Source organism: Syngnathus acus, chromosome 10 (genome assembly GCF_901709675.1).
Source record: "Syngnathus acus chromosome 10, fSynAcu1.2, whole genome shotgun sequence".
Lineage (NCBI taxonomy): Eukaryota > Metazoa > Chordata > Actinopteri > Syngnathiformes > Syngnathidae > Syngnathus > Syngnathus acus.
Window position 1 is genome coordinate 7,368,182 of NC_051095.1, and position 106,820 is coordinate 7,475,001.

A 106,820-nucleotide genomic window follows, 5' to 3' on the forward strand; every position below is an offset into this window, starting at 1 on the left:
AGAGCTAGGGTTAGGGTTTGAGCTATGGTTAGGGTTAGAGCTAGGGTTAGGGTTAGAGCTAGGGTTAGAGCTAGGGTTAGGGTTAAGGTTAGTGTTAGAGCTAGGGTTAGGGTTAGAGCTAGGGTTAGGGCTAGGGTTAGAGCTAGGGTTAGGGTTAGAGCTAGGGTTAGAGCTAGGGTTAGGGCTAGGACTAGGGTTAGGGTTAGTGCGAGGGTTAGGGTTTGAGCTAGGGTTAGGGTTAACGTTAAGGTTAGAGCTAGGGTTAGGGTTAGAGCTAGGGTTATGGGTTAGTGCTAGGGTTAGGGCTAGGGTTAGAGCTAGGGTTAGGGCTAGGGTTAGGGTTAGTGCTAGGGTTAGAGCTAGGGTTAGGGTTAGAGCTAGGGTTAGGGCTAGGACTAGGGTTAGGGTTACTGCGAGGGTTAGGGTTTGAGCTAGGGTTAGGGTTAACGTTAAGGTTAGAGCTAGGGTTAGGGTTCGAGCTAGGGTTAGGGTTATGGGTTAGTGCTAGGGTTAGGGCTAGGGTTAGAGCTAGGGTTAGGGCTAGGGTTAGAGCTAGGGTTAGGGTTAGAGCTAGGATAGGGTTAGAGCTAGGGTTAGGGTTAGAGCTAGGGTTAGGGTTAGAGCTAGGGTTAGGGCTAGGACTAGGGTTAGGGTTACTGCGAGGGTTAGGGTTTGAGCTAGGGTTAGGGTTAACGTTAAGGTTAGAGCTAGGGTTAGGTTTAGGGTTAGGGTTAGGGTTAGAGCTAGGGTTATGGGTTAGTGCTAGGGATAGGGCTAGGGTTAGAGCTAGGGTTAGGGCTAGGGTTAGGGTTAGTGCTAGGGTTAGGGTTAGAGCTAGGGTTAGGGTTAGAGCTAGGATAGGGTTAGAGCTAGGGTTAGGGTTAGAGCTCGGGTTAGGGTTAGAGCTAGGGTTAGAGCTAGGGTTAGGGCTAGGACTAGGGTTAGGGTTACTGCGAGGGTTAGGGTTTGAGCTAGGGTTAGGGTTAACGTTAAGGTTAGAGCTAGGGTTAGGGTTAGAGCTAGGGTTAGGGTTATGGGTTAGTGCTAGGGTTAGGGCTAGGGTTAGAGCTAGGGTTAGGGCTAGGGTTAGGGTTAGTGCTAGGGTTAGGGTTAGAGCTAGGGTTAGGGTTAGAGCTAGGATAGGGTTAGAGCTAGGGTTAGGGTTAGAGCTCGGGTTAGGGTTAGAGCTAGGGTTAGGTTTAGAGCTAGGGTTAGAGCTAGGATTAGTGTTAGGGTTAGAGCTAGGGTTAGGGTTAGAGCTAGGGTTAGGGCTAGGGTTATGGTTAGAGCTCAGGTTAGAGTTAGAGCTAGGAACCATAAAACCATATATAATCCATGCAATGTGAGGGAGGTTTCCACAGTGTAGTGGTTAGTGCTCTTTATTCTCACTCCAGCGACCCGGGTTCAAATCACAGTGAGACCTAAAATATTTTATCATAGAAAATTTGCAACACAGTTGCTCGTGTGCTGCTTTATTAATAGCTGCTCGTGAGCTGCTCCATAAAACCATATATATTCCATGCAAAGTAAGCAAGGGCTCCATAGTGTAGTGGTTAGTGCTCTGGACTCTCACCCCAGCTACCTGGGTTCAAATCCCAGTGAAACTTAAAATATTTTATCATGGAAACATTTGCAACACAGTTGCTCGTGTGCTGCCTCATATAACCATTGTAACTATTTGCTTGTGAGCTGCTCCATAAAACCATATATATTCCATGCAATGTGAGCAAGGGTTCAATAGTGTAGTGGTTAGTGCTCTGGACTCTCATCCCAGTGACCTGTGTTCAAATCCCAGTGAGACCTAAAATATTTTATCATAGAAAAATTTGCAACACAGTTGCTCGTGTGCTGCCCCATATAACCATTATAACTATTTGCTTGTGAGCTGCTCCATAAAACCATATATATTCCATGCAATGTGAGCGAGGGTTCCATAGAGAGTCTGTGTGATTCCCTCGTTAAGTGCACCTGCGTGAAAAGTTTTAGCTCCTGCAGAACGTGAAAATGACCAAAAACCTTTCACGCAGGTGGACCTAACGAGGGAATCTTGGAAAACATGTTGGAATGCAGCCCCAAGGACTAGAGCTTGACACCTGTGACCTTTGACCATGATATTTCCCTAATAAAGTGGCCTGTTATTAGGTACACTTGAAAATGGTGGTGTACCTAATGGAGTGTCCATGTGATTCCCTCGTTAAGTGCACCTGCGTGAAAAGTTTTAGCTCCTGTAGAACGTGAAAATGACCAAAAACTTTTCACGCAGGTGCACTTAACGAGGGACTCTTGAAAAACATGTTGGAATGCGGCCCCGAGGACTAAAGCTTGACACCTGTGACCTTTGACCATGATTTAGCAGATTTTTGTTGGTGGTGTGCCTCGAGATTTTTTCCAATGAAAAGGTGTGCCGTGAATGAAAAAAGGTTGGGAAACACTGTTCTAGGGTACTAAAACCTATGATTTATTCTACAGTAAGCGATTGGTGCTGTGACTGTGGTTATACAACTGAAGAATGATAAAATAATCCTTTTGATCATTTTCATATGGTTGTATTGGTCAAACGAATCCTTGGGAGTTAGAAAAGTGTATTTAAAAACATAAATCTAGCTAAGCGAGACACATTTTTGTATTTGGTCAAAGCCCGGCGAAGAATGATAATCGGGCAGTGTTTGATTTAGGATGGAAAAGAAAGGAATTCTTCACAGGATTAAGATTTATGGTTTTCTTCTTCTCTGCTTCTGAACATTTTGTTATCTGGCAGATATGAAAAGCAGCTGTGAACACACACTCACGCAACTGTCATTATGTAGACCTGAGACAGAAAATTTATCGTTATGGGCGATTCTCGAAGTTTTGGCCAATGCCAGTGGATCCTTACATCTCAAATGAACACTTTCCAGGAAATCAAAATGCTCAACATTCATTCAAATAGTTTGTTACTATAGTAGCAGAGGCGGTAAAAGTGCACTTTGCTTTATTCCAAGAGAGCTTGTTGTAATTTCAATATCATTTTCATAATCCACCGTGCTTTGTATATTGACATAACACCAGTCCTCTGTAAGCTTATTTTTGTCAGTAACATCTGTTCCGATGCTTATTGGTTACTGTTGAACAAACGCCTAGTGGTAGATTAGTCATGTGACATCATCGCAGACATTTTCTCACTTTGGAACCAAATCTCACAAGTGCAAAGACAAATTGTTGTTCAATGACGCTTGTAATGGGAATTTTGGATTATATAACAAGGTTTAGTCATACTATCACTGCTCCGTAGTGGGTTTTTAATCCAAAGACAGCACAATGCAAAGGCTAAAACAGATGGTTAGTTTTCAGACCCACCCACAATAAGTGAAAGTTTGACATATACACATGCACGGAAAGTTACAACAGTGCTGGTCCAAGCACAACAGAGACGAAACATGACCACAAACAAAATGGATTCTAAATGCATTCGAGTAAAAACCAAGTACCAAAATCTCACCGTGCATTAGCATTTATTATTCCATATAAAGGGGACCGAACGGTTGAATATTTTGTTGTGTATCGTTGCACCCCTAAAGCTCATATAGCCATGGTTTACTGTTTATGCCATGTAACAAACAATTGCATCTTCGAAGAATGGAGGATCATTTATGTTTGCCAGGGAAAAAGTTGAATAACATAGTATCTTTTTACAAGGAGAAACGTCAAAGCTCAAATTGAGCCACAAAGTTCAAAGTTGACATAACCGGCAATAAAAACATTGACATTGACAAGTTGTAAAGCTGCTCGCCTGCGACTCAACACACAATTTATGACCTCACACATGAGGATGTTTCTACAATCTTTTTTCAAACGCTTTTTAATAACCCCCCTTTCCATTAAATTTTGACAAAATTACTCAAAAGTAATTTTGGGGCTTTTCCCACGTTATGTGTTAATGATCGACCTGTGCATAACGTCACAGTTTCTTACTGTCAAAAAAATATTAAAAGTACCTATTAGAAATAAAAGTTTGTGAATACCACTTTGACCTTCTAAGCTACTGTTTTTATTGATTTATGGAAATTGAGTGCAAATAAAGCAAAACACACAGTTCCAGACAAGTATGACTTTGTGTAACAATAAAAAGGATGTAAGGAATGTTAGTCTTGAGACAAGTTGTATTCATATGGGAACAAAAAAAGCAAAGGACACATGCGAAAGTGATTAAACAGCAAAATGTGACAAAATGCAGCCCAGAACATTTTTTTCCTTGAATCTCGTGAAAAGTGTTTGCGTGGGGTTGAGCAAAGGACGTTGTGTACTTGTCTTGTTAGTGTGAGTGCACAATAAGATAATCTTCAGCGAGGCTTTGCCATAAGCAGCTGCTTTATGTTTGTTGCTTGTCTTGCAGTAAGAAACCATTACATTTGGCTGTAATCTACAATAAAATGAGGAATGTATTCCAACTGCTCCAATGGAAATGGTACAGTCCAAGCTCTCTCATGCTCACCTCTCCATGAAGTTGCCGGCTAACAAACCAACTCATTAAATCCATTGTCGTGGCCTAGCCGTGACTCATAATATTTGTTTCATCAATTATAGACACATTAACTCTCGTAACTTGTTGCAAACATTGATTTCAATTCAGAAATTTGATTTCCTCATGACTTAGATGTGACTTCCTTCCACCTCTGATGTGAACCACTGCACGAGGACGGATGATGATGATCATTCCGCACATGAAGTGACATTCAGGTGTTTTCTACATGTTCTCACTCCGACGCCTGCTGACATCATTAAAGTGGGAAAAATCTTGCTGGTGGAATGAAAGCGCGTGTTCATGTTGTGTGATTATTGCTCAGTGACACCACACGGTGACCTAGTCTAAGCCCATTCCTCTTTCTGCCTGAAGGTGGCAAAAGTACTCAGGCTCGATACTAAGGTAGACCGGGAGCTCATTTGTTACAAATGCTAATTTTGTGCAACTGCAGCTCACGGGCCTGTTCGATATATAATTTACATCAGCAATTTTCTCTCCTCTGATTGATTGGTCAGAGCAGCCAACTTTAGCTAGCCAAACACATCTGTAGCAAAATGTACCCTTCCCTATATTTTATAATTAGCTGAGTAGAATGCATTTTATTTCAATCATTTTATTGTGATATATCAATTGTAAAAACAATCACTTAGCGTTTTTGTACAGTATTGATTGCTTCTATGGTTGCAATGTGGAAATTGAGAAGTGGATTAAGCAACAGTATTAGTAGAAGAACAGTACATCCGTGTGTGTGTGTGTGTGTGTGTGTGTGTCTCTCGTTGGGCCTCTCACCTCGCATGAGCAGCTCGAGCGCTGAGAGCAGCAACAAGAAAGGTCAGGAGGAGTCCAGCGCTGCCCCGCTTATATCTCGCCCGCTCGTTCTCGTGTTCAGTCGGCGTGTTTCCGCATTTTGCTGCCAAATGAACTCAAGTGAATAGATATCGTTTTGAGCGGTTGCCCCACAATGAGCCACCTAAAAAGTTAAAACAATTCAAACAAACGTACCAACACTAATCTCTCTGATACAATCGTAACACATCACCACATAAATCTGACCTCCCCTAAATGAATATAAACGATGTTTTGTGTTTTCGCTTGAACTTTTCGTTCTTTTGTGTCCCGGCCATCATCCCGAATGTTTGCGCGCTGGACATAATACCAGCGGACGTGTCGTAATGGTGGCGTGGCCCGAGTCCAAACCTTTGCTCCGTGTGTCCTTGCAGTGTTTGTTGTGGGTGAACAAGGGCCAGTGAGTTGGCTCGGGCCACTCTTTATCGGCTGACAAGCCTTCAATGTGCACACACACACACACACAGACACACACAAAGCTTTCAACAGGAACTCTATGTATGGCTGTGCGAGCTTTTATTTCATATCCAGTGTAAGTTTTATTCATGTTTTTATCGTACTGCCAATTTTGATCAATTAAAGCTTATTCGCTATCAACTAGTGTAGCTATCAAATAAATGCTCAAGGAACTCCAAGGAAGGTTGCTAGTGAGGGAAAGTGGTTATTGGTGGTGACATAAAATGGTCTGAGTTGACATTTAGCAGTTTACTAGTCGAACGCAGATGTCAACTAGTGCACAGTTTTGCCTGAATTGTAACAATCCTGTCGATTAAGCTTTTTTTAAAATATTCTTGATAAGAAAGCTACGAGTCTATAAGCATTGAGTTTTGCACATAGTTTTGTTCAACTAATTTGCCAAAGTTGTCCAACTCAGTGGAAAAAAAAACTGTTTTTATTGTAATATGAAGCTTGTCAGTGTCGATGTTTCTCACATTTCTGGCAGAATTTACTTTTGAGGTCTAATCACAGATTGTTTGACATTTGACTCGAAGCCGCAACCTCTTGCCTGTGTATCCACTAGGCCAAGATTTTTTTTTTTATCTTCCTTCATGGTGGTCGTTGCATATTTTGAATGCCTTGTCTTCAAGCAACTTGCGTTCACGGACAGTCTTTTTGAAAAGCGCAAGGCCGCTCGCTCGCTCGCTCGCTCGCTCTGCACCTGCAGACTTGATGAATCCCGCGTGAGTTTTGGCATCCAGTCAGAAATGTCACTGCGCCAACTGAACTCCAGCTGCTGTTTTTTTCTTCCTATGGTTCTCCTTTGGTGCGGAAATGGGCGTCACAGCTTCCAGTGAGTCTTGACTTTTAGGACTCAACTTGACTTTGGTTTGGCATTCTGAAAAATCAAAATGCCTTAGACTATAAGCAAATCCCTCATGTGGATAATTTTTCACTTCCCTGCAATAGGTAAAAATCAGAAATAAAATCCGGACCATATAAAAGTTTTTTTCCCTTACCACATGCTTGTAACACAATTAAACATATTAAAATGATTTTTTTTTCAAGTCTTTAGCTCGTGTTCTCTCTCTCACTATCAGAAAATGTGAGCTTATCATATAACATCAATTTCCTGAAATGAAAAAACGAGCAAGAATATTTGACAGCTTGTGACTTTCTTGACCCAAGTCATAACTTGATTCCACTTGAAGTTGAGTGTCGACTCCACTTGACTCGCTGGATGTTGGCCAGGCTAAGTTGCTTGTCGAGACTTCCTAATGACTTGCACATCTGCGACTTCCTTCCACCTCTGTCTCCCGGGACGCTTCTGCGAAAGAGCGGGCCGACACGAAGGTTGGCTTGCGCACGCCGGGGTCTCCCACGTGTGTGGACGGCAAAGGCCCGCTTGATCCAAACCTCAGCAAATTCCTGACGATGGAAAGAATGCATGCCGCGTTTTCTTGGTTCTGTTTTTGATTGGCCCTCTGTGCGGCTCAGCTCTTCTTTCACTGCTCTGGAAACATGTTTGCATGTCAAGTGAATTTTGGTCGGTCCAACTGAATTGAAAGTGTATAAGTACTTGGATAGAGAGCAGACCCAGTTTGTCTCAGCTTCTTTGCCAAGACTATGCAAACATGCAGGATGGCCAAAAATGTCCAGAAACAATGCTTGCTAATATTGGTTTTCATTTATGTCGCAGATCCAATTGCCCAATTCTGATTTATTGCGGCAGATACATTCCAGAGCCACTGTATTGATTGACCATATCATATTTGACCATTCCCAAATGCTCTCAACAAATTCAAAATTATTTGAATGCATTTTTAAGTTTGTACTTGTTCCTGCTCATTCGCAAAACATATATTGTCAAATGAAAGGCTGCTAGCTCAATGCTAACAAATGATGTGAAACACCATAGACAGGCTACTGGGAATTAGCATCAATATCTAACATTACATAAAAAGCAGCAAGTCTACTACACGCGCGGTACACAACTCTAAATTCCGACTTGCCTGTACACAGCAAGAACACTTTAAACAAGTTTAAAAATTGGCAATGTAGACAAAACTAACAAGTTAAAAGATAAACCATGGATCTGATGAAGTTCAATGTTATTGAAATGACATAATTACTAAGAAGCATCCAAATGAGGTCAACATTATGCCAAAGATTATTTTCTCACCAAGATGAATCAATGCATTTTTTTCAAACAGTTTCTTTTCTTTTGGAGTTTGTTTGGCAGAAGGACGCAACTTGTGTTATTCAAATGACATCATGAGCACACAGCCTTCGTTCCCAAGGCCGCAAAATGAGGAAGTCAGCTCTTTTGATTAACACTGTCACTGCGAAGCCAGCTGTACACACACACACACACACACACACACACACACACTAAAAGCTCAGATAGAGTGGCCAATATCAAGTGTTTGTGGTTGCTCGGCAACCATGTTGTCCATGTGGGTGGGTTTCGCTTTTGAAAGCTCCGCAGCAAAAATGTCTCGGATAACATTCTGGAGCATTCCATGCTGCACTCAAGTGACCCTCAACCTGTGTGTGTGTCCGTGTGTGTGCGTGTGTGTGTGCATAGTTACAAGGAGTGGAGTCCCCTTTCTCTTGGGGACACTGTGGCGTAATCCAAACCTAGTCAGTTAAACAAAGTTGTGTGTCACAGCCCCCACCTCCCAGAAAAAAAACCCCCAATAGTTTTATCGGCCAATTTTAAAGTAAACTTCAACTGGGAGTGACAAAAAATTGAAGCAAGCACTCTTTGCTCATGAGATAGTGTTTAATTTGTTATATCATTTTTTGAGAAAATGTCAGGCCATGTTTGCAATGTGCCGTCGTGAGTGAGAGGCGCAACGAGGATATTCACTGTGAGCTTGCAAATATTTGCTCAGCGCTTTACAACAGATTTGTGTCCTCAATGCTTTTGTGTCTCTTCCATGGAGACGAGGACACGAGAACCACGCCACCGTCGGACGGATTTCTCACGCTAATCTTGGGACCAAACATGGCAAAGCATGAACTTTGAGTAAAAATTCAGAAAAAAAGATTAAAATGTAGTCGTGGGCGGATCAGCGTTATAATACTCATTTACATTTAATTTCATTTGGATTTTTGCGGATTCATTTTCTTTTTGAGAGCCGATTTATTGGTTATTTCTAGTTTTAATTGTTTTCAAAAATGCTGTATTTCAGTTTAGTTTTTGCTGGTTTAGATATTTGTTTTGTTTTTGGGGAGTATTTTTAAAGTAAGGATAAGTACAATTCTCAAACTTCTTTGACCCTCTTTGACCTTGGACAGATGCACAACAGTAGCAAGAATAAATACTTTTAAAATTAACCCTGAAAGCTTATTTCAGATATTAATTTTGCTATGATTATAATTGTAGTTAATTTTTCTCTGTAAAAAGTAGTTATAGTTGGTTTTAGTTTTTTAAGCATTTTTGTTTTTATTTTGTTAATGAAAAGTTTTACAGTTTGTTTTATTTTTAACTAAAATAAACTTGGGACGAATCAATCCAAATTGACATGTAATGGATACCAATGATAATATTGATAATGAAGGGTACAAGAAATGTGAATCTACGTGCAACATATTTATCCCTTCAAAAGGGTGTTATCCAAGTGTCGGTCGTAGTTTTCCAGGTTTTTGTGTTTATGGCAACTTAAAGCAGTTGCGCACTTTAATTTTGAGCTCACCTCGTTTTTCATCCCACACCACACTTTTGTTCAATCTTGCGCTCTGGAAGCACTTGAAAGCAGACAAATATTTCAGCCTTCATTCCTCACGCTCTGATCTTTACGTTCAGGTTTTGCGTGGGTCATCTTTCACGCAAATGGGATGGAAATCAACCGAAATATCGCAGACACAACATTGGCGTTTTGGTTCTATTCCAAATTCAGTGGCCTCGTCTGAGATGTGATGACGACACACGCTCCACTAATTTCCTTGCAGTTAGTTTGCATTCCTCGCTTCTGTTTTTGCACAGCCTTTTTTTTCTTCTTCTTTTTCCATTTTGCTCCTCCAACCCGACTGGAATGACATCATACCCACAAGGCCCTGCAGGAGGACCGGGGACAGGAGGGGGCGGACAGACGGTTCTTCACGTTCCTTCATCAGCTGAGTCTGAGCAATAATTCAAGCTCGCTGCGGTCATTAGTGCGGCCGCTACAAATACGGAAAATATTCCTTTTGTGGACATGAGTGTGATGAAAAGTGAGGAAGCGGGATGGAAAAGACATAAAACATGAGGGCACGTGCTGCAGACAGGGGAAAAAGAAGCGCTATTTTTATTGGTCAAGAATTTGGCTACTTTTATTCCAGTCTTTCCCAACCAGTGTATGGGAAGTGGTCCAATTTAATTAATTCTAAAAAAAATGAAATTATTACTGATTTACAAATAATATTGCTATGACGAGAAGAACAATTCAATGTTCTTCCAATGGATGGTAGAAGGTCCAATCAAAACAGAGTCAACTAAACTAGCTCTGATTTCACATTGCATTTGCAAAAGAAATGGAGATGACATGAACTGATCAGACTTTTTTGTTTGGTGGTTTTTCCTCATGTATGTATGACATGTTCTTCTAAATGAAGGTTGAGATCAAGTCGTTCCACATGGGCACCCGCAGGCATGCAAGGTGGGCCCGCCCGCCCGTCCGCATGAAGACTCGCCGTCATGCTGCGAGAGACCCCCAGCCCCCATAAAGCAAAGTGGGATTTCCGAACAGGATCGCAGCCTTTTCGCTTTAATCTGATAATTGGCTTCACGGTCAAACAAGTTGTGTGAAACTTCAAACAACACAGGAGATTTCTGCCTGGACTCTCTCAAAAGAGCATCAAACAGCTGCAGCTTGGGTTGTGACCAGACTAAAGAGATCAGAACACATTACAATCCAAATCTAAAGACTTTACGCTGGATTCCAAATAGATTTTACAATTTTGCTACTTGTCTATAAACTGCTGAATGTCCTGAGTAAGGTTAAGTCCGCCCTGTTACGAGATTTTAATGTTATTCTTCTGGCAAATGGCGCTGGAGTCTATGTGGGTCTTGTTTTGTTGGACCTGATTACGACGTTTGATACGATGTTCTATTGGCTCGCTTGCAGCATCAAGTTGTCGCTCTCTAGAGTCGTACGGTGTACCGCAGGGTTCAATTTTGGGACACCTGCTGTTTTTATCGTATTTGCTGCCCCCATCTTAAGGAAGCAAAATATTTCCTATCACCGCTATGAAGATATGTCCCGGTTTTTACTCGAGGCCGTTCTTGTCCTCTCTGAAGTAATTCAAAGCCTGGATGGCACGAAACGTCTCGAACTTCAACGAAAAGAAAACAGATGGTGTTTGGTCCCAGTGCCTCTTGTAAGTCTCACTTGGGCCCCCTGGAATTTTGTCTCCAGCCAGCAGTCTCGATTTGGGGTTTTAAATTTGACATTGGACCAACAATTTGACGCTGTTGCTAAATCCTTTTTTTTTTTTTTAATCTTAGGGAGCTGGCTAAAGTAAAGCCTCTCTTTCACAACAGAAACAAAAAAAATATTTGATCTTAAACCCCATTGTTCATGTGCCATTCAGACGACTTAATAGAAGCAACGTGTTCAAGTACATTGGCCCATATTTGATACATTTGTCAAATCATTGAGACAAGATGGTCATTATTTCACTGACTGTGAATTTGGAGCCATTTTCATATGTCGGTGAGCTGTCGGTGCCATTCTTCTGAGGTCATCTCACAACCGCGGAATCCTGCAGACTCGGCAAACTGGGCTACCAGTAATAAGGAAGGAATCATCGTGAAGAAAGTCAAACAAGATGACGTTTAGTTTCCGTGGCGCTTTTTCCTGAGCGTTGCTCGAACTGAGGCGCTTTTAGGAACTTGACAGCTGTTGCTCTCGTCAGGTGAACGTTTCCGTATTTTTCTCTCCGATGAGTCATGCTGGAAATTGTGAGCGGGGTTTCGCAGACAAATCCTGTCTGACAGTCAGCCGGAGACCTCAAGGTTGGGTTGAACATTTTTTTTGCCGTTTCATTCACCTGTTTGGTCAGCGGACAACAGCCATGCTTTCTAATTATGCACACAAAGTCAATTGTACATAGCACCCATTGACATCAGGGTCAAAATAGTTTGGGAATTTTCACTACACTTTCATTTTGTTTTATTTTTTAAATTTTCGGCTCAATTTGTCACCCACCCAATAGCGCTGATGAAAAGAATTGTGGACCCCCCCCCCCCCTTCATCATTTAAGTTGTCCATCCTATTAGTAGGATGCCAAAGTTGTCTTACTTGGGAGAAGAAAGAGCCACGTAACTTAAGCTGGATAGCTTAAATGCTCAAGCAGCTTTATGATAACGGCAGGCCCGCACCAAATCATGATGGATGAACTTAACAAATGTCAGCAGGATGGATCCCATTAGGCCGGCAGATGTTTTATTTCCCCTCCGCCTTAAATCTGCTTCTACCAAGGTGAAGATGACGCCTCGGAAGTCAAGGACGGTGGTTCGTGCTGCATTTTCGAACACTGTGTGTGTGTGTGTGTGTGTGTGTGTGTGTGTGTGTGTGTGTGTGTGTGTGTGTGTGTGTGTGTGTGTGTGTGTGTGTGTGTGTGTGTGTGTGTGTGTGTGTGAGAACGAAAGAGGGAATGTGAGATTCAGTATGTGAGTCATTGTGTGTCGATGTGTGCAACAAGGTGGGTATTGTGCCCGTCCTGACTCATGTTCTTGTCTTTGGAGATGTGTGGACATTCCTACACGCTGCGTCGCCGTGACCGGGCGCTCTCGTTTAGCTCGCCGGTACCACGCCGACCCCTGGGAGCATCCCAATTGCGTGTCCAGAATTCCTTCGGTTCACACACGTTCACACCTTTTAAGGAGAGCGGTAGACCAAGGTCGAGAAAGATCTTTGCTTAGTTGGATGTCACCAACCTGGGAAATTTCTGCATAAACAAAAAACTAAATTGAGTTTTTAATGTCATGGGGTCGATTGTCAAGGGGTCAAAAATAAATTGTCATTTATTGGCCAATAGTGAACATCCATCCACATCGTCATTCTTGATACCAGGGGTATTTGAAATCAAGCCGTTTTAAATTAGTTGTAGGTAGATAATACGATTGGAAAAGAGTATTCATTGTTTTGTTACTATAATATTTTGCATTGATATTTTTCTTGCTCATTTATTTTGGCTTTGTCAACTCTGCTTTTCCAAAACTATTTCAATCTGAGTTTGACTCCTTTCTCTAGTTGAAGGGTGATAATTAAGGCTTGATTCAATTACATTTAAGTTCAAGTTTAATTCAAAATTATATTATTATAATATTTTATTATTATTTATTATTATTATTATTATTCACAAATCATCAAGGGTTATTTGAAAATTATCTGAAAAAATTGACTGCCTCTTCTGTTTTTGATTTTCTTGCAATTGTCTGGTTTTGTGATGAAACATCATCAAGAGCTTTTTCATATTAAAAGTGAGATTTTTTTATTATTATTATTATTTGAACTTCACGGCGCTAGGACCCCGGGTGGGTTTGACCTAAGCTCACCAACTCCACGCTGGAGTTGGCGCTCCGCACGCGCGTGCGAGCGCACCCTGAAGCGTCATTTGCATTTTGTAACACTCGTCGAAGCGCAGCACGTCGGACCACTCAACTTCGTACCTGCTGCTTTCCTACGGGGGATCTCAAACAAGCCATTCACGTGCGCTCATCATATGCATGCAATGAAAAGAACAAACATGGATGCAAACATGGACGGCACACATTCATAAACCAGGTAATATATATATTACGCGATAGACTTTTTGGGGGGGTTGGTGTTGGTCGGACGGGGGCGTGGAGGGTACTTACCTGCCCTTTTAAGGACAAACGTCACATAACATTGATAAAACACAATATATATTTGTTTACTTATATTTGTTCATTTATTTACTTATTTATTTGTTATTTATTATTGATCTATTTGTTGTTTATTAATATAAAGCTATATGTTGTCTGTTGATCCCCCGGGGATCAATAAAGTATCTATCTATCTATCTATCTATCTATCTATCTATCTATCTATCTATCTATCTATCTATCTATCTATCTATCTATCTATCTATCTATCTGTTTATATCAAAATATTTCTCGATATATGGAATGAGCACAGTTTGTTTCTTCCACGTGCACAAGTGGAGTGCAATATTGTATATTAGCAGCAGATGTTAAAAAAGAATGGCTCATTTTTATTCCGACTGACTGGGGTTGCATTTGGCAGGATTTGCACGCCGTGAAAAGTGAAGGGAAGAAAAACGCAAGCAGCTCTTCAAACAAATCTCGACTTGTTTTTTTCTCCAACAAAAGAAGTTATTCACTGTCTGATGTTGGCTCAGACTTGATTTGGGTTGGATTATTCACAGCTCAACTTTCGCCCTTTTAGGATTTCACTTTTTTTCTCCGTACAAGTGGAGTCTGGCAAGTCGTAGGTGTGCGTGCTGCGTGTTCAGAGGCCACGCCGCTTGCACTTAGTGGGAAGTAATGTTCTTTTTTCCTTTTTTGCCACCTTGTTTCAACATGTCTGGTTTGACTTAGCCACACCTCCCAAGTGCCTCAGGACGCCTCACCTCCACGAGTAATGTCCTCCCATTAATCCATCAAACAAATCCACTTGATGGACGTGTCCCCGATTTTTAGCCAAGCACTTCCGGGGGACGCACTCATGTAGAGGAGGCATGAGACATTCTTTTGTGTTCTGTTTAAAGAAACAGCTTGTTATGAGGTTACTTGACTTCCTCTTACTTTCTTCGGAATGCAAACACGCGTCCATAAAAGCGTTTATGTGCATATTTGCCTTGAAATCTTATTTGAAGCAGATTATCTATATAGCACACAAACACATGGGTCATTGTTAATGCCACTTCTGGAGCCTTTACACTTGATTTGACTTTACAGTTTGGGCACAAAGATATGGTTTTTCAAACCCTTAACAAGACCCGAGAAGGACAAACAGTGTGTTTCTGTGTCGACAGTGTCGTTCCTGTAGCACCATGATTGAGCGTGGCAGCTCCCAATTACCGGCTCTTCTCCTCCTCCCGTTCCTCCTCCTCTCGTCTTCCCTGGAGCTTCCCCACCGTCCACTCATGCATCCCCTGGTCCCCACCTTGGTCCCCCATCGTCCAACTCCTCTGGTGCGGTCCCGCTTCAGCGCCCGCCCTCACCTGGCCTTGACCACCCACTGCAACTCCAGCTGCTTCCATCGTGCAGGGGCACCAGGCCACCAGTCTGCCGACAACCTAGCCTTTGAGACCCTCTACTCGGATGGCTCTCGCACGCTGACCACCGTGGACGTGGAGGACGCCAGTCTGGTGGACCGGATGCCCAGCCACAGGATGGGACGCCGGCGTGTGAGACGCCAGATCTACGGTGCAGACGGCCGCTTCAACATCCAGGGTGACAACTTCCTGCTGGACTACCCGTTCTCGGCGGCTGTACGCATCTCCACGGGCTGCACCGGCGTCCTGGTGTCGCGTTGGCATGTCCTGACCGCCGCCCATTGCCTCCATGACGGCAAGGATTATGTCAAGGGGGCGCGCAAGCTCCGAGTGGGCTTCCTCATCCCACCGTCCGTCAACACGACCGTAGCGGAACCCTCGTCCGGGAAGAAGCCCATGGTGCGCTGGGTGCGGGTGAGGCGCACCCGGGTCCCTAAGGGGTGGATCCAGGGTCCTCAGGAGCTAAGCATGGACTTTGACTACGCCCTTCTGGAGCTGCGCTGGCCCCACCGGCGGTCATTTATGCGGCTCGCCGTGGCACCTTCCCCGGATGGCCTGGCGGGTCGCCGCATCCACTTCTCGGGTTTTGACAGCGACCGACCTGGAGAGCTGGTTTATCGTTTTTGCCCGGTGGAAGAAGAGTCGAGCGACCTGATCTACCAACACTGCGACGCTCGGCCGGGGGCCAGCGGGTCGGGCGTGTACGGCCGCGTGTGGGACAACTCTTTGGAACGCTGGGAGAGGAAAGTCATTGGGATCTTTTCGGGGCACCAGTGGCTGGAGGTGGACGGAGAGAACCGTGACTACAACGTGGCCGTGCGCATCACTCCGCTCAAGTTTGCACAGATTTGCTACTGGCTGCACGGAAATCGTCTGGACTGTTCGCACGACTGAGACGAAAGAGGGACTCGGTCGTGAAATAACAGCCACCCGTGAGGAGGGTACCCAGTTGTAACAACCAGTTTTTGTAATGCAAGCAATCTCACACGAGATGACAATAAGACAAGCATGGGTGTACTAGCTGCAACAAGTTATTGTTGGCATGATCGTTGGAGACATTTGACAACCAGACCCAATTTCCGGTAACACTTACAGAACCAGTATTTTTAACATTTACTAGATGGCCTTGATTGTTTTTTGGAGACTACACACCAGGAATCAGACATCTGAGAATCTGGCATTTGCTGATTTTGATCAGCTGCTCATATTCATCCTGTTTTTTGATACGCAATTATCCTGCTCAACCATCACCATGGCATGCATCTCTTGTGCAGTGTTAATATCTATCTTTTCTAGATGAAAAACACTTTTATATTCATTTACATAGTTTACACAGCAAAGGTTTAATTCAACACCTTGAATGAACTTTCTTTCATCTGAACAAGAAACACGTTATGAGCTTGAGAGATAGATTGTTGTAATTTTATTTTTGGATAAATGCTTGATATATTTTAATAAAGAGATTTTATGACAGGACTGGAATCGTCAGTTGAGCAGGAATTAGAAGTGGTGCGGTGGCGCCCTCTTGTGGTTATGAGCTTTCTTACACATTGAGGTGATGTGACGATTAACAAAGAAAAACTAATTTCAAGAGCATAGCCTGATGTCCTCCTTCCCAAAGTGCCACTAATCAAACAATACTTGCATGAGTTGTCAATTGTTGGACCCGTGGTGCAATTACTCAGATTCATAAGCCATTTTGCATATTTGAATCCAATTCTGCTGAACATTTTGATGATCCAATTTGATGTATAAGAAAATCAAGCCAGTCAGTAGTTTAGTGCTTTTTTTTTATTAGATAGGAGACGATACAAAACATCCACCATTCAATATTCAGTCTCAAATCTGGTCACCGGTGTTTCATTTACACATTGCTCTCCATCAAGACCTTCACAACGCCAACATTTTATTTCTTTCCCAATGAGATAATGGTTTGAAGAAAAAAAAAAAAAAAAAAAAAAAGGTACGAGGAATGTGTGAACTACATCAAATGCCGTTGTCAGAACGGGGAAGAAAAAAAATACTCGAGTTTTGGAATTTTGCATGTTCAAAACAGAAAATATATTATAACTTGTTCCCCAAGAAAATGTTTTGATACGTCTTGTGCAATGGAGAGTGTGAATTAGTTTACACTAAACCAGATCTCACTACAGTTACAAAGCTTACCTACAAGTTTGGCAAAAAAAAAAATGTAGTTGAAATAAAAAGCAGAATTTGTTGATGCATACCCCCTTCAAAATAGAACAAAGCCCTCCTTAGCTTTATACAGCACATCATCCTTCATTCAATTGGACTAACATTTTCACCATTGTGTGTTTTGTTCATTCATATTCTTAAACGGGAACGACAGTCCGGATTTTGGAATTATCTCCTGTTATATATGAACTGTCGCTGGCACCCCCTCCCATATCCACCCCATAGAGAGTCCCACAAACTGCTGGTTCTGATTCTTCTGCTTTTATTTTTATTTTTTTTACCTTCTCCAAACCATACTGGAACGAACAGCTAAACCCGACAGATGCGTCTGAAAGGCCTCCCCAGAAGCCAGAAAAGAGGGAAAGGGGGTTGGGGTGGTGGTGGAGGGGGAGAGGGGTGTCAAGGGCCGATATTTAAATGGGGCAGCCTTCCAGGCTGACTACTGATCCACCTCCAAGCTTTTCTGCCAGGGTATGCCGGTCTTTCAGGTCTTCCAAACCGTTCACCTGCCACTCATGCTTGATACCTGAAAGAAAATTAAAATTCTGACTCCCACCATTCTGCGAGTGACAGATGACACACCCTGACGAGCCCGTCAGGACTGATATGCTCTACCGGTCGACCGTGTTGTCGAGTGACGCTGCTAGCTTGCCTGATTTAGCTCCATCCACCGTGTTGCCATATTTCTTCGTTTTGGTCCAATTTTGCGTCGTGTTAAGAACCAGTCAGGCAGAGAGCATCTCGCGCGGTCGCAAAACGTGCAAAGACCATGTACTACGTAGTACAGTTTTTCACCATTTGTTTTCATGGTATTCTTGGGGCGTATCTAAAATTTTGTTGAGTAGCCCCTCCGCCCTGTTGACTTGCGCATCTTTGTTTGCATCAATTGTAAAGTGCAGTTCGCTAGCGAGCAGAGCTTTCAAAATGCACATTTCTTAGAGTGTCTTGTTGTTTATGAGTGTGCTAACAAATGCGGTACCTGGCAAAGTGTACAACATACTCGCAAACTGCGTTTCATTAAACTAACCTTGAATATTTTAGTTCATGACTGTTGTAAAATTTGACACTTGGACCCGTTTTATTTTTATTTGTGAAAATAGTGTTTAGTCTGACTTTTTTTCTTATTGCACTTATCAAGCCTACCCCTTCCCCCAAACACAAGCTCACACGGGTCAGGCGAGTAAGATGATACGGTGTCAGTTGCAACACGTGAGGATGCACACGCTCCAGTCAAAGTGGAGTCCTACAAGTGAAGGAGAAGCTGCGGCTTCTGTGCTCGCCGAGCAACCAAAACCACCCAAGTACACCGGGCCTCGCATGTATGTCAGAGACATCCGATAGGATAAACGGCAAGAAAACACTCGAGCGCCTGCTTCAATTCCATCTGCCTCGCTGCTTCCCCAAACTTTGCCTTGAGATAAGTCTCATGGCACACCAAACAAACACATCTCAGAAGCACATACAGTGAGCCCAGACCCATTTGCGGTTATCTCGTCACAAAAGTTTAGTCTGGAACCTGTTCTCAGCTATTAACCCGAAAGAGGTGTTCGCTGCAGCACTCTAAAATGACACAAGATGGCGCTAAAACCCAGCCTTAAGGGATGCTGGGGAATTAAGGCGTTTCATGATGTCTCAATGTACTTGCTCAGTGTGAAAGAACACTTTTCTAAAATTAGACAGGTTCATTAGATCTTCTACCATCTAGTAGTGGAAGTGACAATGCCTGATCAGAGAACTTCCCTTATGTACTGCTCCACAAACTCGAGAATATTTTAAATCCTGACCTTCAAACTTTCTCTTGATGGCATCTTTTGAGCTGGCGTAGATCATCTTGCTTTTCAGGGGGGCGCCATCAGGAGCCCTGCAAAAACAACATAGTCACTAAAACCTCAAAATTCAAAGTTGTACCGGCGTACAAAATGTGGAGTGGAAGCACTACACATGCACCCGTGCCCCATATTTTGCAAAAGACCTCACCAGAATATGAAGACGAGGTCCTCCTTCTTGGTCTCTTTGGTCTCGTAGGTGGCGTCGTAGAGGGCGTAGCGGCAGTCGTCGGACGGCAGCATATTGACAAAGTACTGGTAGGGGTCCTGCACGGTGGTGCCCAGGTCGCCCAGCAGGATCTCCTTGCCGTCATCCAGCACGATGTTCTTCAGATCCTTGCTCATGCAGAAGAGGATGGCCTTCTTCCTCCTCCGTTTCTCCTCCTCGTTGGCCTGAGCCTTGCGCACCTTCATGTCGTTGAAAACGGCGATCACTTCGTCCGTCACTTTCACACCGGAGGCCTGTGGGGAAGGAGGAAACGTCACACGCTAGTATGTGCGCTTAATACCGTAATTTTCGGACTATAAGTCGCGGTTTTTTTTCATAGTTTGGGTGGGGGGGCGACTTATACTCAGGAGCGACTTATATACATATATATGGTTTTTTTTCACTTTTTTGGGCATTTTATGGCTGGTGCGACTTATAGTCCGAAAATTACGGTACATGATTTGGTTTTGTAAGAAATGCATTTGCACTACTTTTTGTCTTCTTATTTACTGGACATGAGGTGTTTTATGAAATGAATGAATTTGAAGCTTCCACGCTACTTTTGCAGAGCAAATGTATCGTCACGGGAAAAAAATGGCTAACTGAAGCGTTGGTGCCTTGAAAGCAAACAATCGCCACAGTGTTCCATGGCCCACAAGAGAGTCGGAGTGGGAGGAAAAAGGGACAAGCAAGAGCCCGAGGGCTGCATGTGACTCTCTGCTGAGGTGTGGCCATGGGACAGGACGGCAGGGAAGAAACGACTCAAGCGGGACGTCACCACTTTTTTCCATATCTAGAAATACTGAACCAAGAAAGGATCCCATTTTGTCATGCGTTGGGGAAATAACGTTAAAACTAGCTCACTGTACGAGCCTAACAATACAACTGCTAAAATCATTAAAAAATGGTCAACGTTATGCCGGTGTATGGCAGATATGTCAGGCAAAAAAATAAAATAATCATAAAAAGTATTTGCTTTGTTATAGTTCACCATTGTTTATTTGGAATTTTATGAAAAGTACAACTAGTGGTATTGTTATTCCATCAGTGAGTAACTCAAGAGTGAATACTCGAGGTGGTCCCAATCTGAAAAATGCGGCATTGAACATCCTTAGTCATCAGTAAAGGTTGAATCAAGGCAACTGGACACTTATTGCGTTTGTTTAAAAAAAGAAAAAAAAAAAAGAAAAACTTGTTACGGGCCAATGAAAGTCCAAATTGCAGCTAAGTTCCATTTCGTTTCCTCCAATGACATATGCAGACCAACAGGCAATACCTTCAAAGGTTGGGAAGGAGGCTATGCTAACCGCGCTAAGCTAAGGTGGGCCGCGCCGAGTTTAAGCAGCCCACAATGGCGCTTCTGTCTGGCCAACTGACGAGTCACATATGCTGTCTCCGCTCACACCGCTGCATCTGCTGACTTTGCTTAAGCCAATTCATCAGAAGGAAAAACGCAGTCTCATGAGGAGGACGCCACAAAGTGCGTGCATGTACCAATGGGGCGGGAGGGAAACAGGCAGGAGAGCTAAAGAACAAAGAAAAAGGAAATAAGGCAGGAAAGAGGATCACGCTCGGAAAAGAAAAAGCGAGACAAACATGTTTGACGAAGGTGGAAAAGGAAGTGGGGATGAGCAGTCTCAAACATAGTAATTATTAACCAGGAAGGAACCCGAACATTCATAAAAGCACCATAAGAATTGGCTTGACCTATTTTCTGTCTTGTGATTCAAGAACACTAGTTCAAAACCCCAGCGCTTGATGGCACCGGCAAACCAAAAGACCCAGTCATTTTCAATTCACATTGGTTTCCTTGCATAAGAACTACAATTTTAGCAGGTGGCACTAAAGTATCGCTATGCCCGCAGAACAAAAACAAAGGAAGAACATGACGACACAGAAGCGTCAGTTGCTTTCTTTGTTTACATTTTATGTGGACAGCAAATTCCAAGGTGTTTTTACACAATCCTGTTGATTGCAATTTATTATGTGGAAAAAAAACAAACATAAATTTAGGGTGGCTGGAACAGATTACTTTATTCCCCATTCATACGAATAGGGAAAGCTGATTTGAGATACAAGCGTCGACAGAATGAATTTTACTCGCATCTCAAGCCACCACTAGATTGCATGATCAGAACAAAGGCACAAAGGAGAAAATATTGAAATGAACTTTTAAACGTTGCTAAGCCTAACGCCCACACACGCAGTGTAGTATTGGTCGTGTGCGCCCAAGTGAGCAACAGTTTTACGTTTTCATTGCGGCCACACTAAAAGGTATCGCAAAGAGACTGCAGTAAATTCACATCGCTAATCTAATCAGACTCCTGGAGACGCCTACCGATGAGGGCAAGGTCCAAGTGACAACTTCACGTTTACAATTCCGACACCGGACAAATAACAAAATGGCATTTGGCTGCAAATGCTCTCACGTTCCTCCACCGGCAACTTTTACTGAGCAACATCAACCAAATAAAATGAAATGAAAACTAAAATTATAATCAGCAGTTTCATTCATTCACTGGAGGTATTGGCTGCAACATTATGAAACACTGTCAACAATATTATACCACTTACCAACATTTTTAAAATATTTTTTATAAGGAGGTACGCGTTGTGTGAAATACAAGTAATTGTGCCTGGTACTAATGCACCGATAAGTTCACGTTTAAGAAATTAAGTGGTTTTTTTGTTTTGAGAAAAAAAAAAAAAAAAAGGTTAAAGAAATTATTTTGATGCTATTAGGCATCAGAAACTCCTGATTCATCAACTCCAGTTTTCTAAAGAGCTAGGTGACAGAATATGACCATTTATTAAAATGAACACGTACCACAATATTAGGTTTTATAAAAAATAACAATAATACGAGTGATAACAAAGAGCGTTATTAATAACTACATGGACATTAAGGATATCCAACAATTTCGTCAACGGGTTGTCATACTTGTCGTCGCCTCAAATGGCGTGACGTGAACGCAGGGCGGCGCAGACTGCGCAGCAAAAAAAAAAAAAAAAAAAAAAAGGGAAGATGCGCAATGAGGATCCGGACGCGGCGACCGTTAGCTTCCGCTACTACAACCGGCTTATATAACTGTTCATAATTCGCTTCAATGTCTACCACGACCGAGAGACTACGCGGCGAGACAAATATCGACAATCGTGCTTATTATGGGAATAAATAGTCAGAATTGGTTAACATTAAACACTAAAGATGAAGCACGAAGATGCTCTTTGCACCAAATTCAGGGTGGGGCCGTGAATGCAGCACATGTGACGAGTAGTCGCGAGCACCCTATACATAGACACACACACAAAAACGACGCTTGATTTACAAGCATTTTGTCGTATCGTACAAAACAACACTCTGGATCTTTTATCACGTAATATATATAGGTGATATCGTGGACTGGACATCACTTCGCTAATCACAGTGAAGGGCTGTGGCTAGCGTGTAGGATTTAAGTTAGCGTCAAACAAGAGACAAAGAAAAAAAAAAAAAAAAAATCACAGCTCGCGCAGCCGTAATGGATGTCATGGTGTTAGCTTAGCAGGCTAACAATACCGTTAGCTTTGTTAGCCGCAGGCGTCTTGCTCGCTGTGCACCTGCCAGCCCGACACGAAACATCGCCGAGCCCTGTGGCCAAACAACACAGCGAGGCTGCACAGCCATGACAACCAGTGATGGCTCGTCTTCTTACGAACAAACGCGAGGCAATGCGGTCAAAGGGGCTTTGGGTTAAAGAGAAAAAAGAAATAGCCTTTTATGTGGGGCGAATCACGGAAATGGCGCCAGTCGTGTCAGGCCGTGGACATTTTAAAAAGGCCCCCCCAAATCCTAACATCTGAATCCCACGTTTACCGCAAAGCAATTTTGGAAGATTAAAACGATGAAAAACACATATTTGGCAGACGAGCATACGACCAAGCTAGCTTGCGTGACACTCTGTGAGGCTTGATGCTAAACTGCAGCTTTTATCTTTTGGGGGGTAAAAATGGGGGTCGCCTTGAATTAAACCTCAGTAAAATGGTTTCTTTTAATCTTAAACCCAGCAAATAGAACACTCCGAACGTTGCGTAAAGCGTCGATAAACGTACCATTGTTGTAGCTCTGAGTTGGTCAGCGTCCGGCCAGAAATTGAATGGAGCTCTGATGGTGATGACGATGATGATGATGAAGACTTGCTCGCTCGCTCTAGTCACGGCGTGAACGCGCTGACGTGCGCGAGCCTGAAAGCGTGAGCGGCGTGCACGAGCGCGTAACCCCTTCAACAACGTCCCTACAGCTGATTTTTCCATTTAGTATTGGAAACGGGAAATTGTTAACATTATAGCTAAAAATCAATTTATGGCTTGGGGCATGTGGACTTAGTTAATTAATGTGGCTTGGGAAATTAATTACGAAAACAAACATCATAGTAGTTGTCAAATTTTGTATGCCCTATTTGTAGATTAATTATATCGTAGGGATGAAAGTCGTACATCTGCCGCTTTATCCTGGTCTCAGTAAGGTTTCTAGTTAAACGATGGTGTAGAAAACGTATGCTTGACAGTCATGGTGGCTGTTAAACGTTCTTTATTAAACAGAAAAATACAAACTATTGAGTCACATAGGCTATTGATTTGGCGTGAGTGAATTCAATATATATAAAAAAGGGCGTCCATTTGTTCTGTCAGTGATGGCGGCTGTCTCACAAAATCTCATTTGCTTTTTCTTCAATACACTCTCCAAAATACTGAAAAGAGATTGTTGCATTCTAACGGGATTCTTTATTTACATGTCAGGCGCTGTATTTGAATCTAGCTCAACGCCAGAGAGCTGTTTAAACGAGAAGGGGAGGCGTTTATCTGGCCATTATCCTGCCCTTTCTCACTCTCGTCTCTCGCTCTGACTCTCTCTCTCTCTCTCTCTCTGGCCGCTCGCGTCTCCTTCCCCTCTGCGGATTTTCGTTGAACTCACTTCCTTATTTGGAAGTGAACGTTGCTCTGCTCTGTGAACGCGCTTAGCTCCGGGCGCGCGGAGGGGGCGCGGTCTCGCGACGCTTATCGCCATATAAGGACACAAGGAACGCCAAAAAATCGCCATGGTAGACGTTTGTGAAGCACGCACACACACACACACACACACACGCACACATACTCCCTCTCTCTCTTTCACACACACATATGAAGAGAAGAGAGGCCAGTGAGGAGACGACAGTGTTTTTAAATGTAAAAGCGGAAGGTCGCGCCGGTGATGACTCAACAATTCATTACCGCGTTTTAAGTGACACAACTGAACCGCTACCGTTGATAAATAGCTGCCGTCAAGATGATCAGAGACCCACATTAAAGCTCATTGATACTTGTATTACTGAAATTTTGCTGAGGAAAAGCACACTAGAACGCATTGTATCTTTGTAGGTGTTTGGTAAGAATGTGAAAACCACGCCCTAAACACTCTATAATCTTAACATCAGTAAAATATTGTCATTTTAAGGCCTTTTAACAGCTACAATTCAGGGTAAAATGGGATTCATTGTCGAGTCAAACATTTTGTTGACATATTCTGACAGCAATTAATGCACTCAAATGCAGCAAATAAATTGTGTAATTGTGGTTTTACAAAATGGCGATATGAAATATTTATTTGAAATACTCCCTTCCTGGTTACACGGTTTCCCCAGCTGTTGCGTAGCTTTTCTTTGGGTAAAAAAAACGTACGCACTAGCTCCATTACATTGTAAATCCTTCATTGACGCAAATGTGAATAGTTGCTGTCGATATGTGCCGTGATTGGCCGGTGACCAGTTCAGGGTGTTAGCCCTCATTTTGTCCAAATTCAGATGGGATAGGCTACTGACAAAAGGATGGACAAAAATCAAGACTTATTTCTTGTTTGCCAGCTGCACTACAAAGCAAGTCGATCACCAAGCTACAATTCCTTCTTGAGCATCATAAATTAAAAAATATATGTATATTCAATTTTTCAATATATCAATTAGTTAAGATCACAATGCGTATCAAATAATGTCTTATTTTAATGGCCCCTAAATGACAATTTATGTGAAAAATTAGACTTCTTGTTTGTCTACGAGGCGCACTGGTTAGCACGTCCGCCTCACAGTAAGGAGGGTGTGGGTTCGATTCCACCTCCGGCCCTCCCTGTGTGGAGTTTGCATGTTCTCTTCACTTGTGAGGGTTTCCTCCCACATCCCAAAACATGCTTGGTATGCCAATTGAGCATGCCAAATTGCCCCTAGGTGTAAGTGCTAGTACGCATGGTTGTTCATCTCTGTGTGCCCTGCGATTGGCTGGCAACCGGTTCAGGGTGGGTAATTCTTCATCCTGTGTTTTGACAGCAGAATGTCATAAATTGTTAAAAAATTGCATGTCACCTTTAAAGTCATTGAGTGAAATGAAGCAACAGTTTAGTTGAAAGATCCAATAGTTTATTACCTATATCACCAAAGTGCAAATTGACACTTTGTCCAGCTGCAGGAGAATCACACTCTTCTGTCATCATCCTTCTTTGCTTACATGTTAATTATTTTACTGCAATTTTGAATATGTTGCATAAAAAAGACAAAGTCATGTCTCGTTAACACAGCAGTACTATACGTACAGTATATTCATCATAGCAAGATGGACTAACTCGAAGAGCCTGCAAAAGCAAAGCAAAGTCTTTGGCTATGTGGTCACTACATCATCAAGTTAGATGATCTTTGTCAATCAATAGAACCTTTGGAGTTGTAAATATCACAGAAAGCACTTTCTATAAATAACCGATCTAAAAAATATCAACTTTTCTGTATCAAAATCTATTTTGAACAACATGAAAGGGAATGCTCAGTAGAGAATTTGGAATGCGTGATTTTTCTTTTGTTAGAGTAAACCCCCACATGCTTGCTTGTTTGTCATTTCAAAATAATGTATAGTACATCAAGTTATTCTTTTTTTAAACTTTAAGCATTAATTTGGCGCCATCTTGGTGACAAGGACATCTGTTGAAGGGAATAGATGAGCTACACTCGGACAAAAGTTGTGCTTTTACCAACATCTTAAGGCCAAGGAACTATGTTGACGTGAGGTAAAATGCTTCATTTAGTCAAATAGTGCTTTGCCTCCATCTTTCAGGCAAGGAATCATAAATGGAGGATTAGACAAACATAGTGCTTTGACACCATCTTGGAATTACTGTATACTAAAGTTTCACCAAGACAAAAATTCTTTGCTGCCATCTTTCTACCAAGAATGAGTTATGTCGATGTGATATGAGGAATTCTATTTCGACAAAATAGTGCTGCGATGCCATATTGGTGCAGAGGAATGATGTTCAAATGAACCGAGGAGCTCAGTTTGGACAAATATGGAGTTTTGCTACAATCTTGATGCTAAGGAACTATGTTGAAGTGAGTGGAAGAGAGTTCATTTAGCCAGAAGTGGCCATTCTGTGGCATCTTGATGTCAAAGAACGACAAAAGTGAATTGAGTAGGTCAATTTATCAATCCAATAATAGCCTTTTGCTGCCATCCATAAGAAATTCTTTACATTTGACGCTCATTTTTAGGCTCACGCTCTACTGTGGTCTGATTTGGTGACACAAAGTGCATTACTGTAACCGTCTCCTCCTTGCTACTTCAGCAAAAGGGAACAACTGAACTTGATCAGGAATGTTACGTCTCCATCGAGACTGGAATGCTTTCAAGGCACACTGTAAAAGAAAATAAATTGAGCTTCTAAAATATGCATATAAAAAGCTGCAAAAGCCATCCTCATAAAGGTAGACAACCAAATTGTGCAAAAAGAAGCCTGTAACCGCTGGAAAGAATTTCTCCTGGTGAATCTTTTGGAAATGCGGCAGGATCGACAGAAGGTGCGATGCTTTCAAAGCAGGCAGCTTGTGTCCCAACGCGGATATGAAACATGCTGGCTTTTGGGAATGTATCCTTCTCTTGTGCTTTTTTTTTTTGGTGTTGTATGTTCTCACAGAGAAAGGGTTGGGGGAGAAGAGATGGAGGGGGGGGCGCAATGATAAGGCTGAATGCGGCTCTGTGTCGGCTGTAGATTTGCGTGGCGTCGAGATGACCAAAAGCCTCGCCGGTCCTCTAACTGGATTTCTTCATGGTGGAAAGCCTCTGTCCTCTCGACTTGTTCAGCACCACCGTGGCCTGGCGGGAGACAAGACAGCAGTTGAGTTGATTTTGTACTGTGTATGTGAGCTTGTTTATAATTAGCACTCGAGTAGCTAGTTCTGTTTAATGGTTTCATATCTTGCTCCTGGTGGTATACGCTTTGAATATCAAAATGATATCAAAATGATATCAAACAAGTGTCGATTGATTCGATAAACTGCTCGCTGTTGTACTCGGATTGGCCTTTGCACTTTCTCACAACGTCGCACGTGTGAACTTGAATGTGCCGTTGATGGCACTTGCTTGCCGTGCCCTGTGGGCATTTTAAAGTTTGCATGTGGTGAACGTGACAAATATCCAAAACAGGAAGCTGAACTTAGCTGCCAGCAAATCACGTCAGTCGCAGAGCTGAACTTTGATTAACCTCCTAAATCGGCCGAGGCCTGGTCGCCTTCTTGTTCAATGCGGTTTGTCATCTGATTTAATTCTGCAAATTGTTTCTTTCAACTCAAAACAGCCTTCACGGTGGAGAGGAAGGAATCATTCCATATTTTTTGCTTTGGGTAGAATGGTCCATTCATACAATACAGATTCAAAAATAGTACTTTCTACAAACTTATTTCACTGTTTATTTGTGATAACGCACCATTCGATTTTCCCATGTCAGAAGGCCTGTAATGACCGAATATAGGCTGGGAAAACACAGCGGCTTACGATGAAGAGCATCAAAGACTCCCGTGACTGAGCAATTGGAGGTGACCTAACAGCAACCTTTTGCTACAAAGCACAATTCAGCACTGACATTAAACGGAATGCGCCGATCCACCTTTGTTCACCTATCTCGGAAAACACAAATCATGTGTGCAAAGTGTGTTAACATACACCATAAGAGGATATTTTAAGGATGAAACTAATAAAAGTTTTTTTCATTTCTTTGATGAAGCATTTTGTGTAGCGTTTGTGCTTGCAAATTTATCTGGTCAACAGTATCTGAAAAGTAGCTAAATCTCAACTCTACATTTCGAAGCAAAATGAGAAGGATTCATGTGATACGATCAAAACCTCCCAAATGGGCAGTCTAGTTACCAAGTGATCACACATCAAGTGTGACTTCAATCCCAACCTCCGCGTTTTATCACAAGACAAACGTCATCTGACCTGTTCCAGCACGGTGCCCGCCGCCTGGTCGATGGCTCCGCCCACATCCCGGTAGCGGCCCGAGTAGCGGATGAAGGCCCAAGTCAGCATGGACATCATGACCAAGCCCAGGACGCAGTCGCACACCAGGGCGAAGGTGGACAGGCCCACGAAGAGCAGCACACCCGACAGCACGTACAGGAGGCACACGAGCACGAACAGCACGGCTGGAGTTCGGAATGCACTGAACAGATTCTTTGACTGTCCAAAAAAAAAAAAAAACGTTTACAGTTATACAGACCTTAAAACATGTCTACCCTCCAACAAACGGATTCTCATTTTTGTCTCTTTTTTTTATTTCCCTGCCCTCCTCACTTTTCCGCCTTTGTAAAATAAAAGCGCCAGTTCACACACACCGGTGGTCCCGTCAGACATTTTTGGACATGGACTGATGCCATTCATTCCTGCAGAGCTGAGCTAACGTGCGCAACTAATGACGCTGACCTCGTTGTGCTTGCTGAACGACTCCCACATCTCCACCAGCTCCTTCTCCAGCTGCTCTTGGTAGCGGTCGCAAAACTCCTGGCCGCCCATCTTCTTGGTGGAGGAGAAGGAGAAGAGAGCCTCCTTGAAGTAAAATTGGTGCTTCTCCTCCAGTGACTCAGGAGACACATAGGGCAGGTCTCCGCCACACATCTGAGAGACAAAGAGGAGCATATTTTATCTCATAGTCTTTAAACTGCTGTACCCCTAGGTTTTATATTAGCTTTATAATATCATTTAATTTCTCTATGACTCATTCTTAGGGGCTGCAGAGAGGCATCACGCTAAAAATATTTAGAAAATAGAGATTAAAAAAAAAACAAGGCAAAAATGGAGAATATTACCTAAAAAACCCCAAAACAGGACATTTTGACAAGTCAGCATGCACACAAAAAAGATTTGCCTAAAAACACAAAAATGGTAACTGAATGAGAAATACATGACTTAAATTAAGGAAAATCATCGAGTTTAGTTTAGTGCTTTTCCACTCGGAGCACTAAGAAGAAAAAAGGAAAAACAATTTGGCTTGGTAAGAAAGTTAAAACATGTCAACAGCTAGCATCAAGTCTGTCAGTACAACAGCGTCTTGTCTTGCACTGAACCCACCTTCTCCATGTTCCTGTAATACTGATCTTTACTCGACGCCACGGCTGCCAGGTTGTTGGCCTCCGCTGTCGCCTGGCGAGACGAACAAACGTGTTAAGACGAGCTAAAGTTCACAACAGACACTTTTTTTTTGTCAATCTTTCCGGTGCTTACCATGAGCATACTCTTTGGCTGGGGCAAGTCCTCTCCCTGGTAAATCTTGATGTAAGCCTGACAAGAAAGTGCTCACAGTTAAGTTCGGCAGTGAACCAAACACGAGAGAAACGCCAAAAGGGACCCACGGAGGCACAAACACGAGAGACAAGTTACCTTGAAGTACTCCAGCAGGCCTCTGCAGGTGACTTTGTTTCCATTGATCTCCTTCTCGGCCAGGTTGTCGGGATGCAGGAGATCGGGGATCAAAATCTTCAGCTGCTCTTTGAACTCTGGTGCCACCGCTGACAAAACCAACACAAGGACTCGGAACCTGAGTACTGTCAACCGCTGCCGTTCATTTCGTACTACGGCATGCTGGTTTTTGCAGTAAACTTCAACTGGGAATGGGAAGTTAACAACTTGAAGCAAGCACGCTCGGCCTCTTATTTAGAGAACTGTGCGAGCGAGTCTTCATTTTGTTTACTTACAGAGATGCTACGTAATATGGCTCCTATTGATCCAGAACACACTCAAACATACTACAAAATGTTTTTAAATGTGTTGAATTGATATTTCACACGATTTAATGTACCAAAAAAAAAAAAAAAAAGGGACTTCTCACCATTAAGTTGTCCTTCAAAAGTCGGGCTGGTGGCAACTCTCAAACCAGGGTGTGGCAGCAGGAAGCAGGAAATGTTGGTGAAGCAGGAGTGGATGTGCTCCCTCACCGTTTGCAGCTCCTCGTGCTGGGCCTCCTTGACCTTCAAGAAGAACAAAGCGAGGAAGTTCATCTCCCAGAGGAACCAAAGCTTACTCGCATTTGCTTCTGCCTTGTGTTACCTGTAATCGTTTCTCCAGGAATTCGTTGCCTCCTTTAAAGCCGTACGTGTACTCGTAGGGGAAGCTCCAGTCGCGGATGAGGAACATCAAGGACTGTACAGCACAGGGTAAAAGGAAGGTTACAAGAGATGCATCAGGACAAAACAAAAAAAGTGTCGTGAAATGTTGTCATACCTGGAAAGGCTTCAGGAAGATTTCATCCAAGGCCAGCCGGCCGTACTCGGTGAAAAGCTGCCAGACAGACAGTTACACAAGACTTGGATCATTCCATGGGAAAAAAATTCAATGGTCAGAAGCACAATTAACCCTGATTAATAAAATATCACAAACTAAACAGCAATGACGACTTCAACTTTTTTAAACATCTACAGAAAAAAAAAAAGGACTTACACATTACATGTTGGTGTATGGTAAATAGTGATGCTAATACAATATATCGATCACAATTACACATTTACAGTAAATTTATGCAAAAATATATATGTATATTTGCATTCATGTGACTTCACCAAGTTAGTTACCTGTAGCTGCTGCAGGTCATCTTCTTGGATGTTCTGGGACAAATTGTAAATCTACAAACAAGAAACCACGTCAGTGAGAAACAATGTCAGTGTGACACCAACTGGGAATTAAAAGAATCTGCTATGTGCGATATATGCCAACAATTTGCGCTGAAAGTTCATCAGGTGGGCTTTGGGAAATGATCCACAACAAATATTCCATTTCAGTGTCGTCAATAAAAGTACTTAGTGGCAGAATGAACACTTCAATGCTCTTCCACTAGATGGCACAAGATGTATTCACTTGAGACATTTTTGGTTCGGGCTTTGCCCAGTCTCGCCATTCTACTCCTCGTTCGAGAAAGTTGTGAAAAATACAAAAACGCCAGTCAGTTAGCATTCAAGATTTTAGAGAAAGTGAACTTGTGTAACGGTCATTTTACAATGCATATTCATCTTGAAATTTCGACTTTTTCTGAATATTGTATGCGCCTTGTCTTAGAATTAATTAATTAGGACAATCACCTGAATGGAGCTGGTCATGGTGCTGAGGGCAAAGATGGTGGCACAGTCTTTCACTGTGGACTGGTTATCAAAAGCTCCCTGAGTGTCCATAAGCACTACTGCCACCTGCAGGAGCACACACGCAAAACACAAGAAGATAGGTGATCACTTTGGTTTCATTATTATTGCAGCATAAGTACCCTTGTTAAAAAATAAATTTAAAAAAATACCCATGGTGGCGGGAATTATGAACATTGGCAAAAAACAGTCAGTGTTAGCACAAACCCTTCCGTTTTCTGCGATACAAAGAAAACGCCCTCCCTCCCTAATGAACATCAGAGCTTTATTTGGCATCAGTCACGGGCACTTTCAACAGCGTCGGACTTTGCATGAATTTGAATGCCATTTTAATCCAAACAGGCACAGTGCCAATTACAAGAGTGTGTATCCTTGTGCAATCACATCCTTACCTCTTGCAATACATTTTTGTTGTGCTCAACTGAGTTGTATGGGCTACAGGAGAATGTTCTATACAATGGCCTCATTTTTTATACTTCAATAATTGGCCATTTGAATAAGGGTGTGTGAACTTTTTGCTGACAAAATGGTGGCTATCTTGTTTCTATGTCATCTCCTTGTGTTGCGTCGGTGTGTGCTTAAAATTCTGGCGCTTCACATGTCCGGCGCACGGTGACCACCTCGCTTCCATCACTTTTCTGGATGGGGAAGACCTCGCTCCAGATCTGGATGCCGGTCGTCTCCGGTTCCGAGCCACCTCGCCAGGAGAATCCCGTCAGGGGCTCGTCGTCGTTACCCAGCCAGTTTTCGTCACCCTGCGGTTTACACGACGAGGAGAAAGAGGTGAGGCCTGGGGAAAGTGTCTGAGTATAAAAAGGCAGTAAACCCAGAGGCGCCACTAAAACAAAACAAATCAGCTGGTTGGTGAACTCCACCCTGGCTGTTGTCCTGAATCACATCTTGTCGACAAACTTGTCAGTTTGCATGTTGCGGCAGGGAGGGGCAACGTCGTGTGACCTTGTACTTTTTCGGTTCAACCTTAGTCTGTATTCACATTACAGGCCCAAGTGGCTTGATAGTTTTTGAAAAAGTGAGGTCTGCCATTGCTCACCTTTCTGTACATGTATCGCAACATGAAGTCGAGCAGAAAGCTCTTGCCCTTCCTGAAGGCGCCGGCCACCGAAAGCACCACCACATTTTTGTCTCGCACGGTCGGGGTCAAGAGGACGCGCTCGAGCGCTTCCTCGTCCAGCGTAAAGGAGTGATCCTCCTTGCACACCGTCACTATCTGAACTGGGCCCGGTTTGCTCCCCATTGCTGCTGCCTGTGGGAACAACCACACCGTCAACATTTGCACAACATCACAAGCCAAAGACAACAATGAAATGGAATATTCAAATTTTTTTTGACGTTTTGCCAAATTTAATTTGTTCAGCAAATACTATATGTTTTGCCTGTATTTCATATTATCATTGTTATTAAGGAAGCAAATAAGAAGTTATTTTAGTCGTATATTTTTAAACTATTCATTCGAGGACAGTAGTTATCTTTCTTTCTGTCAAAGCTAAATAAATAGGGATTTTTGCATGAAATTTCAGAATTAACTTAAAATGCCATTTGTGTTACGCCACAGAGCCACAATTATGAATTTTTACATTGGTTAAATTAGTTAGTTCATAACTCGGATTGCAATGTCCTATGGTAAATAAATAATTTGATGGAGTGCTATAGTGATCAATGTTTTAAGAAACAATTATTTTATCGATTATCCGATTGATTATTAGAATATCTATTGATTCTGCCTTAATAAATGACATAATAAAGGAGAAAGAAATTTTTTTCGCTAGTCCTCATTGAGACATGATCGCTATTGAAGAGGTTTTGTTTGGACTTTTTTGTAACAGAATTATTTGATGAATCATTTCATTAGTGTTTGATTTCAGTGTATGGCTAATGGATTCCATGTGACAAAGTGTGAAGAATGTCACAAGTTCATTATAGTTGGTCATGCTGAGTGAGTTTCATGTTGCTACTCAGGCTTACTTTGCCGAGCAAACTAGTTCCTTGCTTGCTGTTTGTAACCCCAAAAGAGCCTGTCCATGACGCCATCAAAGAAACATTAGGAAGAGTTCAGGACAAGATATTAGCTACGCAGTGTATGTACACTTGGCGACGCCCCAACCTACACATGGTCACAATGCGCAGCTCTGTATTAATTAGAAAATGTGCATGCTTCGATGGCTGTCACACTTTGTGGCTTTAGGCTAAGCGTCTCACTGTCGATTGGACGGCCTTCAAGGAGCTCCTTTGTTATTGGCGCTTCTGTGGAGGAACAAGACAGCTCCCACCATGAGGAGCACAACAGGCCCTTTCTCACTTGGAAAAGATGAGAAAACATTTGGGCCACATACTTGTACATACTAGTACTGTATCTTACTCGTATGTTGTTGTTTTTTTTGGACAACTAATGCCTTAGTTGCATAACTACCAATGGGCAATTTGGTACTACGAGAGGGTCAGCTAGTGTCTACTAGTTGGGCCAAATAGTGTTACTAGTACTGCACTGTACTTGAAACATGTACTTGAAGGTACACTTGCCGTGTTATTATTTACCAGCGAGGCACATTTGCTCTTCCAGTCCACGGAATTGTCTTATTTGTGAGGACATAGAGCGTCTTAGTACAGAAGATGGAAGTGGGAGATGAAATATATGGGGGGGGGGAATTCAAACACCTTGCTATCCCCACTTTTGACCCCTTCAAAACAAAAACAAATGAGCACACCGAAAGGGTGTGGTTCTCAGAGGTAACGTTCAATCCGCGTTTCTGTCTTGAACACGATTTATTCAATATCAGGTTTTCATAGTTTGTAGTAAATGACGTCCAGTGCACACGCACGCACACTAAACAGTATTAAGTATATTTTTTTAGCTTTCGCCCAATAAAGCACATGTTACGCGTTTTCACTCTATTTATACACATCACATATCAAAGCGAGACAGATGTCTGAATTTAATTAACATTAGAATTTGACAAGTTTGATCAAACTGTCATTTATCTCGCGCTGTTGATAATGCACGCAGACAACAATAACAGTAAAGGAAAGGCTAACATTAGCTATCTGCAGCGGTTAAGTCGCAACACAAATTTCGCACAACTGACAGCCTCGTAGCAATATAAGTTTAAAGGAAAACTTTACCTCAACTGTGACTTTGTTTCCCTCCCTGGCTGTGAATTGTTGTATGAAAGCTCTTAAAAGCCTTCGACGGGTTTTAAGACGAACTCGTTCGATTGGATCTGCTCACACCAACGTAACTTTTTTTTTCTCTCCAACACTGGCATGAAAACAACCATGTCAACTTATTCCAGGCGCAAATCCTGCACACTTCCGGGTTTAAAGCCACGTGGGACGTTTTGGGAAATGTAGTTATAATGTACTCGTGAGCGATTGGCACAGTTATTGTTTAAACTACAACTCCCAGCATGCACCATAATAGTCTTTTACTTGGGAAATGTGTTTTCCACGTATAATGTGTGTGTGTGTGTATAGTATTTTCGGGAATCACGGTCATGGGATACGGTTTTACACAAGATGATGATGACAACACACAACACACAACACAAGTGTGCTTCAAGGCTGCCTCCATCATTCCGGTGCAGAAGAAACCTCAAATCACCTCATGGAATGACTACAGACCTGCGGCACTGACTCCCATCATGATGAAGTGCTTCGAAAGGCTGCTCAAAGATCACATCGTCTCCAGACTCCCCCCAACATTCGATCCGTTCCAGTTTGCCTACCGGCAGAACCGCTCTACTGAGGATGCCATCTCCTCCGTTCTTCACCTGAGCCTGGCTCACCTGGAGGAGAGGAACACCCACGTGCGGTTGCTGTTCCTGGACTTCAGCTCAGCGTTTAACACCATCATTCCACAACATCTGGTGGAAAAACTGGAACACCTGGGCTTCAGCACCCCCCTTCGGAACTGGCTGCTAGACTTCCTCACCAACAGACCTCAGTCAGTCCGGGTCGGACAGAACACCTCAGATGTCATCACCCTCAGCACAGGCTCCCCTCAGGGCTGCGTCCTGAGCCCCCTGCTGTTCACCCTGATGACACACGACTGCGCCCCCAGGTTCACCACCAATCACATCGTGAAGTTTGCAGACGACACAACGGTGGTGGGCCTCATCAGGGACAACAACGACCTGGACTACAGAGAGGAGGTGGAGCAGTTGGTGGGCTGGTGCAGAGAAAATAGCCTGATCCTGAATGTGGAGAAGACGAAGGAGATCATCGTCGACTTCAGGAAGAACCAGCCTCACCACGCTCCACTGATCATCAACAGCTCAGCTGTGAAGGTGGTCAGCAGCACTAAATTCCTGGGAGTCCACATCACAGACGACCTCACCTGGACTGTGAACACCACAACACTGGTCAAGAGGGCACAGAAGCGCTTGTACTTCCTGCGGAGGATGAGGAGAGCCCACCTGCCCCCACCCATCATGAGGACGTTCTACCGAAGCACCATAGAGAGCATTCTGACAAGCTGTCTCTCGGTGTGGTGTGGAGGTTGCAGCGCCTCCGATTGGAAGAACCTGAGGAGAATGGTGAGGACAGCAGAGAGGATCATCGGGGCTCCTCTTCCCTCCATTCAGGACTGGTCATCCCAGCGCTGCGTGTCCCGAGCCCGTAATATTATCAGTGACCCATCACACCCCCACCATGGACTGTTCTCCCTGCTGCCCTCTGGGAAGAGGTTTCGCAGCATCCGCTGCAGGTCCACCAGGTTCTGCAATAGTTTTTTCCCTGCTGTCGAACATTCAAACGTAGCATTCCTCTGCACACTTGTAAATACTGCTTTTGTCTCCTGCACTGTTTACATACTTTATCACTGCTGCACTTTGTACTTTATAATTATCTTATTTCATATTTTTATATAGAATGTCACTTTTTAACCAGCCGAAATACCACTACGTTGTTTGTACGCACCTAGTGTTGACAAAATGACAATAAAGTTCTGTCTCTAAGTCTAATGATGATGCAGTGAGAGGATTCACCGTAACGGAAGAACTGTCAAAATAACTCCAAAAAATAAGTGATTTTTATTTCTTGAATCATGACAAATTACTGTGATATAAAACTGATCAGTTTTCCTGTGCGGCTCTTGTAAATGAATGTAAGGAACATGCAGAACTGTAAAACAAAACAAAAAAACGTGAACATAATTATGTTACTCCACGTTAGCACTAAAATATGAACAAGAAAAGTAAATCAGTCAACAAAAACGCTGATTGATTACAGGGAAAATAAACTACAAAAAGGGCCTATAGTAACAAAGTGCATAGAAAGTGACATGTCCTACTGAACCAGAAAAAAAGACACTATAGTCACAATAACAGAATGACATTTTATTTGTTAGATTAGAAAAATGTGTACGCAAAAATACTTTTTACATGATTTTCCACTACTAGTGCCACTTTTGGCCTACTAGTATTCAATCAAACCTTATTAGTAAACTACTGTCTTGCACTATTATAACAACTTGGTGTAACTAGTGACCTGTAGCCCGGATCCGTTATCGAGGATTTTGACTATACGTCATCCAGCTCAAGGTCTATGTAGTACCATACTGTTTGTCCTCACTTGGACAATTTTGACGTACTAGTAGTACTGAGCCACTGAGAGGGGCTTACTTCATTTTTGTCATTTTGCAAGAGATTTAAACATGTAGGCAAGGATATGGAATAAAAGTGTTTGGAAAACACTTATAAGTGCCCCAAAACGTTTGTCTGCTGTACTTGGTGCATTGATCAAGTGCTTAAAATCAAGTGATGCAGACTAGTAGTACCCATATCAGAAAAAGCTACAAGTTTGCAATCATTGGGCAGTGATGTTGTCACCTATAAAAATACAACAAAGACTCAGATGGCTATTGATATCCGCTCCCTGCTAAATCCAGCAGCGAGCCGGCCGCCTCCTGCGCCTCGGCGTCCAGTTGCAGAATCTCCACCGTCTCCAGGTCCAGCTCGGTGTCATCGGGCAAGACCAGATACTGGTACTCGGGGGACTGGTAGTAGTGCAGCTCGATGTAGCCGCTGTCGGCCAGTGGGTCTTTGTCCAAATCCCCGCCCAGATCCTCCGCTTGGTATTCCACTGGCTCGATGGCCACCAACTCCTCGTGCTCCGGTGTCAAGGGGAAATCCGGGTGGTCGGAGAAAGCGGGATTATCCTGGCTGGGGCTGTGGGGCGACGGCAGCGACAGCATCAGGGTGTGAGGGAGGCAATCTGGAAGGGACAAAAGACCGCAGCCTGCATACATTATTATATTCATACATACATATATACGTTCATACATACAGACATAACTTATACATAAATACAAATTGGAAATACATGCTACAGGATAGTAGGAAAGCTCTGCACGACTTTAGTCCAAATCAAATTCCTCCTAACCCTAACTACCGCTTACTTGACATCACGATGCTGAAGGATATCAGCAGAGCACTACTTTTGTCGCAACTAAACCTCTCAACTGACTTCAATTGAGTTCCTTGACACTAAGATGTCATAAGATAGCAGGGAAGCACTATTTTCATCCAAATAAAACACATTCAACTTACTTGATCATTTCTTCGACAGATGAGCACAAAAATGACAAACGGTGCTATTTTCCTTTGCAAATAACTGAGGATAGGGTAATTTGAAGAGATTGCGCAAGTATAAATTTGTGAAAACTTAACTTCAAATCTTATGGGTTCACTTTTGCTTTAAAAAAACCCAAAAGCAAAGCGTTCCATGTTTTTGTGTAACCAAGATTCCACCAGATGGTGGCAAAAACAACAAATGGGTGAGTTTGTCAGAATATAGGCGAACAGGTTACCAAAAATATGAACCATAATCAAATAGACAAAACTATGTGAATGAGGACCCGTGACTATGTGGGGTTCAATAATGCCACAAGATGACACTAAAGCAATGTTGTTGTTTTTTTAAATCATTATGACCGTAGGCTTTCAGCCAAAATGGTAAAATAAGAAAACATTTGGGGAATTTGGATACTTCCCACGATACTTGATTATTTCAATCAATTACATTGGCGCACAAGAGGCACATTACGCAGAGAAAAGTGGACATTATTTGTAAAGAAGCTCTTGATGAGCCCATATGGAGGTCCGCATGTCAAAGGCGCTCAACATTAAGGAGGCTATTGGCTCGTTACCACGGAAATAGAAGGTTGTAGCCATGGTGACAGAAGGCAAACACAGGAACAATGTCGCATGCTGAGAACGTCGGAGAGAGACTGAAAAGGCGGCGGCAGTAAAAGTGACAGCAAGCGCTGTTACACCGCTGATAAAATATCCTATAGGCTCAAATTCATAAAGGCTCACAGGCGGGTGACTGGGTTTAAGTTTACTCATTACCCGCGGCGGGTGGGCGGGACCAGCAAGGCCCTACGAGAAGCCCTTAACTACAATTACAACCTACATTCTGATATTTGTTCCATTAAATCATATTTATTCATTAGATACTTTGCTCTATTCATTTTGAAGCATTTCTATTGGACGAACTGCTTCCGGTACGCATATATTTTTCTCCAATAAGATTTAAGCCTCTGTGTGTTGCCATGTCAAATTAATCTGCCCATGGACTTCACAGCGTATTTTAATTTTAATAAACAATTTTGTTTAATCACATTTCAATCTTGGCCTCACTATGTTCGTAAAAGTATTGTGAATTTTTTTATTAGATTGTATTTTTCCCTCCTTGACTTGTTTTCTTTTTGGGTACTAACCTGACATTTCCATGGAGTCGCACACTACAGACACGCCATAGTCCACGTCTTCCAACCTGGAATCCAATTTAAAAACACATCAGGTCAAAAAGCCCAACAATGGGGATGGTTAAATATTCATCTTAGAGGTTGGTCACAAATTGTACTCAGGAAAGAGTTTTGTTACTTTAGAATAGGATTCAAGTAAGAGTAGAAAAAGAATTACTTGAGTAGTAGTAAATATAATTGAGCCACTGAAAACAAGAGTGAGTAAGGTCTATTTTTGTCACGTTCAAGATAATTGAAGAAAACCCACACCCTCTTAACTGTGAGGTGAGTGTGCTAATCAGTGTGCAACAATGCCACCCTATGAAATAAATAAATAAATAAATAAAATGTTTACAGTATATTTAATTTTATCAGGCCAGTAAAGTTATGAATAGTTACACAACTTTACACGCACACACTTAGGTGACTTTTACTGTCCAATAACTGGACCAATTTACATTACCATGATGATGACTCCCATATGACTCTTGCAAAACATCTCAGAAAAAAAGCCAGTGTGTCTGAATGTCATTTTTCATATTTTATCAATTTTATGCTATGTGAACTGTTTGAACTTAGACCACAATAACTCCAAACCCTTTTTTCCCTAATCCCCATTTTTTCACCTTTCTGGCATCCTTAATTATACTAACAAAAATGACACAAATGGGGTTATTTTAGTTTTGTTCACAGTGGTTTGATTATACCAATAGACGAACTTTCAACAAATGAAATGGAAGAAATGTGTCGGACAAATGATGAAAGTGTGATTGCTCTTACAAGGCAGGTTTGTTTATGAGGCTGCTGCTGTTGCTGTGGTAGGCGTGCGTCTTCCGAAGAACTTCCAACAGCGACGTTCGATGATCTGGATTCACGCGCCACAGAGATCCTTTCCCTGCCGACTGAAAACAACCGCACAAGAGTAGAATAAGTGGAATTTCCCTGTGTGGGACAAACAAAGGAATATTTGATCATTTAGAAGCCCGCTACATAGATATACATTTGATCCTGACCAAAAGCATGTTTTACATTACCTGCAAGTAACAGGTCATTATTACACAATAGAAAAAGTTTGGGTCCAAAAATCAAACCTTGTGGCACTCCGTAATTGATGTTTTGATTTTGTATTACTTATAAGAATAAAATGCCTCATATTTTCCAAGGAGCATTTTTAACCACTGATCACTGCTGATGTTTTTATTGCAATAATGCCAAAAGTCAATTACTAATTTTGATGGGTAAAGATGATGAGACAGTCACGGCATGAATTAAAAGTTGTATCTCAATGCATCACGATAGATTTAGTTCTGCAGGTAAGACGTGGGTGTTATTGCACTGCACCTACCTGACTTTTGTCCCTATCCATGCGGCGGAAGCTCTTGCTCAAGGACAGATTGTGCCTGACCGAGTTCCTCCACCCTGCGCTGGCCGTCCTGTAGTAGGGAAACTTGTCCACAATCCAGCCGTAAATGTCCTTCACCGGGAGCCTCTTGTCCGTTGAGTCCTCTATGGCCATGAAAATCAGGCTACTGAAGGAGTACGGCGGCTTGGCTGAAGCGGGGTCCCGTATGGACTCCTCCCGGGTCTGAGGCAGCGTCACTTTAGGAATCGGCTGGAGTGGGAGAAGGTTGCCGCGTTGGTGTAACCAGCTGAGGCACGTCAGGTCATCCTGGTCCCACGTGCCCGGGGGACACTCCAGATGTTGGGACACCATGCAGTTAGAAAGCGGAGAGCAGTAGGAGGAGGAGGAAGAAGAAGAGGAGGAAGATGGGAGCGATTCAGCTGTGGTCGGTGACGGCGGGAAGGAGATGGGCGACAGGGGAAGGGAGGTCATGTGGCAAGAGGGGGAGAAAGGCCCCCCAAATGCAGCGGGACAAGGGCATAATGGCGCCAGGGTGTGGCACAGGTTCTCCATCATTCACGACGACCTCTGGGGGGGGGAAAATGCCACTGAGAAAAAATGTGGGCTAACTCCATTTCTGACATGTTCGATAAATCCCGGTCTAAATAAAGGTTTGGTACACAATTTGGGATATTGGGGAAGTCCAGTATTGCTCTCAGCACTTTTCCTGATTTTTATTACCAACATTTAACAAAGTGACATTCAGAGACTATTTAGTCTCACTTTCTGAAAAAGTGAGAGTTAATAGTCATAATAATCTTCATAGTAATATTTTCCTTCTAGGAAAATAGATCCCTAATTCAAATAAAAGTATAATCCAAATCCAAATAATTATATTCGACTCTAAGGAAAACTACTATTTTTGAAAAACTATCCAAATGAGGTAATCATTACTGTACAAAACACTAGCATTAAACACATAGATGCTAATCGCTAGGCTGTGTGACCATGGAGTTTGCCATTGTATATTAGCATTCACATTGTGGAAGCTATATTACGACTTTGAATGCAAACTATGTAATTGATTTTGTTTATTTCGACAGTAGTTACTCAAGATGTTATTTTCTGTTCACGGTCACTGAACCATTTTGCAAAAGAGTTAACGCAACCAAAATCAAAGAGATGACAAAAGGGCCACAGTTCTCACAAGATATACACTCACAAATAATACACACTCATGTGCTAACAGGAGTAATTTGTGAGGGTTTTTTTTGTGGGTGTTTTAAATATTGATGGGTAAAGAAAGAATGGGCACAGGAAAAAACTCATTTTCTCATTCAGGGTCAAAGACTTGGAGGCTATCTGTGAAAGTGGCTGTGTCAAGACACACACGCTCACACAAACACATTTTTTTCCATCCATTGTATTTATGCAACTCCTACTAAAATGTAGCACTTGCATGTAATACGACATAATTGAGTTGGTCAAAATAGTTTTTATTAAATATATGGACTTAGATCTGCGTTACAGACTTTTTAAAAATCTCAAACAAAAGAAAATGTAGATATTGTAAAAGCTATTTTGGTCGGGTGGCGGTCTGGAGACTGATTATTGCGCCTTGATTCAGTTGGTAGTTATCCATTTGCTTCAGCCTCACGACTGATGTGCATCCACTAGAACGTTCATAGTCCATCGGATGTTCATGGCAGTCTCAGGAACACGCGCCGTGTGCTGGGCGCACTCAAAACTAACGTAATCGGGCACGAGAGTGCGTGTGCGTTACAGAACCCACTGCGCGCCTTAAAGGCGCAGAGTGGTTCAAATGGCAAAACGCACCGCAATCTAAAGTTTCCATTCTCTCTGTGTAGGTAAGGATTTGAAGCCGCCCTTTTGCTCTCAGGCGAGCCACTCGACTTTGCTTTATTAGTGTGTGCAGAATAAAATAAAATTATATATAACTCACTAGAGTGCCGTCAAGTTCCCTCTTCGTCGGCTTCAAGGTGGATTTAGAAGACCTGAAACTTGGAGCCGCAACACGTCTGCCTCGCTCTCCGTCACTCGCTCCGTGTGCGTTGACTTTAGGTTGCCATGGAAACCGAAAAGGACGCTTTGCAGCCGGCGCGTGGACGGCTGGCAGGCGTGCGCGCTCCCGACTACAACGCTCAACGTCACAAAAGACAGGAACATGATACGGTCAAAGTTGCCATCCAGCTTTAACTATGATACTAGATAGGCTTAACTGTGTGAAATGAAATATCTTACTAGTAGGACATACGTTTATGTTGGGGCTGGAAGAGCTGCCCATATTTGATGTGAATGCTTGTTTGTACTGTATATGACTCCTGCGATTGGCTGGCGACCAATCCAAGAGAGGTACCTCTCATTAAAAGTCAGCTGGGATAGGCCCACTCGTGACCCTCTACAGGCAGAATGGAAAAAAGTGGGGGGGGGGGGGAAAGTGTTTTAACAGTACTGAGATCAAACGGAATTCGAATAGTTTTTTTTAGTATCCACGAATGACCTCTCACCGCACCAAAAAGGACTTCAGATTTTTATAGATGCCTCAAGATGGCAGCAGCAAAGCACTACATGAAGCTGCCCAGTTTATGATGATCATTCCTTTAACACCAAGATGCCACAAGATAGTGCCAAAGAGGCTCAATCGGTTCTTCAGCCGGAGAACCCAAACAGTGAAGAGGTGAAATTTTTCATTAAGTTGACTTTTTTACCGAAGTCAAATTCCTTGTTTGGCACGCTCAAACATGGCGAATAAAAACTCTTGAATCTTGAATTACTCAAAAAATCCGTGATGAGCAAATCTGATGTGCTCGGGATCCCTGAACTGTCCCTCGGCTAAAGAGTCGAGTTGAAACAAAAATACAGTCAGCATTTCACGTGGATCCACTAAACAAGAGTCCACAATGGCCCACAATTGAATACACAAAGCTGAATACATTTCTTTTCTTTCCTACAAAAAATCCAGAGTGTCATGCTATATTTATATTTCAGATCAATAAAAATCCAGAAAATGATTGGGAAATGGTGACATCATACCAAGATTTATGGAAAGTTCATTCCGCATTATTGACGTATCTCGAGCAGGATTCAGTGTCACGTTTGGATTACCAGTCAGTAAATAAATCTTACTGGTTAACTCCTGTGCAGACTGAGTAACACTACTAGGTCCAACTCGTAGTTCTGTTTCACATGCTAGTAGCCTCCTCATCAAGGATGACAAATGCAAAAGCGGCTGTGCGTGAAGTATTTATCATATATCCTTCAAATCTGGGTTTAAGGAACTGCTACGCTCTTTATCCTGTGTGGTATTACAATTTTGCGTAGTAACGTCTATCCCCCACTATTAGTCCAACTTTTAGCCGTCTAATACACAATTAAACCTCGATACTAAACTACTGTGTTATACTATTATCATCACTAGGCATGTGTCACATACTAGTCAACGTCTGAACCCATCTATTCATCCATTCGTTAGTATCCTCAAAATGCCATCTATTCATTTTTTTTTTTTTTTACTGGTATGCGGTAGTTTACTAGTGCAATAGTAGAACAATATGCCTAACTAGAATTGTTTTTTCAATTCCATGACATTTCTGCATACTAGTCTGACAACTCTGGCGTACTTCTAGGACAACTAGGTTACTCGTGATGCAAAACTGCACAAAATGGCATCTGGTCAGGCAAAGCAGTCGACCATCCATTTAGTAGTATATTAGATGGCCAAACATTGCCCTAGAAGTGGGAGGAGATCTAATGAGACGGATTATGAAGGATATGGGATAAATGACAGAAAAGAGTTTTACTTTTGACAAAGGAAACGAGTTGAATCCAATGATGAAACCAAGCTCTGAATTTGGCAGCCCTTGTTTTAACGAAAAATGTAACGACGGCAGAAAATGAGCTTTTGTCAAAATCACGGCACACTGAAGTATTTTATACGTTTCACACGATTTGGTTAACTCAAACACACAAGTTCCTTTTTACAACTGTTTTGCTAGCTCAACGCGTGCGTACAAATCTCAGCCCGTGGAGAAAGCGGCGAGCACACAGCCACACACGCGCGCTAAAGCACTTGGACGAGCCCGCTCGCGTCAACGCCTCACAGTCACCTGACCAGGTGAGAGGTTAACCAGTAAATGATGATGGGCTGAAAGAGGGCGGTCACCATGGTGATGTACATGCGCACTTGGGGTTTGGCGCTGGTGTTGGTGGACATGGAGTCCGACGTCAGCGACGTCAGGATCTTCATTTTCAGGGAACGCACCTGCACACATTTCACAGTTTCATGACACGTTCGCTTTATTAGGTACACCAGTGCACTAACTACAGTGGTACCTTAACTTAAAGGGGAACATATGAACTGGCAACTCTCCTTGCCCACAGGTGAGAGAATTACAGGACTGTCATTGCGCCATTACCTTGAGTTGCACCATATTGAACTTGAACTCCCTTGTAGATCAATTCTTAGCTCACAGCAAAATCACAAAGAAATAAACAAATAGCAAAGGATTGTAACAAGAAAATCTCAGGAGGTTTTAGCCCTTGTAAGGTACCACCGATTTTTTTATGTGAAGAGACTGAATGCTTACAATGAAGAACATAAGGGCACAAGAGGACCAGGCTAGCGCCACAAAGTAGCCGTCGCTGCCAAATAGCAAGCCGCAGAGCACGGTGAAGATCATTCTGGGGAAAGTATATCAATGTTTAGTAGCCCATAGATCACAAGAGGGACAGAGATATTGGCATACGACTTCTTGCCGTTACCATCAAACCATTCCAGTCGACCACCCGAAATATAATTAAATATTGCTAATTGCTCTGAAAAAAAAAACACTACATCAGCAACCCGAAACCAAGCAATAGCCATTTTTTTTTTTTTTTTTGCACATACAAAATCCTATAAATTGCTTAAAATGATCCAGACATCAGTGATTTTTTTTTTAATAGTCTAGCTGTAGAAACGGAACTCGGACATACACCAAAGATGAGTATTTCCATAATATTTACCCGACATATTTGTATCCGCTGTAGGCAAGAAGGTCAAAAGTGGAGAGGTCGCTGTGTACTGTCAGCAAGTACAAACTGAGGAGCATCACCAAGACCTCAATGATGACCCACACCAAGGCCGTGCTGGCGCAGAGTCCTAGCACCTCGGGACTGAACCTTAACCACAAGTCAATTCAACGCATTAACACGCTAGAAGGTGAGGAACTAGAAAAAAAAAAAAAAAAGAACTTCTTACCTTTTCTGAATGCCAAGGGCCATTCCAGCCAGTAAAATGTAGGTAATAAAAGCCATTGCTAGAACCGCAAAACGGGGCACAAGTCATTAAAACATCCCAAGCTGGTTCTGATGGTGAGTATACTATGTCCAACATTTCAAGAGCTCCCCCAACCACTTGGTCTTTGTATAGAAAACATTTACATTCTCAACTACGAGGAGACCTCCAGCCAGGCGCCACCAGACCATACCTACACAGAATGTTTGTATTGTAACTTATAACTTAACAAAATGTACAATTTCACATGTACCTGCAGCTAAAAAGTGAAGCGTGGACAGTCTCTGACTAAATGACCGAACAAAGTCAGTGAATGGGGTTCCGACTACCAAGAGCCTTTCAAATATTCAGTCTCGCTTTACTGTTTACTGTTAAATGTTTTTCCTCTGCAAGTGGTATGTGTGTGAGGGTTGAGAACTAATTTGTTCATTTAAATTTCAATGTGCAAATTCAAATTGGCTTCTTCATGCTGGCTTACTTGGTATGTAAAGATCAGGTGCGTTGACGTCTTGTCTTGGGGTTAGCGGAGTGTCTCGATGGTAGCGAACTTCCCAATCCTAGTAGAAGTCACCAACTCAATTTAAAACGTGAGCATACCAAATTGGATATTCATTGCTACCTACAGTAAGTAGCAGCAAATATTAGATTCATGGGGGGGGGGAAAAAAAGTTTCAAGCGATTTATTGCCCTTCCAAGTTTACTGTCGATGTAATAAAGAAAACCAAGAGATTTACACCTTGTCCATTTATGACAACCTAAGAATGTTGCCTTAAGAATGGTCGGCTAGCTTAACGCCTACAATAAATGGCATCTATGTTGCCATGCTACAACTCTTTAATTGATTAAATAAAAAAAATGGAGCAGCAACACATGCAGACCAACAGTGCAACACAACTTGCATCGTTACCTTCTGTGAAGCACGACTAACATTAGCGCTGTACCGATGATCTGAGAGAAGTTGAGAGCTGTCAATGAAGAGTGTATCCACCGGACCTTATTATGTAATACTCTAAGGTTCAAAATATCTCTTTGGGGCTCAATAAAGCCAAACAAAATATTATTGAGGAACAGCTATTCATATCATTGTCTGATTACCTGATGCGTGTAAGGGAACATGAGGATCATGAGTTTCTTCAGCACGTATCTGGTGTCCACAGCAAAGAAATATTTCAGCTTGTTTACAGACATAAATCTGCTAATCTGAAAGTCAGAGGAAGTGCAATCGTCAGATGTACATGACCACTTGCCAGAATTAAATACTGAGTGAACACTTTGAATCCCACCTCTTTGTTAACCATGTCCTTGCCTTGGTTGGCCAAGGACGACCCGTACATGACTGCGGCGTTGGCCATGGGATCGGCAAACAAGTTGGTGGCTCCCGCTTGCATGTCGCTCGGGGGCCCCGCCATGTTGTAGCCTGGAGTGTAATAGCCCTGAGTGTTCATGCCTGAGGTGCTGGTGTCATCGAACAACATGGACTCGGCGCCCGTAGGAGTGCCGCGGCCCCTCTGTTTACCTGAGGGAGCAATTGTAGACCACCTCAAACTTGTTCTGTGACAAAGGCTGTAAACATTTGATCTCAACTAAAAATATAGGCATGTATTGTTTCATGTTATACACTTCCTCACCGAATATGATTTTGAATACAAAGTTGCATGTTTTCTCGTTAAAAATTCTGCTGCATATACTGTACTGAGGTCATTTGGGTTTTGCCATGGCATCACTTCAGTATCAGCATTGAGGTGCTTTATACAATTAGACATTAAATTAGAATTTTGGTAGGGAGAAAACAGTAGCAGGATCTTTGTTTTAATAAGGTGTGGCCTAGTAAGTGACATCAGTACTAGCACCTTTAGTCCATTTAGCTAGTTAGTCTGCGTGCGAGTGTCTGGACATGAGTTGTGGTCAACAGCAGGTCCAAACACTCAAAATTCACAAGTGAATTTGAGCTATGAATTACCATTCTGTAACTCTTCCAGTCTCTATGTTGCAACACCCTTTCCTTGACTAATATCCTGCTTGAAGACTTGCAATTGAGTACTTGTTCATTAGTTAGGACTCTTCATGATGTGATGCCATCAAAATGTGAACAGCCTGATGAAAGTGACTGTTTTAATAAAGTAATTAAACAATGACATTTATTATGCAGGGATCAATCACCTGTTGTAAATTTTGCCATTCAGTTGTTTATAGTTCAATGAAAATGTGCTGCGTTCTGAAATGTCACTCGGCAGCCAAATACTGAAACAAGTGTGGTTAACTGGTACAAAATTGCAGTTTACGTTTGTATGCGAGTGTAATTCATGTGGCTCGTGCGTGTATTGTGACTTGAGTGTATCTATCAACTGTATGCATTTAGCGACCGTTATGGAAGTAATAACATTGAATAATTGACAGTTATTAAAAAAATAAAATAAAAAAAAACCATGATTCGTTTGAAGCAACATTGGTGACTCACGGGGCACTTACTTGCTCGGTATCCGTGATGTGGCAAATCCATTGCAAATTCTGGCTGACGTTAGCTTAAAAAAAAAAAACAGTGACACTTCAGCCAATGCGTGCAAACACAATAATAAGCTCATACGCAGTAAGTAAGGATACATGTCATAGCAGTACAATTATAATTGCTGTGTTAAATGCTAATACTTTAGCTACAAAGTTTAACACATACTGCTTGCTATCGAAGCACAGCTGGTAAGTTAAGAGTGAGAATGCGGCGCTCCACAACAAAACAATTTAGCAGAACTACAAATGTCTGATTCAAACTGCGCAATAATTGCCCCGATAATCAACATAATAAAATGAAAAAAAATACGAAAAGGGACTTACCTAGCCCGCTAACGTTAGGTAGCTAGCTACGTGGATCTTCAGACAACCCCGCTTACTCGCTACGATTGGTTTACGTCACGGTGCCTGCGTGGCAATGCACGCACGTACGTACAAACGTAACAAACAAAAAGTACGTACGTAAACTGCGTAGCGCCGTTTGAGGCGTGGCTCAGTGGTGTGGACTTAACTGTTTTACTCTGCCCGCAAATTTCTTCCCCTTTCCTATCTTTTTAAAAACTGTTTCCGTGGTGGCACTGTTTTATGACTTCACATAAAATCCACATACTGATCCATATTGAAATTTACGCCATCTGCTGGTGACATGTGGAACAGCCCAATTCACTCATTTCTATGTGGAGGTTGATTTTTGACCACAACTTTTGAACACAGCGGCCTAGAACAGGGATGGATAATTCCGGTCCTCGAAGATAATTGCAGATAATTAGCAAGGTCTGCAGAAGCTGGATAACAATTCTGATCATTTGAATCAGGTCTGTTGTAGCAGGGAGACCTACAAAACATACAGGACACTGGCCCTTGAGGACCTGAATTGCCCACCCATGACATAGCCGTTGTCCACGTGTTTGTGAACAGTTGGTGATGAGAATGGAGCTTTCTTTGTCACCTCTTTCGCCGTTCCTTGTCATCAGTCCCGATAATTATGCACACCTTGCTATGGGGTGTTGACCTCCTTAAAGTTAAAGTTAAAGTCCCAATGATCGTCACACACACATCTGGGTGTGGTGAAATTTGTTCTCTGCATTTTAACCCATCCCCGTGAGATTTTGATCCATCCCCTGGGGGAGAGGGGATGGATCAAATTCCAACCCCCCAATTCCAACCCTTAATGCTGAGTGCCAAGCAGGGAGGCAAAGGGTCCCACTTTTATAGTCCTTGGTATGACCCAGCCGGGGTTTGAACCCACAACCTTCCAGTCTCAGGGTGGACACCCTACCACTAGGCCACTGAGCTGGTCTAAGACCGCACCCTCCCTCATTACACAAATACACTTCACTTGATATGCTTGAAACCAACAAGCATTCAAGTTTAAACAATCTGATGTTGGAAAATACACATGAAAATGGTAATATGGTCAAAATGCTCACTAACCCAATAATTGTGCACACGGTGTATGTTCGAGTCTGTTATGGGATATTACATTAACTTGTTGTGGGTTGGCATTCTGCATTGGTGTGTGTGTGTGTGTGTGTGTGTGTGTGTGTGTGTGTGTGTGTGTGTGTGTGTGTGTGTGTGTGTGTGCGTGTGTGAGTGTGATGATAAATAAACGACAGTGAGCACGTAGTTCGCGTGTTTGTGAACACAACAGTGCTTGTATGTATGTATGTATGTATGTATTTGTTTTTTTATCCATTTATTTATTTTTCTATGAAAAGTAGCAGTTTTGTAGGTGTCAAACGTTTGACGAGAGTCACGGATTTCCATGTTCCCCCTATAATTGGTTCATCCAAATGCGCAAATCTTACAGGTGTTTTAAACTAATGAACGCCATTGATTGAGATACTATTTATAGCCAGTTGTAGATCCTGAAATGCGCAAACGATGTTAGATTCCACATTTAATCGCACTACATGGTCATACTGTGTTGGCAAAGTGCCAAGCCATTTTGGCAAATTATTTTTGTCCAACTGTCCAGCCAGCCAGCCAGCCTCATTTCAACGAAAACTAGCAATTGTATTTTAAATGAGGCGTAGAAGTTTGCTTCGATAGCTTTGATCGTGTAAAGCGATGAAAGGATTTGTTTGCAGAGCTTTGGTAACCCAAGAAGACATTTAGCGGCGGCAGATACGATATGGAAAACGGACAGAAAAGCTGACGTGGCGGTCAAAGAAAGGGCACGCGAAGAAACAACGGATTGATCCGAAAACAAATAGACATGAAACTCAAGTGAAAATGAAGCTATGGCTCAATCGATTGATAGCTCGCTCGCCTGGTGATCTCGCCAGGTTGCTCTGGATCTGAGTGTGCTCATGTCGGTTGTGAGGAACCTTGCACTCGACCAGTCTGCTCACATCCAAAAATGTTGTGAAGCACAAATACACACTCATTTGCCAAGCGCGCATCAAACTGGTCACCCTTTGCATCTCTGGGCAGCCGAGAGGCAGTTGCAAAACGGTGGCGGGCTCCAAACGTCTTTGCACTGTGATATTTACATGAAGACATGAAGCGAACCAATTGTGTGCGTGTCATTATCTCGGACGCATTCCTCAGTGACTCCTGCGGCAACCGTGAGAGTGGATATTTGCAATCTATCACTTTGCCAACAGCAGTCGTGAATATGATGCAACATTGGCGTAAGAGAAATACAAAAAACGCTTGCAGGTGGTTGAAGGGGGGTGGAGGGAGGTCGAGGGCTTCAGCTTTGCCTTTGTCCTCTGATGCAAAGGAGCAGGGCTGTCAAAGGTGCGGACCGCGGGCCAGATCACAAAGTGATGTTTGAAGGCTTTGAATTCTGACGATGTCGCTGCTCAACCCGGAGACAAAAGGTCATTCATTATGAGTGTGATTCCAGACGTTTCCATTGCAAAGTTGCTTGCCAAAATATAAAAATGTAAAATAAAAAAGTAAGTAATGTATGTCATTTATTTCATTTTTGTTTGATTTGTTTTGAATCCACTTCAAAGAATTTGTGCCAATACTGGTTTTGTGGGTTAGGGAGCTACCAGCCTCCTGCTACCTCTGGAGGAACTATAACAGAGTATACTCAAGCATGATTTTTTTTTTTTTTTAGATCAATTAAAAATAATGAAAATAATCGAAAACATTCATTCATTCAGTCATTCATAATCCACTTGAAAGAATGCGTGCCAATACCGATTTTATGTTATGCAACCGCTGGACGAACTATAAGAGACTAAACTCAAGCAGATCGATGGGAAGACAGGTAGTATCGTGATCATTTTAAGCCGACTCCAAAACAAGCGTGGCGCGCCATTTCGCACATTTGGCTGACTCATTTGCCTGTTTGTCCTGAACTATTTGACTGATGGCGGACGGCAGTCATAAAGTTGGTCGCCTTGCAACAACTTGCAAGCCTTCACAGACGCTTTGACATCAAGCTAAGCGCGCGTGGGCTCCGCGTGTCAAAGCGGCGTGACGTCACGCACGTTGCGGCTAGTAGGGAGCGCTCGCGTTCGATCGTCACTTGATTCGCTTGTCGAGTCGGAGCAGCCAGCCAGCCAGCCTCCCAGCCTGCCAGCCAGCCAGTCAGTCAGCCAGTCAGCCAGCCAGCCAGCCAGCCAGCCAGCCTGCCAGCCAGCCTGCCAGCCAGCCAGCCAGCCAGCCAACCAACCTGCCAACCAATCTGCCAACCAACCAGTCAGCAACCTGCCAACCAACCAACCAACCAACCAACCAACCAACCAGCCAGCCAGCCAGCCAACAGCAGCCAGCAGCAGCCAGCCACCAGTCTCTCTCTGTCTCTCTCTCTGTCTCTCTCTCTCTCTCTGTCTCTCTCTCTCTCTCTCGCTCTTACGCGGAACTCCTCGTCAGAATGAAGCTCGTGACAATCATTTTGCTCCTCTGCGTCCACTCGGCAGGTAGGAAAGGTTTTCACACTTTGGACGCAGTCCGATGTCAATTGAATCAAGTTGGTCAAAAGCGTCAAGCGATAAAGTCAATCAAAAGGACTGTGCATCTTGAAGCCAATAAATGCATTGTCATCAAAGCGTAAAGCAAAGACAAGCGATGCTGATTTGAAAAAGGGCCACTTTGTTGTTGTGACGCTTGCAATGTCTTAACCCTTCATTTTGGAAATTCGGACGTCGTCGATTGGCAAAATGGCTCGCCGAAAGCAAAGTGCACAAATGACAAAGAAAGCTCAATGCGAAACTGTGTTTGGAGGATTGTTTTGTGCCTTGAATTTGTTTCTAAGTAGCTTTCTGTCTGTACAATCCTTGGTGTCCTTTTACACCGTGGGAGTAAGCGCATGCGCTGGCTGGCCACCTCTGCTTTTCCAGATCCGGCAGATTGCAAAGGCGAGAAGGGTCTGGTGAAGTTCTGCGATGGAGGCGACAAGCTCGAAATAACAATCGCCACCACTGAGACCGTCATATGGAACTTCGGAGAAGGCAGCCTCCCACCAGGAAACAAAGTAGATACATCAGATGCATCCAAAACGGTTATGACGTTGCCCAACCTGAAAGCAGAGCACACTGGCTTGTACACGGCCACCTACCCGGCGAGCAAGGAGGACAAGTTCACCATCATTGTTGAGGCCGGTGAGTTGCACGACCATTTGATTTTGTGAGCAAATTGAGATGGAAAAAAGCCAGTCACATCCATCTGCGTGTGTACTTTGTGATTTGGACGCCTGCGCTTGGACTTTGCTACGAAGGTGAATAACTCTATACAACTGTTTTGGGCTTTTTCAGTCACGTGCACCATAAATGAGGCGTGCGATGTCGCGACGGGTGCCTCCATCAAATTGGACTCAGGACTAGTCTCAGGTGTTTCCTGGATCTTTACGGCAAGTGGTGGTAGTACTGAGACTGCTGTCGGTGAGGCTGAGAAGTTCACCAACGACAAGAAAGTGTTGGGCCTCTTCAACATGAAAGCAGCTGAAAGCGGGAAGTACACGGCCAAGAAGGCAGGCTCACCAGACGTTGAGTTTCCAGTCAGTGTCAGTGATCGAAGTAAGTTTGGCGTCGCGGCTCTCGCTCTCCTTTTGCTTGATGCGAACGATACCACCACGTGTGGCTGTTGGAAGTCTGGATCGAGGTAGCCGCTCAAACAACGACGGGATTGAAAAGAAGAGCTGCTGCCATTTTGTTCTCCTTTCAAACTAAATCGACGTGATCAATGCACTTTTTCTCACCCTTGTTAACAACGTCAAACTGTTGTTCAGCCCGCCATTTTTTTGAAGGGCCAGCCACCCTCTCCGACGGCATTTGTTCCCGTGGCGGCCGGCGCAGGATGATGACATGAGATGAGGGGGCCCTTGGTTCCCGCCCTTGAAATTGAGTCTCATTTCCTCTTTCCAACAGCTCATGTCTCCAGCGTCAAAATCAAGAAGCAAGGGGGCAAAGCTCGCGTGTGTCCAGACGACAAGGTGGAGTTTGAATGCACCGTCATCGGTGATGCCAAACCCTGCACTTGGACCAAGAACAAGGCTGCCATCCCTCCCAGCACAAATATTGAGACCACCAATGTCAACAAGTTGACCATCAAGAAAGCGACTTCTGGTGACACCGGTAGTTATGCTTGCAAGGTCCAGGGCTACTACAGTGATGCTCTGGTGACTAGCCGCGGCGTAGTTCTCACCGTCCAAGGTGAGTACGCCGCCATTTCTTGGGTTGACGTGTTAGGAGGGGGGGGAGGGGGGGCCTTGGAAAGCACCATCCCATTGAATTTGCCCGCCCCTTGCAAAGCGTGACTTCCTGTTTTTGACAGATTCCCAAGCCGTCTCCGACGTCCGCATCACCCAGGAGGGCAGAACCCTCACGTGTGTGGCCACCGGTGCCGTCAAACACTTCAAGTGGCAGATGGATGGGACGAAAGTCCCTCCACAGCACGGCTCAGTGGGCGGTGTTGACTCAGTGTTCAATTTGACCCCGAAGGCCAAAGGCAACTTTGTTTGCGAGGCCACCGGCTGCAATGGCCACGCCGAGAAGTCGAGTTCTTTGGCGTCGGCGGGGGCGCTGGCTCTGACACCAACAAGGAGGAGGTGGACCAATGGAGGTGAGTACTTGCATGTCTGTCAGTGGGCAAGCCCCGCCACCGCCAATGTTTGCCATCTTTGCTCTAGATGGGTCCCAACCAGGAAGTGGCCCCCAGGGCGCGTCCACCTCCGTCGCTCTGCTGCTGATAAGCGTCCTCGTTGAGCTCTACGTGATGATGCTGTAGACCCGGCGGCCGCCGGGTGAGTTGCCATTTTATTTGCTTTGTTCTTGCTTCTTCCCCCCCCCCAACCGGCTGTTTGTCTGCTTTTCCTCAGACGAGAGATCCTGGAGGCGTCGACGTTGCGAGTGGCGCGCCCTTCCATTTTTCTTTTTTCATTTATTCGTTCAGCAATCAAAATATTCATTCATTAATTCAGCAATAAAATAAAAAATAAAAAGCACAGAAAGCGGATCGGGAGAGGCGGGAGGCGGCGGCGTTGACGGCGGCGCGAGACCCTCGCGCAATGGAAAACCTCGTCCATCTGGCGCAAGGGAGGGCAACGCGTGACGCCCTGAGCGGTTGGCCTTCGACTGTTTGCAGCGGGGGAGTGGTGCGGGAAAGCGCTTTTCTTTTTTGGTCTTATTCAATGTTCTTCTACTTACTCAATGTATTATGCTATTTACAATTGATTATGTGATTGCATCGGGTGGGGAGGTTGGCAAACGTTTCGTTTGGACGCTCTGGAAGGAAGGTAGTCAACGCGATTGGGCGAATTTGATGGTGCGACTCTTTTTTTTCTTCTACTTATTACAGTTTTATTCGACTTGATTATATCATTGAACTTACGCATTGGGGCTGTTGGCAACCGTTGTGTTTCGACGCTCTGGAAGGAAGGTGATCAACGCGATTGGGTGAATTTGATGGTGCAACTTTGCATTTGCATTTGCTTTCAACAAACGCATTAGATGGAAGGGCTTGCTTGAATCCGAGGGCGCAACTTTGCGTTTGCTTTGTACGCATCGGAAGGGATTGCTCGAATTGGATGGTGCAACTTTGCATTGGTGTCTGTCATGTATCGATGGACTCGGAACCACAATAAAGTCTTCATCGTCCCACTTGGTGTGTTTCTTCACGACGGCTTTTGTGTGTTGTCTGTTCACGACGCCATCTTGTGGCCCGACGTGCCGGGGCTTAGATTGCAGACGAGTGAAATCGATGGTGCAAATTGGAAACGCAAAGGCTTGATGTACCAAAACATCCTGCCGCATAACGACAGTACAATAGAATAGGCTACAAAGACTTTTGGGTTTTGTTTTTACCATCAATATACGATATGGTTTGGACACAATTATATTCATCCCCTCAGTGCTCTTCATCCATCCCACAGCCACCACTCGTGGCAACAGAAACTCCTGGGAAATGTGGTTGACTTCAGGCGAAACACTACCGCCTGTGTCCCATATGGTGTCGCCATAATCAAGACGAACTGAAACTTGTCGAGTGGGCCGTTGAATGAGATCAATTTTTGAGGAACTCCAGTTCTGCCTTACGGTTTTGAGTCTCGTCCCCTCAAACTGTGTCAAAATTACACAACGAATACATTTCTCAGCACGAAAATGACCGACTGGGGCATGTGACTTATGTCACGGTAGAAGAGTGCGACGTGACTGCCGTAAAACAGTTAGTTGTCGGAAAAACGTTGTGCGTGTGTGCGTGTGCACGTGTCCGCGCCTGCGTGTGTGTGTGCGTGTGTTGTATAGGATGAGTGTGGGCGTGTGGTAGTGTGTGAGTAAGTGAATAAATATGGTGATTTTTGGGTGAGTGAATTGCAATGGAATCCCCAACTTCCTTCACTTTTGGAGAAAACGTGAAGTCAACTTAACTAACTTTATATGTAAATTTGTTAGACTAAAAAGATAACTAACTGAGACTGGTGAGGCAAATCTCTGCACTGATTGGCATCTGCATGCTAAAAATACTGTATTACTTGTGAAGCGCTAGATGTTGAAAATATGTTCAAACTACTTTATGAAGACAATAAGTATTTACAGTATATAACTATAATTGGATTGGATTGTGCAGTTAGAGGCCCAATGTGACATTACTAGTCATGGAAAAATTGACCAGTAAGCTACAATCGTTCTACTTGCACATTGAATTGTTTTACAATAATGGCTTTGCATGTGATTACCACATGTTTTAATAACTTCAGGCAGGCGTTGGTTGAACATAATTGGGTGAAAGGCCGACATGTAACGGCACGTAAAACGTCGAGACGCGGCGCGTGTCATCATGACATTCCAGCAGCTTGAGTCATGTGACACTCACCTTTAGCACACACACATACACACAACCACACACACACGCGCGCACACACTCACGCGCGCACACACACGCACACACTGCAATGGCGGCGTACACTAGGAAAACACGCACTTCTTGTGAATGATCCCTCATCATTACTACAGGGTGACACCCGTCGGGGCGTGTAGAAAGTCCACGAGCTGTTGGCATTTTCACTTTGGCCCTCATGTGACCCTAACAGAGACTTGTGCCATAATAAAGCAACAAAAGTGCACTTTCTGTTTCACGGCCTCCGTTTTTCCTCATCGAGTCATTGTCAGAATGATCTTGTCCCAGTAGTCAGTGTCATCAAAATCTTTCGTAGGGACTTCCCTGGCTATTCATTTTAATCCGACCTCTATCACCTCACAATGATGGAAACCATACTTAAAGATTTTTAATGCTACTCGTTGTTGACGTTTATGCCAAAAAGCAAACATATAAACAAGCAGAGCATGACACGCTGTGTTTTTGAAACAACCGAACAACAATGACATGCTAACGGTTAATATTGATAACCTTTCAAACAAAATGGCATCGCGACATATGCTGACACAGTACTCGCTGACATATTCTCTATTTTTGTGGAAAAGGGAATTCTGTTAAAGCATCTTGCTGAGTCATTTACATGAGTAGTAAAAGTACTATTCTTTATCTGTGTCTGCATAACTGTATGTAAATTTGCTCACGGAGGTCAAGGCAGGCACACCAGAAGGAGCAGCACTATGAAAGGGAATTGCAGCATTAAATAAATCACCGCACACACATTGTTTAATTATTTGCATTCTATTTAAAAATAAAACCTGATTAATTTAAGAATCTGTTCTGTAGTTGAAGTTGCACGAAATCATGAAGGCCCTGGGCAGATGACATTGACATGATTGGACAAAAAAAAAAGAAAAAAGAAAAAATCCCACCAACATATATTGGAAGCAGGGAAGTGCCACCCACTGAAAATAATGGACTGTTGGGAATAAGTTACTACAATTTCATGGAACAAATACTAGCACTAAGGTAGTAACCGGCTACCACTGATCAGAAGTAACACGAGACGTTGGTGCAAGAGTCAGCAGCTAGGAGTCAGCCCATGCCGGGAACTCTACATGTCCTCAGGGGAACCACAAACTCAGCAGCTGTTGTGACAGTAATGAAACTTACAACGTATAGCTTTTACTTTTTTTTTTTTTTGTCTTTGGCCGTAGGTGTAACAGTAGTGTTGATCAGCACAAAAAGCTGATATTGAAGAAGGATGGAGATGTAATACGCTTTTGTGGCAACAGGTATGACTCATCTCCACAGGCATGCGTGCACATTAATGTGGTTTGTGAAGAGAGAGTTACTCTCTAAAAATCTTCACACCCTCAATTGTGAGTTTCATAATTAGCCTAGTGCACAACCTTCACATTATCACTAACCATTGTTGTAGCATAATGTACAAAAGACAGCTTTTTAATGAGACATCTGTAGGCATTTAAACCACAAAAGTTAATCCACAATACCCTAGTCTGTTATTGGGCACCAATATTGAAATATTTTACCTAATGAAATGTCTTTGCCAGTGTCAAGTCAAGCAAAATTTATCTATAAATTTACTCTTACTGAATATTTTACCCTCTTCCAATTTATTTTTTTACTCTGTGTTCACAGTGGGACTAAATAGATTTATTTTAGAGTAAAATGTATTCTATAAAATTTATTGTATACACAGTATATTATATTTTATTTCTGTGAATTTGCCTTGTATTACTTATTTTGATTTTTGTGTGTGCTCCAAGTTTTATGATCAATCGATCTTACGTACAGCTATCGCTGATATACTGAACTTTCAGTGACTTTCAGTGACTAACTCAAACTAAGACTTACTCACTGACAATAAGCGAGTGATTTTTTTTCATAGGCTCAAAATACTTAGTGTCGACAGAAGTCTGCATAACGAGACACCAAAACGTGTTTTCTCCTAAAAGTATTAACAGTGGTCGCTGTGGCTGTGAGCTTTCAAGTATCCCGGCAGAAGGAAACTCTCACCATATTAGGTAAATGACGTCACATCACGTGTCTGAATTCCGCGAGAGATTCCAGACAACATTATTTCCCGTAAACGGGGAGGGGCGTGGCGAAACTGCAGTCCCAGTTTAAGAGTTTACAACGGCACAATCATCGCCACACTATGATTTCTAGGTGAGTGACTCATCATCATATGATACGCTGAGGTTCGTTTCTAGACGTTTGAGGACCCGTGAATTAAAAACAAGACGCTTATTTCTTGCTCTAACACCCCTCCCATTCTTCACTGCTTGGACTCGACCGACTTACCTCCGAGTGGGTTCACTTTGAATGTGAAAGTTTCTTTTTTAACATTCACGTGGACTACACCATACCATCTCCAAATACTTTAGGAGTAGTTATTTGATTTTGTTTCTTAAATATTTCAACAGAAAGGATGTACCGAGGTCACGGACGAGCCAACCCGGCGTACACGGGCGGCGCTTCTGGGTCAAATTCCGCTTCCCTGGAAAGCACCACCACTTCCACTACACAAGAGCAGGTAGGCCGATATACACTTGCTGTCATTACCCATTTGCCTAATGATCATAATCGCCTATTAACATATGTTCATATTGTAATGAACACAATTTGCGATTAGCGTCAGTAAATTAGCATCCCTCTTCTTCTGTATCGAATCTCTTCTTGATTGATCTTGGCTGATAAATTAAAGGAAATTAAATAAAATGTCCATCTATTATAGACAGTTGAATGAATGGAACAGAAAGATTCTGAAACCACCACAAGTTGTTTGCGTTGTCCACCATTTATTTGCCTATGCAGTGACTCTCCAATACCTTCAGGGGATATGAGCAGAGCCCAATCGGGAGTTGCAAATAATTGTAAATATTTGATGAGGCCTTTTAATTGCCATGAAACCCAAAAACAACAACAAAAAGTTGAGAAAAGACGAACCGGGTGCAAAAACGCAAACAATCAAGGGTTTTCTCAAATAACGGTGGGGGGGAATCAAATTGGTGAATTCGCCAATACTGACTATGCAATCTGTCATGCTATTAAAAATGGTTCAGTTCGACTGAATTTGTCCCAAACTTATTTGTTGACGACAAAAGTATCTAAAGTTGTGCTATACAAGCATCTTGTAGTATTTATTATTGGTAATAGTAAAAATGTTTTGCTCCATTGCTCACTCCCTATCAACAGAAATATAGGGTATCATGATGTTTTTGTGATTTTTATTTGGTGGTGTGTGCTGTGGAAGTGTTTTTCCCAAAGAAACATTGGAAACTTTTCATGGGAATTTACAGCAATGGGAATTGAGGGTCATTTCATGGAAAATTAGAACATTGTTTTGTTTTATTTAGACGTCCATATAACACCAATAGCTTTCCTTTTCCATATGTGAGGGCATTCCAGTGTCATAAAATTGACAGAGTTGTCTTTGACATAGATTCTTGAGCCAAACAGCCCACTAAATAGCACCAAATTTTGCATTTATTTTGCATTGATTAGAATAAGAAGGCCTGATTCCTGTGATTTTTGACAGAAGTTCACCATGGCCAGCTCCAGCCAATTTGTTCCAAGCCTCAACGCCATCACGACTAACCAGGATCTCCAGTGGCTGGTCCAACCCTCCCTTATGCATCCGCCAGGTCCTTCCCGCTCCCCGGTGCCACCTTACCCGTCCCTGTCCAGGACATGCCCGCAGGGTCCGCCGCCTCCGCCACCCTCCCATTTGCACTTCATCCGTCCAGGCGTCATCAGAGCGAGCGCCAACCAAGCGGCGGGTACGACACGGCGTAGGAACGACGAACACGTAAGACAAAAATAGTCGTGGCCTTTCTGATGCAACCTATGTCAGTTGTGAGGAAAATGAGTCAATGGTTGATCAATGTATGTCAAAAGTAGTGCGTAGTATCCTGTGACACTCACTGCGCTGTCCCAATTGGACTTGCACAACAAATTTGTGGAGACACTGACGAATTAGACTTTTTTTTTTTTTTACTGGCAAGCACACTCCGTTTGCACAAATTGAACAAAGATTACTGTATTTATCTATTTATTTATTTGTTTGTTTGTTTATTTCCTCATGAGTTGACATTGACGTAATATTGACAAAGTCAAATAATCCCTTAGGACAAGCAAACATTAATAGCAGTTGCGCAATGAAAAAAAAAAAAAGGCAGCCATCTGACACTATTCAACAGTTGAGCATTCTGGAAAAAAAATCCTCTGCATTAGAAAGTACAAACATTTTGTTCCTGCATTGTATTACCGGTAGGAATATTTCCCAGGTATGCCAGATAGATGCTTTCGACTCGCAACTTTGTCAAAATACGTCTGTAACTTTTTTATCATAGGCAGGTGATGGCCTTGACATTAAAAAAGGACCAGAACCATAACAAGAGAACAGTACACGTCTGTGTTGATTCTCAGTCACCCTGGTCATGCTTATCAGCAAAATGTTGAGATTGATACAACTGCTGGGAAACAAAATCATGCTTATCAGCAAAATGTTGAGATTGATACAACTGCTGGGAAACAAAAACAACGTTGACTTGATTCATTCTTTGCCTATAAACAGAGTCGGGCTGGGTATTGTTAAAAACCTCACAATTCAATTCACTTTTAATTGCTTTGGTTGTGATTTAATTCGATATCAATTCTTCCGATTGTGATTCTATTTTGTTTTACTTTTGTATTTGAATACATTTTCAGAATGTATTTATATTAGCGCCATAGTTGAACCAGTACACTATCTACTCGTTTTTTCTTGTTTCTACGCAAAATCTATACTCCTAGTCAAGTACAGTACTTTTCTCAGAAAAAAAAAATTGCCACATTTATTTTCTCGTAGTGTAACTTGCACAGGAAGTGGACTCGTAGGTGACTCACAGGGCTCGCAAGTCATGGAGCATGACTCACACCTGAGTCACCGTTGTGCTCTAAGAGTGACTCATCAGTCTTTTGAAAGAGCGGGAAACTGTAGAACCATAGAAGCGCTTCAATCCGCTGCCAGTCAGCACCAATGCTGGATGGAGGCCGAGTCGGGGTGCAGCACAGACACAAAAGCAGGCACATTTCAAACATTTTCTGCTATGACTCATCAAGTAGCTTGGCAATTTCTTCTGTGTCATCATGATTGTACTGTTTTTTTTTTGTTTTTTGACTACTGCCTGCTATTACCTTTCACATTTTAAATTATCTTTAGTCACAGCAAGAAGATTTTCAAGGTGACTCACACCGCTACATAGATAATATACCAGTATATACGTATATAGACTGTAGTAGAGATACTCAAATAATACAAGAGAAGCATTGAAGCAGAATTAAAAAAAGATGAGAAGGTTAAGATGGTACATGTTGGTATGCGCTAAATAATAAATACTATAGCCTATTTATACTACAGCATTTCTAAATTTATTATCATACTTCAGATGCCCGATGCTAAAGCCCGACAAGATAAAGAGCCTCCGTTCATTTTGACCTCATTCCTTTCGTTAAAGTTAGCAAAGTCGCTTCTGTTGGGATTGTTACTTTAGTATTTGTGACTAATTATTCCTTGTTGTTGCTTTCAGTTGTCTCACGAGGAGCTGGAGAGACGGAGAATAAGGAGAGAGCGCAACAAACTGGCGGCGGCCAAATGCCGCAATCGCCGTCGGGAGCTGACCGATACACTGCAAAACGTGAGTGTACAGATACGGCAAAACTGAAAGACGGGTGAAAGTAGTCATTTCCAACAGTCCATTTCTGGCGACTGGTTGATTTCAAACAAATCAAATAATAACAAAATAACAACACTTCTTACCTATCGTCCTCTGGCATTTCAAAGAAGTAGAAAAGTGATGCTTTGTTGCCATCTTGTGGCATCTAAGACTTCAACAACTACGTTGGAAACCTTTGGTGGGATGTCATTGATTTGTGGATTTTTGCTATTAGCGAGGGAACACTAGGGAATGTAATTATTGAAGGGTATTTGAAAGCGTTTTGGTCTCAGGCCCTAAATTTCATTTTGGTTGTTTGGTGTGTTTTAGGAGACCGACCAGCTGGAGGATGAAAAGTCACGTTTGCAGAAGGAGATAGGCGAGTTGCAAAAGCAGAAAGAGAAGCTGGAGCTGGTCCTGGAGGCTCACCGTCCCATCTGCAAAATCCAAGACTCCGACTCCGACTCGGATGCCAGCGCCGCGCTCTCGTCCTTGGCGGGCATCAAGATGGAGCCCGAGGACTACAGTGTGCCCGGACCATCGCGACTCAAGCAGCCCGCCAAGGCAGAAAGGCCCAAACCAAAGATCACCATCCCCATCAAGACGTCCTCCTCATCTTCATCATCAACCCTGGCCGTCAGCCAAGAGTCTGAGTCCCTGCACACCCCCGTCCTGACCTCCACTCCCTCCCTCACCCCCTTCACGGCCAGCATGATTTTCACGTACCCCTCGGCCCCGGTGGATGCCCCTCATCAGGCCCCGCAGCCTTGCGGCGTGGCGCACCGACGCAGCAGCAGCAGCGGCGATCAATCGGATCACTCCCTGCACTCGCCCACCATCCTCACACTGTGACTGACGACGTGATTGCAACCGACCATTTCAAATATCTTTTTTTTCTTTTTTTGGAAAAGGCATTCGCTCTCCAGGGGTTGTCAAACTTTTGAGGTTCAGGGTAAAAATGTTAAAAGAGCCCCCTGAAAGTCAAAGTAATCCCATGTGTATGAATTCAAAGCTGCACAATTGATTTTAATTGTCCCAAAATGAAGGTAACAAGCAGAAATTGTTTTATGATGTTGTTTTATTGGTGCATAGTAGGTATGCAGTTTTTGAAAAAAGTATAACATAACAATTTTTTTCTGGCAAATGATTTTTTTGGGTCCCCAAAGCTGCTGCTCGCAGTCCCCCTAGGGCTCCTCGGGCCCCTGTTTGAGAACCACCAACCTACCCAAGCAACATCAGGATACACTCATTATGCTTTTACTTTATGGAGATTTTCTCATCTAAATCTATTATACCTCTCATTTGCAAGTGGCACAATTGTATTGAAATGAACAATGCATGCAGAATATTTTATCAAAGTATATTTTGATCATTTTAATTTTTAAAATTGAACTTTTATGCCAATGTTACATCACAGAGTGTAACATTATTATGGAAGGGAAAGTTATTCTTAGCTATATATATTTTTTCTTTTAGTTTATTCCTTATTGACCACTAAGGCTGGGCCGTAGGAGTTAATAGCGAGCGTATTTATTTGCGAGAGGGTAATATATTTTTTATAATGGGTGGGCAGTGCCTTACTTTTCAGCTTTGAGCTCAGCATTGTTTCAAAGACTATAATAAAGACTTTCACAACGCCTCAATTGCTTCTGATGTCATACGTGTACATGTACAATATTGAAAATCACATTACTTATACTTTGTGAACTCTTTGCCCTCACCAGTAAAACACTAATTCAGCACACTCGTAGCACAAATGCACATTTCTAGTGAGAGAAATCTGTGCAGTATTTGACAGCTAAACCCTACATAGTTGAAAGTTAGCACTACACTAACAATATTAGTGAAGTGCAGACTAGTGCAGTTTTTCCTCACTACAGTAGTAAACGCAGTTGTTTTACTAGTGCGCCCAAGTCATCGATTAGTTTGTAATCATTCAATCCTAACAAGCTATTCTAGCAGTCTACAATCCATCTGATTCCATCGTCTCGCCGTTGCCATGCCAATGTAATCTGCCTAGTGACTTCACAAACGAGACCCACTGGAACATTAACTACTGAATTTTCTTCACATTTTAGTTTTGCATGGAATATGCGCCTCGGCTCAAAACCGGGGAGCAAAAACTGCACTTACTCAACATTATGATCCCGGATAAGTGCAAAGAGTCGCTCATCCGGAGTCTGCTTCTGGAAATAGAAGCGAGCGCTTGCTAATACAGTTCATGCGTGTCTCTGAGGGCAACGGGTTGCTACGCTCAAAGTGGGTTAGCGACACAGACGAGGGGACGAATGACAGATGGAGAGCTGGAGGGAGAACATCAATGCGAGTGTGTGTTTGTGTGCGTGTGTGTATGCGCGTGCACCACAAAAGCCAGTGCGCCCCGAATCAATGACAAAACAGCCACGCTGCAATGACACCGTGCCGAGAATCCCCCATGGACCATCACGTTTTTGGGTCCCCGATATTCAGCTCATTTTGATTATATCAACGACACCACCACCAACCCTTCTGTACTCAACTTCCACTTTTTTTCCACTACATTTCCAAAGTAAAATGTATGGATGTACTCTGATATATTTATCGTAACCATCTTTGATATTACAAAATAAAATCTAAAACTGATTGTCGACAAAATGCCAGACCCAAGCAGCATGAAGCAGAAGAATATTCCTGGATGCAATTTTCCAATCCACAAGGTCTAAGCATTAGTTGCTGTTTCTGGATATTATCCATCTACTATTGGATGAACAAAAAATATCTCCCTTATTTTTGATGAACCCTTGGGTCTTCTACCTACTAATGTTGGTCATTGTAGTATTTGTGGAACCAAGTACTTTTTGAGGTGGTACTCGGTGTAGAAGGCTTGAGCTGTCTTACTAGTGTTGCCTTCGAGCACTTTTATTTTTTAATTAATAACAACACATATTCTAAATTTGTTTTCAATGTTGCTATTGAAGCGACTCGTTATCCACGGTCCTTCTTGCCTGAGGAAAAAGGTCAACATGAATCAATGGTGTGTGTCATGTACACATAATAAGGACGGGACAGCGGGCAAAGTGTGATAGCACTGTATTTAAAGCTCTTCAAAACACTGTGAGCACACAACCCACCGATATAGCAACTCAATCCTGTGCATTGCCCAATGAGATCGTTCAAATAAAAGGGTTTTCAATGCCATGTAATCGGAGAAATCAGGAAATACAAGAGGACTTAAAGATATATATTGTGTTTTCGCAAAAAGTTTGGGATATTTGACATACGGGTGAACGATCTGATGCTGTTCTGTGATGCTTTCAGTCTTCCTGTTGCGCTCTAAGTTTAGAGAAGCTTGTCATCAGCAGATTGCAATTAGGACTGGAAGGAAAACACAGAGAGCCATAGCAGTGGGAATTTGGTAAAACCCCATTTGAATTGAGAAACACATGGGAAAAAGAAAACTATCTTTTTGAACTCAGAAGGTACTTTAGATTTGATGAAAAATAAAATGGGTTTTTTTCTGTAATAAAACATTCACAAAAATCCTTTTCTAACTTGAATTTATTTTAACACTGACAATTTTTCCCTACAATTATTTCTAATTGACAAAAAACTATTTTTAAGTCTTTTAAAAATAATTTAACATTGACAATCATTGGTTAGTCTGAATTTATTTCATCGTTGACAAAACATTTGTTTCAAACCATGACTTCATTTGAAAAATGATTTCAAAACATTTTGAAACTATTGATTTCAAAACTGACAAGCATTGCTTTTTATATTTACATTGGAAAAAGTTCTATTTAGTCTGAATTTTTTGAACAAAAATATTTTTTTCATCTGAATATAAACATTGACAAGCACCAAAATATTTTTTTCCCCACTTTGAGTTAATTGACCATTGACCAAAAAAAAAAATTGCTTAAAAATTTAAAATGTTTAGATTTTTTTTAATTTGAAGTGATCTTAACACTGCTAATTTAGCTTGATTTGAACAAAACAACAAAAATTCAAGGTCAAAGTGTATTTCATGCTCCTCTTAAAATTTCCCTCCCGAAATCCCAAACCTTTTGCGAGTAGTGTAAACACTCCTTAATGTTACAGGGTTTTTGTAAATACAAAGCATACAGAGAAGATGCAACTTAAAGTCTGTTCTGTGTCTTAAAGTGAACATCAACAACAACTAAGTCAAAACACAGTAGAGTGATGAATCCAACACGTTCCGACAAGTTGGTCCTCCGGTGTGATACAAAGCCTTTCCAGTTGATTTGAAAAAGTGTTCATGTGAGTCCGAGGGCATCTACGCTCGCTCCATTAAAACCTGAAGGGCCGTCAGTCACCTAGGACTGCTTGGCAAACGCACCATCGTCGTATGGCACTCGAATCCTGGTCCTGAGGCGGAGAGTGCATAAAATACAACACGTCGTTGGGCGCCCATGGCAAAATTTCACGGCCTTCAACGCCAATTCAGTGCTATGAGGGATTCCACTGACAAAATATGGCTCAAAACCGGATTGAAATTGATCTTTAGATCAATGATTGCGCTGTCCAGTGCAATAGAAAAAAGGCTGATTTTTTTTTTCTTTCTACCAGTGTAGGCTAGTCCAGTGTAGGGTTGCAAAATTCCAGGGAACAGTCCAACAAGAAATTTATGGGAATAAATCAGAAACTTGAAGGTTGGCATTCACTCCCGTAAACGTTCATATTCATCATCCAACTGAACCCAAATCGCTGTGTTGGTTTTGTGTTTTGATGGATTTTGTGTAGGACACTGATTTGGGTGAAACCAAACCACGTTCTATACTTCTGATTACTGGAAAAAGGTATGTTTGTTTTTTGTTTTTTTTACAGTGTGAGTTATTGGGTTGATATTTAATTTTTTTTTAAGTGAGTTACTTGCGAAGCAAAATTTGAGATATGAATGATGTTCAGAAACGCCGTCACTCCAAAAAAAATGGACTAATTAAGTTAGTGTAACGTCCTCATGAGCAAGGTGACAAAAAGTGCTGTAAACAAAAATTAAAATGTTATATTCCCATAAATTTCCATGGAACATTCTCCACCTTAACATCTTAAAAATTATTTTTCCACCACTTTGCAATCCTGGTCCAGTGCATGAGACCTACTTTTTTGGTCCCAGGACTTTTTTTTTTTTTTTTTTTTTTAAACATCAAACCACTGAAAAAGGATTTGGGCAGAAGAGTCATTAGAAAACCTGTAAAACAGATCTAAACCTACAGTTTCTAGAAATGTCTGTGAAAAGTCCTGAAAAGGTCAGCGATGTGGCACACAGCAAGTCTTGCAGCATTCAAAAGGCTCACGGAGTTGAATTGAATCATTTGGCTGCGCTCGGAATCATTCCCTCGGCGCAAAACAGTCACAACACCATTTTGGAGTAAAGTGGACCGTTGCTATTTGCAAGGAGTACGAGAATTTGTGTTCTTAATGGCAGAAGAGAAAAAAACTTATGTACTATATCACGCAAACATTCTTGAAAAAATATAAAAAAAAAAAAAACTTTCAATAACTTGCCCACATACACAAAAAAAAAATCAATTAGCCCGCCAATGGTGTTTCCTCTTATATGTTAGCATAGCTAGTGAACTTTGGTATTTACATGGTTTAATTGAACATTTCGGTGTTAGAATATTATGTAAGGTTTGGTTCTTTTTTTGTTTTACGTGTACGTCAGTTTTGCAGTCAACTTCAAATTGGTCTTTTTTGGGATATCAATGAATGATTTCAGAATGACTTTAGTCTATTGGGAATTTGGCTCGATTCTTTGTGAACTTAATCTATTTAAAAAGAAAAAAAAAACAATTGAGATTAGGTTGTCGGGAATGACTACTTAGTTAGAATTGATGAGTCACTTGCATTCATCATTTCCGACTCCCTTATCATCAAAACAGCCATTTTAGCAGATATTTTAGACACTATCTAGGTCCACAATATAAAAATGTCTTCATTTTTTGGGGGATCAGTGAGTCAGGAACGATTCTAAATGTAGTCACTGCATTTGGAATCCTTCACTCATTCTCAACTCCCAAATCACAGCAAAGGTATTTTCTAGCGGGCCATGCAAATGTTGGCAATTAGGCAACGATTCCGAGCACAGCCCTTGTATCTAGCCCTCAGCGTCCATATTCGAAGCCCTTGTTGAAGCGTCAGTCATCTGGCGAGCACACTAAGTGGAGCTGGTCCGGACTCCCCACGCTTCCCGTACTGGAGCTGCCGTCCCCCAGGTCCCGAGCCACCATGCACTGCAAGGCCAGCTCGGTGGACCCACCGGGGCTGGAGTCGCTCCGGCTGACGCACTCCTCCTCCAGGACCAGACACAGCTCCTTCAGGTCCAGGTTCTCCTTGACCAGGCCGTCCTGGGTGCGCTCCAGCTCAGCCAGCTTCTTCAGGTAGCCACCCAGGTCTTCGCGCATGACCTTGGCAGCGTGGTGGCCAAAGTGCTGCCACTCACGAGCCAGCTTCTTCACCTTGAGTCGGTCGTCGTCCAGGAAGCAACACAGGTCCCGCAGCTCCACGTTCTCCTCCTGCAGACGCTGGTTGATGACCTTGAGCTCGCGGATCTCCAGCAGGTGGCCCTGGAGCTGCTTGTTCACCTCCTTGATGAGACGCCCCCGCTGAATGAGCGCCGAGATCTTCTCTGACTCCTCCTTGCGCAGACGACTCAGCAGGTCCTCCTTGGAGCACGCCAGCAGGTCCTCGTCCGACATTTTGGACAGCTCCCGCGTCAGGAGCTCCCCTTCGTTGCTCATCTTCTTCTTAAATTTAACCCTTTGACATCCGAGACAAAAAAGTATCATGCATCCGTGTACACAACCCAAAACCCAGTATTTGACGTTTTTGTGATTAAGGACTGTACAAATAAATTTGACTTGACTTGCAAGTACCAGATTATAGACCCTCCCCCCCAAAAAACACGACTATGCAAGTGTTTACTGTAGTTCCTTGCCACCAAATGCCACATGATGGTGGCAACAAACTACTTAAATTAAAAAAAAAAAAACACTCCACAACTCACTTCGACATAATACCTTGACACAGGGAAACCACAGATTGGTGCCAGAACACTACATTTGTCTAAATGCTCTGCAAACTCCTTTCATTATATATTCTTACCTTTGCTTCTACTTTAAACATTTTGTTTGTAAATGCATTTAAATGTTGTTAATGTAACTCTTTTTAGTATTTTTCGTTTCATTATTCACTTTTTGTTTCATTCGATTTTTAAGGGTTGAAACTATCGGTCGTTATGTGCAGAAACAAGTGGGTGAGTTTTTCCCAGTAAATAACGAAGGCTATATCCCTCTCCCCCGCCCGAAATGTGTAAATAGACAAATACAATACGCGGGCGTTCATTGTAGTTGCTGTACCTGAGAAAATATAAAAGTGCAGAGAGGATGGAATTATTTCACAAGCTGACCACCCTCATCCAGTGCGACTTCTGTGTGCAAACATCACACCAGCAAGGCTTCTTCATTTGCCCAGATTTTGTGCTCAATTGTGTCTGTCGTCCAAAATCATCAGAAGCACCAAAGCAGCTTGCACAACAGGCCTTCGCGAGTAAGGAACGGCCACTGTGCTTATTTCACCTATCCCCGAAGATGAGGATGATGATTCTATTTTCAAGGCAGCAGCTTGCAAAAATGGCTCGCTCCATCCATCCATCCACCGCCGCCTTTTGTATTCTTTTTCCCCCCCCTCTTTAATCCATCAGGCAACGATGCATAACACAGATGTTGGCTGTTGTGTCTGTACCGCCGTGGTTGCCACTCGCCATCCGGATTGGACTCCGAGCTCTGTGGACTCTCTCCGGTTTCTCCGCTTCGGTGAGAAAGCTAAAGCTTCTTCTCACAAACGTTTCGTTTTTAGGCGTGGGAGGTATAAAAAAGTAAAAGGCCTACAAAATAGTCCGTTTGAGTCCGCGTAACGACATTTGTAGCCATGATCCGGCTGGAATTAAGCACAACAATGTCCGCCTCCACAAGACACTTTCACGGTTGGGATTCTCCGCTCGAGGCTACGCGCCGTGAAGCCAGACGGAATCACCGGAAACAGATAAAATGAGGTTTCGAAATATGCGTGCTTAGAAGTAAGGTCTGTCAAGCTAAATATCTGCCCCACCATGGACACATACATGTAGTGATACTTTTAGGCTGACAGAATTCATCGATATGGAATAAATACTTATTTATTTATATATGTACTAGTATGTTAAGTATTTATAGTATATATGGATTAGTATGGTATTCTACAGGATTGTCTTACCACTAAGGACAAAGTGTGCATGAGCCGTGAGCAGGATATCACATTGTATATGGAATAAATGCCTACAACTTTGATATGATTCTGTAGGAATAATGATAAATGTGAATATACAAAGTCAAATGTCAATTTCCCCTTGCAGTTGATTTACGACCTACAACTTTCCAGTTACTTTATTTTGAAATTCTACCGGAAATACTCTTCAAATGACGAATAACAATCAAGTTTTATGCTTCTATCTAAGAGATAATCATAAATATTTGTGATCTCCTCCTGTCACTCCCTGTGGAGCTCTGGCTTTCAAAAACATCACGAATAATCAGATACATTTATTAACTTCTAGATTATAGAGCTGATATTTAAAAACTATTTCATTCCCTGCCTTCCCCTAGGGGCTAATCATAAATATCTGTGATCTCCCACTGAGTGTCTCCCAGTGGAGCTCCTATTTTGAAAACACCACGAATAACCATGGAAATTATCTAAATATCGGTGTTCATTTTAAAACATGAATCATGCGCTGACTTGTACCTCTTATTGACAGGTTTAGAGTCTAAAGAAGAAGCCAAGCCATGAAAATAATCAAATTCTAGGAAATGCCAAGGAAAGCTGGACTTTCTTCCTCTGGGATGTTCCCTGCAGGATAACACTAACAGCACGCATTATACACGTTATGTCTGCTGGTTTGTGTATGACTGTATGACTGTACGACCCCCCCACCTTTGTGGTTCCCCAATAGCTTTGTGCTGAGGCATTCACACACACATCCTTCCGCCCTGTGTCCCACCTCCATTGTTGCATGGAGACCAGGATAATGTAGGGTGTTAACCCAACGGTGACGGCATCGGAATGTAATGTGAGTTAAAAAACAAGGGGAAAAAAAAATGTGCAGCGAGGAGGGGATTTGTTCCCCACCTTGTCGGCACCTCCCATATATCGTGTAGTTACTCTGAAAGACACATGCAGAAGCACAGAAAAGGGGAGGGTGCAACCAGGCTGGGATTATGGGGATTTATTTAGATTAATCGCCAGCGGGGGAGCAGATTGTGTATTTCATGCGGTAAACCCGAGTCAGAGCAGATGTGGTCTGGTTTATTTTAAGAAAGCTGGAAATAATTAATAAGCAAATCTGCCAGCGTTCGTCATCTCTTGCGTTTCCAAGCGGACGTTTGATTAAAATTGTAGATATCTGACATAAATCATCACAAATCTGACATTCACAAATGAAGTTTTGTTTTGTTTTGAACAAATTAGCTATTAGTATTGGAAAGAAGTCTTATTTTTCCTAGAAAAAAAAATTTGTATCTTGGGAAGGATATGTATTGCACATTTTCCATCCAAAATTGAAATGTACTTTTCTTAGAGAAATACGATTTTAAATCCTGACAAAGAACGCCTTTGGTCCTATGAAACAACTTTTTGAAAAAAAAAAATAATACAATTATTTCCTTTTATCTCATTTCCCCCCCCCCCCCCCCCATTTTTAAAAAAAATATTTAAGGTATAAAGCATAAAGCCAGAATATTCAGGTAAAAAGTTTGTATTTGTATATATTTCACTTCTTCCTTAAACTTTTACTTCAATATATGTCAACATTATCTCAGAAAAAGGATTAGATAGCTATGCATTTAAAATGTATACCTCACTATACATACTGCGTGCAGGATGTGTTGACGACTTTAATGACAATTGCACTCATGCGATATGATTTTAAAAAGCCCGAGCGTAAACACGATTATGTAAAGTACTTTGCGTATTATGTAAGAATTGGAAATAGCGAGCGATTTGAACGAATTCTACATTTATAACGCAGTAGGCGCATACGTCATGACCAAACCAGACGTGTTACGTCATGACGCACACTTCTCCTGGTGACAGAACCCGGAAGTGGGCTCGTGTGTCTGGCGACTGTTGTTGACATTTCTGCACACACCATTGTTATCATGCGTACAAGCGCGCCGTGTGAAATTTAAGAACGACTGTAGCGTTTTACCTCATTGCACGCATCCATTTTATCTTTAATTATTTTTTGGGGGTGTGGAGGGGTTGTTTCGCAACGCCGCTAAATTCGACGTAGCTACGACGACCCTGATACAAGTGGCTATCACAGAGTAGCAGCAGGCCAAGTGAAGCAAATTCACCAAAAAACATGCCTTTGGATTTCGTAGCCTGACGGTGTTGGGAGGAGATTAAATTAAGGTAATGTTTGTTTGGAGTTAAACGAGCTACGTATCTTTTTTTTTAATACACGGCATCCATCTAAGTGAGTCAAGCGTTGTCTGAATTCATTGCTTTCCGTCCATCTATATAATCATCTAGTCAGAATTCAAATTGCTGCACGTTAATTATACAAGTACCAGCTTTGCTATGGCTAATCTTAATGCTTGTTGACATTTCTGGTCTCGAAGCAGATGGCTGTTGAGCTGGATGTGTTTGTGGGTAACACCACTATCATGGACGAGGAGGTTTATCAGCTTTGGTTGGATGGATATACAGGTAATGTATGCCACATCATTCATTTTGAAGGAGACTCTGCTTTTTTTCCATTGTTTAATTTTTTGCCATTATTATACCTGTAGTATGACAAATGTTCCATTCAGTCGTGTACATGGATACTAACTGGGCATGTTCAAATCCAAATACAGAACTAAATTGTATCTGAACATTAAAAAGTCAGTTTTAATTTGTAATCAGTTGGTTAAGCAAGTTTGAAAGAACCATATTTGTTCTCCGGAGCAGTAAACGATGCCGTGAAGGTCCGAATGGAGGGCGGAGCGCTGGACGAGTGCGAGGCGAATGCGGACGTGCTGTTGAGTGACACGATGGACCAGTACAGAACTTTCCAGATGTGTGAGCGCCTGTTGCACAGCCCATCCAAACTGGCCAATCAGCTGCTCTTCCAGATCCCGCCACATCGCCAAGCCATGCTCATTGAGAGGTGATGCGCTTTTCCCCTTTCATTTTTTTCCCCAAACCTTTGGCGCGTGTCATTTCCATTTCATGTATTTTTCGGGCGTCATTTATGACCATTTAATCTCAAAGAGGACTTGCATTGTCCTATTTAGTCACTATCGCTCCCTTTTTGTATCCTTGATGTGGTTCAGTCTAACTTAAATCGCTCCTTGTTCTTTCCTAATTTAAGATACTATGACTTTGATGACGCGTTTGTGCGCGAAGTCCTGGGCAAGAAACTATCAAAGGGAACCAAGAAAGACTTGGATGACATCAGCGCCAAGACAGGCGTGACTCTGAAAAGCTGCAGACGACAGGTAAAACGCTAATATTTGATCTGCTGTTAGTCATTTGTTGAAAAATCTGAAAATTCCAACGTGTTCAGAATTTTATGCTACTCTTTCAAAACAAAACAATTCCATGCATTTGATGTTTGATTGCAGTTTGACAACTTCAAGCGTGTTTTCAAAGTGGTGGAAGAGCTAAAGGGCCCTCTAGTGGAGAACATACGTCAGCATTTCCTTCTCTCTGACAAGCTTGGAAGGTAAAACCTGAAGCGTTGCTAATGTTCCTTTTTTCTCCCTGCCTGGTTTCACAACCCTGTGATGTTTTTAACTAACTCCTGTTATCCAGGATACTTGCGCCAAGTGAAACAACGGCGCGCTAACTGCCTTCTTGGCCTGTTTCAGGGATTACGCAGCCATTGTGTTCTTTGCCAACAATCGCTTTGAGACGGGGAAAAGAAAGCTGCAGTATCTCACGTTCCAGGATTTTGCTTTCTGCGCCGGGCAGCTTATCAACAACTGGACAGTTGGAGCTGTTGGTGAGAGATTGACTCGGTTTGTTTAAGATGAAAGGCATCCTTGGATTAACATGTGACTGTGTGTCATTTTAAACATTATCATTAACTGCCTTACTTTAAACGCACATCCAAGACAAACAACATTTTGAAAATGTGAGCCCAAACTAAAATGCTAAATATTTGCCACTTAAAGTGGTACCAAATACAAGTGACCCAAATTTTTTTTTCCCCCATCTGAATGTATACAATTTTTGCTTTCACAAACAAAGTGTCCTCAGCTTCTATGGCACAAGATGTGTGGTCATGTTATTATGGTGGATGTTTTTTTGTTTTTTTGTTATTTTACGTCAGCTTTAACCCCTAACAAATTGTAATGTAACGTCTTTGTTGATGTCAAAACCTTGTGGCACGTTCAGTGGAGTATCTCTAACTCTTGGCCATCAGAGGTCGCCAGGACTCCCGGAAGGAAGGGAAAACTCCCTCCTGTCAAAATCTAAAACACATTATATCGATGTTTCTTGTGTATAAGAGTAAGAATGATTGAAAGATGTAACCATCTACAAAGAAAATAGTTGTTTTATTTATTATAAATAAACTTATAGAATAATATGATTGACACATTTCCTAAATAGTTAGTTTTAAAATGATAAAATCTCACACTTACTCATTCTAGATAACATGGTGGAAGACATGGATGTGGATCTTGACAAAGAATTCCTCCAAGAACTGAAAGAACTGAAGATTTTAATCTCTGACAAAGATCTGCTGGATCAACACAAAAGGTCTAAAACACACACACACACACACACACACTTACGCATGCGCACACATGCGCATTTGCTGATGACCTGTGAATCCAAAAGTTCAATTGCATAGGCCTTATGTTCTCTCATTTGTTCTTCAGTCTTGTCTGCACAGCCCTCAGGGGGAAAACAAAAGCTTTTCCTGAGATGGAGACCAATTTCAAGGTAAAAAATTAACAATAATTATCATTACTTCTGTGTGCAATTTTCCTCCAAGCACTTTTGTGTGCTGTATTCACCGGCCTATTCACGATCAGTTGTTGACTTCTTCATTCAGATTTATTTTTTAATTTGACCTACTAACTTCCACCATTTACTGAAAATGAACCTATTGCATTGCCGTTATCTTGTGTCATCTTTGCGTCAATAAACTACGTTGAAGTGATAGTTGTACTAAGTTCATCTTGTTTTCCCTTTTCAATTACTTCACTGGTTCTTCTATATCAAACAAATTATTTTGGGTGTATTTACCTGACATGTTTCGGCGGGTCACTGGTTCTTCTATATCAAACAAATTATTTTGGGTGTATTTACCTGACATGTTTCGGCGCGCCGAAACATGTCAGGTAAATACACCCAAAATAATTTATTTGATATAGAAGAACCAGTGAAGTAGTCCGTTGAAGTGAGTTTCACGTAGAGCTTTGTCGCTGTCTTGAGGCCATCCCGTTTGCTTGCTTATGGCGAGTCACCTGATTATATTAGCAACAAGCTAACTAACCTTTGCTAAATGAAATCATGTGGTTGGGGGGAAAATGTTTGCCTTTTACGTGTCAAACAGCCTGAAGCACTGTATATATAGTCCATTTCACCACTGTACTATTGTCAAAATGGATTCAGTTTGTGTCTTTGGATTGTACGACTTGACTTTATTTCTCGCCAAGGTTTTGCTCCAATTCCAGATTATTTGACTTGGGAAACCCTTGGCCATTCTATTTTGCAAATGAATCATTTTTCCTCTTGGCAGAATCTTTCCAGAGGCCTTGTGAACATCGCGGCCAAGTTAACCAACACCAAAGATGTCCGTGATTTCTTCATCGACCTCGTGGAGAAGGTGTGTAGTTTTTTCCAAGGCTGGACGAAAGCATGACGGAATCCGCCTGATGTAGCACCACCGCTTTTCTTCCCTCAGTTCATCGAGCCGTGTCGCTCGGACCGATGGACGGCGGCGGACATGAGGCTCTACTTGACTCACTACAGCAACTCGGCGCATATACTAGACACCTTCAAGTAAGCATCATGGAATGCGTTACAGAATTAACTTTGTAGTCTATTTAATTTCATAACAAAAGTCTGCTACCTTAATGCTAACATATAGTGTGAAATGCCATAGACAGGATAATCGAAATTATCGTCGGTGTTGCAGTTAATCTAAACCTACTACATTAACACAAACAGATCAGCAACACGTAAAACTAAAGAGTATTTTAAACCAAACCATACGATACGTCATTGCTCACTGCTGCCATGGGAAGTTGTGGCATAACATGGTACTACACGGAAGGCGCACAAATCTAAATTGGGATTTGCTCGTACACAATACAAACCCAGACTTCAAAATCCCGTGATATAGCTGTCCCAAATGTGGCGGCGGGCCCACCAGGCTTGTTTGGATATCTGTCCAGGCGACCCACCGTGAAAACAGACTACTTTGGTCAACTAAACAAAGTCAGATAAACACTTGGACTCTACCATTTGGCGCTCAGCCATCAAGTTGTGCGTCATGCTGTCTCATCCCTCATTCTTTAAACTGGGAACAGTGGAAGCTTAAAGGTTGGCCATTCTGGAATGCTGGACCACCTACAAGTTGCCTCACATTTTGATAAAAAGAAAAGAAACTTGACATAGATCAGGTTCCAACATATGCACCTTTTAATATCACAGATATTTTTTTATGTTTTACCCACGTGCTAAACCTAATAAAACACGTTCAATCTTCATAAAGATATTCCTTTATGCCTGTTCTCATGCCTTCGTCGTCAAGAAACGAGAGACCATCGTATGCACACACGTTTATTTTTTTTTAAACAAGAGGCAAAGTGTGTTTGCTTCAAGTTTGTCACTCCCAGTTCAAATGTACTCTTTACCCTGACATTTAAAACAAAAGAAAATGTATCAGCAGAGCTCAGCGCCGCCCAGCATGTTAAGACACAGCTTGGTACCACACTGGAAGTTTTATTAGGTTTTGTGTAACACATTACTGGGGGCGATGGAACAAATTAATGGCATTTAATTTCAATTGGTCATGGAACAACTTTCTCTTCTCGGTCAAGGTACCACTGTTTTTTTCTCTCCGAGACTTTGGGTTAAGTTCTGACTCGTACGACCCCATTCAACTTTCGAGGCTCCGCTGAACCTTGTTTTTCATGTAAACATTCCGAAATGGAATCCGGCTCAGGCCTGCACCTCTACGTATTCGACAAAGAGATATTCATGAAAATGGTTGCCTTGCTGAGTGGACAAAAACAGCCTTGCTTGACTTTTTCTTGAGATTTGCACTTGACTTGAATCTTTGTGTGTCTTTGTCTGTCTCTCTTTGCATATCAGACATCAAGTTGTGTGGGACAGATACATGAACGTCATCAAAAGCTGCATCTTCAAAATGTATCACGACTGAGTGGCTTTTTTCCTCAACCACTCCATTTCCCTCCGCTCCTGGCCCGAGCTGTTATCTTAACCACCCTCCTACGTATGGAAAGCCATGTGAGCGTTTTTTCTATATCCTTGGCGCCCAACTGAAGGTTCATAAACTAATATGCTCTTTTTACCCTCAGCGCAAAAATTGTAGGGATGGGCAAGTAGCGATACCAGCCTTGTTTCAGGGTATGGTACCTGCAATTGTTTTAGATCAGGACTTTAGAAATGAGAAGAACAGAAATCTGACATCAAAGTAATGTAATTTCAAGATTTTTTTTTTTTTTTTTTTTTACTGTTGGTCTGTAAAATTATTTGTCATTGTTTGGGGGAAATTTGATGCATCAAAAGTACTAGTGGTATCGGTGCTCGGTATCAGTATTGGTGACAACTCAAGATTTACGTGTGCTGGTATCGTGGTGAAAAAAAAAGCGGTCCCTACTCTCTAGTAATGTTTTTTTTTTGTCACTCAGAGTGACACATCCACCATGAGGTGAATATCAAGAGCATGGCATGAATTCTCAAACGTGTTTCCTCACCCTTGTTTTCTGCCTCCCTCTCTGTTAACGTGACTTCAAGCCTCCAAACAGCTTCTCTCGCTGTCTCGCTTTGTAAATAAAAGAGCGTATTTACATCAAGATGTCATCGTGTTTTATGTTGTTGCTATGAATAGCACGATACCATCATGAAATCAGTCCGTGTGGCAAAATTTAAGGACCTTGGATGGAGATGAGAGGCAGAAAGTAATGAAAAGCTTGCATGAAAATGAAAAGTGACAGCAGATCAAGGCGTCTGTGAGATGTTTGTGTGCATGTGTGTGGTCAAGGAAATAAGGGAGCCTGCAGGGGGGGGGTCGCACCGTTGCTCCACGTAAGGGCAGGGGGGGTCGAGTGTGTGATTTTTAACAAGATCCTCCTGTAATGACAGCTGCCACCACCCACAAACACACTTTGAGCGAGCAGGCGTCGTAATCTCGGCAACGCAAACAATGCCGTTGCTCGTATAACCTCTTCTAAAACCCAGAAGGCTCTGCTGACCATTTGGGACCACCTCAGGTCTTGTTTTTCTAACCATTTAAGCAGTGTTAATGCAAATGTAATGAAACTTCCTCAGGATGTGGATTTTTTTTTTTTTTTTATGTTTACATTACATTAACCATTTCTTGGACAAGAAAGCAATTTCATGTTTGCTGTAGAGGCATTTATTGGCAATTCCCAATTGGGAAAAAGTTTTGATTTTAAAAAGTAGAAATACCCTCTGCTAACAATTACATTTCAATTTAACAAGTACAAGCTCATTCAATTTGACTCTCCAAAGTTGAACAATACTGATGATACAGTGAGCCCTTGCTATAATAATTAATGACATATAAATTCCAGAAGATGGCGACAAAGCACTTAAAAATGGAAATGCTCATAAAACATCAACGCCACACATCTAAGTATGTATATAATATTCAAGTAATGTTACGTAAACGGCAGTTATTTAACACAAATGAACCACTTTAACCAGATGCTCCGCAATAGTATTAGCAAGTTCACGCTAGTGAAAACTAACGTGACCTCAAAACTTGGTCAAACAAATATGCACACAAAGAGCATCACGTCAGTCAACTCACCATTTACCCCCAGTGATGAATGTCGGCAAAGTAGATGACAAAGTATTTTTTTTTGTATGTGGCACTTGGGGTCAAATGTTTACCACTAGTTAACAACTTGATGTAGTACAAGAAGCAAAAAAGATATTTTTTAAATGAAAGCCTATGTCTCCAAGTGGCCAAAATTCACCACAAACCATCTGCAGGGGTTACAAAATCCAACAATGCCTGAGGGTTAAAAAGCCAAGTTAAACTCGTGTTGGAAAATATTTCATAACGTGCTGGAATGAAGCCTCCGGTGGCGTCCGTCTTGAGTCACACGTCAACTACTGTAATGCAGGTTAAGCAACATCCAGAGCACTTTGCAACACGTCCAAGACACGAGGCGTACTTCTTGCGGGAAAGAATCCCCGGCCGGCCAGAAATGATTCCAAGCGGCGTTAACAGATTAGTCACGTACAAACTGTCGAGCGGCCACACTTGGAGAGTGATATGATAGTAGTTTTGTTCGAAAGCATTCAAGGCAGAAAGGCTTCAGTCTGCTCAGTAGCAGACACTTTTTCCACTTTCCACTCTCTAATTTTTGTCAACATTCCATTTATTTCTCTCTTGCTCTGTGACTATAAATATCCTTTTTTTTTTGGCTTTGTGGAAAAAGAAGGCCTGGCCTCCCCAAATATAGGTGTATGGGGGGTAAAATGGTAGAAGGGTGGGAGAGCTTGGTTGGGGCTTTTGCGGGGGTTTTAGTTTAAACGAAACCAGGTGTGTTGTTGGAACTGGATGGATGGATGGCGGTTTAGGGGGGGTCGCGTGTGTGTGAATCTGTGAAGTTGTTGTTCGCTCGCCATTTGGACGGATTTTCGGGTATTTGGGCCGCAGACCAGGAATTCCCATCTCTAGACTGGGGAGGTGGGGGGCTTTACAGGGTGGCTGCGCAGGGGACCAAAGGGGGAGGGGGGGTAAGACGAGTGGGCGGTCTAATCGCTCTCTCTCTCCGCTTTGTGTGTGTGTCTCTGGCTGGCTCGCCCTCCCTTCTCCCTTCTGCATGTGTTCAGCTGCTCCAGCTGTCTCCCACTCAGTCTCTCAGGGCGCACCGCTTGGAGCTTTAGGGACCACTTCCCCGCAGTCGGACACGCCGGGGTCAGGCCGACCGACACGACGCGCACGCCTCAAACAAGATTTGCTGGTGAGTTTGCTTGACTTTATGTAATAGCCGTGATTAGTTTTGGCCACATACTGACATGGTCTGTAATTTAATTAATTTTAGAAGACCCTTCAAGAATGATTGATATAAGACTTATTGCGAATACTGTAGTCATTCTATTTGCAGGCAAGGTAGCTCCCACTTCTTAAATGAAATCTAAATTCTTCTTCACCATCAGCTCCTCTTGATAAAACTAAATGGTTTCAACCAGGAAAAACCCCTCTTTCGAAACCCCATTGCTTGACATTTTACCCCAATCGTTGATTTAATCCAGTAAGTTAGAAAAAAATTCAAATTGTTTTATGGGTTTGAATTGGTTAAAGTGGCCACGGTAGAGCCAAAAGTTATACCTATCCATTCATAATAATAATAATAATAATAATAATACAATTACAAATTAATATACTAAATCTTCTCAAATCAAAATACACCGTTACTTTCTTGCATAGAAGCGGTGCAAAGTTTTCTTCTCCCTTGTTGCACATATCTAAAGTAGATGACCCGTATAAGGGCGCCAGAGTTACGGTTCCACAGGCTCCAGATTCCAGCGGCCCACCACCAAAATCCCCACTCTTAGGAAGTCTCAACATTTACATTAACACGTCTAAAACGGTAAACACAAATAGCCAGCATTGAGCCCACAAAGTTCAATCAGGGGTGTCCAACCTTTTTCCTCTGATTCTTAGACTGGAAAATCAAGATTCAAGTGCCACCTTGTCACCTTTATCTCCGTTGAACGTGCTAGTTAGTCACAGTCAGACAAGCCAATATATATATTGTTTTAATTATTATAAAATTATTATTATCATCGCCACTAAACAAATCCAATATTTTTTTTCAAATGTTAGGGGCCGTAGAAAAGGGACAGCAGGCCGTAAACAGTCCCCGGGCCTGACGTTGGACACCCAGTGGCTAAACTTTATGACTTCTCCGTAAGGGGAGAGAGCAGAACCTCCCTCTCATTGCTAACATGTCACATGACTGCTCCAGTGCTCTACTTTTGGAGCGGCCAGTATAGTAATGTGGCCCCATAATCACTGGAGTCGGCTCCTTGGCTGAGCTCGGCGCGTTTCGGTGGCGTAATAGGAGGGTAGCAAGACATGCGTGGATTGTACAGCGTTGTCACCATCTCTGCTTCATACAGGATGAAGCCACTGCAGGGTCAACCGGGTCAAGTAGTCCGAGTCACAGGTATCAAAGTCAAGGGAGCCAAATCTGTCCCGCTAAAGTAAATAAAGTGTGCCGACTTCACTTTCTTGCTAAATGGGTTTGTTCTTTTTAGTTTGGCAGAAAAACTATTGCAATTTCTCAAAGTTTTTAACAGATATCACCAAAAAAAAAATTCGCTCCCCTTTAGAGCATGAATTAAACAATACTGCTAATTGTGTACCATTTACTTTCCATTATTTACCATTATACCATGACAAATGGTGATTTCAATTACAATTTATTGTGTTAACAAAAGAGCCCTGGTAATTGAGAAGCCACTGTAAGATGAAACAATTAAATGATAGAGAATTTTGGGGGTTGGGGGGTCAAAGTTGTTTACTTAGTTGCCATATTTGATACTTACTTTTATTATTTTTAATTTATTTACCTACAGTTACATGAATGAATTATTATAATACAATACTTGCTGTTTGTGTAAAACTGTCTTTTGCAAATATTATTTATAATGAGAAACATTTTGACTCGTTTTAATGATTTTTGGAGAGGCGGCGAATGTAATAACTGTATATCAATGTATCAAATATGACAGAGCGGAAGCTCCTCCATATTGCATTTCTGAGGTTGAGTGTTTAAATCTCAGCTCTGTTCTTCCTGTCTGGAGCTTGCGCGCTTTCGACTGTATCAAATACATTTACAGGAGCTACTTTATATACAACAATTCATTAAATAGACGTTTTAGACTTTTTGTATGTCCCTTGAGGTGGAATTTGAGGCAAATGGCTATGATATGTCTAATGTAAAAGTATTGATTTGGCGCCATTTGTTGGCATCTTAGTGTTAAGCAACTATGTTGAACTGGGGGGTGAGTGACTTCATTTCGTTTCATTTTAATTGGTGGCGGCTATCTGTCGCCAGTAGCCGATGTTTCCGTCAGGGCCTCAGGTGAGAAAAGCATACGGAAGGCAACAAAGCATTTTCTTGGTCCTTATTGTCAGCGCAGATGACAAATCGGGCCTTTGTCCCACTTGGCAGGGTGAGCCGGCGGAGCTTCACAGCGGGATCGCTAGGTTTGAGAAGAGAATTTCTCACGAAGCTCTACGCCATCCATCATTATTGGATTTTGCAGGTGGAGCGCTCCCAGCAGTACCAGGGCGTGCTTCACTGTGCCCGGCCCGAGCAGGAACAACACCAGGTCCGCTCATGTGGACGTGCGTGTCGGCGTGTGGTCCCCCTTGTCTGTTTTTCCAAATCCGTAGGTGGTCACTTGTGTTTGCGAGCTGACATTTTGCCTGTTACATTGGGCTGAAGGGTAATTCAAAAATGGATCCGCAGAGGTCAAGCCCCAATCACAAATTCCCAGAAAAGCGATACTCTGGGAACCACGGGCGTGCCAGGGCATCCCAGCTGAGACGCGGCAGCCAACATCCTCACCGCGGGCATTCCACACGTCCACCGCCGGCTGCTGTCACGTCACCTCACCCCAGACGAATTGGTCACTTTGTTTTTGGTAGTTTTGCTTCACATTTTGGCCCGTCCAGTAAAGGAGGCCAAAGTACAAGCTTGTGTAGAAAAAGACATTGTGACGTAGAAAAAGTGAAAGTTTTCAGTTCACTCAAAGTCCAAAAAACAAGAATGTAATCAAGACAAAATGTGTGTTTTTTTTTTTAATAAGGACTGGAGACTAAGCACAGTAAGATGCAGCAATATTTTAGCGAGGATAAAGAATATATGTCTTTGAGTATTGTCTTATTGTCCATCAACATGTCGCTGTACTGTTTGCGCTCTTCCTTCCAAAGCCACAACTATCAATGCTAACCGTTTGCTTGTCAAGGGGTTTCGTATTGTATGTTAGCATTAAGCTAATTAAACGTTCCTCAGGCAAAGTTATGTACTTATTTGAAATTATTCTCTTTGGTTGGCTGGATTTTTAGATAGTATTTCATTGAAATACTCCAGTACAGTTAGCTGAAAACTCGACTCAAGGACAGTTTGTGTTTGTGTAAATGTTTGTACTTGGTGACTTCCCACCATCCCGGTCCAGTCAGGTCACGTACGCGGACGTCTTGGTATGTTATGCTTCTCATGACACAAATAGCTCGTGATGTCACACTCTTGTCTTGGGGGCTAGGGAGGGGGGCACCACGTCAAGCCTTGTGGTCTGCACTTTGTCTTGTGAGTGAGCTGCCGCTGATTATAACTCCCTGTCATGCGTTCAAACTCCAGCTGCTTGGCATGCACTCGCGTGGGCCCTTTTACAGGACAAGGCGCCATATTAGCAACTTACGTCCACGGTAAATACGCCTTAACTATAAGCTTGCGCAATCGGGTGATTTCTCACAACCAATCAGCATAGAGACGATAACAATGGAAAACATGCATCATTTTCTATACTGCTCAGGGCTGGAGTGGAACTTTTCATTTTAGCATTCCCTCTATCAATATTCATATTGCATTTGATGTAAAATGTAATTTACAATTGAATGTGCTCACCAGATCAAATCAAACCTTTATACACCACTTCTGCTGTCCCACTTGATGCACTGTTACAAACTTTGGTAATCGGAGGAGGTGATTGTGTTATTTCAGGGGTGTCAAACTCATTTTTTGTCACAGGCTGCATCGTAGCCATAGTTTCCATTGGAAGGCCATTATGACTCTCAACGCCTTTTATTATACACAGTATGAGCTACACAACAAACTGATCAATATAACTAGCTTTTAAATCAGAGACTTAAAATTTGTTCAAATATTTTGAAAAGGTGAATGGTCATAAAAATTGCGAACAATATCTCCATGTTTTAAAGTGAAGACGATTTGATGCACATTTTGTCTTGGCGGGCCACATAAAATGATGTGGCGGGCCGTATCTGGCCCCCGGGCCTTGACTTTGACACCTATGTGTTATTTCAGACAGACGCGGTGTCATGTAGTTAGAATGTTTTTGTTTCCAGTTCTTTCATAATATAATGTAACGGCTGACCTGGAATGCATTTATGCGATAAAATACAAGTCATCATCACACCACAAGATTGTGATTGCAAATTCATCCTTACTCTTTTTTTTTTTTTTTTTGTGGCAAAATACTCTTTGTAGTATGAAGTCTATGTACATACAGTGGACCCCTATGAATGTTGTGTTTTGTGACCTAACCTGCCACATGTTGCTCTTGGCTGCAAGGGACTTTTTTTCTTGCCTTTTCTAAAATGCTTTTCTCCTGTGAATAGTTAGGCTCCACTGTCCTAGAACAGTGAAGCACTGTGGAGAGTTTCTATGTGACTGACGGTGAACTCGCCAAGGTATTCTTACAAACCATTACCGTCTGCCAGGCTAAAGACACAGAGGTTTCTGTTCAGTGTCAATATTAAAAAAAATAATAATATTTGCGTAATGTACAGCTGCAAGACGTCACATGTTTACGTTCTTCGACCTGCTGAAAGTCACTCTCGCCAATTAGCAATCAAGGCCAAGCATTTTGGCAGAAAACACATAATTTTTTATTTTGGGCTATCTTAATATCAATTAACATAAAAACCACGTGTGCCCATAAATGCCGTTGCAAAACTTTGCAATGTCATGACAACAAAGTTTGGTAGCTTAATGCTAACACATAATGGCAAACACCATAGACAGGCTAATGGAAATTAGCAATGATATACGCAGATCAGATAACATTTACAGTCACACGTTCTCGCTGCTCTGTGAGAATAACTACCACCTGAGCTCAAGCGTTATTCCTCGGCCTCCTCTTCTTACGGTTAATTACATAGCGTGTTTTCTCAGAGGCCTTGAGTGACTCCATCTTGTTGGCTTGGTGACATCTGTCATGTCATTTCCTCTTTCCCTCAGATGCTGAGTGACTGCGCCGGCCATCCAAAGTCAACTGCCTCATTAGTGTGTGCGTGTGTGGGCGTGTGCGTTTTTATGTGTGTTCTAGTCTCACATGGTTAGTATGCGTGTGTCCATCGTGTGCCTGTGTGTGCTCCTCCACGGCGTTATTTCACAGCCACCCAAAGAAATTGACACCCAAACGGTACGGATTTGTCACTTATCTTTCTATATTGTAGCTCAGCTAGAAACACCTGTACTATGTTTTGCTTTTGCATCATTTCTGTGGAATTTTACTCATGTACACACGCACACACTTTTTCACAAAGATCTCTTTCTGTCGGCGGTTTGTGCGGATATTTTGCCTCTATTTCTTTTGGCTGAGTTTTACTTTCCATCCATCTCCAGCAGGTACATTTTGCCCAAAATAATAACAGTCATATAATTATTATCATACATCTTAAAATGTCAATATTGAGGTGACATTTGACGTGTTAAAATGTGAGTAAGCTTACTGTATGTATGAATTTGTATCTTAGCATCTGTTCATTGGTTTAGGTCATATTTTGATCATTTTTCTGTCTTCATATTTGATTAGTTTGTCTCACAGTGTGCCTTATTCTAGGAATGCACAGATGGCTATCATTGGGACCCTCAGACAGAGCACTGCAAAGGTAAAGCAGATGATGATGATGATGATGAAGCCTCATGACTTGTTGAATATTTTGGGGACATTTGTGCATGTATGCCGTCAGACATCAATGAGTGCGAGACCATCCCGGACGCGTGCAAAGGGGAGATGAAATGCTTCAACCACTACGGAGGCTACCTGTGCCTTCCCCGCTCGGCTTCAGTCATCCCGGCCCCCGAACCCGCCATCGCGCCCACCGAGGCTTTCAACCCCTGCCCCCTGGGCTATGAGCCTCAGGGAGACAGCTGCGTGGGTGAGTGTGTGGGGGGGTCAGAGCAGGTGGTTGGTGGGGTCTGGATGGGTGTCTGAGTGATTGCCCCCTGTGGGTTTGGTGTCTAGATGTGAGGAGGGGGGGGGGGGGGGGGGGGGCAATGACAATGTGTGTAGGAATTTGGTACATTTCACACGACAGCAGCTGCTGTGTTGCAGGCCTGAAAAGCTCATCTATTGGATCTTCCTGGTAATGTGTTTCCACCATTAGTGGAATTTCCTAGTGAGGCAGAACTGTGCACCATTTGACATTTATGTGCTACTAATACCGCGAGTAAAGCGCTAGTTGTCGCTAGCGTGATTAAACTAAGGGTAAGCTAGAATTTCGAAATTTCGTCTTTTATATAAATGACCAGCCTAGTTCCTCTTATCCAAGCGCAGACGTGGACGAGTGCGAACGCGACGAGCACGACTGCCAGCCCAGCCAGCAGTGCGTCAACACCTTTGGGGGCCTTCACCTGCCACTGCCCCGACGGCTACCGCAAAGTGGGCACGGAATGCATCGGTGAGGCGGCAAATCTTTTTTTATTCTTCGTGTCGGAGACTGAAGAAGCTGAGAGATTAACCACGGTCCGTCCGCTCTTCCGTCAGACATCGACGAGTGCAGGTACAGGTACTGCCAGCATCGCTGCGTCAACGTTCCCGGCTCATTTACGTGCCAGTGTGAGCCCGGCTTCCAGCTGGCGGGAAACAACCGCTCCTGTGTCGGTGAGTGGCAACCTCCCACTTGAATTGGAATCACACCCTTGACTGGTTGCCAGTTTTGGATTTTAGAGACCAATAAAACAATAACAACAAAGTGAAAAGCCAAAGAATAAAAATGGCCCTTGAAACGAATTAGCTGAAAATCTGCGGATACGGGCATGTCGTTTCCTTTCAGATGTGAACGAGTGCGACATGGGGGCGCCGTGTTCTCAGCGCTGTTACAACACGTACGGCACCTTCCTGTGCCGCTGCGAGCACGGCTACGAGCTGGCCCCCGACGGCTTCGCTTGTAACGGTGAGTGGCCCGATCGGCAGCGCGTGTGACGTGGGCCGCGGATCCGCTTTGAGTGACGGCGCGTTGACCGTGGCAGATGTGGACGAGTGCAGCTACTCCAGCTACCTGTGCCAGCACCGTTGCGTCAACCAGCCCGGAAAGTTCTCCTGCGTCTGCCCTGAGGGATACCAGTTGCAAGGCACGCGACTCTGCCAGGGTGAGTCAGAATGCGTGTGCGGAGGGAGGCGCAACATGAACAACGTTTGGCTAAAGCAATACGTTGTTGCCTGCCTGGGCAGATATCAACGAATGCGAAACGGGCGAGCATCAGTGCGCGGATACGCAGACGTGCGTCAACATCCACGGACGATACCAGTGCGTGGACGCTAACCGATGTCTGGACCCGTACGTGCAGGTGTCGGACAAGTAAGTGCCTGCCTGCCTGCCTGCTCTCACACACGCGCGCGCGCGCGTACACATGCTCCCAATATGTTGGCCTTCATCCCGACAAGCAAGATGTACTCACACGCTCCAGCTGCACACTTTCCATGCGGCGGCGGACTTTTCCCCACATCACAATGCAACTTTGGCTTTGTTAGATTGCTAACAGGTGGACAGCGCTTTCAACGTACACACGTTCAAACCAAGAGCAAATGTGGAATTTTCATCTGTTTAGCGAGTAGCTTATGACTTCAAAATTTGTGAATGACAGTCAGAGTTTATATAGTAGATTTTTTTTTCCACATTCACATTCCAATTTTCGATGAAAAGGCAATCATTCCAGAAATAAAAACACATCCTACCAGGATATGAAATCATAAAAATCAAAGTTGGCCTGTTTAACATTTGAAATGTTGTTTTCGGTTCGGGTTATTCATATTGATTATAAATTAACATACTGAATGAATTAATGAATTGTTTCTTTTTTTTTTTTCTTTTACGTTGGCTGTATTGTGAAATAATCAGATTCTAACCACGCTTCTGAACTTCTGATGTTAGCTCAGCAGTTTGGGAACGCAAACGCTAACTAAGCTCTGCTGACCTCTGCTGGTTAATTTTGTAATTTCTCTTTTCAAGTACTGTATTTTTCACTTTGTGTGCAGCCGTTGCGTGTGTCCGGTGACAAAGGCGGCATGCCGAGAACTGCCGTTCTCCATCGTGCACCGCTACATGAGCATCACGTCGGAGCGCTCGGTGCCGTCCGACATCTTCCAGATTCAGGCCACCAGCGTCTCCCCAGGGGCCTACAACACTTTTCGCATTCGCGCCGGGGACACGCACGGTGACTTCTACATCAGGGTGAGAACGCGGCATCATAAACATGGATCGATTGGTAGAAGAGCAGTCCCGTTTTTGTTTTTACCGTAAAATGTTCTTTTTTTATTTCAGAAGTTGTTGTTTACTTTGGAAGTATAGCTGGCCCATCAGTAGTTTTCATAATTCATCATAATTTTTTTAAACTAAATTTCTAACACAGATTTCCCTTACCAATAAATTGCAAACATTTTTCTTCCATAAAACTTTGGTTTTGGCTTTCTTAGATTGCGAACAGGTGGCTGACACTGCACACAAATTGTTTGTGAATTTTTTTGTGAAAACCTAAAGCAAAATTTTATATAAAACTATTTTTAGTTAAAAAATATAAATCCAGTCAAATATTTAGCACCATATTTTTTAAATCTGATTTTTAACAAATTTTTCCCGTGCCATCAAATCAGAAATGCTAAACTCAGTGTCGTTTTTCAAAACAGAATTTTAACAAATTATTTTTAGTTAAAAAAATTCTAAATCCAGTCAAAAATTTGGCATCATTTTTCTTATTTTTAACAAATGTTCCCATACCATCAAATTGCTAGTTTATTTAATCCCATCAAAAATTGGTGTAAAAATTTATTTTGAAAAAATCAAAAATTCACTCAAATTCCAAAGTCATGGAAAAATCCTTATCATTTTTTTAAACAACCAATTGTTCTTCTTACCATCAAATACTTTTCCATTCAAGTGCAAAATTTCAGTGTAAGAAAATTTTGTTAAAATATTCAGAGTCCAGTTAGAGTCATTTTTTTAAGTGAATTTTTTTTATGTTTTAAGGTAAAATAAATTCTATATCCAAAAATACAGTTTGCCAAAAATTCATTTCTGTCACTGATTTATGTTTGATATTAAAATGGACATTACAAACTTTTAACGTCAGCCTGTGAACTCATGATCCACAACATTACACTAAAGGAATTTTGTGTGTGTGTATATATTTTTTTATGCATTCAGCAAATCAACAACATCAGTGCCATGCTGGTCCTTGCCCCGCGCCGTGTCAGGCCCTCGCGAATACACGTTGGACCTGGAGATGGTGTCGGTCAACCCGTTGCTCAGCTACCAGGGCAACTACCAGAGCAGCTCTGCCCTCAGACTCTCCATCTACATCGGCCCCTACACCTTCTGATTCCCGCCAACCAATAAGACACCCGCAGCAGACGGAGCGGAACGACGAGGCAACGACAGAAACGTAAACCGGAAGAGAAAAAGTCATCTTCGACTGTGCCGACATTTATTTTTCAGCTCACATACATGGAAATCCCTTTCAGCATTTCTTTCATGTCCTACTAGTGCACCGAGTTCTTAATAACGCACTAGCAATAAATGCTCAAACCCCTTTACGCGAACCCTATGGCGCACTCATTCCATATTCTTCATATCAGAAGCTCCGTGCACTCATATTTTCTTTCTGCTCACTAGTAAGACCATTCAGTGTATTTGTTGAATAACTAGTAGGTTAATTATATCTTACTCTTTTATACTACTAGTGACAGTTTTTGTCCTCCTAGTACACATCTCAACTTTAATAGTAACACTACTAGGCCCAACTAGTTGGGACTGTTAACCACTGAAAGGACCATGTACCAGTTTGTTTTTTGTCCTCACCGGTAAGACAACTAGGACATGTTTCTGAATGAAGTGTGGCCTTGGCGTTTAACTGGTGTACTCAATCGTCTTACTAGTGAGGATGAAGCGCATGCCAGTACATGGACCTAAAACACATCAAGAAAATGGTTGAGATAGTCAGGATGGCTTTCCACGCATTGGTGGACTTTGAGCTTAAAATCGTCTGCTGAAGGCTGATAACAAATGAGTGGAAAAAGTGTGTGCGTGTGCGTGTTTGTGTGTATGTGCGTGTGTGTGTGTGTGATCATCTCATGTGTCTCTTCCTCCCGTTTTCTTATAGTGATCCACGACGCACAAACTTCAGACGTCTTCTTTTTCTTCTTCTTGATGCCTCCTAAATTTGCGACATTGGAACATCTATGTTGTATTTTATTTCTGTCTGTCTTAGATTTTGAACACCAATAAAAATGAGAATCTTTAATCCCCTTAGAATTGGGTTTTTTTTGGGGGGGGGAAAAGAACTATACATCTTTTTTCCTACAACATATATGTATAACTCTTTCCACCCAAAACATTTCCTTTAAATACACCTTTTTGACAAAATATTTGGATTTTTTTGGAACGTATATATCCACTTCCATTATGTGTACTAGTGCTGGTCCTCGTAAAAGTCATGAGTGACTTGACGCGAGAAGGAATTGACACCCTCGCACTAAATATTTTGTAATTGTTTATAGTTGCCACAAGATGGCGACAGGTTCTTTTTTTTTGTCCCCCCACCCAGACGAGTTCCTCACTTCAACATGATTTCTTTGCCGTAAGACGTCACAGTGTGTTTTTGGCCTGAGCTTTTAAATAAAATTAAAAAAAGAATTGTAAGTTTGTTTTGGGAAAATAAAGCATTGCGTTCTTGCGTGGCTGTTCCTATGCTCACTACGTTGTGATCCTTGCTGGATAAAAACAAAAACAAAAAACCGGAGTTTATGGTGTTCATTCCTCCTCCCCCTTCCGAGCTCCAACAAACATCGTCATCAGAACACCATCGATCACTTACCTAAAAAACAACATACGATGTTCAAAAATTAATTTGCCTTGAATGAAACAATGACATCAAACATAATAACCCCCCACCCCCCCAAATAAAGAAGGTAAAAATCTGACACATTGTGTCACGGATCGGAATGGAGCAGGGCGACCAAATGCAGCTTCGACCAGGGGTTTTTTTTGAAGGGAAAAGGTAGTTGGAAGGGAGGATAAGGGGAACAAACTAACAGAACCGGCAAACCGTCATAACTTAACGGACTGACCGACAGACTGGCTAACCAAAACACAACTGGCAAAGACAGGAACCCAAAAGAAACAAGAACGACATCAACGATCCGAAAGGGAAGTGAGGGGCAGACAGGACTTAAATACAAGACAGGTAACAAGACGCAGGTAACTGTGATTACATTGATTGAGGTAACACAGGAGGGGAGGGGCGACGCCAACAGAAACCATGGTAACATAGAACATAATAAAGCAACCGGGGACGAGACGTGACACTATGGATGAGAAAAACCCTCATTTAAAACCCAAACCCTAGGTTCTAATTTGAAACCCTAGAATTGGTCACAACCCCTAATTTTAAACCATAACCTGAGATTCCAACCCTAATTTAAAACTATAACCCTATTTAAAACGCAAATTGGAACCCTTAACCTTATTTTAAACCCAAGTTTCAAACCCCAACCCTGGTTTCAAACCCAAATTTGAAAGCCAAACCATGTTTTAAAACCCTAATTTAAAACCCTAACCCCAGATCAAACCCTGGTTACAAACCCAAATTTGAAAGCCAAACCATGTTTTAAAACCATAATTTGAAACCCTAACCCCAGATCAAACCCTACTTCCAAACCCTGATTTGAAACCCTAACCCTAGTTTCAAAACCAAATTTGAAACCCCAACCCTATTTTTGAAACCAACTTTCAAAGCCTAATTTAAACAAGAACCCTAGTTTAACTAAATTGAATCGCTAAGGCTAGTTTCAAACCCACATCTAAAGATCTAACCCTTATTTAAAACCCCAATTTCAAACACTCACTGAAATGTAAAACCCTGTTTTACAACATTAAACCCTACACCTAACCCTCACCCAAAAAAATAATATTTCCCAGAAATAACATTTTTGGAAAGCTTGTCCACAAAGGTGAGGAAAACCTGACACACAACCACACACACACATGCACACACACACACGCGCACACAACAACGCACACACACACACACACCACCACCACACAAACACCCATCTGGTGTCGCTGAGGGTGGTAATGAGTCACACACACACTTGTTTTATATAATCCGACCATCCCATTCTGTGCTTGTCTACTAGTGTTTAGTGTGCCAAACACACTGGGGTAAAAAGAAAAATTGACGACAATGCTTTTATATACACCCAAAACCTAGGTAGCTTCTCTTACATAAGAAAAGACAAAAAAGTTGACATCACTTTGTTTTTTGTTTTTTCCATAAATTTTAATTTTTGAAAGCATGTGGGAGAAGTAAAATTATTTAAAAAAAAACTTTTGATGCGCTCTCTGTTGCAAAAATGTTCACCTCTCGTGGTAGAATATCTTAAATGTGCACGTATGCACGCACACACGCGCACACACACACACACACACACACACAAACACACACACACACACGCACACAATGTGAGAATCTGTTATGTGTCCGCTCGACTTTTTATTTTTTCCAATAAAAAAAAGATTTATATAAACGCTGTGACCTCCACCTTGGTTCCTTTTCACATTACATAAACACGGTTGCCAAGAGGCAACAAAGTGTTGCTATGGCGGCGTGGGCGCACATCCACAATATATTGTGTACTGCTCAAGACGTTCACCCACAGGGACAAGAAATAGCAACAACTGCCATGCAGAGAAATTAAACCCAGTAAAAACATGCATTCAGAAGAAACACATTTCAACTTGTCACATTTAACCAACAATCTTGCCTGTGCCAATGGGATTTTAAAATGTACAGTATATTTCTAATAACAAGAAAAAAATCTAATAAAACACAATAAAAGGTCAGTTTGACCTGAAACCCAACAATGTTAAACCAATTTTAAAAATCAATAAGTTGATAAATGCAAGCAAAATATGTTTAATAGTCATTTAAAAACATATTCATAAATATAACTATCTATATATTTTCTATCTTTTCACATTTCAATTATTTTAATCATTGTGGGTTGTTAATAGTAAATTCCAAAATATAGTTTAAATGGAAAAATCAACTTGAACTTTTTTGTTAAACTTTCAAATCAACTTTTATTTGAAATCATGAGAGAGCATAACTACATAGTTTTTAAAAGAAAGTGAGAGAAAAATAGGTGCAGCAATTGTGACTTACATACACACATACATACACAATAATCTGAATAATGATTAGACTGCAGTATAAGCACCATTGTATGCAAGTCTCATATTTACGAGACATGACTTTTAGCATTGATTCCACAAAAGTTAATGATTGCTGCGTGTTTGTTTTGAAACAGAAATCTTCTTTTGCTAACTTGTTTGTTCTGCGCTGGTTGCTTTGACTCAAGTGTGCCGCTCGCATCTATTTGGAGCGTCAGTCAAAAATAGTACACATGACCATCACCGTGATGAAGTGGCATCGGACAGTCACTCTTCATGAATCAGGAGTGAAAGTACGTGTGAATGGCAATGACAGCTCACGCACACACACACACACGCACGCACACGCACACGCACACACACACACACACACACACACACACACACACACACACACACACACACACACACACACACACACACACACACACACATGTCCTCATGTCCCAAACTGTATCAACAACAACAATAATGGGGGCAAGTGCAGCATACGGACAAATGTAGTTCAGCGGCGCTCAGTATCAACCATCTGAATGAATGACACTTTGGTTCGAGTGAGTGAGTGAGTGAGTGAGTGAGTGAGTGAGTGAGTGAGTGAGTGAGTGAGTGAGTGAGTGAGTGAGTGAGTGAGTGAGTGAGTGAGTGAGTGAGTGAGTGCTACAATTAGTTTATGAACAAAACTAAAAGTGTCACTTTGGCTCCCCCCTTGTGTATGTGTGCATGCTTCTCACACACACTTACATGCATGTACACACAGATGTACACATCCTACATGCGTTCCGTTTGTGTTTGCAGTGCATGGATGAAAACGACACTTGACGTGCATTTGTTCTCCCTGTAAATGTGTTCAATGATGGAGCAGGGGGGAGCCACCAGTATCAATGAAAGAGGGGAGTGCATGGAAGACGTCGACGTGGTGTCTCCATGGCAACACCCGCATCAGCACCGCTGTGGTGGTGATGGGAAAAACTAAAGTCTGTGCATGCGTGCATGTGCATGTACACAAGAGTCAGAAGTACAAAAACAGCGAGCGATAACAAGCTAATGTGATCAGAGTATTGGGAACACCATTTTACATTTTGAGGCAAGTGCAAGGTACAAGAACAAACTACAATCCTACAAATTCTTTTGACAGGAAAGTGAGTGTGCACACACACAAACACGCACGCGCAGCACACACACTTAGGCCAATGCCAAATATTGGCCGAGCACTGGCCGCTTGCCTTCTCGGCGGCTGCCCCAGCAGCTAAAAATAAACTGCTTATTGTAAAAGCACAAAGAACAAGGTGCAAGGCTACATAAGTGAGACAGCTGAAGAAGAAGAGGAGGAGGAGGATGATGAAGACGATGAAGGAGGCATTGGTGCACTTCTTATTCACTTGTTCTTGCACATTAAAAAGTTGACTTTGGTGGAATTGCAAATTCATTTGCTCTCAGACTGTCTTAATAATTAATTGATCAACCCATTCCCTACTTTGACTGACTTTTGTAATTGCGCAGTCTTCTTTTTTTGCTTTCACATCTTCAAACAGCTCATGGCGCCTCCAGTCACCCAATGGCTCTCTCAATGTCCTTTTCACACTCTTTGCACTTTGTGTTCCTGATGAGACACGCCGATGGCGGTCCCGTGTTTGGCAGCTGCCTAACCAACAGGTGTGACTTTCACAGCATATCGAGGGACACAAAAAAAGTGCAAAAATTTGGAGCGAACAGCATGTTCCCCTCACCTTTAGTCATCGTCGCTTCACGCACAACACCGACAGAACACAGACATACATCATCAACTTCACCATCATCATTAGCGTGCAAGTTTGTTCTGGGTGTTGTGTGTGTTCAAGTCACACGCGCACACACGCGCGCACACACACATGCACACACAGACCCCCCCCCCCCACACACACACACCACAATGGTACAAACCATCGATATGATACTAAACACATGCAATTGTTCCCCAGACATCATTTGGAGCACTTCACAATCTTCATCTTGTGACGAAAATGTAGATGAAATATCTTCAACTCATCAGAGATGCTGATGGAGTGTTTTCAAAATTGATTATTCTACTTATTATCCCATCGATTAATCGGATGACCACAAATTTTGTGATATTAAACAATCAAATGTGCACGTGGTGTCCACTAGGGGTCACCATTCTCACATAATACTGCTGGATCTATGACTTTGAGTATGTGTGGTTTTAAAAAGTGGGCCTTGGCCCGATGAGTGACGTAGCAATCAGCAATTGAGAGCGTAGACCTGGTGCTGCTTTGTGAGCCTTTGAGGCACAAACTTTGCTTCGACTTTGTGAGTTATAAATAAGTCGAAGAGTGGTTTATTTTTGGGACAAAGTCGTGTAAAGACACATGAGGGACAATACAACCGACAGACAACAAGTACCAGAAAGGTTTTTTTTTTCCCTCTCTCACTGTGCTTATTTTTACACCCACGGATTTCAAGGTCTGCACTTTGTTTCTTGAAAAATAAAAAAACGGGGGAAGGAGCTTATCTGTTGCCTAGCAACACCTTCCATTGCCAGATATACGCAGCAGACAACTAGCAGCAGATTTGAAAAAGATACAGAAAAGTCAATGAAGTTACTGATCATTGACAGTTCAGTCTAACGGACAGGCAACTTAAACCATTTGACCTTCTAACCGGACATACCTTTTGTTTTTCAGAATCAGCTTTATTGGCCAAGTTTGATATGGTCACTTGATCAATACAATCAATAAATTCTCTCAATTGATTTGGTCAGTTGATAGCAGATATAATTGTAGCAGCACCATACTGTCCACGCACAATAAGCAAACATTAGGCGCAAAAACGGCCGCTCGACGTCCATGCTTGACGTCAGCACGCTGGAACGCTCATCGATGTGAAGGGCTTTGATTTTCATCCGCTGACGCATAATCACAGCAGCTTACATCAGCTACAGAACAAACGGCTGCTTAGTCACAAGTCTCTAAAAATGACATGCATACTGGCCACTCCACTAGGGACAGTGGATGTGGGTCTTCAGTACTGCTAACCAATATTTTAAACATATGGACACAAAACATGTCAGTCTCAACATGTGACACTTTTCTAGAAAGACTGTATTTAGTGCAGTACCACGTTGCGCCTCAACATGCGAGGCAGCACTGAGCTATATTGGAAAACATGATTAACATGATTAAAAGCAAGAAGAAGAGACAGAGAAGCTCTAATACTGTTTGTTACGACAAAGCAGAGTAAATGTGTCCTATTTGACTTTTGTGCTTTGTCCTCAAAGTGATTTTATGCAACAGTTTCCCCATTTCTTGACAGCATCATTATGGGGACATTTTCTAAAAAATAATTTCACTACAGAACACCATGAAAGAAAATAGAGTGGTGCGCATAATTAGAGGTACTTGTGATGTTATTTCTGTTTTTGAAACAAGGAGTGCGCATGACTCACCTCATCTTGGGTCCATTCAAAACCTTGAATGAGCTCAACCTTTGATTAGGACTTCACTGGTGGACGAACGAGAGCGAGTGACGTCATTGCTACGTCGCAACGCACATCAGAATGCATATTATTAGTTCATTTAATCTTTTAGCGCTCAAAGTGGTACACAACGATGAAGGGTATATTGTTTAGTCTAATGCAAGATGCACAGATTTTGGATTTTGTGACGGGTTTGGTTTGTAACATGTTAGACATTTGGCAAAAAATGTCATAACCAAATGAATTCATTTTTTCATGGCAAGTCTTTAGACACATTAAAAGCATACCATTGGTTTTGCTCTCTCTCACACAAATAAACACAAGCACACACACACACTCACACACTTTCTCCCCTCCCCTCTCTCTTTGTGTCATTAGAAACTCTGCTCGATGTTTCCTTTTGTCCATTCAAGTGCTCCTCCTGGTCTATAAATAGCTTGAGGGCGGCTGCAGGGGGCGCCATGCAGCAGCCCACAAATGTGTGTGCGCGTGTGTCTCGCCAGTAATATACATCTACTCAATCTATTTTTAGATCTTTCCCCCATCTCCCGCTCTCTCACACATGCACCGCAAACATGTCTGCATAATGCTGCGTGCGCCTCTTCCATACATTGCTTCATCCTTCGCCCATCCGTCCTCGGTGCATCATCCCACATGTAACTTGCACCCTCCTCCTTCATTCATGCATTCTCAAACCTAACAGCGAAAGGATTCTACACATTCATGATGGATGGATGGATGGATGGATGGATGGATGGATGGATGGATGGATGGATGGATGGATGGATGGATGGATGGATGGATGGATGGATGGATGGATGGATGGATGGATGCATGCATGGATGGATGGATGCATGGATGGATGGATGGATAACAGAGAACAATGGAAAAATGATACAGCAAAAGAAAGATAGACAGAGACACCCATTTAAAAAAGGGTAAGAGTTAGACAAAGACTGAATACGAGAAAGAACATGAATAGAAATAGAGAAAGACAGAATGGTGTAAGGTAGACTGCATGGTACAAAGATGACAGTAAATCGGCAAGGCAGATAAGAAAGAAGAGAATGATAGAAAGCCAGTAAGACTGAAATATAGAAAGAAAAGGCAGGTAGAAAGATGAGGAGAAATAAGGTTGATAGAAAGATGAGACAGAAGGACTGAAAGGAAGAAAGCTAGAATGATAGAGATGGAAAGAGAATGACAAAAAATGAAATGAGAGGCAAAACGATAGAAAGCCAGACAGATAGAGGACAGATGAAAGCAAGATAGGTGGATGGACGGAAAGAAAAAGATGGATGCGATAGATAAACCATGTGTCGATGGTATAGCTAAGCTGCTCATACACTAGCTAAATCCTGCTTGAATGCATTCACATAAAAACATTCTTCCTCTCCCTGGATGCGGTACACCTCCCTTCCTCTCTCCCTCCCTCTCTCCCTCCCCCCTCACTTGGTGACTCCGTTTTACGTTTTTACGCTGGCCCCGCCCCTTACTCGGTTTTGTCCAAATCAGGCTTTCTGCGTGGCCGGAGCTCCCCGTTTCACCCCGACGTCATCGGCGGGGAGAGGCGAGCGCTGACGTCCGCGCGCAGTCACCGATGAGGGGAGGAGAGAGCGAACGAGGGAGGGAGGGAAGGAGCTGGAGGAGCTCCGCGATGGCAGCATCCATTCCAATGAGTCCCCCCACCCCTGCCTCCTCGTTACGTCGGCAGACGCGTCGGGGAGCCCCCCTCGCTCTCAAGCTATATAAGCCACTTTCGAGCAGAGTCCCTCACACACTGTCAGCGGATCGAGCCCAGTGCAGCCCAGCCATGAACAAAGTCCAATAACGGTCGAGCGTGGGTGCCCTGCAGCGGGACTTTCTTTGCCTTTTTTCCCCCCCGCCATCCGTAACAAGCATGTACCGCTCAACCAAAGGAGCCTCCAAGGCTAGACGGGACCAGATCAACACCGAGATTCGCAACCTCAAGGACTTGTTGCCCATCTCTGACGCCGACAAAGCCAAGCTGTCATACCTGCACATCATGTCACTCGCCTGCATGTACACCAGGAAGTCTGTCTTCTTCTCGCCGCCAGGTAAGACGATGCCTCATCATCGTCATCATGATACTGTCACAATTTAGCAGATAGATTTTAAAAAATAAAATAAAATGTTCCCATTGAAAGCAATTGAAATGACAAGAACATGTTAGGAAAAAAAGCAAATTCAAATATTGAAACGTAAATATAAGGAGAATGTCAAACTCACACATTCAAACATGCTCACGCACACACACAAAGTAAGGACCCAAGTATGCGTCTTTAAGAGGTGGAGCCATTTTAACACACGACACCATTTAATCGTGTACGAAAATCTTTTTTTCGGAAAGACTTTTACAAAACACTGCAGTTGTGCAGTGTGTCTGCGCGCTCGCGTGTAACGTAGAATCAACAAGTGCGGCAGCGGAGAGACGCTGTCCGTGGTACTGAAGAGGTGACGGCTCGATCGCGAGTCACTATCCATGGTGCTACTGGCAGCAGCTCTCTCATGCATTTAAAAAAAAAAGTATTTGGAGATTTCTTGGGTCTTTTTGAGGCAAAATAATAGGAACAGTTTTATCTAGTATTTACTTTGTATCCATCTACTTCTGTCAATATATAAAGAAAGATGAACTGTTGTGTTGTATTTCTGTTGTCTGTCTTCATCATCTATCCGTCTGTCCGTCCCTCCATCCATAACAAGTATACTATATTTTTAGATCGTGTCGATAGATGAACGTTGATAGTGTGACTATGAGGTCACTGTCCATGGTGCTGAAGCCTTACATACCCTCTTGACGTGTTTTGTTGTTGTTGCTGTCCAACGTAGAGGCTGCAAACGCATCGGAGGAGCCGAGCGCTCGCTTCCTGTCCCTGCCCGAGCTGTCCGACCTCATGCAGGCTCTCCCGGGTTTCCTCATGCTGCTCACCGCCGAGGGGAAGCTGCTCTACCTGTCCGATGCCGTCTCCGACCACCTGGGACATTCCATGGTTAGTTCATCCGTCAGTCTGTTCAGCCGTCCGTCTATCCGCCTAATGAAAGATCAGCAGATGATACTTGCTTGCGTGACAGGTGGACTTAGTGGCGCAAGGAGACAGCGTGTATGACATCATTGATGCTTCGGATCAGCTGACCGTGAGGAATCATCTGTCCAGCGCAGCCTCCCCAGAGATGGGTAAGATGAGAGAAGTGGTGTTGATCTGCTGTGATTGCCGGAAAAAATTTGTGCCCGAGTTCTCATTGCCTTTTTTTCGTAACAGATCGCCTCTTCCGTTGCCGCTTCAACACATCCAAGTCGGTGCGCAGGCAAAGCGCTGGGAATAAGCTGGTTCTGATTCGAGCTCGCCGCCTGTCCGTGCCCACCGCCAGCAGCGCTGCCGTCGGATCCTACTGGACTTCCAATCCCGTCTGGGTGTGTTTTTGCTCACCTTTGGAAAGCCATCCCGTCCGCTCCGGACTGGAGAGCACATCCGCCGATCCACCGGTGGCCGACGCCAATCTCTTCCTGGAAGGCTTTCACTCCCAGCACGGCCGAGACTTGAGGCTGCAGGCTGCGCACGAAAGGTAGATGAGTTGAACAAACGTGCTCCGCTCATATGTATGATTGAATGGATTTGTGGAAAATATCAAATTGATCAAATTTGGACACTGGAGTTTTCTCCCCAACGACAGCCTAATGTTGGTGTGTGTCGTCCATTAAGTGAACATGTCCCCCCTCCCCCCGCAGCGTGCACACTTACCTGGGCTACGACGTGGCGACGTTACGCTCTCGCTCCTGGTACGGCCTCCTCCATCCAAACGATCTGGCGCACGCCTCCGCTCGGCACCGCAGCCTGCGTAAGTGTAGACTCACAAAACACCCCCGCATACGCGCCGACGGGAACACCGCGCCTACTGCCGCCACGCTGACAAAAAAACAACAACAAAAAAGGATGATGACTGCGCTTACCAAGTTGCGCTGTGACTCACCAGTGCAAGAGGGAGGAGAGGGCCGAGGCGAGATGGTGGTGCGCGTGCAGGCTCAGGACCAAACGTGGGTTTGGCTCTACATGGTCCTCCAGCTGCAACCAGGAGACGTCCCCGTCGCCAGCAGCAACTACGTCATCAGGTATGTGCCGGTCGCAAAAACGTCACACAAGAATGGCAGCAAAGTGCTACTTTTATCTAAAATGATTCTTTTCCATAGATCAGATACTCAACTTATTCCCACCTAACATTTGCCATGTTTTTCCATTTCAGTGAGTCGGAGGCCTGGTCAGTGCGTCAACAGCTGACCTCAGAGCAGACTCAGCTCAGCCTGGTCCTGAGTTCAGGTCCCCCCCTGCAAGAGAGCCTCCAGTCCCCCGACACCCTGTCCAGCCCCGACCAGGTGTTCACCCCCGGCAGCAGCGGCCTGTCAGGCCAGTCCTTCGACTTCAGCACGGCGGGCTGCAGCGTGGCCTCCTCGGACGAACGGGCTAGCTCGGCGGCCGAGGCCATGCAAACGGAGGAGGAGCCCCGCTCCAGCATCTCCTCCCTGGAGGAGGAGGCCTTCTTCCAGGCGCCGCCCGTCCGCAGCCCCTCGACGGCCCCCTCGCCCACACCGGTCACAGTGGAGACGGTGTCCGACTTGGACTTTTTAACACAGAACATCCTCATGCCGCCCTCCTTCGAGCTGGACCCCCCTCTTCCAGCTCTCCCCCTACCGCTCCCGCCCGTCCCCACCTCACAAGCTCAGCAGACCAAAGAGTTTGTGTGCACGCCTCCGTACACCCCCCACATTGGAGGGGCTAGCTTCCCGTTTGAGGAGCCGCACTTCAGCTTTGACCCCACGGGTACCACCACGCCACCCCCGTCTGCCACCACTGCCACAGCCACAACCTCCATGGCTGCATCTTCTGTCTCCTCTGCGCCCCCACCCACCACCACCGGCTCAAGCCCCACACCGCCCACCACCCTGTCCACCAAGCTTCCCCTCAGCCTTCCCAACCCCTCCACAGAACTGCTCTTCGCCGTGGATCCCTGCTGCGGAGCCCTCTACGAGAAATTGCCGCCCACGCCGGACAGTCCAGGAGACGGCGACTGCACGGTGATGACCCTTCCAGAGGTTCGGGGTCCGCTCTACGTGGACGTGCCCTTGAGGCCTCTTCAGTGTCCCCCCGAGGGGCTCCTCACCCCTGAGGCGTCCCCTGGAAAACAGCCTTGCCTTTCCTTCTTCTCCCTGGAGAGAGAGCGGGAGAAGGAGAGGGCTGAGATCTCCCTGCTGGCCCAGCACATCAGCTCCCTGGCGGAGGGGTTCTACCTGGACCCCCTCCTGTCCAAGCTGTCCCCGACATCCTTGTCCAACCCTCCGTCCCCCTTCCTAGCCGAAATGGTCGATTCAGTCCAAGCGCTTCGGGAGTTTTATCCCATCAAAGCGTGGCAAGGCCTGGACATTCCCATGTTCCTGGAGGACGACACCTCTCTGTTTGAAGAGAGCATCCTAGACACCCTCCTCCAAGACGTGCCCCCCGAGTCCCCCTCGCCCATCCACATCCCGGACGCTTCAAGCCCAGTCTCTCCTCCGACACCAGTGTGCTGGCACCAAGCCTCCCAATTTGAGGGAGTGGGCCAATTCTGTAGCGCCCAATCGGCGCAACCTAACTCGGCGGACGGGTGCGGGGAGAGCGACGAGGTCGCCATGGAGGAGGAGTCGGCGGAGGAAGCCGCCGAGATGGAGGTGGCGTTATCTCCCGTGTCTTCATGCTCCTCCATACCGGCTTCTCCTCCACTCATCCTCACCTCCTCACCGGGGCCCGTTACCACCGTAGCCTCCACCGGCGTGGTAGAGGCGGTCTCCCCCGCAGCCGCCGCCTCCTGCACTCAGTCCCTCCTGGAGGAACTGGCTGTGCTGGAGCCCATGTTTGGGGCAGGTGCCTCGATCGCCCCTGGTTTAGGGCAACAACCTGAGTTGTATCAACTCCAGTGTCATCCATCGCCACAGTGCTTCCACAAAGGTAAGATCTCGGTTCAGTTATGTTCTTACTGAACTTTTAGTCCGACAGATACAATTTCTGGATGAACCTCAAATTCTTAGAACCTTCAGGTCAACTTTATCCACAACTTTTCAATGCACGTATGAGAATCTATGTCATGCGATTGGCCGATGACAAGGCGAGATAAGTTTTCAAACCTGGTCGCTGAGTGATTAGCTTCCAAAACAGTTGAAGCGTTTAGAGGTCAGGGTTCTCTGACGTGAGGTTCATCCTAAAATCTCATCCAAAAACTCAATATACTGAACATTAAGCTGACTTGTTCCTTCTTTTTTTTTGTCTTCCAGATGGGAGTAGAAGCATCCCTCCGTTCTAAAATAAGTCTGTGACTTACTTCATCAAGTATGGCATATTGTCATATTTTGTGGAGACACACTTTTACTGCAAAGTAAAACATGATTAAGTGTATAAATATACATAATGTGTAAAGGACTGACGCCTACATGAGAACAAAAAATGGGCTTTCTATTTTTTGTTCCACCATGAAGATGTATACTAGTAAACCTGGTGCGACATTTACAAGCAGAACCAGAAGAACAACATGGACGCCCGACTGACTGAGTCCTGAGTCCATGTGGTGTCTGCCGCCCGCTTCAGATTGGCCATCTGAACTTGTTAAGCGTTGTTTAACTTACAGACATGCATTTGTATTCACTCGTAGTGAAAAATATCTGTCGTGAACATGGACAAAGAAAAAAAAAAAAAGGCTATTTTAATAGAGAGTTGATTTATGACTTTTTAGCACTTTTTTGCCTGACGTGCAGCAAAATTGAAAAGGTGCTCCGGTGTGGCATTTTAAATACACTTGGAATTGAAAGCACACTTCTAGCTTCTGAATTCTGACTTTGCGGCTTGCAAACCTTTAACATTCCATGAAGTGTCTGTCCATCTCAACTTGTGTTGATCTTTGTGATGTGCAACCAACTGGTAAAAAAAAGAAAAAAGAAAAAAAAAAGCATGTCAAGAGATTTTTGGCTTATGCTGCCAATGAGCTCTTTCGTTGTACTGTACATTTAGACTTTGAATGTGGACTCTTCAGATCAGGGAATCAGCGTGTGTTATTCGACAGGGTTGCAAAGGGGCAGGAATTTCCTTGAGAAGTTAAAACGGTGAATTTTGAAACTTGTTTTGAAATTGAAAATTTTTCATGGGAATTGAATTCGGAGGGACACTTTATGGCAAGTGATCACATTTTGCAGCCTGAAAAACTTTGAAGTAACAGAACAGGAACTCCTGCGTATTTGCAATTTTGCAGTTTTCATTTTTCTATTAAAGAAAAATGCTTATTTTTTTTATTTGCTTCCAAACTTGCATATCTGGGGCAGGGGGGGGGGGTTGTTCCCTGGGGCTTTCCCCAATTTCTTTTAAATTGCCTATTAAGCTCCCACTCTAAATGTTACAAATTATTTGTATATGTAAATTATTTGAATTTTCATTCCCATGAAGATTTTTCCCATTTTCAAAAATTCCCGCAATTTTGCAACAATAAGATTTGCAACACTGGCAGCTTATAGTACGTTTGTCCTTTTGTTGGACAAAAGTGACACATGAGGGGCTTTAGAAGTGAGGCACAATCAACTTCTTAATGAATGGGGCTGTTGGTTGGGCTGCTACTACTTTCTTTCCTTCTCGGACTTTACCAAGCGACTTGGCTTGAGGACGCTCCAATTTCCACGGTGTCGACACGTTCACGTAGAGTCATCTACGGTCAAGTAAAGGATTGATTCCTACGTTCTAGCTATTAAACGGCTAACCTAATGCGTGTACAATTGTATTTCTGTATGTGTGACATGTGATTCTATTCTGTTTCCAGACGGTTGTGAACATTTGTATGAAGGTTTGTACATAGAAAATATATGAAGAGAGATTTCTATGGTATCAAATATGAATATATAAAGTATACTTAACTACAGAATGGACATTGTGGACCAGTGTTCGATTGTGTTGCTTATAAATGTATTTGAATGTGAACAAATGCATTTATAATAAAGTGCACTTATAATGCTGCTGAGGTGTCGTCAGTTGCTTCTCAGCATCAGCACCCGCATCCTCATCATCGGCATCCTCGTCATCATCCTCCTCCTCATCGTCGGCAGCCCTCCTTTTTCTTCCCCCCCGAGAGAGGTTCCCTCGGCAACAGCGCTGACGCACACGCGTGACGAGACAGAATGAGACGCCATCTGACTCAGAGTGACGCACGAGCTCGGCTTTGTGGGTACGCCTCTCCTACGATGACGCTGATGATGACACGCGGCTCCTTTTCCAAATCCGCTAACCGTACCTGCGACTAGGAGGGCTCCATATATAGGCATTCCGGTGCCATGCTTTATCTTCGCCATCCATTCAGCGGCTTGGAGCTGCAGTGACGAAAGGAGGAGGGAGAAATGGGGGGGGAGGCAAAGGGGGAGTGAGGGGGAAGCTAAATTTAGAGGTACAGTAAAAGGAGGCAAGTGGGACAAAGTGAAGCTACAAAGGCAAGCCAATCGTTTAACATACTGCCGGAGCATTTCTGCTCGTTGGCTGAAGCACAAATGTTACATAACTCGGGGTGGGGTGGGCACCAATGGATGTACACTACGGTAGTGGGAAGCAATCAAGAACAAATACGGCATTCCCATACAGAATCGTGGTTTAGCATATACAAATTCACCTCTGGTCTTATCTTGAAGTGAGTTGAGGAGCTTCAGGTGCTGTGCGCACATTGGTGAGAGACAAATTGGCTGGATAAGGATTTTTAGAGTCAAAACGGGTCACAGCATATTGACACGTCTTGTCGCAGACAAATGTTTGTATCGCAGCAAACGTTTTACCCTGCAAAACAAAGAAGTAAACAAACAGCTTGGTTTAATTGCGTTTTTGTGCTCGTCTTGCTGTGTCACCACTAGCACAAAAACACAAGCACGATTCAAACAGTCAAACCTTTGGTAATGGATTGATTGACTTGCTCAACAGCTTCCCAGCAATCAAAACAAACATTCAGCAAAAACTGGAGAGCACCTACTATGTTTCTGTCTTCTTTTTTTACACAAGCAACTTTCAATAAATTTGTCCTTTAGAAAAAACGTGTTTTTTTTTTTTTAGCTTTTTCTAACTCGACAATTTAGTTTTCTCTATGCTCGAGCGCCCTCTGCTGGCTGGTGGTAAATGCAGCACTCACACAAACTATTGATATTAGGAAAATATGCATTTGCTATTAGAATTACAATACCTTGTTCCAAGCCACC

The 106,820-nt window shown here is 43.0% G+C and overlaps 10 protein-coding genes and 1 long non-coding RNA gene across 17 annotated transcripts; 6 read left to right on the plus strand and 5 right to left on the minus strand.

The window, feature by feature from the left end:
- Positions 1–13,367: 13,367 nt before the first annotated feature.
- Positions 13,368–17,058, plus strand: LOC119128780 (serine protease 23). The gene is made up of 2 exons (XM_037261543.1): positions 13,368–13,560; positions 14,795–17,058. Exon 2 carries the CDS (start codon positions 14,813–14,815, stop codon positions 15,929–15,931), a length of 1,119 nt encoding a protein of 372 aa, XP_037117438.1. The 5' UTR covers positions 13,368–13,560; positions 14,795–14,812; the 3' UTR covers positions 15,932–17,058.
- Positions 16,814–23,511, minus strand: cfl1 (cofilin 1). Its single transcript, XM_037261544.1, has 4 exons — positions 23,360–23,511; positions 19,211–19,521; positions 19,018–19,094; positions 16,814–17,759 (listed from the first exon to the last, which is right to left on the minus strand). The coding sequence occupies exons 1-4, from the start codon at positions 23,360–23,362 to the stop codon at positions 17,647–17,649; spliced, it is 504 nt and encodes a 167-aa protein (XP_037117439.1). The 5' UTR covers positions 23,363–23,511; the 3' UTR covers positions 16,814–17,646.
- A 2,159-nt stretch (positions 23,512–25,670) lies between these two features.
- Positions 25,671–35,043, minus strand: atl3 (atlastin 3). The gene is made up of 14 exons (XM_037261725.1): positions 34,858–35,043; positions 32,771–32,983; positions 32,340–32,474; positions 31,663–31,767; positions 31,159–31,209; positions 30,812–30,868; positions 30,638–30,730; positions 30,420–30,558; positions 29,972–30,099; positions 29,816–29,872; positions 29,663–29,734; positions 29,018–29,209; positions 28,535–28,774; positions 25,671–27,412 (listed from the first exon to the last, which is right to left on the minus strand). The coding sequence occupies exons 2-14, from the start codon at positions 32,972–32,974 to the stop codon at positions 27,350–27,352; spliced, it is 1,536 nt and encodes a 511-aa protein (XP_037117620.1). The 5' UTR covers positions 32,975–32,983; positions 34,858–35,043; the 3' UTR covers positions 25,671–27,349.
- A 2,006-nt stretch (positions 35,044–37,049) lies between these two features.
- si:ch211-145o7.3 (forkhead box protein N2) lies at positions 37,050–43,532 on the minus strand. Of its 2 annotated transcripts, none has more exons than XM_037261914.1 (5): positions 42,787–43,532; positions 40,827–41,411; positions 40,262–40,383; positions 39,455–39,510; positions 37,050–37,947 (listed from the first exon to the last, which is right to left on the minus strand). In XM_037261914.1, exons 2-5 carry the CDS (start codon positions 41,397–41,399, stop codon positions 37,592–37,594), a joined length of 1,107 nt encoding a protein of 368 aa, XP_037117809.1. In that variant the 5' UTR covers positions 41,400–41,411; positions 42,787–43,532; the 3' UTR covers positions 37,050–37,591. The 2 variants fall into 2 exon arrangements, with proteins under 2 accessions (XP_037117809.1, XP_037117808.1); XM_037261913.1 differs by having other exon boundaries at positions 37,050–37,971.
- Positions 43,533–43,755: 223 nt separating this feature from the next.
- On the minus strand, positions 43,756–49,139 carry yif1a (Yip1 interacting factor homolog A (S. cerevisiae)). Of its 2 annotated transcripts, none has more exons than XM_037261916.1 (9): positions 48,949–49,139; positions 48,578–48,641; positions 47,403–47,635; positions 47,215–47,319; positions 46,598–46,676; positions 46,084–46,141; positions 45,849–46,004; positions 45,431–45,524; positions 43,756–45,105 (listed from the first exon to the last, which is right to left on the minus strand). In XM_037261916.1, the coding sequence occupies exons 3-9, from the start codon at positions 47,592–47,594 to the stop codon at positions 44,947–44,949; spliced, it is 843 nt and encodes a 280-aa protein (XP_037117811.1). In that variant the 5' UTR covers positions 47,595–47,635; positions 48,578–48,641; positions 48,949–49,139; the 3' UTR covers positions 43,756–44,946. The 2 variants fall into 2 exon arrangements, with proteins under 2 accessions (XP_037117811.1, XP_037117810.1); XM_037261915.1 differs by having other exon boundaries at positions 48,589–48,641; positions 48,949–49,136.
- Positions 49,140–54,729: 5,590 nt separating this feature from the next.
- LOC119128814 lies at positions 54,730–55,012 on the plus strand. The gene is made up of 2 exons (XR_005099081.1): positions 54,730–54,826; positions 54,902–55,012. It is a non-coding gene; the product is annotated as an uncharacterized LOC119128814 (long non-coding RNA).
- Positions 55,013–59,018: 4,006 nt separating this feature from the next.
- On the plus strand, positions 59,019–64,263 carry fosl1a (FOS like 1, AP-1 transcription factor subunit a). Of its 3 annotated transcripts, none has more exons than XM_037261601.1 (5): positions 59,019–59,088; positions 59,346–59,455; positions 60,461–60,730; positions 62,493–62,600; positions 62,949–64,263. In XM_037261601.1, exons 2-5 carry the CDS (start codon positions 59,351–59,353, stop codon positions 63,468–63,470), a joined length of 1,005 nt encoding a protein of 334 aa, XP_037117496.1. In that variant the 5' UTR covers positions 59,019–59,088; positions 59,346–59,350; the 3' UTR covers positions 63,471–64,263. The 3 variants fall into 3 exon arrangements, with proteins under 3 accessions (XP_037117496.1, XP_037117494.1, XP_037117497.1); XM_037261599.1 differs by lacking the exon at positions 59,019–59,088 and adding an exon at positions 59,095–59,229; XM_037261602.1 differs by lacking the exon at positions 59,019–59,088 and having other exon boundaries at positions 59,095–59,455; positions 60,464–60,730.
- Positions 64,264–65,671: 1,408 nt separating this feature from the next.
- On the minus strand, positions 65,672–75,910 carry ccdc85b (coiled-coil domain containing 85B). 2 transcript variants are annotated; one of them, XM_037261604.1, is made up of 2 exons: positions 75,900–75,910; positions 65,672–69,380 (listed from the first exon to the last, which is right to left on the minus strand). In XM_037261604.1, exon 2 carries the CDS (start codon positions 69,359–69,361, stop codon positions 68,759–68,761), a length of 603 nt encoding a protein of 200 aa, XP_037117499.1. In that variant the 5' UTR covers positions 69,362–69,380; positions 75,900–75,910; the 3' UTR covers positions 65,672–68,758. The 2 variants fall into 2 exon arrangements, with proteins under 2 accessions (XP_037117499.1, XP_037117498.1); XM_037261603.1 differs by lacking the exon at positions 75,900–75,910 and adding an exon at positions 69,980–70,651.
- fibpa (fibroblast growth factor (acidic) intracellular binding protein a) lies at positions 72,733–78,700 on the plus strand. 2 transcript variants are annotated; one of them, XM_037261598.1, is made up of 11 exons: positions 72,733–73,070; positions 73,280–73,367; positions 73,611–73,809; positions 74,014–74,140; positions 74,267–74,367; positions 74,513–74,646; positions 75,299–75,407; positions 75,530–75,593; positions 76,396–76,482; positions 76,561–76,658; positions 77,976–78,700. In XM_037261598.1, the coding sequence occupies exons 2-11, from the start codon at positions 73,283–73,285 to the stop codon at positions 78,043–78,045; spliced, it is 1,074 nt and encodes a 357-aa protein (XP_037117493.1). In that variant the 5' UTR covers positions 72,733–73,070; positions 73,280–73,282; the 3' UTR covers positions 78,046–78,700. The 2 variants fall into 2 exon arrangements, with proteins under 2 accessions (XP_037117493.1, XP_037117492.1); XM_037261597.1 differs by having other exon boundaries at positions 73,283–73,367.
- Positions 78,701–80,666: 1,966 nt separating this feature from the next.
- On the plus strand, positions 80,667–91,194 carry efemp2a (EGF containing fibulin extracellular matrix protein 2a). Its single transcript, XM_037262163.1, is given in 13 exon segments — positions 80,667–80,845; positions 85,880–86,063; positions 86,484–86,532; positions 86,614–86,802; positions 87,201–87,262; positions 87,264–87,324; positions 87,411–87,527; positions 87,700–87,819; positions 87,896–88,015; positions 88,098–88,224; positions 88,902–89,097; positions 90,067–90,102; positions 90,104–91,194. Coding segments are annotated over 12 exon segments (1,305 nt in total). The 5' UTR covers positions 80,667–80,845; positions 85,880–85,973; the 3' UTR covers positions 90,242–91,194.
- Positions 91,195–99,330: 8,136 nt separating this feature from the next.
- Positions 99,331–104,867, plus strand: npas4a (neuronal PAS domain protein 4a). The gene is made up of 8 exons (XM_037262435.1): positions 99,331–99,642; positions 100,415–100,575; positions 100,658–100,760; positions 100,846–101,149; positions 101,313–101,422; positions 101,558–101,693; positions 101,825–103,560; positions 103,884–104,867. The coding sequence occupies exons 1-8, from the start codon at positions 99,465–99,467 to the stop codon at positions 103,910–103,912; spliced, it is 2,757 nt and encodes a 918-aa protein (XP_037118330.1). The 5' UTR covers positions 99,331–99,464; the 3' UTR covers positions 103,913–104,867.
- The last annotated feature ends 1,953 nt before the right edge of the window (positions 104,868–106,820 follow it).

Excerpts from the sequence above, each read along its gene's own strand:
- LOC119128780 (XM_037261543.1), top strand. The coding sequence starts at position 14,813 with ATGATTGAGCGTGGCAGCTCCCAATTACCGGCTCTTCTCCTCCTCCCG.
- cfl1 (XM_037261544.1), bottom strand. Across the intron at positions 19,095-19,210 it reads GACCTCGTCTTCATATTCTG|GGCTCCTGATGGCGCCCCCC; the intron begins GTGAGGTCTTTT and ends TTGTTTTTGCAG. Across the intron at positions 17,760-19,017 it reads CATCAAGAGAAAGTTTGAAG|GTATCAAGCATGAGTGGCAG; the intron begins GTCAGGATTTAA and ends ATTTTCTTTCAG.
- atl3 (XM_037261725.1), bottom strand. The coding sequence starts at position 32,974 with ATGGGGAGCAAACCGGGCCCAGTTCAGATAGTGACGGTGTGCAAGGAG. Across the intron at positions 30,100-30,419 it reads TTTTGAAGGACAACTTAATG|CGGTGGCACCAGAGTTCAAA; the intron begins GTGAGAAGTCCC and ends TGGTTTTGTCAG. Across the intron at positions 28,775-29,017 it reads CGTTCAGCAAGCACAACGAG|TCAAAGAATCTGTTCAGTGC; the intron begins GTCAGCGTCATT and ends TTTTTTGGACAG.
- si:ch211-145o7.3 (XM_037261913.1), bottom strand. The coding sequence starts at position 41,399 with ATGATGGAGAACCTGTGCCACACCCTGGCGCCATTATGCCCTTGTCCC. Across the intron at positions 40,384-40,826 it reads TGGATAGGGACAAAAGTCAG|TCGGCAGGGAAAGGATCTCT; the intron begins GTAGGTGCAGTG and ends GGTTGTTTTCAG. Across the intron at positions 37,972-39,454 it reads CGACTCCATGGAAATGTCAG|GCTGCGGTCTTTTGTCCCTT; the intron begins GTTAGTACCCAA and ends TAATGTATGCAG.
- yif1a (XM_037261915.1), bottom strand. The coding sequence starts at position 48,619 with ATGGATTTGCCACATCACGGATACCGAGCAA. Across the intron at positions 47,320-47,402 it reads AGGACATGGTTAACAAAGAG|ATTAGCAGATTTATGTCTGT; the intron begins GTGGGATTCAAA and ends TCTGACTTTCAG. Across the intron at positions 46,142-46,597 it reads ACCTGATCTTTACATACCAA|CAATGGCTTTTATTACCTAC; the intron begins GTAAGCCAGCAT and ends TTGCGGTTCTAG.
- fosl1a (XM_037261601.1), top strand. The coding sequence starts at position 59,351 with ATGTACCGAGGTCACGGACGAGCCAACCCGGCGTACACGGGCGGCGCT. Across the intron at positions 59,456-60,460 it reads CTTCCACTACACAAGAGCAG|AAGTTCACCATGGCCAGCTC; the intron begins GTAGGCCGATAT and ends GATTTTTGACAG. Across the intron at positions 62,601-62,948 it reads TGACCGATACACTGCAAAAC|GAGACCGACCAGCTGGAGGA; the intron begins GTGAGTGTACAG and ends GGTGTGTTTTAG.
- ccdc85b (XM_037261604.1), bottom strand. The coding sequence starts at position 69,361 with ATGAGCAACGAAGGGGAGCTCCTGACGCGGGAGCTGTCCAAAATGTCG.
- fibpa (XM_037261598.1), top strand. The coding sequence starts at position 73,283 with ATGGCTGTTGAGCTGGATGTGTTTGTGGGTAACACCACTATCATGGAC. Across the intron at positions 74,647-75,298 it reads CTGGACAGTTGGAGCTGTTG|ATAACATGGTGGAAGACATG; the intron begins GTGAGAGATTGA and ends TACTCATTCTAG. Across the intron at positions 75,594-76,395 it reads AGATGGAGACCAATTTCAAG|AATCTTTCCAGAGGCCTTGT; the intron begins GTAAAAAATTAA and ends TCCTCTTGGCAG.
- npas4a (XM_037262435.1), top strand. The coding sequence starts at position 99,465 with ATGTACCGCTCAACCAAAGGAGCCTCCAAGGCTAGACGGGACCAGATC. Across the intron at positions 100,761-100,845 it reads CGCAGCCTCCCCAGAGATGG|ATCGCCTCTTCCGTTGCCGC; the intron begins GTAAGATGAGAG and ends TTTTCGTAACAG. Across the intron at positions 101,694-101,824 it reads AGCAGCAACTACGTCATCAG|TGAGTCGGAGGCCTGGTCAG; the intron begins GTATGTGCCGGT and ends TTTCCATTTCAG.